Source organism: Poecilia mexicana, unplaced genomic scaffold (genome assembly GCF_051168715.1).
Source record: "Poecilia mexicana isolate PSO_F unplaced genomic scaffold, ASM5116871v1 scaffold_18, whole genome shotgun sequence".
NCBI classification, from domain to species: Eukaryota; Metazoa; Chordata; class Actinopteri; order Cyprinodontiformes; family Poeciliidae; genus Poecilia; species Poecilia mexicana.
This window is the reverse complement of record NW_028263387.1, coordinates 7,245,418-7,385,108: the sequence shown is the minus strand read 5'-3', so window position 1 is coordinate 7,385,108 and position 139,691 is coordinate 7,245,418. Positions and strand designations below refer to the sequence as shown.

The 139,691-nt window shown below is 39.7% G+C and overlaps 15 protein-coding genes, 2 long non-coding RNA genes and 1 pseudogene across 26 annotated transcripts; 11 read left to right on the top strand and 7 right to left on the bottom strand.

Moving 5' to 3' along the window:
• Positions 1-550: 550 nt before the first annotated feature.
• On the top strand, positions 551-5,170 carry LOC106925223 (sterile alpha motif domain-containing protein 9-like). Its single transcript, XM_014999394.2, has 2 exons — positions 551-772; positions 2,066-5,170. The coding sequence occupies exon 2, from the start codon at positions 2,153-2,155 to the stop codon at positions 4,295-4,297; it is 2,145 nt and encodes a 714-aa protein (XP_014854880.2). The 5' UTR covers positions 551-772; positions 2,066-2,152; the 3' UTR covers positions 4,298-5,170.
• A 2,655-nt stretch (positions 5,171-7,825) lies between these two features.
• Positions 7,826-9,977, top strand: LOC106925224 (uncharacterized). The gene is made up of 3 exons (XM_014999395.2): positions 7,826-7,932; positions 8,235-8,415; positions 9,077-9,977. The coding sequence occupies exons 1-3, from the start codon at positions 7,926-7,928 to the stop codon at positions 9,438-9,440; spliced, it is 552 nt and encodes a 183-aa protein (XP_014854881.2). The 5' UTR covers positions 7,826-7,925; the 3' UTR covers positions 9,441-9,977.
• Positions 9,978-14,999: 5,022 nt separating this feature from the next.
• LOC148153992 (histone H2B 1/2) lies at positions 15,000-17,644 on the top strand. Its single transcript, XM_088016280.1, has one exon. It carries the CDS (start codon positions 15,026-15,028, stop codon positions 15,398-15,400), a length of 375 nt encoding a protein of 124 aa, XP_087872406.1. The 5' UTR covers positions 15,000-15,025; the 3' UTR covers positions 15,401-17,644.
• A 6,456-nt stretch (positions 17,645-24,100) lies between these two features.
• LOC148153991 (uncharacterized) lies at positions 24,101-26,292 on the top strand. The gene is made up of 2 exons (XR_015766280.1): positions 24,101-24,208; positions 25,479-26,292. It is a non-coding gene; the product is annotated as an uncharacterized LOC148153991 (long non-coding RNA).
• Positions 26,293-27,700: 1,408 nt separating this feature from the next.
• Positions 27,701-28,955, top strand: LOC106933409 (histone H1 pseudogene; annotated as a pseudogene).
• A 144-nt stretch (positions 28,956-29,099) lies between these two features.
• Positions 29,100-29,671, top strand: LOC148153990 (histone H4). The gene has a single exon (XM_088016281.1). The coding sequence runs from the start codon at positions 29,243-29,245 to the stop codon at positions 29,552-29,554; it is 312 nt and encodes a 103-aa protein (XP_087872407.1). The 5' UTR covers positions 29,100-29,242; the 3' UTR covers positions 29,555-29,671.
• A 209-nt stretch (positions 29,672-29,880) lies between these two features.
• LOC148153989 (histone H2A-like) lies at positions 29,881-31,426 on the bottom strand. Its single transcript, XM_088016278.1, has one exon. It carries the CDS (start codon positions 31,350-31,352, stop codon positions 30,966-30,968), a length of 387 nt encoding a protein of 128 aa, XP_087872404.1. The 5' UTR covers positions 31,353-31,426; the 3' UTR covers positions 29,881-30,965.
• Positions 31,427-31,681: 255 nt separating this feature from the next.
• LOC106933410 (histone H2B 1/2) lies at positions 31,682-33,433 on the bottom strand. The gene has a single exon (XM_088016279.1). It carries the CDS (start codon positions 33,398-33,400, stop codon positions 33,026-33,028), a length of 375 nt encoding a protein of 124 aa, XP_087872405.1. The 5' UTR covers positions 33,401-33,433; the 3' UTR covers positions 31,682-33,025.
• Positions 31,687-32,158, top strand: LOC106933405 (histone H3). Its single transcript, XM_088016277.1, has one exon. The coding sequence runs from the start codon at positions 31,718-31,720 to the stop codon at positions 32,126-32,128; it is 411 nt and encodes a 136-aa protein (XP_087872403.1). The 5' UTR covers positions 31,687-31,717; the 3' UTR covers positions 32,129-32,158.
• Positions 33,434-35,024: 1,591 nt separating the features above from the next.
• Positions 35,025-36,896, bottom strand: LOC106933404 (uncharacterized). The gene is made up of 3 exons (XR_015766278.1): positions 36,794-36,896; positions 36,387-36,567; positions 35,025-35,604 (listed from the first exon to the last, which is right to left on the bottom strand). It is a non-coding gene; the product is annotated as an uncharacterized LOC106933404 (long non-coding RNA).
• Positions 36,897-40,042: 3,146 nt separating this feature from the next.
• Positions 40,043-40,420, bottom strand: LOC106933414 (histone H4). Its single transcript, XM_015012660.2, has one exon. The coding sequence runs from the start codon at positions 40,383-40,385 to the stop codon at positions 40,074-40,076; it is 312 nt and encodes a 103-aa protein (XP_014868146.1). The 5' UTR covers positions 40,386-40,420; the 3' UTR covers positions 40,043-40,073.
• Positions 40,421-41,874: 1,454 nt separating this feature from the next.
• Positions 41,875-47,490, top strand: LOC106933413 (SLAM family member 9). Its single transcript, XM_015012659.2, is given in 9 exon segments — positions 41,875-42,393; positions 44,393-44,490; positions 44,850-45,152; positions 45,504-45,788; positions 46,188-46,286; positions 46,382-46,397; positions 46,504-46,571; positions 46,672-46,722; positions 46,794-47,490. Coding segments are annotated over 7 exon segments (885 nt in total). The 5' UTR covers positions 41,875-42,393; positions 44,393-44,423; the 3' UTR covers positions 46,719-46,722; positions 46,794-47,490.
• Positions 47,491-59,805: 12,315 nt separating this feature from the next.
• On the top strand, positions 59,806-72,495 carry LOC106933416 (CD48 antigen-like). The gene is made up of 7 exons (XM_088016272.1): positions 59,806-59,914; positions 65,823-66,125; positions 66,569-66,853; positions 67,765-67,869; positions 67,975-68,033; positions 68,137-68,205; positions 71,209-72,495. Exons 1-7 carry the CDS (start codon positions 59,836-59,838, stop codon positions 71,284-71,286), a joined length of 978 nt encoding a protein of 325 aa, XP_087872398.1. The 5' UTR covers positions 59,806-59,835; the 3' UTR covers positions 71,287-72,495.
• A 676-nt stretch (positions 72,496-73,171) lies between these two features.
• Positions 73,172-84,709, bottom strand: LOC106933417 (SLAM family member 9). Of its 2 annotated transcripts, none has more exons than XM_088016274.1 (6): positions 84,469-84,709; positions 79,107-79,334; positions 78,919-79,029; positions 78,514-78,786; positions 76,899-77,003; positions 73,172-75,066 (listed from the first exon to the last, which is right to left on the bottom strand). In XM_088016274.1, the coding sequence occupies exons 1-6, from the start codon at positions 84,500-84,502 to the stop codon at positions 74,975-74,977; spliced, it is 843 nt and encodes a 280-aa protein (XP_087872400.1). In that variant the 5' UTR covers positions 84,503-84,709; the 3' UTR covers positions 73,172-74,974. The 2 variants fall into 2 exon arrangements, with proteins under 2 accessions (XP_087872400.1, XP_087872399.1); XM_088016273.1 differs by lacking the exon at positions 84,469-84,709 and adding an exon at positions 80,325-80,439.
• Positions 84,710-84,812: 103 nt separating this feature from the next.
• LOC106933407 (vang-like protein 2) lies at positions 84,813-98,486 on the bottom strand. The gene is made up of 8 exons (XM_015012651.2): positions 97,888-98,486; positions 93,303-93,544; positions 91,305-91,428; positions 90,606-91,213; positions 89,821-89,957; positions 89,452-89,584; positions 89,026-89,272; positions 84,813-88,081 (listed from the first exon to the last, which is right to left on the bottom strand). Exons 2-8 carry the CDS (start codon positions 93,371-93,373, stop codon positions 87,824-87,826), a joined length of 1,578 nt encoding a protein of 525 aa, XP_014868137.1. The 5' UTR covers positions 93,374-93,544; positions 97,888-98,486; the 3' UTR covers positions 84,813-87,823.
• A 769-nt stretch (positions 98,487-99,255) lies between these two features.
• arhgef11 (Rho guanine nucleotide exchange factor 11) lies at positions 99,256-125,742 on the bottom strand. Of its 6 annotated transcripts, none has more exons than XM_088016263.1 (41): positions 124,727-125,741; positions 124,410-124,631; positions 121,596-121,678; positions 121,387-121,491; positions 118,941-118,990; positions 118,789-118,846; positions 118,515-118,714; positions 118,334-118,405; positions 118,148-118,252; positions 117,965-118,013; positions 117,237-117,478; positions 116,829-116,897; positions 116,634-116,738; positions 115,686-115,784; positions 115,462-115,504; positions 115,271-115,367; positions 114,357-114,479; positions 113,884-113,907; positions 113,666-113,792; positions 112,300-112,393; positions 111,743-111,772; positions 111,464-111,596; positions 109,584-109,787; positions 109,371-109,418; positions 108,970-109,118; positions 108,739-108,879; positions 108,017-108,093; positions 107,670-107,795; positions 107,272-107,389; positions 106,864-107,012; positions 106,703-106,778; positions 106,444-106,626; positions 106,264-106,345; positions 106,072-106,143; positions 105,927-105,967; positions 105,204-105,353; positions 104,899-105,123; positions 104,508-104,633; positions 104,033-104,409; positions 103,094-103,226; positions 99,256-102,976 (listed from the first exon to the last, which is right to left on the bottom strand). In XM_088016263.1, exons 2-41 carry the CDS (start codon positions 124,442-124,444, stop codon positions 102,927-102,929), a joined length of 4,470 nt encoding a protein of 1,489 aa, XP_087872389.1. In that variant the 5' UTR covers positions 124,445-124,631; positions 124,727-125,741; the 3' UTR covers positions 99,256-102,926. The 6 variants fall into 6 exon arrangements, with proteins under 6 accessions (XP_087872389.1, XP_014868128.2, XP_014868136.2 ...); XM_015012642.2 differs by having other exon boundaries at positions 117,237-117,329; positions 117,441-117,511; positions 124,410-125,740; XM_015012650.2 differs by having other exon boundaries at positions 117,237-117,329; positions 117,441-117,478; positions 124,410-125,740.
• Positions 125,743-127,912: 2,170 nt separating this feature from the next.
• Positions 127,913-134,790, top strand: LOC106933412 (myeloid-associated differentiation marker homolog). Of its 3 annotated transcripts, none has more exons than XM_015012658.2 (2): positions 127,913-128,219; positions 133,381-134,790. In XM_015012658.2, exon 2 carries the CDS (start codon positions 133,496-133,498, stop codon positions 134,342-134,344), a length of 849 nt encoding a protein of 282 aa, XP_014868144.1. In that variant the 5' UTR covers positions 127,913-128,219; positions 133,381-133,495; the 3' UTR covers positions 134,345-134,790. The 3 variants fall into 3 exon arrangements, with proteins under 3 accessions (XP_014868144.1, XP_087872401.1, XP_014868143.1); XM_088016275.1 differs by lacking the exon at positions 127,913-128,219 and adding an exon at positions 128,243-128,371; XM_015012657.2 differs by lacking the exon at positions 127,913-128,219 and adding an exon at positions 129,497-130,168.
• A 130-nt stretch (positions 134,791-134,920) lies between these two features.
• LOC106933411 (GTPase IMAP family member 7-like) lies at positions 134,921-137,915 on the top strand. 2 transcript variants are annotated; one of them, XM_088016271.1, is made up of 2 exons: positions 134,921-135,105; positions 136,615-137,915. In XM_088016271.1, the coding sequence occupies exon 2, from the start codon at positions 136,626-136,628 to the stop codon at positions 137,790-137,792; it is 1,167 nt and encodes a 388-aa protein (XP_087872397.1). In that variant the 5' UTR covers positions 134,921-135,105; positions 136,615-136,625; the 3' UTR covers positions 137,793-137,915. The 2 variants fall into 2 exon arrangements, with proteins under 2 accessions (XP_087872397.1, XP_014868142.2); XM_015012656.2 differs by having other exon boundaries at positions 134,921-135,239.
• The last annotated feature ends 1,776 nt before the right edge of the window (positions 137,916-139,691 follow it).

Here is a 139,691-nt window from a genome sequence, read left to right as displayed (position 1 = left end):
TGCTGCCTTACAAGTTGAGCTATTAATAACCGTGGCACGTTTGAGACACACATAAAGAAACAAGAGAAGGATTGCAATGTAACATGAAACTCATGTCATCATCAAGATAGAAGATTTGAAACCGTGGGGAGGGTGTGGTCAAAGCTGATTATAAATAACATTGTTCTACTGTTCAGTCACCTGCACACCTGCTGTAACTCTGACAGGTAAGATGACTGGAGAGTGTGTGTGTTCATTCGTCTCTGTGGGTAAGAGTTAAGTGTTGTTTGTGTCGTATTTTTGATTATTGTCAAATCATTCATCAGGAAAAAAAAGCATTTTAAGTGAGTTTTAGCACTTTTTGGCTACAAATTTTGTATTAAGCAAACATTGTTAAAGTGGTGTTATTACAAACATTACAAATTGAACATTTCAATTTCTAATACACAGACTATTTAAATTGTTTCTGATAAGACTTGGTGATTGGCCATCCATTTTGACATTTGGAATCTGTAAATATTAATACTTATTTGCCGTGAAGAGTTCAACACAGGTCAGCGGTATTTCTGTATTTTGACGTACAAGGTTGGAATTCAACTTTGCATGTCAAAATATAGAAAATTGCTGACCTACATTTTTACATATGAGGTCGGACTGCGTCTAGGCCACAAAGAGTCACCTGTCTGTGACGTTCACACAGTCAAGTAGAGATTTGTGTCTGATTTGGAAAGTATTCTCTTTGCTTATTGCAGATGATTTAGTCCTGTTGGTCCTCTGGTTGTGACATTTGCAGGTAAGTGGATCCTGAGGCATTAGGAGTGAATGAATGAATGAACGAACAAAGGAAGAACTTGATATGTTATTTCTATGCATCACACAAAAACTAAACCGAGCTCCACAGATCCACAGACAAGAACAGACACAAAAAATACTATAACCCAACTCTGCATGCGACATTCTTTGGTTCAGGAGTTTGATTGTGGAGGAAAAAAAAATGTTTAATGTCCTCCGGCATTTTTTTCCCCAAGCAACAGGAAGGTGAGAATGAAGTTGCTGTGAGCTGTCTGCCATCTTCTCTCCGTAAATGTGCTGCAGATGAGACTCTGATGGCTTCCTCAGCTGTTCTCATTACCAGAGTCTCTCTTCTGCTGTGCTGTTGTGAATGTGAGGATCCTTCCAACCTTTGCAGAATGTTGTGTTGTGCAGCAATAGGCTTGGCAATGACTAACTGTTAATGACTAGCAAAGGCAGTTGTTGACAAAGTCATTAATTTTAATCAGAATTACTAAGGTAGGGCAACACATGATTATCTGGAATTCATAGCTTAACAGCTGACAGACGCTGCCTGTTATTGCTTCATGAATACCTGCTTGATGAGTTGTCATATTACAGAACAGCAAATAGTGTGAACTCACTACATGCATATACAAAACATCGCTCAAAAGTACAAAAATTTAACAGCATACCTTAACTTCCAGTTAAGATAATTATGGCGATAATCTCTAACTGGACTGGTAACATTCACCTGAACCAGACGTTCCCAAACCTGGTCCTCAAGTAACCCTGCAAAAACCTATTAATCACCCATTCATTTACGTCAGGTGTTTGGAAACAAGGAGACACCTACAACATGCCTTTTCCTTCTTTCCTGGGTGTGTCAACATATTATGGAGTTGGGTGGAGATCAACAGTAAAACTTCTCAGTGAGGCAAACTGAAGCAAGTCCTGATTAGTGAAGATGTAAGATGTGATGTGATTACTCATAAACTGCTCCAAACATTTCTGTGCTGATGGTGTCAATATTACCTGGACAGTAAAATTAATCAAAAATGGATTTGGCTTCTTGGTCAGAGGAATAGTGATGGCAGTCTTTGGACAGGTTGGCACTTTGGCCAAGAAAAATGTTAAATATGTCTGGAAAGACATTCTATAGCTGTTCAACAAAGGCTTTCAACACACACCGACTGACATGATCTGGATCATTCTGTGGGTTTTGATATTCTGGGTTCAGTTCCAGCACTTCTATCTCACTATGTCTTGTTATTTTTAATATTTATGCTAAAAACCTAATTTCTTCTATTTTTAGGATTGCAAACTGTGTGTGGTGAAACAACTTTTTCAAGCTGAAGCAACAAAAACAAAAGAATAGACCCTTCTGTTTGACGTGACCATCATGGAAAGTAACTCAGGAGAAGATGTGAACTCTGCCCTTGGTCTTGACAAAAAATATGGTTTTTTATTTTTTCGTTGTGAACCGTACATTTCTGCACATGTGCTGACCAACCCAATGTCCACCAATTCAAAATTGTTCTCAATGTTGGCACTGTTGAATGCCTATGTTCCCAATTCCTACCTGTTCATGGAAGAGTGTCGAGAAATCCTAGGTCCGCCTGATCCCATCTATGGAGGTCCTCCCTTCGAAGTTAGAATGCAACCGTTTTCCAAGCTCATCAAAGTATCTGGCTCGAAGGTACGCCTGATCCATTCAGACATTGCTAGAAGGTCTGTGGAGCTGTTAGCTGAACTAGGCATTCCCAGAAGTTCCTTAGCACTGAACTGTGTGTTTCTGCTTTGTGGGGAAGAAGTCCAACTTCACACTGTCCAGTTTGTAAAAGATTTGCTGACAAAGAGAGAGATGGGTCCAAAGGGCAAAGAGAAATTCTCACTGCTAATTAAAGACATTGTAGAGCAAGAAAAATTTATTAAAGCACTGATGGTTTTGATAAAAGCTTCAAACAAATTCCAGGACAAACACATTTTCCCCCAAACTGTTGCTCGGCTGTACAACATTGGAGGATGTCGCCCAAACTTCAAAAAAGCTGAGAAATGGGCTAAAGAAACCATCAAAAGAGCCCAGAATAACTCCTATGCCGCAGACACCCTTGGACAGGTCTACAAGAACCATTTATTGAGAGGGGTCAAAGGATCCTCTGAAGTGAATAAAATGGCCGTGAAGGCCCTTGAGGCGTTCAAAGATGTAGAGATGAAAGCTGAGAAGGAATTACACCCCGAATGGAGTGAATATGATGGCTGTGCCAACTATTCCGTTTCGTTCAACAACCGAGGCCATTTTGGTTTCATTCAAGTGGCCAAGATTGTCTCTGAGAAACATAAACATGACAATCCGTTTGAGGACACCCTAAAATTGGAAGTTGAAGACAAGTTTGAATTTTTTGAATGGTATCTCAGCTACTCCCAGCCTGACAGGATAACAGTGGAACCAGATTTCTTTTGGAAAGATGTTGCCAGTTGCTATCAACAATACACAGCAGAAGTTGCAGCTGATTCCACCAGCTTCCCAGCTCTTCTCGATTGTCTGAATCACGGCCTATTCGTGTCGAAGGAAAAACGAGCTTTCAAGTCTGAGGTGACTGAGAAAACACGACAACAGCTGGAGCAAACCCGAGATGAATTAAAGACTGCTTATGAGGAAGCTGTAGATGATGTCAAAGTGGCAGAGAGGTACATCCTTTCAAACATCATCCTGAGCAACAAGGAGCCTCACTCTCCTCAACACGCCCTGGTTAGAGAACTTCAGGAAATACTTCAGAGGCTTCTGCCCAATGAGGCGAACAGTAAAGACCCAGAGTTTTACCTTTTGGTCCTGCTGTTGTTTTGGCCAGAGGAGCAGCTTCAGAAGGGTCAAGAAAACAATGAAGATGAAACGTTACAAGAACCTGACACAGACAAGGCTCAGTCTGAAGACCAAACTATAGAGGAAGCAGATGTAAAGGAGAGCAATACAGGAGAAGAACCTGAACAACCCCTTCCTGGCCTCGTATATGAACTTGACATGGAAGAATATGTCACCTTGATGCAAAAGGCCTATGACAACGTCTATGACAAGTACCTTCGAGGTCGGTACCTGCTGCCACTGTTTTTTCTAGGGAAGGACTCTGGACTTAGCAGATGGATCCACAGGTCTAGACTGGATGCAGCGGTGGAAAACCGGGTGGAAACAGAGCTCGCTAATAAACCAAGGGACACAAATAGAAACAAAATGAAAAGAAAGAAGATCAATGATATGTGGGATTGCGGGGAGGTGTGGCAGCTGCCACAAATCCAGGAAATGCTTCAGCCCATTCAAATGGAGACCATGCAACAGAATGGAGGAGATGAAAAAATGTTTCTCAGTGTAGGCGGGAAGATAATAAGAACATATCAGTGCCAGGTTCACCATGTGCATGAATCTGGCACTTTGAGCCCAAAGCGTTTTTATCTTGGCTTCAACATCAGGGGTCCTGTCATCTTCAAAGTGGAGGATTGTTCAGAAAAACATGATTGTAAAGGTACAAATCAGCAACAAAACACTGCTTGAGTCAGTATTGGTTTTCAGGACAGAAAGCAGCATTTTTATTCATTCCCTAAAGTTTCTGACTCTCTGGGTCTGTTAAAAGAAGGAACTCTGTGAATTATCCAACCAGTCATGGCTGATTCTGGGACTGTACAGAAAGACTTCACATCTGAAAAGCTCACCAATCAGTTTTCAGCTTTATTCTGCAAACTTCATGTTGGATATTATTACTGTTACCAAATATATTAATTACAGTGTCTGTTTGTGTCTGTTAGGTTTTAAGGTAGAAACGATATTAATCAACGGTCTTGGATTCTGTGATATCATTAATATAGCATGAATTAAATTGGGTTGATTTTGATCTCTTTCTCCTTGTTTCTGTTGTTTTAAACACAAATATAAAAATTGATATTCAAATAAATTAAGAATGATTAAAATGATACTTCCATACCAATGCTTACTGAAAAAGCACATTTATTAAACTCTAATAAAAAGAATGCCATACTGTTGGACTGGATTATATGTGAGTTATTTTTATCTAAGTTGTTGTTTGCCTTCAGTTTTTGAGCTAAGTCACCTACTGTGACCTTTTCCATTATTATTTTCCAACAATGAGCTAAACTGCAAAATCACACTCTTACACTTTAAATCTTACAACCATCATACTGAGCTAATTTCTTGCACAAACTTCTGTTTGAACCAATAATCCTCATATTTAATTCTCTCTATTCATTTTACCAACTTTTTTTATTTTTATGTTTGTGGTGCAACATCTGTATAATTGTACATATCTTTATGCAATGTAACAATTGCAATATAATTCTATGAATGTACTGTGCCATTAACCCTTTAAATTACTACATTTGTGTTTTGTGTAGACATTAATGTAAAACAAAATGACACATATCAATAATTACAGTTCATTTTAAACTTCCTGAAACCTGAATCTGTTTACAAAGTCACGCATCATGGAGATTGTTCAAATTTAAAAAGGATGTTCAAAAAATGTATTAAAACTACTTAAGTTTCTTGAATATGCTTGCAGTGCTATATCGCCACCTACTGGTTGTTTATCAGTATAGCAGCAACTTCATCTCAGATAGTTGCGAAGTTGTTTCACGTTTTCCGTTGAGCCCAATAGGTAAACCAGCAACATTTCAGATTATTTGTGTTTACAAAGAGCTCAGCTGTGATTTATCTAAAGTAAAAATGCTCCACACTCGACTCAGGTTTGGTTGTAGAGAAATCCACACTGATAATGTGTCTCTTTGCTAAGTTGAGCAATATTGCTAAATGAACCAAGTAAATCATTGGTAAGTAATAGTGAAGAGAAGGACTTAAGAGAAACATTTACAGGTCACACCTAAGAGGTGCAGGAAGCACCCCGCCCCCCAAAAAATAAGGAAACGATGTTATTCTGTACCGGTTGCTAAGCAGCCACCAGCACAGGGGGCAGGGCTGTGAGAGACGAAGCTTCACAGAGACGGAGTTTGGATATAAGGAAAAAGATGCAAGCAGGAAGAGGGGAATATATGTGGATGAATCCTCTGAGCACAGACATACTGTCGAGAGGATGTATACAAACAATAACATAATTTTTTAATGAAAAGACAAAGCTTTGAGATAAACCTGAAAGTGAAGAGAAACAAAAATACTTCACTTACATTAAGAATGAATGCTCTTCAGGTGCATTGTGCCATAGATTTTGAGAAGAGATTGAGAATAATAATTAGCAAGAAACAACAATAACACACATGTAGATTAGAGATGGTCAAAAAATATGGCAGCAGCATGACGCTCGGTTTCACTCGTATATTAGTAAATCTGGTTCTGATTTACTAATTGCACTAATAATTCAAAAATGTTGCTGCAGGTTTGTCCGACCGACGCGTTGCAATAATGAAAACGTATCTGGAGAGAATAAGTTTTCATCTGGTCTTGTGACAAAAGTGCAGACCACCACCTTCCTGTTCCTTTCAAAACCACGGAAACCAAACGGCTCATGCTGCTGTGCTTGTTTAGAGCATCAGCTCGATGTCTGAAAACCTGTGTCAGCACAAATATGGGTGGAAAAGGAGATTTCCTCTGTGATGGAATAAGCACGACTAATAAAGTGGTCAGGAAGCAAATAAAAGATAAGACCCAGAAAAAAAAACCAACAACAAAAGAAAAAAACAAATAACCCAAATATTTCTATTCAGTAATTCTGGTTTGATTGTCTTTCATTTCAACCTGGTAGCCCAACAAATAAACAGTTTGATATATTTTTGAGTTGAAAAAGTGTGTTGGATCAAACCCACAAGCCTCCATCCAACCAACCGACCCATTCCTGGCATCCTCATCAGTCTTGGTGTCAGGACAACGGCACCGTATGGTTAGGGTGGAGCTACTGGTGCCACCATAACCAGTTCGTTGACTGGGAACTATTCCACAGGAATGAAGGATTATTATTCCACTTATACAGAAATCACTCCCAAATCTATTTCTTCCTCAAGAAGTTGCTGCTCGCTCTACTCTTGTCTTCTCTGACTGTCTTAGTTTCATCAAACTGGGGATGACTGAGTTCTTCAAATTTTAATGGATGAATGAATGAATGTACTTTATTAATCTCAGAGGGAAATTCTCAAACAAAATGAATGTAAAATCAAAATTAATTGATGATTTTACTGAGTCCAAAATGCTCCACCAGTTTTTCCTGTGCTGCTCTCTCCTCCCTGACCTCTGACCTCTGTCTGTTGTCAACAATGTCGGTGAATAGGCCTCTAAAATATAGATGCTGAGGTCTGATAACCAAAAATACTTAGATGTCTCCTGAAGAGTAAAACTCTCCTTTACTTTTCTGCTTTCGTCAGCATTAGTAATCCATGCATTTACAACCCACCAGAAGCTTTATTAATTTTTTTCTTTTTAATAGGACTGAGCCAGATCAATGTGTCACCTGTTAACCGGTCTGGGTTTGTGGCGCGGTGGAGGAGGTGCCTCCCAGATCGACAACATTTTCTCAACCAGACGAATGTGTTGCATGACCAAACCTTAGCTTCACAGTTCTCCTCGTGCAGTGCAGGTTTCTGGCTTCCTGTTCATTTTCATAAGAAAAACAAAACACACTCTTAGTTTGAACACCCGATAAACCGACTCCAACCTCTGTCAGACGTTGCTCATTGCTTGTCACTTTGCTACGTTTGCAATTTTCTTCACTTTTGTAGCCAACCATTTCTCGCTCCTTCGGAAACAGATGCACAGCAGGAGGTGTCACTGCAGCCACACGACGGGCCCGACTTCACATTTCTACGTGTGACATTTAATAAAACCACAAATAAAGTCGACTCACCTCCTGAACATCTCTAAGGTCCGTCACTGCCAACTGCGCTTCCCTCGCTCAAAAGTGTGACAACCACAGTTTTCCAACCTCAATCGTCGCTGCTCGCCACAAGGGTGAGCTGTCAAAAAAAACAAAAAAAAAAACAACTGCTTGATCTGAGTCAGCAGTGTGAAAATTTGTTGATCTTGACCTCAGACTTACAAAGTGATGCATTCACTGCAGTTATTTGATTGGCTGTTTGCTGCGAGCTGGGATCCGAGGTGGTCCTGGTCAACTGACTATAACGTCAGTAACCTCCTTCACGACACAGAGAGCGGAGACGGGCCGGTCATGGAAGGTGAGTCAATACTTTCTCAGCTACAAACCGATAATATTAACAGCTCCATCATTTGATTTATTCTATTTATTTGCTACTTTTTGAGAAAAAAATAAATAAATAATCTCCTGTGTTCAAGTGACATAACATTAACTCCTAAAGCTAAAATCTTGGAACACATCTGAAATAGATTTTTTTTGTTTGTCTGTAACCGATTATATAGTGATGATTTATCAACGCTACAGCCAGGATGCGAGTATCTTAACATCCAAATTACAGACCTTTTGAGTTGTGTTCACTAACTCGGTCTCTTGCGTCTTCAGGCAAGAAAATGCGAGTCGTCCTGCTGATCGCTGTCGTGTGCAGCTGCGCTGCGGGAGACGAGGATTCCTTCAATAAACGCCCGTGTCAGCCGAACAACGACCAAAACGCCTACAGCAAGTTCGAAGCCAAACACATCCTTCCAAAAAAGTTCAAAACTAGCTCAACACCCGTGTGGGAGAAGTGAGTCACTGAATGTTGATTAAAGCAGGGATAAAAACATTGCAATTGTTACTTAAAAGACTGTTTATTTGGAAGGTCTCATCACTGCATCTCAATGTCTAGACTTTGAATAGGCCTGTCCAGCACTTCCAATCTCCTCTTTTTTTAAATCATGCAGAGTAAGTAAGTTGAAGAGAAATTCACCTTCAGTGTTTTCTGGTGTGGTTCCATCACCCAGGATTTTAAACGCTTCATCCTGGAATTACGTGTCAGTTTTATGTGTGTGACGGATATGCAGCTTCCAAAATGCTCTACTATTTTCTGATTGGTTCACAGAATATTTTCTAAAAGCTCTCGGGTGAAACATCAGGATACCATAACTGAGTATCAGATTTATGGTTTTTCCATATAGTTTGTTTGGACAGATTTTTTCCTGCGTAATAAATGGAATCATCTTTTGAAAACTTTTGTTTTCACTAAGGTGCTATTAAAATTAGTTTGATCTGAAATATTCAAGTGTAAGAAAAAAATGCATAATGGGGCAAAACATATCTTATACTGTTCATGCATAATGTTAGATTATCTGAAAGACGTGTGGCTTCATTTTAATAAAAGAAAAATCTAACCTTTTTAAATTACATGTTTAAATGTTTTGAATAACGCAGTTTGTTTATTTCTCTAGACACATAAAAAGCTTGAAGCGCTGCAAAGTTGAAACTCAGACCTTCATCGAGAGGTCAAAGGTCAATCTTGTTAAGAAAATCTGCAACGGCAACGGCTGGAACCGGCAGGGCAACTTGTGCACGAGCAACTCAAAACTGCCCGTGTACGTAGTGAAAGTGAACACATCCAGCTGCACAGTTCTCAACACCCCGAGGAAAACGGAGGAACTGGTGACGGTGGCTTGCGACAAAGTTGGCAACCAATGCCTTCCTGTTCATCTCCAGGCAAAACAACAAACTCAGAAGGGACGCAAAGTTACCTGCTCCCCTACTGCTGCTGATGATGATGATTATTATTGGTCTGATGAGCAATTTAACATCTGAGAGATTATTAAAAATGCTTCTACGCTGTTGTTATTAGAAAATTCAGAAACTTTAACCTGCTCCAGCGATCCTCACAAGAAATGAATATGTTCTGCACCAAAGGGTTTTATTTGCATCGTATTGTTAAGAGCGGACGTTCTGTACAATAATCTTTTTACATGCCAGTTTAACCTTTGTTGATTTTGGATACAGTGTGAATAGAAGCATCTGTTCCTAAGAATACATCCTGAATATAAAGACACATTCACGTTTTTTTCTCCCTGCCTCAAGCTACATCAGACTAAATGTCTCTTGTTTTAAGTTAGTTGAAATTATTAAAATTAATTTTATGTGCTTAATGACAGAAAAGTTAGTAAAAACATATTTTAGAGATTTTTTTAATTACTTTCTTAAAAATAAGAAGATAAGGAAATATCTGGTTTCAGCTGTACGTATAATCAAATTAATTTATTTTATGCTGATTTCCCTATTGGTTGTGCTAAACAAATTGCTGTTGCTTTGAATATTGTCCAATAAAGCTCACATCTATGAATGAAATCTGATTTTGTCCTGTTGTCCAATCACAGCTCATGATTTAAAACAGCTCTGTAGTTCTGAGAAGTCTTAGTTACTAAAGTAGCTACTTTGCTATTAACCTTTTTTTTCCTAGTTTTGCAATGAATGTTATAACAGAGAAGTTAGCTGATATACTGACAACTAGTTCACTCAATCAAAAGCTCTTTCAGCGCTTCATTGCCACCTGCTGGTTGTTTGTCAGTATAGCAGCAACTTCATCTCAGTTAGTTGTCGTTTTCCTTTGAGCCCAATAGGTAAACCAGCAACATTTCAGATTCTTTGTGTTTACAAGGAGCTCTGCTGACTGTTAGTTCTGCACACAAAGAGAATCCATCTAACAAAGACTGAAAAACAGAGATTTATCTACAGTAAAACTGCCCCAGACTCGACTCATTGTTAGTTAAAGAGGAATCCACACTGATAATGTCTCTCTTTGCTAAATTTAGCAATATTTGCTAAACAATCCAACAAAACCAGAAAATTATTAGTAAGTAGCAGTGCAGAGAAAAACTTAAGAGAAGCATTTACAGGTCACACCTAAAAGGTGCAGGAAACAAAACCCCCAAAAGAAGGAAGTGATGTTATTCTGTAACGGTTGCTAAGCAATCACCAGCATAGAGCGCAGGACTGAGAGCCGAAGTTTCACAGAGACAAAGTTTGATTATAAGGAAAAGGATGCAAACAGGCAGAGGTAGATCTGAGGGTGAAAATGCTAAATAAATAAATACTTTATTTATTTTACACATGTAGATTTTAGATAGAAAATGGTAGGAAAAATATGGGATAATTTAAATATGACATTTGGTTTCACCTAAGTATTCATAGTAAACGTGGCTCTGACTGATTTGCACTAGTAAGTCAAAAATGTTGGTGGAAGTTTGTCCGACCAGCACGTTGCAGTCATGAAAACGTGTTTGGAAAAACAGGTTTGACCTGCTCTTGTGGCAAAGGTGCTGATCAACACCTTCCTGTTCCTGTTAGCACGACTTTTCCAGGCAACTCTTTCAGCCCGTTAGCTGGTCTGGTGGAGCATTTTCTCAGCTGCACTGTGTAACATGACCAAACCTTCCCACTCGTCCAGAACAGATGCACAGTAAAACACTGAACTGTACTGGTACGAAATATGTGAAGGAGACCTGACTGCAATGAAATGTAAAACTCCACGAATTAAAAATGAATAGATAAAATCAACTCATATTCTGACAAGTTGTAACGACAGGCCCAAACCCGCTAAATGGTTTTCACACGCTAGAAAAGTTTGTTAGCCACAATGTTCCACCCTCAGTCACATTGCTGCTCGTCACCGAGGCGAAACGTCAGAAAACAAGTTCTTGACTTGAGTCGGCAATGCGAAAGATTTGCCTTTCCTCTGTTTCTGTGCTGATTCCAGAAATACATAGGATATTTTCTGTTACCTATATACATTAAAGTGCTTTAAGGAAAATAATTGTGCATCAAATTGTGCATTTCAAAATAATCTGGGGCTCTGACGTTGTGCAGCTGGTTAACATTAGGCATTTCTTTTCTGCTTCCCATCTACTAATCAACCCAACTTCACTTTGTTCAGCTCGTTTCCACTCTAAACAAAGATTACATTATTTTTTATCTTAACTTTTCTAATTAAATAATTACATGTATAAGTGATTGTCCTTTTAATCATATACTTAGTGTTTGCTTTTTTTTTTTTTTTTGTCTTTGATGAGGAATACAAAAGCCAAAGATCAGTACATTGTTTGAAATTCAGCTCATGTAATAACATGTGAGTAGCAGGGAAACTCGATGATTGACTGTGAAAACAGATGGGAGTGGATTTACCACTAAAATCCACTCCCATTAAACAGATGGGAGTGGATTTTACCCACAGCAACACATCTGCTGCAGATTTCACATTTGGATATTCAGAAGGCAGGAAGCTCGAACAGAACCGCCCGACCATGAGAAGCACAACACAGCACTACCCTGTTTGAAACAGAGTTAATTTCATGGAAAAGGTTTGTTTCCAACCTCAGGAGGGCAACAGTGCATCCATGTCAAACCAGTAGTCAGTTATCACATCCAGTGAAAGGACAAAGAACCCTAATCTCTGTCTAGTTTTGCATTAAGAGACACACTGTGCTTCAGCCTTTTTACATTTTGTCATGTTTTGACCACAAACCTATCAGAACCGTACACAGTTAGACACAAAATGTAGCAGAACTGTAAAGTGGAAGAAAAATGGTGTTCAAACCAGTAACAAAAATGCACTATGGGGCAGATTGTTGTTCGTAGTATTTCTACTCAATTTTCTGTAAAACCGCCGCTCTTGCTTATGTTGTTGCCAACTTTAAATGTGTAGATATCAAACTTGTGCCCATTCGTCTATGCATTTAGCTTCTGCCATGCTACCATTGACACAAACCAGCATCCCCACAACATAATGGTACCACCACCATGCTTCACAGTGGGGGTTGTATTAATTGACTGCCACACCTATGTTTATATGCAGGGCAAAAGTTCAGTTTTGGTCTCTTCCACCAGAAAACATTCCTCCACATGTTTGTTGTGTCCCCTTCTTTCGGCAAACTTTAGAGACTTCTCACGGATTTCCACTCCCCACTCCTCCATAAAAGCCAGATTTACCACTAATAGTTGTTCTGTCTACAGATGCTTTCTGAGCTATGGGTCTCTGATCTTCTCCAGATCAGACATCGTAAATGTGTTCGGCTGCTTCTGCTTAACGTTCTCCTTATCTGACCAGTCATCTTTTGGAAGGTTTGTAGGTTAGCCGTACTCGTTCACTTTTAAAGAAAGAGTCAAACACTGGTTCACTAGTTGTCTACTTCCAGCATCCAGACAGATATCTGTCAAACCTGGATTTATTAACTAATTGCATAACCACCTCAGTTTGTGTATAACTTGACAAAATGGGGGGGGAAAAAAGTCACTGGTATGTGAATATTTTTGTGAAGGACTACATCTAAAAAACATTCACATTTTGTCTAAATTCACTTTGTAGCTTGAATATATTTGAAACAAAACATCTCCATTTGTCAGAGTAACTCCCTAGTGGGCACTTTGATATTTTTTACACCCGATACCATCCATTCAGTCACTGATGACTCATCTTCATCAGTGAAGATGAAGTCCACACCTTTGGTAGACAATAGACTGGTCTAACAAGTGGTCATTAAAATCAAAACGACTTTCTGGACCCAAATAATCAGGCTAACTGCTCTTCTTTTCATGTGTATGTTGTCAAAGCCTCTCTGCCAGCTATCACCCAAAGTTAAGCCTCTAGCTTTGAATTAGAAAAGCCCAACAATCACCATTCTTCCCTTGATGGCCGGCTATTATTTGTCTGTTGTGTTTCCTTGCTGTGGGTGACTTTCAGCAAGGAATATGGCTCAGAGGTGTCAATAAGCCAGTCCCATGACTGCTCTCAGTCCACTCCCATCCATTTGACTCTTTACCCTTCAATAATAACCATTTCGAGGCTTTTCTTAAAATACATCCTGCTTAGACTTTGCCTCAACTCTGAGTTTATTCCAAATCTTTCTCTCTCTTTGTAAAACACTGAAAAGTAGAAAAAAAAATGAAAAAAGATGTTTGAAAATGCACCACTTTCGAGTTGAAAATGGTTTGACAGTAGCACTTTCAGCTTATCAAAGCTGTTGTTCGGTGCTTTTAGTTTGTCAGAAATGAATAAATGCTAAATTATTTGCAGATTTCTGAGGAAGTTTTAAAATTTAAGAAGTTTTGCATTCTCAACTCATCCAACATTGTTGGCATATCCATCATTGCCAGATGCTTTCTACATTTAGCGTGAGAGAGGGTGAGAACAGTCACAGTGAGCGCCTTCTGCTTGGTTACTTCTTGCTTGTTGCTCCTTGTTCACAGTTGGTAACTTTTGTAAAGCTTTGAAGTCCGTGTGACGTCAAATGAGTCATTAGTACACTGATTTACTTAACTGTGCTAAGAAATGTACAATGCTTAGATATTGTCTAATAAAGCTCATGGTCATGTGTTAATACATGTATCTTCCAATCAGAGCTCGTTTTTAAATATTTTGAAGCTAATTATTTTGTTTTTGGATATGTATGCACATGTTTTTTTTCCTGATTGCTTGTTTTCTTCTTTTAAAAACCTGTTTGAAATAAATCAAATCACATCAAAAATGTTGAATATGTCTGACTGGATTAAATTGGCTTTTTTTTTTTCTGAAGTTGCTTGAGACAATATGTGTTGTGAATATACCGAATTAAAAAAAACTGATGTGAATTCACTGCATAATAACCATCTGGTTCTGTTTATCAGTGCCGGGCGAGGAAATCAGAGGAGTTAATAAACGTCGCAGAAAATATAATATACTTTTGAGGATTTCCTAATTTAGCCAAAGCTTTTTCTATGATGTTTGTTTAAAACTCCTAGAAAAAGAGAAAGTCAGAAAATGGATCTGGTGATATATTAAAATAAAGTACGAATATAACTCTGCCAGGGGACTAACAGATGAAACAATGGTGCCTTGAAATAAAATCACTGCAAACATTACAGCACATTTGACTTGACTTCAGTCTTTGGGTTGTTTTAACCACATTTTACAACCTGCTTGTTGGAAAAAAAACAATTAAATAGAAAAATTCATCTAAATATACAGTTAATTCTTCTTCACTTTTTACTTTTCAATTCTTTAACAGATAATTAACTGCACTGTTTGATAACTAGGATTGGATTGATTTGAATGGATTAAATTATCTATTCACAACAACGTCAATTATTGTGATTTGATGTTATATAAATAAACATTTACAGACTTTAAGCTGAGAACAATGAGGAACCGTCAGGATTTCCCGCTTCTTTCATTCTCGCCGCGCGCAAAGTTTAAAAATCCCACGTGATTTCTTTTTGAACTCAGCACTTCCTACTTTACCCTCTGAGCCAAACAGCCAATCACAGCTGGGGGATGACACAGCTCTATTTGCATGCTGGGTGTATAATACCGACCTGACCGCGAACAGCGAGTCATTCGTTGCTGTTAGATCCAGTGAGGAAACATGCCGGAACCCGCCAAGTCTGCGCCCAAGAAGGGCTCCAAGAAAGCGGTCACCAAGACCGCCGGCAAAGGAGGCAAGAAGAGGAGAAGGACCAGGAAGGAGAGCTACGCCATCTACGTCTACAAGGTGCTCAAGCAGGTCCACCCCGACACCGGGATCTCCTCTAAGGCCATGAGCATCATGAACTCCTTCGTCAACGACATCTTTGAGCGCATCGCCTCCGAGGCCTCCCGTCTGGCTCACTACAACAAGCGCTCCACCATCACCTCCAGGGAGATCCAGACCGCTGTGCGCCTCCTGCTGCCCGGTGAGCTGGCCAAGCACGCCGTGTCCGAGGGAACCAAGGCGGTTACCAAGTACACCAGCTCCAAGTAAACAGCTCTGCTGTCAACACACAAACCCAACGGCTCTTTTAAGAGCCACTCACTACATCTGAAGAGCGATTTTTCCTTAAAACTTGCAGCTACAGAGACATGAGGTGCTTTTGTTTTCAGCTAAATGTTGACTACCCAGAAAATGCTGTAAAATTAAAACTGAGTTATAGTTGTGCTTTTGAAAATCTGAATGAGTCCAACTAGGGGTGTTCTTGGCTCTGGTTGTATGTGAAACTTCAGGTGATTGCAACTATGCAAATGGCTACATCAGGATGCCACATAAACAGAACCTTATGGATTGAAATGTCCTGATAGTGCCTTAAATGACTTAAAAGGTTTATGGTTGATGTACAATCGTATCATAATTCCAGACACAAAAGGTCTATAGTAAGAATGGAACACAGTAGTGGGTTTGTCTCATAATCATTTCACATGAAAAAGTGACTTTTCATAGCTTGATGAAACTTTAACATTTTATGTAGCCTTATTATTTCTTGTGATGGCAGACCTCAGGAAAAACATGACTAAATAGTAAACTAATTTTTAAAATGGGCAGAACAAAATATTCTCACAAAATCTATAAAACGCTCTACAGCTCAAAGTATTCAACATATTGAGAAAAACAAGGCTTGCAAAGCACCTTAAGATGCAACTCTGTGCTTACAGGCAGATAGATTTTTGCTACATGCGGTCATGGTGGTTTGAGAGAAACAGAATCAGGTCTGCATTGGCCAGAAAAGTTCCTAGTTTGCTCTGGAAACTTAAACAATTAAAATAACTTTTTGGCTCCTTTTTGATGCATTTGCAAGTTTTTTTCTGTATATAGCTTTCTTTCTAAATGCATGAATAAAATTTAGTGTAAAAAGACTGGAATATAAAGGTTAAAATCCAAATCCGTTAAATTAAAAGCAGGCCTTCTCTAGCTAACCCTATCAGAGGAGCTGTTTCTACATCAGAGCTATGACCACATACACATCCTGTCAGGGCGGAGGAGGGGTGGCGCTAACTGAACCGCTGGGGCAGAGGTCGACGTGATCGGCCGGAGCGGGAACTCGGCTGCAGCAACCTTTTTTTTTTGTTTGTTTTCTATATTAGTCAGCTGCAGAGAGTAAATTCTTCTCTGTCCTTTTCTGAGGCAGCAAATCTGAAGGAAGCGTCTGAAATTTCAAAGTTTGATGCTGACTTGAGGCTCTAACAGTGCGCCTCGTGCCCCCCTTTCCAACCACAGCCTGACCCATGTCGTAAAACCTGGCTGGAACTAGTCGAGATCTTTCCAGAACACACAAAAAACAGGTCACAAAAGCCTGGAGCTACTAGTAATCTTGTATTATGACTTAATGTTGATTGAAAAACATGTAATCTTTGTTTTTAAATGCAAAATGAATTTATTATGTTTTAAAGATGAGTAAAATACATATAATAATTTCTTTCACTACTGTATGAGGTTGAAGAGTAAAGAGTAAAAAGTGTTTGATACTGTGTCACAAATATAGGCTGCAGGGATGAAAGAATTTTTAGCACGGAGGAAAGAGGAAGTGAGATTTTGAGACTATATCTGTACCAGGTGTTTTGAGTTGTTGATCTTTAAAAAGGAAGGTTAAAAGTTGAGTGGAAGAAAGGTTAAGGCTAACTGAAGGCACTTGACGTCAAGGAAAGTACGCACCGGACGTGCAGAATATGCAGTATAAAAATATATGCAAATGCAGAATCGAGGTTCTTTGTTCCACGGCGTTCGAGTCGAGCAAACGAAGATGCAGAATCAACGGAGGGCTGCGTGATGATACCCCGGGACGACTGCTCGCTGCACAAGGAAGGAACAAGATCCGTTTACCCACAACCCGGGATTCTGATTCGACCGCGGCCCCAAACTCAACCCAAAGGATTACAACGATGCTGCAGTGGACATGGGGAATAGACAAAGATCTTTTGTGGATTAAGAACTGAGTTCATTGAGGATTCTCACCAGTTCAACTTTTGATCTATTCTAAAAGGATTCTGCCAAGACAAAGACAGGACTCCATCCATGGACGTTAAAGTTTTCTGCTGCCAAGGAACGTCTCTGCATCTGGGTTCGAGTAAAATTGCCTCCCCCAAAGCCTCTGTTTAGAGTAAGACACAGTGTAGGGTTTAGAATTAGGTGAAATGTCTAAATTTTCTTAAATCTATTGATTACTTAATCCTTCGTTAATTGCTGTATGTCTTTTCTCCCCTGCTAAAGCTTGCTAATAAAAATGCTAAAGTCTAATTGACGTTGTGGACAGTTAAATTAATTGAGTCAACTAGATTTAATTCTTCTGATTAATGTGAAATCAATGTTAATGATCCTAATAAATCAGGGTGGCTTCGTATGTTCTTTAGTTCAGATAAATAATGACCCTGGGATTTATTCCTAGTCGCTAAAATTATCTAAGCCGGTAACAAGTGCCCGTTAATACAGAGAAAGAGCTGCCGTGAACAGACGTGGTTTATGAGCTCGGACATTGGCGGGGCTACTCCGATGTCTCAATCATGGACTGAAGCGGGTCATAACATCTGGATGAAGGTAGTTAGAGCTTAGACGAATCTTTCTCGCTCCCAGCTTAAACAAAAGTTCTCTATATTCTTATTTGCGGTAATACCCAGGAATTGGAGGCTTTTCGGACCCGTGAGACGGAGAGCTGGTCAGTAGTCAGTCCGCTGGAGATTGGGAGGAGTTAAGGGCGTGGCTGAGTACTGTGGATTAACACCCAGAACAAGGTTTCAGTGTGACGGGAGACATTCTGTAGAGGAGAGTTCAACCTCCTTTCTTTTTTTTATATATATATATATATATATATATATATATATATATATATGTGTGTAGATACGTATCTACATCTATATGTCTATATATCTATATCTACCTACTTTCTCTATGTATGTATATATACATAGAGAGGTAGATGTATAGATAGATTGATAAATATATATATATATATATATATATATTTATAGAGATAGACAGATATAGATAGATAGAGAATCAGTGACTATATATCTATATATAGATATATATAGATAAGCACCTTGAAATACCTTGCTGCTTAAATGTGCTATACGAATAAAATTTGATTGATTGATTGATTGATATAAATATATAGATATAGATATCTGAATATATATCTATATATTTATATATATAGATAGATATCTATATACATGTCTACATTTCTACATCTATATATCTATATATCTACTTCTCTCTATATATGTATAGAGAGGTAGATGTATAAATAGATTGATATTGATATGTAGATATATATATAGATTTATATGTATTTATAGAGAGAGACAGATTGATAGATTTAGATATAGATATCTATATCTATAGAGATATGTTTATAGATATATAGAACAATTTAGATATGGATATAAATATCTTGGCAAGAAAGATAGTTTTCCACATTTTTTCCAATTTTTATTGGTTAGACTTCTAAAATGCTCTTTTTGTTCCACGTTGTTTACATTCTTTCCCTAAATCTGTCTTTAATCAATAAATGTGGTTGTCTTATTTTCTGTTTAGAATTAGAAATACAAATCTTACAGTGGATGAACATGTTATTGAATGTGGGGGAAGCTGGAGCACCCGGAGTGAACCCACACCTACACGGGGAGACATTCCCACCGTGCAGTCCTGTCTTTTTAATATTAAAATGTCCAATTTCCAACAACAGCAGCTCTTTTTTCAATTTCTGTAGTTTCTACAGAATTGGAAACTACAGGAACTGGAAAAAGAGTTGCTGACCTGTTACATCTTCAGGTTTTTCAATGGATTTTCCATCCATTGAAAAATCTTACAGTGGATGAATTTGAGTTCTGATGCTGTTGAACGTGGGGGAAGCCGGAGCACCTGGAGTGAACCCACACCTACACGGGGAGACATTCCCACCGTGCAGTCCTGTCTTTTTAATATTAAAATGTCCAATTTACAACAACATCAGCTCTTTTTTCAATTCCCGCCAATTACCCAAAACACACGTGGCCCCACCCCCCTTTTAAATCTAATGTACTGAGACGTAAGTTGATCTGTGCTGTTTTGACTTAACGTCTGTCTTTGAATTGGCGCAGACATGTTGGAGTCAAAGCCTTTTTGATTCTCCTCCACAGCGAGATATTCTTCCTGGGGCGCTCTTCTTGTTCAGACACATTCTTCTGTTCAGCTGACTCTTCAGCTCCTTGAAGTTCTGATTCCTCAGGTGTTGTTTGGATTATGTCTTCCTTTAATGTGACCTTCATCTGTGGAGGAGATGTTCTTTGTTCCTCCGTTAGGCCATTCTCCCCTTCTGTGGACACTGAATGAACTTTACTTGTTACATCTTCTGAAGTTTTGCAAAGGTTTGTGTCTATTTTTTCACAAACTGTCTGAGGGATCTCAAAATCAGTTTTTGGTGTCTCAATGTTTGTCTCATCCTGCTGGTCCCCATTTTGTTGTATTCCCATTTCGTCTTCAGTCGGTTTGTCAATCACTGTTTTGTTTTCACAAATCTCAATTATGATGGTGGCTCTCTGATCCTCGACTATTTCCGGTATTGAAACTTCTTCTTCCATGTTTTCTCCAAAAACTTGATCATTATTGGTTGCTTCCCGTTCAGAGGCAGCTTTCAATGCTGCCTTTCTCTTCTTCTTATTCTTATATTTTTTTGATTGTTTCTTCATTTCATTAACTCCATTTTGTTGTCGTTCAGAGATCATGTCCTCTTCCGAGATTTGCTGGGGACTGTAGATTGTTGTTTCAATCATCTGAGTGTTTTTGACTGTGGCTGTCTGATCCTCACCTGTTTCTGGTACAGAAGCTTCTTTTTCACAGTTTTGTCCAGAAACGTTGTCTTTGTTGGGGTTTTCCAAATCAGATGCAGCTTTCATTGCAGCCTTTCTCTTGGTCCTCCATTTAGCTTTCCTTGATGGCTTTTTGTTATCTTGCTCGTCCCCATTTGGTTGGTTTTCAGAGATGTTTTTTTCCTCAGTGATCTGCTGTTCTTTAACGATCACCGTTTCTTTTGCATGAATCTCATTTTCGATGGTGCCTGTCTGATCCCCAACCGTTTCTGGTGCTGAAATGTGTTGTTCTTCACCGTTTGATTCAGAAAGCTTTTCTTTACAGATGGTTTCCAATTCAATCATTCCATGTACTGGAAACCGATAGCCGGTTTCCAGCACATCCATTTCTGTTTGAGTTGAAGTCGTCCGACTGATTGGTTTCACTTGACATTTGCTTTCTAGCACATCCATTTCTGTTTGAGTTGATGTCGTCCGACTGACTGGTTTCACTTGACATTTGCTTTCCAGCACATCCATTTCTGTTTGAGTCGAAGTCGTCCGACTGACTGGTTTTAATTGACATTTCGTCTTCTGTACATCGATTTCTGTTTGCGTTGAAATTGTTCGACAGTGTGGTTTTAACTGGTAGCTGGTTTCCCGTATATCCCTCGCTATTTGTACTGAACCAGATCGAGTATGGACGGTTTTCTGCCATGAGCAGTCTTGGGAATCTTCCTGAATTTGAACAGAAACCACTGAAGTCTTGCTTTGGCTTCTCTCTGAGAGTCCTTTTCTCGTCAGCTCTTTCTGCTGTCTGAGTTTAGCACTCAGTTTACGGTTTATATCGAACAGCTCATCAAGTTGTCTCATTAAATATTTCTGTACTTTTATATATTCCAATTCAGAGGCTTTAAATTTGGCTTCACACGTACATTTTCCATGACTTGTCTTTTCAGAGGAATGGGGCAAATTTTGAATTTCTCTTAAACACTCTCCTTTAACATTTTCTGATGTTTGATTTTGTTCTTGTGCTGGCTTTGACACTTTTTGAGTTTCAGTATTCTCAGCAATAAAACTTATATCCATGTGAGGTTCAGATTTGGGGAGCACTTTCCAAAATGACTTTTTTCTGCTGGGCAAAGCTGCCTGAGAACTATTTTCAGTGAAAAATGTAAGATCTATAGAAGCGTCTGACTCTGGGAAAGATTTCCAAAGCAATGGCTTCTTGATGCGCTTGGTTTTTGAAATCTGTTTCTCCACTTTTTGGTCCTCTCTCTGTTGTGGTTTGGACATGGATTTATTTTCAGTGACCAGCTGTTTTGTGGAAATTATAGGTTCCTCTTTGCAAATCTCCTTTAAGGAATCTTCCAGATTACCTTCTTCAGGCGGAGAAATGTCTTGCTTATTAACATTTTCACCACAAGACTTGAAGGACTTCTGTGCTATATTGATAGTTTCCTGCAGTCCAGAGATCGATACTTTTTCGGTAACTGGTGAATTGCCTTCCTTTCCAGTACCTCCTTCAGCTGAAGTCCTTAGATCAGCAGGGGCATGTTTCTCCATCCAGACTTGAAACGGTATCTTTTTCTTTTTGTTGCGCCTTGTCTTTGGTGGCTGTTCCTCAGACATAGAGAGCTGTTCCTTCTCTGCTGTATTGTTTGTCTCCTGCGCTCCAGTGGTGGTCAGTGAGGAGTCCTGCTGTTCGATATTTTCATCAGGTGTCTTTAGGTCCTTAGGAGCTTGCAACTCCAACCAGACTGCAAATGGGATCTTCTTCTTGTGCTTGGGTCGCTGGGGAATCTGTAATTCCCTTTCGATGTCCTCCAATGTAACCTCTTCTACTCCAGGCTGATCAGACTGCATTGTGGCTTATGCTTGTTTCCGGTTCTACAATAAATCACTTGTCTAGAAACTCGGTAAAGATTTCACGTTAAGTTTCAAAAGAAATGTGCACCAAACAAGTTGAAAATCTGACTTTAAACTGCTAAGCAAATTCTCAATAGAAACTATCAACAACAGCTGCTAACAGGTTGTGATGAAAGTAGATCACTGTGCGGAGCTTTTATAATCGCTGGTGATGTCAGAATTCTGCCTTTGAAGTTATATTGTGATGTCACAGTTTCATTTGAAATTCAGAGCGGGCATGTCTTATGGATGTTTTACTAACACAACGGATGCGCGCGCAACCTGACTGTAGAAAGGGCCAGCGAGCTTTTAAACTGTCACTGGTTTCCATAGTTACAAACCATTACCTTGTTGTTTTGACGTTGGCTAGCATGTTGTCAGCGTAGCTAGGCTGGGCTACTATGACTGTTTAAAACTGAGTGACAAAATAAGACCACTACCAAATTGACATTAATGAACGGGATACTATAAATGGCTAAGAGTTGTATGGTGGTTAGAATTTTATGCTCTTATTTTGAAGAATGGTATATTGTTATACGTGTGCATTGTGACATGCTGCACTTCCTTGGGTCTAGTTGTTTTTTTTTCTGAGAGAAAAAAAAAACGTTTTAATTTGAAGAACGTTTATGTATAACGCAGAGAGAAGTGTACTAAAATAACTTTTGGGTTTTTGTTTCTTTTTCAAAGCTGAGTTCACTGTTGTCGAAAAGAAAACTATCAACAGTTTATAAGAAAATGCGTAATTTTATTTCACTATGTTTTTTTGTACCTTTTCTGTCTTTACCCTGGCTTTTTTGTTTTTTATCTTCAGTTCTCTTGCTGTAGTTTAGGTGCAGGTTTCATCTATCAAGGAAATTGTTTTGTTAACTTTTCAACAAAAATCTTTTGTTTTATTATTATTGAAAATGGACTAATATAACCGTGTATCACTTTAAGAGCTCAGGAAGTCGTCTGAGTAATGTTTGCTGTGATTGGTTCAATCTAATTTCAAGCTGCCAATAGCCGTCGTTGCTGTAAGAGCACATGTTCAGTGTTAGATGAACAGAAAGTTGACGAAGTAATCGTTGGAGACCGTTCAGAGCTCTTTGTTCAAGAGACTGGGAGCGTGCAAATGAATCAATGTAAGTTTTGTTAGTATTTAAACAGGATTTGTATATATGTGCAACTTAAATGCATATATATGACAATTTAAAGACTTAAGAGTATGATATGTGGTTTATTTGTGGTCTCTTGCTGCCATTTGCTGGACAAACCAGAGGATTTTGTGAGGAAAGATCTATGGTCAACAACCTATTAACTGCCCCTCGAAACTTCTCACCCATACAACGGTTCTTCTATATATTTGTTGAACCACAGCGACGCCCAGTGGCCACACCATAACACACCGAATATTTTATGGCTCTTACAATACAAATCAACGTAAATTTTTTTATAAATTGAACAGAGGGAAAAGACTGACAAAACAGGTACATTATGCAGGACATTTCTGTTGAGTTTGTCCCTGTGTCCAGCAGCAGACTTAAATTATTTGCACAAGACATTGCTGTGATTTATTCAAAATGAAGTTATACTGTAAAGATGACATGGGAACAGAACATGCATTCTTAAAAATCCTCAATTAAAAAATATATTTCTGAAGGGTTCTGTGGTTATATTAGGTTATGTATTAACTTGAACTTTTTTGTGAATTGCTTGTGGTAATCTCTTAAATCTTGATTTGTTTGTATAAGCACATTTCAGCAACAAAGCAGTTCAAAGTGCTTTACCTGATGAAACACAAACATAAAACCTCATAAAAACAACAGTTACCATCTTAGAAACTAGTAACAGACATTACATTTTGTCGAGTGCCATCATCAAAATCATTAACACCAAAGATAAGAAAAACGATCTCCATTAAGTTGAAGATAATATTCTGTCGGATCATGTTTTTAATGTAATGCAATAACCATGAGAGCTAAAAATAAACCATTAAAGTACAGGAGGAGCAAAAGTTGAAGGGCAAGTTTAAGAGTCACATTCCTGAAATGACTGAGTGACGACAAAACAATCACTCTGTCATTTTAGTCGTCAAGAAGAATACGTTTCAAGTTAATCTCTTCTTTGTTAAAAACTCACTTTAAAACTGGTAAGTACAACTAACATTATTCACTGTTTTGGAACAACCAGCATCAACACAAAGCTTTGTTGTCTTACTTTTAGACTAAAACTAGAGATCTTCCAATCAGGATTGTACTTTAAATTCATCTGACTAATTTGACTAAGTGTCAGTAGGCTTCTTCTACATGCATTAAATCAGTTAAGAAAGCAACTGTGATATTCTGTCAATGTCTCACCTGAAACATGTAAAGCTTTATCATTACACCATACATACAGTCTTTAATAAACTCTGCTCTAGTTTTTGTTTTGATGCTCAGCAGTTATGCTAACTTTAGCATATTGGCTATTGCATTTTTTTCTCCAGCAGCAGAAACTGCTCTAACAATGTAAGATTTAACTGATGAATGTTTTAGCTGCTATCAACAAACTTATGGCTCACAAACTATGATACAGATTAATCTAAGCTAATAGTTCAAAACATGTTTTGCATCTCTTTGACAGTAAGTCTGAAATTCCTAGGCCAACACCTGCTAACGGGAGTTTAGTTTCATCAGGGTCTCCTGACACCTATTGTTTCAAAATACTGTGATCATGAAGTTACTTCCATTAATATTTCCCTTACCTGTAGTAGACAGATGTCACATCATCTGTCTACTGTCTACATAGGAAGTTAAATGATTAATCTGAGTATTTAATGGCTAAGTCTTAAAATATGCGTTTCTTTTAGCTGTCTTTCAGACAACTCAAGCTAAAAACATTTACATGAGTGGGATTCATCTCTCTTAGTAGAAATAAAAAAATCTACAATTTCACAATGGATGCTGTTGCATTTAGTGCTGCTTTGTTTAGCTGGACAGTGTCTGTGTTTCTACGTAAAGTCATGTGGATTGAGCCTGTTTGTATCAACCCTCCATGTCTACTGTGACTCATCAGTACCCTTCAGCTCCATGTAGAGTGAGAAAATATTTGGATTTTATGTTAGTTGTGAATGTTCAAAGTCTTAAAGGTGTTTGACAATTAGTCACGCAAACTCCATATTAGCTGACAGGTGTAATTTTAGTGTACATCTGGTTAGCTTGTTTAGCATTCAACACCTTGACGGATGGATGTATCTGATTGTCGAACAAACTGAAGGCGGTATGACTTCTTTCTACCACATTTAATAAAATAATCACCCTCCACAGAACCTTAAATCAATAAAACCAAATCAACTGTTTAAGTGTAATAAAACTGAATTTCAGGCTGTATACAGTAGATCATTGCTAATCTTTATTTATTATTTTTTTTACACACTGCAGACATGTTCGCTGGCCAAACCTCTCAACTTATGGATCAGTTTCAGTGCTCCATCTGTCTGGATGTGTTCATCCATCCAGTCAGCACACCGTGTGGACACAACTTTTGCAAACAATGTATTGACAGACATTGGGACAGTAGCATTCTATTCAACTGCCCGGTGTGCAAGGAGCATTTTCCCACCAGACCTCGACTGAGCATCAACACCTTTATCCAGAATCTGATTGCTCAGATCAGCAGATCTGAGCAACAAGCTATACAGCCAGGAGACGTTCCCTGCGATGTCTGCACTGAAACTGTAAGAGCGGAAATACTATCTAAGGAGTTGTTTGGCGGAAAAATGACACTGGCGCCTCGGCGAAGACTTTGGCTTCGCACCAGGTCAACCTGACCAAATTCTTTCCTTCCATTTGCGTGCAAAGCGCAAATGGAGCCAGAATTTACTGGAAAGGATGTCTGTTTGTGCAAGATAAAATCAACAATTTGAGATAAATTGTTCTATTCAGCAATTCTGAAATGGAGCAGATGTTGAGTTCGTGAGGTCCAAAATATTTTAAAGGTCGTCCAATACACACTCAGTATAAAGCGTGCCAGAATCTTTCTGCAAAACAACAGTTGCACGCCATTGGTTGAAACTTTCCAACACACACTGATGAAGATGGAAAAGTATAAAACAGGTCGAGATTAAGACTTCGAGGAGATTTTTTGTGACAAGACGATGATGATGAAGATTTTGTATTGAACTGAAGAAACTGTAAAGAGGAAGCCGTGGAAGTGTAATAAATCTCCAGCTCGTCTATGGCCTAGCAGCAAGAACTACGTCTCTGTGCGTTATTTCTTTTACTTAGATATTTAAGAGTATAGCCACCTTTCTAATCCTCAATAAAACCAAGCTAAAGGCGGCAAAGTCCTGCCTTGTGTGCTTGGCTTCTTACTGTGAGACTCTTCTGGAGCCCCATTTGACGGCATCGCGTCTGAAAAGGCATCAGCTCATGGAACCTGTGGAGGACTTGGAAGAAAGGATATGCGCACAGCACAGTAAACTGCTGGAGCTCTTCTGTCTGATGGACAACACATGCATCTGTTCTCTCTGCTCAATTTGAGACCACAAGTCTCATGAGTTCATTCCTCTAGGTGAGGAATGTGACAAAAAGAAAGCGGTATCGATACATTGATCATCAGTCATCATACATCCTATTGGTTTCATTTTGTGATTTTTACATACAGTGAAATGATCTTAGTCTAACTTTCAAAATATAGATGGTCAGAGATTCTATCAAATGTTTTAGTGTTATTATATTTGAATATACATTTGAATGTGTCATATTTTTTGAAACATCTTGAAGGCTAATTATATGACTACTTATGTTCCAGAAACCACTGTGTTGATGAAGACACCTTAATGGAACTGAGGACATGGAAAAAATGAGGGGTTCTGACAGCAACTATATGATTACCTGAATGAATACGACTTTGGTTTCATCAAAATAAAAGTAATTTTAATTTTCTTAAATGTCCTGATTTTAGAATATAGTATATTAGTCATGACCTCGTGAAAGAAAATCTGTCTGCAAGTTAATTCAAAAAGTATGTTTAAAAGGGGAGTGAGAGGTCGCGCGAATGTGTAAGGTAACAAAAAAGATGTTTATTTGCGGATGAGGACGAGCCATGATATTGTTTTTCGTTGCATCTGCTGCTGAATCCATATTTAGCGCAGATGGGACGTTTATTCAGCGGATCTTCTGGGAGCAGTCCGCCTCAAGCAGCGGGGAAGCGGTGTGTTTACATCCGCGGAAAACGCTCCTCTTAAAAATCACTGGATCGCTTCAGCGCAACGTTTTCACCGTGATTATGTCTCTTCATTTGTCTGCTACTAGAAACGTAATTATTACATGCAACTTAAGATAGTTTGGGATGTTTTTGGAGGCGAAATTCGAAGAAAACTCCCAGCAAGAGGCACAACGAAGGCGAGAATCTGGCCGCTTTAAAGGCTCCTGGAACAAAGGAAAAACATGATGGGTGTCAAACATGAGCTCAGTCTGAAGAACGGAGACTTTTATATCTGCTTTAGTAACTTTGGTCTTGTAAGATGTTTGTTTTCGGAGTATTTTGAGACTAAATGTTGGCGGAGAAAACACAAAGTGGAGCCGCTGTTCGAGGCGGCAGCAGAGCAGCGGACCGAGTTGTCTCTTCACGGTTCTCATATGTGTTATAAGTCCCGCCTCCCGCTCTGAGCTCGGTACGTTCAGAGGAACAACCCAGTCCGACAGACATGGCAGAGGAAGCTCCAGCAGCCGCGCCGGCCAAGGCTCCGGCCAAAGCCCCGAAGAAGAAGTCCGCTCCCCGGCCCAAGAAGGACGGACCCAGCCTCCCGAAACTCATCGTGGACGCCGTGGCCGAGTCCAAGGAGCGCAAGGGGATGTCCCTGTCGGCCCTCAAGAAGGTGCTGGCCGGGAAAGGAGTGGACGTGAGCAAGGCCAACAAGCGCATCAACACCGCCGTCACCAAGCTGGTCACCAAAGGAACCCTGAGCCAGACTAAGGGCACGGGGGCCTCCGGCTCCTTCAAGCTCGCCAAGGAGCCCAAAGCCGCTAAACCGGCCAAGAAGGTGGTGAAGAAGAAGGCTCCCGTCAAGGCCAAGAAGCCCGCCGCCAAGAAGACCACAGCAGCCAAGAAACCCGCCGCTAAGAAACCTGCAGCTGCCAAGAAGTCCCCGAAGAAGGCTCCGGCTAAGAAAGCTGTGAAAAAGCCCGCAAAGAGCCCCAAGAAGGCCGTGGCTGCCAAAAAGCCTAAGGCAGCTAAGAAACCCGCAGTCAAGAAAACTACAGCCAAAAAGCCCGCAGCGAAGAAGGCCAAGAAATAAACAGCTGCTTCAACCCGCACTCAGTGCACCAAAAGGCTCTTTTCAGAGCCAACACTTATTCTCTGTAGAGCACATCCTGTCCTTGCATTGAATTAACCAGGGACAACGTTAATCCCTTAAATATAGACGACACAGTTCTAACAGCTTTTTATTTCTGCGTGTAACCACATAGAGATTTTATCGTTACTACTATATATAAATACCTCTAATCACAATCACAGTGAAACTATTTGATTTAATCTGCCAACAGATCCAATTACTTTTCTTAGAATTACACCTACCTACTACTGCTACCTATAACCAAGCCACATTTTGAGATTGTACATTTTTATTCCAAAATGTAGTTATTTGTCAAAATGTATTCAAAGAACAATTGTACAATTGCATGTTACTGCCATTGATGAGCAGCCAAAAATCAACTCAAACTGCATGCACTTGATTTAAGAAATGAATAGCTCAGATTGAACTGATTCAGTTGCAACTGAAATTTTTATTTCACTTCCACTGAAAATACATAAAAAAGGCTATTTATTATGACTGAAAGCGCTTAACACATTCTGTGTGAGGAACAAATGATCATTTGTAAAGATTTAATTAAAAATGCGATTTACTTAAATATATTTTTAAGATTTTTAATTGAACATTAGAAAAATGTTGAATTCGATAAGCAAATAAAAGGTACTCTTCAGACAATGAATTAAAATAAATTACACCAGGAATCCAAAATAAAAAGGCAAATTAAGGAAAATACGAAGTTTTTCAGTCGATTTCAATGACGTGACTGGCTCTGTTAAGCTCGGTTCCTCTCCTGTTCTCTTTCACGTCCGCAGTTCACAGATATAGGCGGTGCTTCATCCGCGTAGCCCTCATTATCGCTTCAGACTTTTCTAGAACGATACCAACATGAGCGGCAGAGGCAAAGGAGGCAAAGGACTCGGTAAAGGAGGCGCCAAGCGTCACCGTAAGGTTCTCCGTGATAACATCCAGGGAATCACCAAGCCCGCTATCCGCCGTCTGGCTCGTCGCGGGGGAGTCAAGCGTATCTCCGGCCTCATCTACGAGGAGACCCGCGGTGTGCTCAAGGTCTTCCTGGAGAACGTCATCCGTGACGCCGTCACCTACACCGAACACGCCAAGAGGAAGACCGTCACCGCCATGGACGTGGTGTACGCTCTGAAGAGGCAGGGCCGCACTCTGTACGGCTTCGGAGGTTAAACTGCTCCTCATACTGACAAAACAACAAAACGGTCCTTTTAAGGGCCACACACGTCTTTTAAGAAGCTAATTTCCTGTCTAACTTTAATAATAAAAGCTACATCTATTGTAAGCCAACTCTTTGAGCTGTGCTTCATATATACTCAAACTACTTAAAAAGGTAAAGGACCTTTTAAGGGCCACACACGTTCTAACGAGCTGAATTTCATCTGGTTTTCTACCTCCAACTTTCAAGGGAAACTAAAAGCTACAATGACTAATTCCTAAGTAACATGAAACTGGCAAGGCTGCAGTTTACTTTCTACAAATCCATTTAAATTTATTGCATAGTCTGTTTAAAACTATAACGTGTTCACAATCTATATATTTTATCAGTTGACTTGTGTTATTTAAATGGATAGCTGACTTTGGCTGTGGGTTGTTCCACATTGTAAAATATTTAGACTCAACTATTAAAGTACAAACTGACACTTGCTCCAATGACTCTGCTTTCATAGCTACTGAACTACCAAATAATTGGACCACTATGAATATTTAAATGCAAAAAGCTAACTGGTGCACATCTGTCAACATAGCTTAACCCATAAGGAAGATTTTAAATAAAATGAAAATAAAACCACACTTTGAAAATGAAGGGGAAATGCAAAAAAATATTTATACAGAGGTACTTCAAATCAAAAATCTGGAAATAGGAAATCTAAATGAGGTCCAAATTATAATTGCAGGAAATTGTGGTTCTGATTGAGAAATTGAGTTTTAGGTTTTACCATCAATAAACAGGAAACAGCTTTAAGATATCTAAATGCATGAATAAATACAAAAATATAACAATGTGACATTCTGAATGGAGTGGTTAAATGTTTTACAAGTCAACTTACACTGTATTCTCTAGATGTATTAGTAGTTATGAATAGTGATTATTACTATGTGCACCATATGAAGGGTAGCATAGGCACAGTTGAGATGCCATTATGCCAGTAACATAGGTATGATTTCAGAGTATCAAATCTGCGGTCGTGTCTCAACCCCCTCTTCTGTTTCCTCTTCTAGGTTTGATCCAGTCATTGTTTAATGAAGACAGGATATTTAGACTTTATGCATTAGTATGTCAAACATTTAGCTTGACACATCAGTCACTGCATGTTTTTCTTTTCTAGGTTTTAAAACAAGAAACTTCAGTTGGTTATTCAATTAGGCTTTTATAAGAATAATTGTTGTGCCATTATTCAATTAAAGCCCAATTAAGTGACCCATAATCATAAGTCTTTAAAATTAATGTGACAATTAAAATTTTAATTCTTAAAGTGAAAAATGTAATATCGTCAAAGCAACAGCAGCAGTCCAAGCTCTCAAAATAAAGTGTGTGGCTCTTAAAAGAGCCGTTGTTCGTTTTCAGCGGGTATCGGGGAGTTTACTTGGCCTTTGCGGGCTTCTCGGTCTTCTTGGGCAGCAGCACCGCCTGGATGTTGGGCAGCACTCCACCCTGAGCGATGGTGACTCCACCCAGCAGCTTGTTGAGCTCCTCGTCGTTGCGGACGGCCAGCTGCAGGTGACGGGGGATGATGCGGGTCTTCTTGTTGTCGCGGGCGGCGTTCCCAGCCAGCTCCAGGATCTCAGCGGTCAAATACTCGAGCACAGCGGCCAGGTAGACGGGGGCTCCGGCACCGACCCGCTCGCCGTAGTTGCCTTTGCGCAGCAGCCTGTGAACACGGCCCACTGGGAACTGGAGTCCGGCTCTAGAGGAGCGGGTCTTGGCCTTGGCTCTGGCTTTTCCTCCGGTTTTTCCGCGGCCACTCATTTTGTTGTTGCTTCTTAATGGAGGTGAGACTCGAGAAAGAAATGAGAAGCAGCGGCTGAAAGCTGCTTTTTATGTCCGCGGAGAGGAGCGGGATGATGCAGGCGACCAATCAGAAAAGCTCCCAGCAGAGCGGGACGGAGAGGCGGACTTTTTAAACGCGGCTTCCTCCAATGAGCGGCGGACATTAAGCCGGGAGGAGACGCCTCTGGGCGGCGCTGAGCTCCAGGAGGAGCCGCTAACCAACCAGGATCCGGAGCGGAGCTGCAGCGTCACAGAGTGACGCCCAGAGCCTCGGCTTAAGAGCAGCGGAGCCTCGGCGGTTTGCATCATTTCTCCTCTCCTGATCGTGATCAGAGAACAGAAGCATGGCCAGAACCAAGCAGACCGCCCGTAAATCCACCGGAGGCAAAGCTCCCAGGAAGCAGCTGGCCACCAAGGCAGCCAGGAAGAGCGCTCCGGCTACCGGCGGCGTGAAGAAGCCTCACCGTTACAGGCCCGGTACCGTGGCTCTGAGAGAGATCCGTCGCTACCAGAAGTCGACGGAGCTGCTGATCCGCAAGCTGCCCTTCCAGCGTCTGGTCCGAGAGATCGCTCAGGACTTCAAGACCGACCTGCGCTTCCAGAGCTCCGCCGTCATGGCTCTGCAGGAGGCCAGCGAGGCCTACCTGGTGGGTCTGTTCGAGGACACCAACCTGTGCGCCATCCACGCCAAGAGGGTCACCATCATGCCCAAAGACATCCAGCTGGCCCGCCGCATCCGCGGAGAGAGAGCTTAGATGCTGCAGCTCCAACTAACACACAACGGCTCTTTTAAGAGCCACACACAACCTCATTAAGAGCTTGTTCCCCTTAATTTAACACATTACCACCATAGTTGCACTATTGTGAACTTTACTGTGTTTTTAGAAGCAGTTTTACAATGAAAGACTAAGCATGCAAATTTCCAAAGGATATTTGTTAGATTGAATTAAGTATAAGGTCAAAAATATAGAATTAAATCATGTCTGTTGGCTTTACAGTATTTCACCCTCACTTCATTTGATACTTCTAAAAAGAAAAAGTGGCCTGTGAGCCATTTGCAACCCTTGGAGTTTTAGGGCCCAGATCCAGAATAGTATTGTACTTTAGCTCACAAGCATGGGTAAAACCACACAATGTGCATCTTTACTTTTAATTTTCTAGTCAAGATATTCAACTAGGCTTAGACAATCCTCTTTATTAAACCTGCCATAGGACGTTTTGAAACCCTATTCTAGTAGCTGAAGGATGGACTTTTTCCTTTGGTCAAAATACATTTAGCCTTAAATACATTAAACAGCATTCAACTATGCTTTATTCTACAAAGATGTGAATTGAAGAAAATGGATCTTACCCTACATAAATATACTTAATGCCATTTTAGTTTAGGCTAGTGGTTAAATAGAATATTGTTCAGTTCTTAGACAAACCCACTACTGTGTTCTATTCTTACTATAGACCTTTTGTGTCTGGAATTAAGATGATTGTACATCAACCATAAACCTTTTAAGTCATTTAATCCACTTCAGGACATTTCAATCCATATAAGGTTCTGTATGTGGCATCATTTATACAGATAAGGAAAAATCGCTCTTCAGATGTAGTGAGTGGCTCTTAAAAGAGCCGTTGGGTTTGTGTGTAAACAGCAGAGCTGTTTACTTGGAGCTGGTGTACTTGGTAACAGCCTTGGTTCCCTCGGACACGGCGTGCTTGGCCAGCTCACCGGGCAGCAGGAGGCGCACAGCGGTCTGGATCTCCCTGGAGGTGATGGTGGAGCGCTTGTTGTAGTGAGCCAGACGGGAGGCCTCGGAGGCGATGCGCTCAAAGATGTCGTTGACGAAGGAGTTCATGATGCTCATGGCTTTGGAGGAGATCCCGGTGTCGGGGTGGACCTGCTTGAGCACCTTGTAGACGTAGATGGCGTAGCTCTCCTTCCTGGTCCTTCTCTTCTTCTTGCCTCCTTTGCCGGCGGTCTTGGTGACCGCTTTCTTGGAGCCCTTCTTGGGCGCAGACTTGGCGGGTTCCGGCATGTTTCCTCACTGGATCTAACAGCAACGAATGACTCGCTGTTGGCGGTGAGGTCGCTATTATACACCCAGCATGCAAATAGAGCTGTGTCATCCCCCAGCTGTGATTGGCTGTTTGGCTCAGAGGGTAAAGTAGGAAGTGCTGAGTTCAAAAAGAAATCACGTGGGAATTTTAAACTTTGCGCGCGGCGAGAATGAAAGAAGCGGGAAATCCTGACGGTTCCTCATTGTTCTCAGCTTAGCTGCTCCTCATAGAGTCTGTAACTCACCAGAACCAAAAAATAGAAAGCAAATACACTTAGTACATTCAGACACTTTCTGTTTATGCTTTTTTACAACAAGCAGGTCGAAAAATAAGCTTTAGTCACTCAGACTGAAGACGACAGTCCACAGTGTTGTGTTGTTTTATCTGAAGACATCCGTCATTTCAGTTGTTAGATTTATACCTCCTTTTCTTTTACCACCACACCCATTTCTTTTGCTCTGAGTTCCAAATATAAAAAAAAACAAAAAAAAAAACCTAAATAACAGTTTAGCTGAATTAGGAATTAATCATTGAAAACAAACATAGATACCATCTTTAGATTGGTTCTGACATTGAATCCTTACCTCTAGTAATTGAAGTTTCCAAACCCAGTCGTAGATGCAATATTGTGTACTCTAAGAAGCACTTTAATGTTTCTCTTCAAATCTTTTCCTTTTCTTGAATCTGGGTCTGGAGCATTTAAAGAAAGTTCTTCTCATTGTGGAAGCCGTGATTCTTTATATAGACTGAGTTCTTAGGGTAGGTGAGATATGATGTCCTTTACAATGGATGTCTGCAGGCAAGACTGGGGGCTAACATTTTTCTTCAACCATGTGTACCATCTTGAAAGAGGGCAAGAATCCAATTTATTTTCTTTGGCAGTTAACAGCACTGTAAGTTCAATCCAGTCGTCACATCCATACGTTCCAACTGATCCTATTCAACTTAACAAGAAACTCCCTTTAATCAAACAAGACCTAACAGATTGCATCAAGGCTCTAATTTTCAGCCATCACTCCTCCTGGATGAGCATGTAGAGACAGAGGACAGAGGAAAAAAACCCTTTCATGAGTCAAACCAGGGTGAGTGTTAATCTGCCGGTTCTACTCCAGCAACATCTGAGCATCCTGAATGCTGATCGTTCAGAGTATGTGTGAACCAATACTAACCGTACTCCCGGTTAATATTGGTTCCGGCTTGTATGATGAGATTTGTAAGTTTCACACAATTATCTTAGTTTCTAAGCTTTTGAAACTTCATGTGACTTCTGCTTATATTTGCATAATCTTCTTGGAGCTGAGAAACAGAGCATGTCCTGAATGATACACACTGTAGAAGCTACAAACATTACACTACCTGGGTATCAATCACATTGAGGCGTGTAACATGTAACAAAAGCAATTTTATTTATTTATTTTTTGCACCAGAACCTGACTGTGCTTCAATTCTAGTCATACCCTGACTAGAACTGTTCTTCTAGTCAGGAACTGTTCTTCCGGCAACATAGAAAGAAAGACTGAAGGGAATAAAAACATCTTAGAGCTGCAGATATGTTTTAAAAACATAGCAGTGATTGTATAATAACAGGACAAATTCAGTTAATTCTTGATTGTGAGCTTTATTAGACAACATGCAAAGACATGCCACTTCTTAGCACAGTTCATAAGAACATCAACATATGAACGATTCATATGATATTCTTCACATTTTGTATACATTTCCAAGCTTTCCATTTTCAAACGGTTCCAAAGAGCAGGGTGAAGCGTTTGAGCGGCTAAAAGCATCAGCATACAGAAGCATTTTCAGCGTATTTCTAACCATCTCTCAACCAATCGTGATGGAGATATTAAATTTCTCGGCAGCCCAACGATCAGCAAGAGCAGGACTGCAGGTAACATTGGAATGGTTTTTGTTTTGATGACTTCCATGAAAATGAACCGGAAGGCACTTTCCTCCGACTTTGTCACAAGCCACAGTCACATGTGATTCATTTACCTCTTTGAATTGCTCAACCGTGCCATTCGATGTCGTCACCTCATACACGGGTATTTTTGAAAAGCTTGTGCACAAGTCACCGTCCACACTCCAGCCTCCGCCTTTGCAAATTTTTTTGACAAGGTTGGCTTTTGACCACTCAAAGAACGTCTGTTTTGGGTTTCTCCGATTCAAGCCTGTTATGTGTCTAGACAAAGAAATAAATATGTCATAAAATACATTCCACATATTTCATTTTAAATGCTTCATATTTTTTATTTCAATTATGCCACAAGTCTTTTACATGAACGGCCAGTCATCCTCGTGTTCGCACAGCTGGACTAGAACTGGTTCAGAAAAAGGGAGCCTGTCATGAAGGCACCACCAAAAAACTGTTTTTCTAGAAAAGTAAGTTGTTTGTCTGCATTTAGCACGTACATGATTATGATTGACAGCACTAAGACCCTCCTTTGTTGTTTCTGACAAGGAGCAGTATGCTTATAGTAGCATTCGGAAGAGTTGGAGGAGGAGCTTAATTTTTTTCCCAGATTACTTGTCTCATATTATTCTGTCATGACATGGTGACAGTTTTATCAAAGATGTAGAAAACATTTTTTTTTTTTTTTGTAAAAGTTTGTTTAGAGACCCTTTCTCCCAAATCATTATTTAATGATAATCCAGGTACAATGTTTGTATTCACCCTCCATCGTTGCATGATTTGTAACATTAGTTTGATTATCTTAAAGGTTTAAATGCTTATTTTTATTTTAAGCCAAAAGAAAATAAATATTTGGGGAGCAAATCCATTTCCACTCCACTTGAGTTTGATTTTGAGGATAAAATTTGATTATATAGAACCGATTTGAACTTAGACTGAACTGGGTGACATACAACTGGATGTAAAGAAACAGTTTCTAGTTTTGACTTTAATATTAGAGTCATACTTTCTCAATCAAGCTCAGTGACTTCATAATATTAGGCTGTTCTCACCTCTGCCATTCAGATGTTGAATTAGTATCAAAGTTTTTTGGAAGGATGTGGTTTCTTTCAAAGTTCTTGAAAGCTTTTCGCTTATTGGTCGGCTGACAGGGCCATCTGTTGTGTAAATCCTCGTCTCCCACAGCACAGCTGCACATGACAGCGATCAGCAGGATGACTTGCATTTTCTTGTCTGAAGAAGCAGAAACTCAAAGTTACTGAATGTAGTTCAAAACGTTTTGTTACTACGTCGCTATTCTGTTGCTCTGAACAGCGGCGCGCTTTGAAGCTGTGACTAGGACGTTAAAAAAATTCCTAAATCATAATTTAAAAAGTTGTTTCATTAGAGATATTTTATTATTGATTGGAAATAATCAACTTCAGATTCAAATTATAACTCAGAGGATATATTTACTCACCTTTCACGATTGGTCCGTCTCTACTGTTGGTCTTGTGAAGAGACAGGAGGAGGTCAGTGTCTGCTGAAGTTATAGTCAGTTACCATGACCACCAGGTATCCTGGCTCTGAGCAAACAGCCAATCAAATGACTGCATGTTAACCTATGACTTTAGTCTGTGGTCATGAACTAAAAGTTTTCACATTGCTGACTGGAATCAAGAGCTTGTTTTGTTGACATTTCACCATTGTGGCGAGCAGCGATGTGACTGCGGTGGAACATTGTGGCTAACACACTTTTCTTTCTTTCGTGGGAAAATCGCTTAACCAGTTTTGGGGTAGGGGGCGTAATGAGGGTGGGGTAATAGTTCAATTAATTTAATTGTACTTTCTTGTATTGCAAATTCAGCTTTTGAAAAAGTAACCTTGAGTTTTAGCTTTGAGGTAATTGTTGTCTGAGAAGATGTGAGCTCCCGCTGTTTTAAGCTCTGGTTCACCCATTGCTCATCAGGCCTTTTCAACATATGTCGTACTACTTCAGTTCAACTTTTTAACTGTGCATTTGCTTTGAAGAAGAGGGAAAATATAAAAATGCAAAAGTATTAAATGGGGAAAGGAGTGAAGTTACTAGGACTTCACCAAAGGTTTCAAATCTTTTAGCAAGCTAACAATCAAACCAAGCAGGGGGCTTTTTAAATATGTTATTTGGTTTCTTTTGAAAAGAACAGGAAGCCAAAGGTCCTTACTGCACGTAGTGAAGGTGAAGCATAGTCATGCAAAGCAGTCGCATGACTACATGAGAAAATGTTGTTGAACTGTGAGCCACAGAGCTAAATCATAACTAGAAAGATGGGGGTTTAATGTTAGACAGGCATTTGGGTCTGAGCAATTATTTTCAATTTTACCTGCAACTCATCTACGATTTGATGTCACAAAGGGAGTCTTCGCTTTCTTACTTTGATTTGGGACCAAAATTGCAACATTGTTACATGTCCATATGGTGTGGTTCACTTTCAAACAACACTGCGTCCAACGCCTGTTCACCTCCTCACCTGTGGTGGCGCTGCACTACAAACCACTGAAGGAAACAACATAAAAACCTCCGGACAAGACACTGAGCACTACTTGTTTTTGAAATGCGAATGGCGTCAGATTTTAGGGGGTTGTCGGATTTCTCTTTTGTCTTTGGACAATTTGCCGGTGACACTCCTTAAAAATGGGCTCAGCACGAGCCATTTTTCTCACTAGTGCCAGACGTATGTTTGTTTTGGTTGTGTTGACCCAGAACACTACTGTCCACTGCCTGCTTTTTGGAGTGACCTCCAAAAAGCAGGACCGTGTACCGTGGCGTCCAGGTCGGCCACGGTACATTTCAATCGAGTTGAGACCGGGATTTATAGGTGGACCAGAGTTTGCTTTTGTTTGGTTCTCACCAGAATTCAAATGCGTGTTCACACATACCCAGACGAACCAGATTTTCTTGGCATATGGACTACAGATGGATTAAAGTGGACTAAAACAGAACGTAACCTCAGACAGTCAGAATAGTGAGCGTCGGCTGCAGCACAAAAGTGGAATAAAAACCAACATTTCTATTTTCATAACTTTGATTGTTTTAACATATTCTAAAAGAATCTGATACAAAAAGAACAAAACTGCTCTATTTAAAGGTTTATTCTTTCTCCCTAAAAATACGCTAAAGTGACTTCTTTCTATTTGTAAGGACACCAGAAAATGGGCAGAAAAGAATATTAAATATTTTTTTTGGGTTGGAATTAGTAATGTTTTCTTCATTCACTTCATTCTTTCATGTTTTGCTTTTTATACACTTTCTGGGAACTTCATTAGGTACACTTATTTATTTTGCTCACAGTAAAAACAGAAAAGGAAAGGAGGTTTCCATCATGGCGCTGGTTTTGTTCCAAGCCTGACTCAGATTCCACAGTGTTTGTCAAGCTAATGCTAGAAACTAGCTCAGCAGCACCTGCTGTTTGGATTCTTCTTCGAATGAACAGGAAGGCCGTGGCCTTCCTGTTCATTCGAGCTTTCTCTCACAAGACACGATCACACGTTTCTTCAAATGTTTTCATCTTTGGATTGCGTAGGGTCGAGCGTTTGAGACACGTCCCAGAATTTTTTGTAATTCCTAGTGCAAACAGCGCAAAATTACTCAAATTTGGACAAAGCACAGACCTGGCATGGTTATATTCATACCACACTTTTCAGCCATTATGTGACTATAATCTACACATCTTATGGTTCGTTTTTGCTAAAAGTTGATCTCTTCTCAAAATCTATGGAACAATATACCTGTCTAATATCAAGAGTCTTTGTTCTTAATGTAAGTGAAGGATTTCCTATTTTTACTTTCTGATCTACTTCAAACCTTTGTCCTCACATTAAAAATAACTTTGCTCTAATTTACCACAACATGTCTGTGCTCTGATTTAATGCTTCATGCACAAATAATCTCTCTTCTTGCATGAATCTTTTTCCAAATATCCAAACTCTGTCCATGTGAAGCTTTTGTTCGCTCTCAAGGGCCCATAATTGACCCTTCCAGCCAATAACATAATTTCCTTCTTTTGGGGGTGGGCTTCCTGCACCGTATTGTTGTGACGGGCAAATGCTTTACAAATTAAAAATAAACTTTAATCATGATTTACTTTATCACTGTTGAAATAAGTTATCTATTTTATCAAATTTCTGCATTGGTTCTGCTCTGATGTCACCAAACTTGAGTCAAGTTGGTGACAGTAATTTCATGTCACACCCTGTCATCACTTAAATGTGTAGGTGTGTGCATACGTATGCAAAAGGTCACAATGAGTGGACCTTAGGTAAACTGAAAGGAAGCAGCAATCCAAAAATAACTGTGGCCCAAGAATGGTTGTTTTTGCCTCAGTTCTTGGCGTTTTAACTTTAATCATTAGAACATTTTAATAACTCTGTTAGTTTTGAATATCAGCACAGAAGAAATTGCAGGATACTCAGAACTGAAGAATTTGTGATACTGCAGAAAAGCTACATAGATGCTATTTTGACACATACAGTATGTGTTCATCAATTCCCACACTTTAGATTTCATAACCACATCCCACCTTATACATTGTTCATGTAAATTAATGCATCACATACTCAAGTCAGGAAGTTTTCTTACTCTGCTGTAATACTTATGCGCGTTCATATTGGTTTACCGTAGGAAACAGGATTGCACTCAAATGAGGAAATTCAGCTCGTTAGAACATGTGTGTGGCCCTTAAAAGGACCGTTTTGTTGTTTTGTCAATATGACGGTGCTGTTTAACCTCCGAAGCCGTACAGAGTGCGGCCCTGCCTCTTGAGAGCATACACCACGTCCATGGCGGTGACGGTCTTCCTCTTGGCGTGTTCGGTGTAGGTGACGGCGTCACGGATGACGTTCTCCAGGAAGACCTTGAGCACACCGCGGGTCTCCTCGTAGATGAGACCGGAGATGCGCTTGACTCCCCCGCGGCGAGCCAGACGGCGGATAGCGGGCTTGGTGATTCCCTGGATGTTATCACGGAGAACCTTGCGGTGACGCTTGGCGCCTCCTTTACCGAGTCCTTTACCTCCTTTTCCTCTGCCGCTCATGTTGGTATCGTTCTAGAAAAGTCTGAAGCGATAATGAGGGCTATGCAGATGAAGCACCGCCTATATCTGTGAACTGCGGACGTGAAAGAGAACAGGAGAGGAATCGCTCTCCACAACTCAATTGACGTCATTCACGTCATTGAAAAAGTTCGTGTTTTTCTTAATTTGCGTCTTTAATAGTCTTCCTTACATTTTTATTTTTGATTTATACCGGTCTTGTGAAGATTTACTTATGTGTAGGTTTATATCTACCCACACATCAATGTTTATATGTTTCCAGTGGCCACATTTTGGACACCCCTGACCTAAACCATCCATTGTGGCTCTGGGTTGGTTCTGGTCATTGTTCATTTGTTTAGATAAGCAAGAACATTTAGGAGGTTTTCATTCAGGACTGTCCTGTATGCTGCTTAATTTACCTTTTCTATCCAGCTTCCCTATTCTTGTTGAAAGCACCACATACTAAGAAATAACACACGCGTAGCTTCTATGTGTATGTGAATGGATGAAGAGCTGATAAACTAGATAGATCACCTCACAAGTACAGGCCATTTAATATTTTATGTCACTGTGTGTCTACGTAAGCACACAGCATTTTGGAATAAGGCTGAAAGCAAAACGCAGTCAAGTATTTTTCATCTATTTCTTAGAACACCTACACCGGGTCGCAGAAGCCTCTTCTCCAAATTGAGAAAGCTTGCAGAATATTCCAGATGAAGATGACAGGAAACCAATTACTTTACAGCATTTTTTTTTAAATTCACTACAACACAGCATATCTGTGTAAGCTACAGGTGGTAAGCATAAACATATTCTCATGTTTGGCCTAGATAAATAAATGTATCTAGGCCAATGTGCATTGGCTTAGATAAATACATATTTCAGATTAACCCTTGTGTTTACAAATGGGGTCCAACCAACCACACACACGTTAAACAGTCCTCAGTCCTCGCACGCACAAGGGTTAAGACAAAACAGCACCATTAATTAGTGCGCTGAAATATACCATTTATGCAGCTTTAAGGACAAAATGTTCTTGTGATTTCTTCAACTAGGCATTATTAATTTGAACTAAAAGAAAAGACAGAATTTTAGATGTGATTAATCTAAAATGAAATCTGCTAGACTGTAACATAAGCAAACTAACAGCACTTTCAGTTCCTCCTGGAACTAAACTGGGTTGATGAAATGCATTCTGGGATTAGTAGTTTCTATACCCGTGTCTTTGTTCTTTGTAGTTCAGTCTTTCATGGCTGAAGGTACAACTTTGAAGGCAGCAGGCTGGGACTCAAACCCAGGACCTTGTTCCTGGCTTGCAGAAGAAGGTCTGCAAGGCAACTGTGTTACCAACTTTGCAACTGGTTTCTCTAAATTCTCATTACATGTGTGTGCGTGTGTGTGTGTGTGTGTGTTCCGTCTCTGTGTTGCCCTGCGATGGACTGCCGACCCTTCCAGGTCAGACCCTCTGTGTGACCTGTACCACTCTACAAAGGGACAGGCCTCCATAGCTAGCCTGTGGTGACTGTCGAGTGTGTGGTAGATAATGGATGGATGCTTAAACTGTGATGCTTAAACATCTGTGTAAACATCTTGTAAATTGTAAAGATCACACAGATGCTTGCAATTTAAGCATCCGTGTGATGCTTAAATTGTAATCAAACTTTTTTTTATTTTTTTATTTTTTTACTTGAGATAAGATATTTCTTTTCAGAGGAACAAGCTAAAACGTACAAAAGTGTACCATTATTTGAGGTACTATGCTGTAAGTTCCAACTTAAGACTGTTCGTGTACTTCAGTTCCTCTGTAAGTATGTTGGTGTTTTGGCTATAAATACATGCAAATTGTGTTGTTGATGCAAGCAGAAATGCTTGACAATTTACTCATTATATCTGATGTTCTTTAAACAGCAACACCAACTCTAGCCACTTCCTTAATTTGACACATTTGCAGTATTCTCACCAACTTATCACATGCTCAGTTCAGCGGGTCCGACAAAAGTATAAGGAGGTAAGACTGTTATTCTCTAGCAGAGGTGGGTTATACATGCCTCCTCTGCCAAGTTTGTCGTTACTTCTCGTTTATAGTAATATGTAGTCTTATTTTGAAAGTCTCTTCTTCAAGTCTGATTATGACAGAACAACTTATACCTCATGCTGTAACAAAATATACAGAAATATTGAAGTGCAATAAATTAGGAATACTTAACTTGTATAGTGTTCACATACATCTTGTGTTCTCGCTGTTTGAAGCTAAAGTAATTGACAGATGGTTTTAGTTCCTCAATGTTACTTGATGAACATGAGATTAAGTTACGTGTTAAACTATTGACAAATCCACAAAACAAATTTCGAGTTCTGTGTTCAAAATGTTGCTACAGCTCTTTATAAGGCATATATAATATGGAGAGAACATATTATAGCAACTGTGTTGCTGTGAGGAATCAGGAAGTAGTTTGTAGCCCCCCACCCCGCCCCAGATGAAGGATTGTGGCTTTACTGATGAACAGTGAGGTTTATCGGAAGTAAACTCTGAGTTTCACCGTAAGAGCTGTATGCACAAACACAAAAAGGACAGGGTAAGCTCCAAAAACACACTCTTACCGTAGCGTTTCAACTAAAAATAATGTTCACTACTAAAACTATCAACTACCCTAGTGTTTGTATACAATAAAACAAATTCACATTTTCAATCAAACATTAGAACCATAATTATTTACAAAATAAAACATACCCCGTGTCTCTATCAAGAGGGCCGCTAATAACAAGATACATTTTTATAACACTGTTGCAATTTGTCTTCCGTTCTGTTCTGCCGTTAAGCTGCCGTTTTATAACATATATAGCGGAAGTTCTATCATCAAAATAAAAGCATCAAATCAAACAACCGGAAGTCAAGCATATACTATACAAAATAAAACGAAGTAAAGGCAATAAGTGCTAAAGAGGTGATACAACAAATAAGGAGCTTCATTTGGGGTTATTTACATAGTCAGTGTCTAGAAACCAGAGATAAGTGTAGAGTCCAAGGTGTGGGGCAAGATAAACAATATTCAGATCCCAGAAACAAGGTCATAACCAGGAGTTAAACTTGATCATCTACACACAGAACATTTATCAATAATCTCACAGTGTGTCTGAGGCTGGAGGGAGTTTAGATAGAGCAGAACACAGGCGGGCTCTGCTGTGGAAAATTGTACTTTAATAATAGTCTGGATGAGAGGAAGTAAGAAATGTATCAAGACCTGGCAAGTTGAGAACAAAAATACAGAATCACAGTCTTTCAACTCTGCTCTAGCTAACAGTTGATTCTGGCTGCGTTTTATAGGTTCTGCTCAGCAGATCTAATAACAGCAGGGTGTCACTGTTTGTGTTTCCCAACAAAGAGAAGAATTGTGTGTAAAAGACCTGGTCAGATACAAAACTAAATGGAGGTCAACTTTTGACTCCAGCTTTCGGTATATTTCAAAGCCAACAAGTGATTTCTGACTTTGAGATCAGGGTTGGTGAGAAATCTCCTGTTGTCCACTTTGAATTCTCAGACGGACTCTTTTGTTAGTTCCTTTTACTTAAAAACAAACAACCAAAAAATTTAACATCTGAGTAAAAATTGAAAGCTTTGTTAAATCAGTTCCAGCGGCTGAGTTTCTTAATGTTTTAAAAAGTTTTCTTGCGCTAGAAAAAACAAGAACTACTGAGATGATACTTGTAATGAAAGGTTTATACATCACTCATATAGACTTCATTTACTGGTAAAGTGTCTAATTGTAGGATTGTCTGGAAAGAGTAACATAAAACATCAATGTTTAATGAGTTATTGACTCTGTTGAAACGATGCTTAAAAAAAACCTCAGTCTTTCTAGGTTTAAAACTGTTCTCACGTCTAAGAGTTTTTATTATTTGTTGCAGGCTGTGACGTTCTTTTTTTTAAAGGAAGTATTTCTTCTATTTCTGCTAAGTCAGAGAAGTTTTTAAGTTGCATCATTAACACTTCCCTTTGCCTCATCCAGGTCACATCTGACTGAGCTGCAGAGAACAAAGATGTTCTCTCCCAGAGGCCTTCAGTCTGTGTTGCTCCTTCTTGTTCTTCTTGGACTAGGCCGTCATGGTATGTTTGTCATCTGCTTACATCAAATAATGATACACTTGATCTGACTCGGGTATTTAAAGCGAATGTCATTAACACGCAAGATGACAAAAGACATTTGAAAGTTTGTATACTGTCGTTCTACCGTAGCGTCTGTAAGAGTCTCATAGCAGAAATGAGATCAGAAACATCAGCTGTGTTCTGTGCTAATATTTATGACAAATGTTCTGACTAAATAAAGTTTTGCTGAGAGAAACTAAAGGATCGTATTTCTGTCATTTGCTTTTCTGTTAGTTATTAGTCCAGCTAGAGATTTATTAAAATAAAATAAAGAATGATTCCTCATAATGAATCATTATGTTGTTAATAATGTGTTTCAGATGTGGAGGCTGCAGAAGGAAAACAAGTCATTCATAAAAAAGTTGGAGATTCTGTGGAGCTTTTATCAAATTTACCAGCTGAAGGCGTCACCAGCGTAGAATGAAGATATAAAAACACAAGAGTAGCAATCAAAGGTTCAGGTGTTATTACAACCAATCCATTTAAGGACAGAGCGAAGTTCAATAACACAAGCTTTAGTTTAACAATAAGAGACCTGACTCTTCAAGATTCTGGTGAATTTAATTTAATCACAGAGGTCAAAGACCATCCAGGTTCAGTCTTCATCACTCTGCAAGTTCACGGTAAGATGCTGGTTTTGTTCACAACCTTTAAAAGAAATGTAAAAAAAAAAAACTGAATGTTTATAATCCATTTACAGTTTTTCATAAACTTTCTAAATTCAGTAATAGCACTAGTCTGTCCAGTCCTAAAGTTTCTTACATATAACAGCTTTTTAATGTTTAACGTGTCAAAATTCTGTTAAGAGATCAATTATTAACCTTTAGTTTAAGTTTTCTGTGACCTTAAATAAAATAACAATAACCACAACACACATACACACACACACACACACACACTATAAATACATCAACTATATATATAATGTCATTATTAATAAGCTATTGTCCTTCTTCCCTCTGTTTTCACATTAGAGCCAATATCCACAAATCCCAATGTGTTTTCAAACATCACTCAGCCTGGACCAAATGGATTTTGTACAGTTTTTCTGGAGTGCAAAGCAAATCCTCACAGCAACGTCACTTACATCTGGACTGTGGGAAACCAAAGCAGAAACGGCCCCAGGCTGCAATACGCCATTACACCAGAAGATGGCGACACCACATTCACCTGCAATGCCTCCAATGTTGTCAGTGAGAAGTTAGCATCTGAAACACTGAGATGTAGCAACACCACAGGACCCACAGGGTCTAATGAAGGTATGTTCAGAGATATGAATTCTTCTGTTTGACTCGTTTGTGTGCCAAGTTCACATTTGTAAAGAAAACATAGACCAGTTTTATCAAGAATAAATTGACACAATTCCAAATAAAAAAGGAAGTTGGCGAGCTATTAAGTTCTGAGAAAAAGGGATGTTGTCACAGTTCTTTTAATCATAATAAGAGACAGTTTACATAAAGGCTGTATTACATGTTGGGTTAAATGTGATTCCAGATGAAGGTTTGGGCAGCCATTAACAACCATTGAAAAGATATTTAAAACTTATTTAATAATGCATAAAAATAAATGTTGTTTTAGTATTTTATTCACAGAGCCACAGGCTGCTGTTCTGTCCCCTGATGGTTTTTTTTTTTTTGTCTGCCTCCATATTGTTGCAGGATGTTGTTTTTCTCCCGTCATGTTTTGGTTTAGGTTGGTTGTTGGACTTCTTGTTATCTTAGTGCTGGTCTGGCTGCTTTATGACGCAAAGTTGAAGGGTAAGATGTGATATTTGAAACTTTGTCTTTAACTGACAATTGATTTTATATACTGTAGCTTTAATCTGTTTGGTTTTGTTTGTTTCTTTCCACAGAAGTATTTTGCTCCAGGTGTGTAGGACTCTTTCTCTTTTTCATATTAAAGTTTTTGCATCTTTTCAAATCAAACATGATTCCTTCAAAACACAAAATGTAACTATTTCTTTATTCATTCCAGGTTTAAACACGATGCAGCAGTCGACCAGGACCTGAGTCGGCTGGATCTCCACTCCTCACCTCCTCCGAGTCAGTTTTCTATTTTGTGATCAAATGATAAGAAAATACAAATCTACGTACCGTCAAACTTTCAGTGAAGTGTGTAACAGTTTGCTTTAATTACTGACAGGTGATGCTTTGGTGTATGAAAACTCAGGAGGATCTGCAGACGCTTAAGAAGGTACGAACTGCTGATACTCAAAACATTGTCAGAAATGAGGAAAGATGCAATATATATATATTTTTTTTCAGATGAAAACATCCCATTTCAATAAGTTCCCATCAACGATCAGGACAATCGATTGAGAACAAGATGAACCCAGGAAATCCATCAGAAAAGTTTTATTTTTGTGTATCTGCTTTGTCTTCTCAAACCCCAGTCAGTTGTGGAAGACAGTCTCTCACACTGAGCCAGGTTCTGGTTCTGCTGGTGTTTTCTTCCTGTTAAACGGAGGTTTTTTCCTCTCCACTGTTGCTACATACATGCTTGCAATGAGGAAAATGAAACAACAGGGTGCAGAGATTGTCCACTCTCAATCACAATCTGCTGGGTTTCCTTAGATATAAAACATTTTAACAAATTTAATAATAAACCAAACTTGACTTGATAACTAGGAACAAATAGAAATTATGTTTGGATCGGATCGTCTTGTTTTATGTAAAGTCCCGTGAAATGTTGAAATATAAAAAAACTGAATTGAATTGAAAATGTAAACAGTAGTATCTCACATAATGAGTCATCATTCAAAGGAAATGTTAGGTTTTTTTTGCCTTCATGTTGCTTTTAGTCACACGTTGGTGTTTTGTGGTTTTGAAATGAGAAGAACCGATTGTTTAGTCACTTTGCATATTTAATATCTTTCTCATCATCTTAATGATGAAGATTTGCATATTGCTGCATTAAATTCTCGTTGGCACATTAATATGAAATAAAGGACTATTTTCTTCACCTCTGGTTTAAAGGTTTTTTTCTTCTCTTTTGCTAAGGACTCAGAAAAAAAAAAACATTTGCAAAGACATAAGAAATCTGAAAAATATTTTTAAAAAACTTGACCTAATATTTCAGGTATATAATCTGAATTATGCTCAGAATGTCTCCGGATCCTGAAGTCATTGAATCTCATCTTCTATCCTTTTGGGGTTTTTTGTTGTTTGAAGCTGTTCACATGAACTAGTCCTTGCGTAACATGTTGAAATAGCTGTAAAATTGCAAATTCATGACAAGGCGATGATGACCGGCCCCTGATACACTTGGTGGGAAAAGCAACCAAGTGAAAGTGTAGTGGAGATTTAAGCTGCGTTTTTTAGTCAATTAGACATTTATTACCTGTTAAAGTGAATGAGTACAAACTGCGTTGTTTGCAAAGTGAAACTACAGTCTGAAAGTGAAATGATATTAATAGAGTATGAAATGGGGACACAGATCAGTGAATTAACACAGAACTACTGAGTGACAAACAATAATATTATAATAAGAATTAGAATAAAACCTTTGGATCTAGACATTATATAAGAACTCAACTATTTCATTGTACAAATTAATTCTACTTTTTAGTTCATCATATACCTGTAGTTGTTGTCATAACAAATATTAGTTTTAAGTCAGCAGTACCAAGAGATTGGCAGCAGGTGTCACTGTTGCTCCCCTTTCCTGTAACCATCACCAACCTGTAAAACCACCAGATGGAGCATCTGTGGATAATCCTAACGATGTGAAACCATTTTCAATTACAAACAGAACCTTTTCCCCAAATCTTCATTATTAATGTCTGAGCTTTTTCTCTGATCTTTAAACCAGAAGAGTTTCAGGTCCACCGAATGCTAAAAAGTTGTGGCTTTTATTTATGCTCTAAAGTGCAGCTTACAGACAGCCGTACAGTTCAACGTCGACTCGCTCACTGCGGTTTTAACACATTCCTGTCAATCACATTGACACTTCTCTACAAGAGGAAGTGCAAAACGCTCGTCTGTGCTGACCAGGGGCCTTCTGGGGTTTCTTTTCTTCTTCACATTTCCTCTGATTACTATCTCTCTCTCTCTCTCTCTCTCTCTCTCGGTCGCTGTCACACTTTATTTTCATTGCTTATGTTAAACAGTCTTACGTACATATATATGTTTTCTCTTATGTCAGATAGATTTGTGAAGCGGTTGTTCCAAACTTGTTAAGATGTCTGATGTAAATGCCTCCATCCCGGTGGCAATAAGACCAGAAACGGTTTGAGGTGAATTTGTGACAATGGTCAACAAAGGTAAAATGGCTCCTCAGTCCTTTCACTTCTCCACCAAATTCAATTTTGTACCCAGTTGTCCGATTTTTAGACCAGTGATCAAACCAGTATACTCATGTAATTAACTGTGTATCTGTGCATTTATCTTGGATTATTGATTAAAATTAGTTTTAAAAAAGCAAGGTTACCAAATCTCACTCATATGTTAATATCAATTGTATAATATTCTCTCTTAGCGTTTGTCACTTCATATATGTTTCATTGAGGTTCTGAGTCTAGTTTTGTCCATTTGATTCTCATTAAATATCATTAAATGACCTCCACTCAACCTAGAATAACTACTATTGGAAATACATAAAGCAAAAAAAAACAAAACTGGTTCAACTTTTTCTTCTTTTCTTAGTGTTGACTTTGTTAGCAAGATTTTAAAGCATATTTTTACAGATTCATATTGGTATTGCTTCACAATACGTCTTCTTTACTTATTTGTCTTTGATCCTGTGATATTTGTGAAAGTTTTACATAGTCTTAGCCATCTCATTGTGTTTCAGAGTTTTGGGTCCTTCCTCTCCAAGAACTAAGTTTATTTTATCATAAAACTTTAAAAGTTGCCAGGTTGAAACACATTCTGTCTTCAGTCCAGCTCTACAGAGACGTGTGGGCGTCATCTCTGCTTTGCAGCTTTACCTTTTTTTTTTTTGCAAAGCTTTGGGGAAGTGGGAGGCACTTGAACGAAACCGGTGGTATTCAGAGCGCTCGGCGTTCTGGCGAAGTCAGAGCTACACTTCTGACCACATGATGGAGCTCTGTGGGTTTTCTTCCAGTTACACTGTCTGGTGGTCTGCAGGGGTGATACGCTGGAGCTTACTCGAGGTGATATTTTAGTCCGATTGCGAAGCTAACAGCAGTGCTCAACATTCAGAGTGAAACTCACACATCTTGTGCTCTTCTACCTTGATGCACACACAACATCAACAACCCACCTAGGCATTTCAAATGTGTTTCTACGAGCTGTGAGATTTCTGGTCCGATATTGCAAATGGCTGCTGGGCTGCATTTGTCTGTCAGAAGAGTTATCTGATCTGAGTGAGTTGCGCAAACACATCGTTGCACATCTGCACAAGCTAAGATGTTGCTTAAATAGAAAAGATAACATATTTACAGTTCATTTAAGTGACATGATCTCGGCCTTTTAGCCCAACAGCAGCACAGCCCTCCTTTTTTTTGCTATCCATGTTTAAAGTTTCTACGTCTCGTTAGGGCATGCGAGTGTCGATTCGCTTAAGAAATGAGATATTTCTGCAATGCTAACGTGAATTAGCCTCCTTAATAGCAGTTTTATTTCTGCTCCGATGGATGTCCTTTCTCTTCCCTCTTGGTTGTGTTTCTCGAATGACTCACTGGTTGGAATTGTTTTACTGGTATTGTGTCACTTCTTCTTTCAAAATGCCAGTAAATGTGTATTGGTGCTTCAAGAAGGGACACCACAAAAACCTCTAGAGGAATCCTGCAAAGGTTTTAAAACACACTCTGAAGTTTACGAGTGTTTAATTGGAAAAGTAGTTAGAGTTTGTGGAAGACCGTTTTGTTTGTTTGTTTGTTTGTTTGTTTGTTTCGAAATGTGTTAAGACCTGTAGGAATGCAACCTGGATGCACCAGAATGAAAAAGGTTGAAGGTCAAAAACGTTACCAAGTTTAATCTCTTTTTATTCGCCGGTACAAGCAACCCTTATTTTTTCTCTAAACTGAACTGAACAAGTAAATGAAGCTTTGAAATGTTAAGAGAAACTCCTTGAGCTGTTCTGATAGTTTAGTTTGTGGGGCTGTTGCTTCAAATAAAAATATATTCCCATCACAGTTTTATGAAAAGAAAGTTACAGAGGCCTGTCAGTCTTACACATAAAAATGCATGACTGTTCATCATAACATAAGTCTATTTATTTTAACAAACGTACCTAAGGAGTATATGACGCACACAACCCAGAGACTCGCTATTTTTGATTCCTTAATATGATCAAATTGCAACTGAAAGCAGAAATATGTAGCTCATGCCAACAAAAGAGAAGTCTGGGAAAACCGATGTATAGAAAGCATTGGCTGAGAAGGGGAAGCTGCTGGAAGCCAGATCCCATTCCGCTGCCTTGATTTCCAAGAACGGACATTATTGTTTCCCACTTCTTTCAGTACCTTACAAAAAAAAAAATACATCATCTTGTCATCCTGATGTTTGTTTTTTGATGTTCATGTGCATTTGTGATTATTCAAAAGGGGGAAATTAAGGGTTTAAATGCACCCTCAAAGCAAAACTGATGTAGGCCAACATGAAAAATTGAACTTAGACATTTTAGCATTTTGGAATAGTTGAAAATTGAACAAACACTGGTTTACTTTTGCACATCCTCACATACTTCATTTGGTTTGATTTGAATTTTCATTATATTCAAAATTTCAAGCTTAGTTAAATGGTGCTAGGTCACAAGAAATGCATTGATCAGTCTATAAAACAGGTCCTGTTCATATTTATGTGTAAATACAAATCCATTAGATTCATTTCACAACAACTCAATCCAACATAAATCAATTCAGCTTCAAATGCGTTTCCAATCAGTTACATAACTCTTAAGCTACATGGTTCTGTTTATCTGATACAGGAAACCAACAGAATGTCCAGTTGTTTGATTGGATTGGGTTTTTCACTCTAGTTGTCTGTTTGCTTTCTGTTGTGAAGTCCGATTGAGATCGTTTCACTCAAAGATAATTTTTTGGGCTCACCTGATGGCAGTGTTGTGGTACTCGAAGTTGGTCTTGGTCTTAAGACCGGTCTTAAGACCATTTTTTGATGGTCTCGGTCTCGTCTCGGACTCGACCACATTTGGTCTCGGTCTTGTCTGGGTCTCGGGCGCTGAGGACTCGGCATTTTATTTCAAGACCAGTCAAGACCGCAACTGTGAAAATATCACTAAACGTACAGCATACTGTCCACTTTATTTGTTAACATCTTTGTTTTCAGTGGATGCAAAACGCACCAATTAAAATCCAAGCAACTACGTGTTTCTGTTACTCCCCCCACCCTCCCCACCTTTCACTCTCCCTCCTCCTCCCCTCCCCACCTTTCACTCGCGGGCGGCGCTCCAGGACATGCGCAGTGGTTTCCTCTCAGCGGCAGAAAATGTTTGTCTAATCGTCAGTAATATAATAGCGCTGCATAAATAGTAAGAAATCCGATGGCCACAGCTAACTCAGCAGCGCTTCGCTTTCACAGACGGTGGGGTCAACGTCTTTTTTTCGTCACTTAGAAAAGTAGCTCAAAGAAGGTAAGCTCCGTTAACGTGATGTTATCAAAGCTAGCTGTACAGAGACACATAAGCATTGTGATGAAATATGTTATCACTCACTGTGCTGAATTATTGTGCGGAGGTGTTGACTGACTTGTCGCATATATGGGACAACGCTATGTCCAAAAGTTTGCAATATAGTGAGGTGACATTCAGAAACAGTCGATTCTTCTCCACGGCTCTTTACTTATTAGATAGGACTGGAGTGTCACTCACTGAGAGCCGTTGTTCTATCAGATAGCCATACGCTGTCAGGATAGCATACATGCATTAAGCATTAAGAAATCCGACCGTCAGAGGAGTTGTCAGTTCACCATACGCAGCAAGTTATGATGAACTTAAGTTATTAAATTGTTTTCAATGATAACTATATAGATATACATGTGTTGTCATGGTTTCAAAGTGTATTTAAAGCAGGGTCTGGCTGCAGCTGGAGTCAGCTACAACACACGTAAAACTCACTTAACCGCTAAGTCAGGATGCCATACAACTGTTAATAACAAAGTGTATGACGATCTACGTCATGATTCTATGTTGTTGATTAAATGAAATCTTATGGTAATGACGTGTCTGACAGATATAGCCGGTGTTCTATGACATAGCCATACGCTGTCAGAATAGCATACATGCAGTGAGTACCATGCCAGTGCATGCACATTAAGTCCGACCGTCAGTGTAGTTGTCAGTATACGCAACAAGTTATGACGAAAATAAGTAATTAAATTGTTTATAATATGACATAATGTGATAACTAGCTGGATATACATGCGTTGTCGTGGTTTCAAAGTGTGTTTAAAGCAGGTCTGGCTGCAGCTGGATGCCATACAACTGTTAATAACCAAGTGTTTGATGATCTACGTCATGATTCTATGTTGCTGATTAAATAAAATCATATGGTAATGACAGCGTATGCATATCTGAGCTAAGCGTACGACTATCTGACAACGTATGCTGATCTGACAGAACACCGTGATCTGACCTGACAGAACACCCGTTCTTTGTTCTTGTAATGCTCTGTGTACACTGCATCATTATTTTATTTTATTATGTACGTTAATATTTAAATTAACAAATAACTAAAACACAAGAACGAAAGAGCACGCAGAGCATGCACTCTTTGATTGTTTTTGTTCAAAGTGGCAGCTGCAATGTCTGCCATGGTGTCAGACTACCTGGCTTCATGTACTGGGAGAGAGTGAGAACAGTCACTATGAGCGCCTTCTGTTTGGTTACTTCTTGCTTGTTGCTCCTTGGTCAGTGTTCATGGTTGAGCGTTATTTACCGTCAGGGCATTGCCTCAATTGCTATGTTTAATGGTGCAGACAGTGGTGGTTTCTTATATGAGCAATATGGGCAAATGCCCAGGGCGTTATGTTTTTAGGGATGGCACGAGACCATCACACTTTTTAGCACATAAATGGAATATTTAATATTAGTAAAATGTATTAAATATTTAATATCTAGGTGTTTTATGGTAATATGGATCTTTCAGATTATTTTGAGAAGCAATTTCGATCATATTTTACATCTTATTGTGTCATGTAGCGCGGGCCGCTGGTCTTGGTCTTGACTCGGTCTCGACTCCCATCGGTCTTGGTCTTGACTTGGTCTCGGACCCCAAAAGTCTTGGTCTTGTCTCGGTCTCGATACACTCTGGTCTTGGTCTTGTCTTGGTCTCGGGTTAGGTGGTCTTGAACACAACACTGCCTGATGGTCTTTTGTGGTTCTACAAATGTGGTCTAAAGACTTCTTGCTCGACCAAACATCTGGCTATTTTAAAAACTAAAGAAGCTCCAGAGCCCAGAAGCAGCATGATATCCTCTGTCTTCAAAAAAAAAAAAAAAAATGCATTTTGAAAAAAAAAACAAAAAAACCAGAAAAATATATTTTTGAAAAAACGTATTTTTTTTAAACTGAAACATTTTTGTTTTTGAAAAAAAAATTAAAATGAAAAACAAACAAAAATAAAACATGCTTAAGTTTTTGTTTTCTGCACGCCAAACCGGTTTGTTAATATTGGAAAGATTAAGGGTGGTGCAGCCTCTTTTTAATATTTTCTTCTCTTTTTTTGCTACAGTTAGTGATAAGACAATGTTACGGTTTTCTTTGTTTGTTATTTTGGTCTGAAAACACCCTGAAGAGAGAGTAACCCAGCTTTAATACTGGTGTTGCTTAATTTGACTTTACTGTGGGCGAGGTTTTAATAGACCCTTAACACACTCCCACCTCCATCCTGTAGTGTTAGACCCAAGATGAGGTCATTATTAACGAGTTCATCCCAACTATTCTCATCTCGGTGTCAAACGTAGTTTCTACATAGCAACTGTAATCACCATGGTTTACAAACTGGAAGTTAGTCTCGCTCTTGGGAAAATGTAGTGAGGGTTTTTACCAGGTAATAAGCCTGTTTTTCCACGGAAGTATGACGTGTTTCTGTTTCCATGAAAAACACTGTAAAATCCACCATTATTATTTAGTGTTCATAACATCCATGTCATCATTTGGGGAGGCAACCACTGCATCTCAGATTAGTAATCCTATGACTGAATCAACTCCTCCTGTTCTGTTAGAATAAGAATAAGCCTGTGAGTAGGCAAATTCTTAAAGGAAGTGTAATAATAAACCTATTCTTATGTTTAGCCTGTCAATGGTTTTCCTTTATACATCTGAGTTTAAATAGCTTTGAGTCGTAATTAAGATTATCTAGAAAGAGATAAGGCATGAGGCAAACTCTGAGAAACCTCAGGTGGCCACATATTAAATTAATTCAAGATGCCGCGCGTGTCTGACGTTTGCTGTAGCGATTGCGTCGTTTGCAGTCTTGTTCACAATGACGTTGCGTTCGCGACAGGCACCGTTGCTTTGTCTTTGCAAGAAAGAGAGTTGTGGTGAAAATGCACAGTGCATAATTAGAGGTGGTGTGGGTGCACTTCAATAGATGAACAAAAACCACATTTTGAAGCAGGAACTGAATCTACCTATTCAGATGGTGATGACACGGAGCTACAATTTTCAGAATAATGTTGTATTTCCCTATAACTCCACCAGCACACGTACATGGAGTTCTCACAGTTACGTATGTTGCAAACGATAACCTAAGGTCTACACATTGCCTTTTAGGGATTGGTAGTGTCAGACAAGCAGCACAAACTGAGATAGCCTTAATGCGGGCTTTATCTGTGTGTGGGGTTTGCTTCCTCAACAGTTAACAAGTACACAAATGTTCAACCCGTTAGTTCTGCTTATAGACCCAGTCTTGCAAGGGCCACTATCTGCGCAATAGAGGAAACGAATCGCACGGTGACCTTTGGTGCGACTAGTTAGATGCAAAGGATCCTTCCGGCGTTCAAAGTGTTGGGTTGAGCAAGGCCAGTTTGAAAAGAAGACTGAAAATCCAACAGTGCTAAACGTTGTTCAGTACGGTCCCCGGATGCAGGGAATGTCCAGCTGTACTATGACTGGAACTGTGTAACTTTATCATGGTAATGGAAAGTTTATCTCCCTGCTTTTAACCTGTTGTTTTATGAGACTAAGTCCTGCTTCAACAAAAGTTTATAACGTCCAAATCCAATAAGAGGAAGACTGTGAGAAGGACTTAACTGGAAGTGTAAAAAAAATACTTTGGTCAGTAAATAACAATAACATTGAGGGGTTTTCCTCTCCTAGAAGAAGTAGAAAAACCTCAACCAAAACCATGACTTGAAACTTCTTAGATAAAAAGTATTAGTAGCACTTCAATATCAGGGTATATTTAGTTGCCTAAAAATATTTTTACAGATACCAAATACGCAGAAACTTGCTTTCTGTTTCCAATAAAAGTCACTCCAGGGTACTGTACACTATCTTTCTAGTCAACATTATTTATTAAACCAAGATGAGGCCAAAATAGAAATGTTGCTTCTTAAGGTCTTAAAAAAAAAGCCCAAACCATTACCGCATCCTATCAACATCACACTTGAGAATTGGTGTGAGCTATTTGTACATGTATACTATGTTTAGCTTTTGTCAAACATCCCACAATGCATTGTGGGATGACAAGCATCTCAGCTTTGCTCTTCGATTTCACCAGAAGGCCTTGATCCAGAAGTCCTGTAGTTTGTCCAGATTAAGCTTTGTCGACCTTAATGGAGAAAACAAAACTCTTCTTGGACTACTGGTTCTTATGCATTGCATCAATAACAACATTGACATCTAGCAATATAAAATGGCTTTCATCATTTTAATGTTGCATAGGAAATACTTAACTTTTTTTTTTTTTTTTACTTTATGTTAGATTCATTTGGCATTGAAAAATCTAGATTTTTGAGGGGATATTGCCAATCCTTGATTATAGGTTTTAGATAATAGAGAGGTAAACAACCAAACCTAGAACTAATAACCAGCTTTTTGGAAGCCGATTATTAATAAAAGCTGCTCTCATGGCAATAATGCTGCATTAAAATGGTAATCAGTCAGTGTGCGTTGAAGATTTGAGAACAAGTTTGTTCTCTTAAGATAGCATTAGCCTTTAGCTTTCTCATAAAGTCGTTATTCATTGGCAATCTTTCAGGCAATAGAAGGTAGCTGCCCTTTTTTTTTATTAAATGTATTTTATTTGTTTTAATCAGAAGTGATTATTTAATCCCACATATTACTGTTTTGGTAATGGAAGTGATTGGTAATTGTTTCCATCCCACTCTCTGGCTGACTTGGTCACTTTAACCCATTTTTCTGGGGTTAGAAACCAAACTCATTGTTCTGGGTCAAAGCCGTAACCAGACCGTGTTTGTAAACTCAACCTAGGAGGCCGGATTCAGGTCAAAGTTCCACCCAACATGCGTAACGTTTTTTAAACCAGCAGGTCATACTCCGAAAACGTTCTGACGAGAAAAAATGTTCAGCCCAGTGTTTGATGTGTTCGGACTGCTCACCACTTAACCAATCCCAAAACACTTAATCCAACTATGACTCTTTTCAACCCGGAAACTTATCTCAGGGGTCGACAGCGTCGCTTCCTCTCAAGCCCAAACTGGGAGCTTGTTTCACAATACACCTACGGCATTTATAGTCAGTGTCACTTATTAAACATCCAGGTTCAGATAAACAGAGTGCACTGTGTAAGATTATAAATACTGACCTGAATCAGAGTTGATGCTTTCTGCTATGTACCTGTGCATGGAGGGCAGAAAACTTTAGCACATTATCTTTATTTTTGGTCTTGAAACCTTCTTGGCTGGACAAATAAAGGCTCCCGTCTGCTCTGCTCTTGTGACATGTACTTGTGACCGACCTAGCTTGTGGCATGCACACACAGTTTATTTTCCATGTTGAGCAGTTGTCACATCAGTATCAATAACTGTTGGGAGGATGTGGTCTAGTTCCTGTGTGGTTGTTGATATAAACTGTTAGATTAGGTCTTCGTATCTCACTAAAACATGTAGAGCTCACGAGGCTGCTTGCACTGCTGAGCTAGCTTAGCTCTTAGCTACAGAACAGCATTTTATTTATTTATTTATTTTGACAAAGTGGAAAAGATCAGTGCTCACGCCAGTTGGGAACTAATAGTCTCTTATGTTTGTTGTCACCATGAAAATATAACATGCTTTGGAATAACTTTCTCTCCTGCTTTCAAAACGTTAAGACTGTTCAGTACTAGCAAATAGCTGACTTATCTCCAAACTATCGATTCTGTCTAAGGTCCTAAAAGGAGTCCACCTCAGATCAGAAACCGCACTCTTCAGGGTTTTTACTGACCTTCGTTTGTTTTCTGATTTGGGGAAATCTGCTGCTTTCCTCTTCGTACGCTCGAGTGCTGCTTTTGATCCGTAGATAATAACATTCTCTTATCTAGTCTCTGACGTTATCTAGATATTAAAGGAACTTGCTTTGCAGCTGTTTAAATCCTATTTGACAAATAGAACTTTCTTGGTTAAAATAAACCCGTATTCCCTTATCGTGGGGTTCCGCAGGGCTCCATTCTGGCCCCTCTTTTGTTCTCAAGGTATATTTCGCGTTAGGATCTGTCCTTCAAAAATATAACATCTGGTTCCACTGTGGTTCAGCTTTATTTTTCTTTAAAAGTTAAAACGAGTTATTCATCAAGGCCTTTACTGGACTGTTTGGATGACATATGTTCAAGTTTTCTCCATTTAAACTAATCAAACAGAAGTCACCCTATTCAACATATCCTGTTAGCTCTCTGGGTCCTTCAGCACAATTCAGTGTTCTGTTAGAAGTCTTAGAGTGATTTTTGATTCCTCCCTCAGATTCGATAAACACATCAAGTTTCCTACAGCTACATTTGTTTGTCTGCTTCCCTAAGGACTTTAAAAGAAACAACTAATTCCTGCCTTTATCAAGATGGTTAACTTATATTCTTTAAGGATTTAGATCAGTCTTCCTTTCGTTGCTAGCAGGCCGTACAAACTGCTGCTGTGTGCGGGGTGCTGTGGTTATGCAGAGGTTAAGCAACACCCACATAAGCAGGCCATAGTCCTCAATGCAGCCCTCGCAGGTTCGATTCCAGGTCAAGTGAACTTTGCTGTACATCTTCTCTCTCACTCTTTACCTAATTTCCTGTCTTAAGCACTTTCAAATAAAGACCACTAGAGCCAAAGAAAAATGCTGCTTTTATGTCAGCACATATCATCGATGCTGGCTTTGCTTAACAATGCGATACAGGATTGATTTCAAAACCCTAAAATTAGTTTTTAGACTCTTCGTGGTCATGAAACAGGTTAAAGAGTCTGAAAAAGACGCACCATTTCCTGATCGTAACAAATGAACGCCCCTTTCTAAAACTTCTGGACGCTACTAAACCACAATGAGGAACCATTAGCCACAAACAGGAAATACCTGGAAGGAACTTTCTCGGGAGTGGCTGACAAGAGTGCAATGAAGACTCACGCAAGAGGTCGCAAAATAATTCACGAAAAAAAAAAAATCTGAAGCCCTGCAGACCTCAGATAAACTCAGTGATCATGATTCAGCAGTAGGATAGAAACTGGGCCAGAACTCAGATCTTCATCTGAGTTACGAAGGTTGAAACTCATCGTTCACCCAAACAGGACCTGAAGCCCATTAGTCCAAAAATCATCTTGTGAACTGATGGGACAAAAGTGGAACTTTTTAGAAGCTGTGTGTAATATTATATCTGCTGTAAAAAAAAAAAACACATAGCTTTTCAGAAAAAAACCACATACAGAAAGTCCAACATGTGGTGTGAATGTCTGTGGCTACATTCTTTGCTACACTGTACTATCATCACTCATGGTGTTAAAAAAAACAAAAAAAAACAAACAGGAAGGACAATGTCCGCCCATCAGTTTGTGACCTTTGGTGTCTGCATAACCTATGCAGGTCGACCAGCAAGTCTACCTTCAAATAATAATTAAAACAAAATGAAGGTCTGGGAGGTGATGGGATCTGATTGAGATGTTTCCTCCAGAGCGATGTCAACGGCTCATTAGCATTTATTGCAGTGGATGGTTGGTTTTGTTGCTTTCATCAAATTCAAAATTTGCATGGTGATATAGTGAACAAAATAATAAACACAGAAACTGTATTGAAAGAAATGATCTTTTTTAACCTTAAAGTGTTTGCAGATATTTCTCTGTATACTCAACCTGCTTCATGCTCTACATTTACGGAAGCTTCCTCCACCCCTCCCTCCCTCCCTCAGTTTTTTTTTTCTAACTTTGCTTACTGCAGCGAGCAGAAGAGGAAACAGACACTGCTCCGCTCCCCACAGAGATGGCTGGTGGTCGCTTTCGCTGCCTGAGCTGCCTTCTCGCGTACACGGCCGCGCTGCTTCTCGGGGTCTCCCGCCACGGTACGTGACCTGGTCTGCCCCTCATGTTTACTGCCATGGATGGTGATCGACCTCCCGGTTTTCTGTAGTTGTGACTTTGACAAAGAATTACGATTCGGTTCCTTAGAACGGGATATTTGCATACCTCCTTGGAAAAGGAGGTGTTGTTTCTTCAATGTTTTTTTTTATTCTTTCCTCGTAGTGCATTGTTTTTCGTAATAGATTTTGCAATACAATATAAGATGTTATTAAGAAGGTTTTCCTAAAATATTAACTCCTGTCTACTTTTGAAACTGAAGTTGCATAATAATTTGGGATTTGGAACATCCCAATGAAAATTAGTGTTCTCACTAAGATCTGTGACGATCTGAATTTATCCTCCTTGTCTGAGGCGGCAGCTATAACCTTTGGGCATCTTGTGGTTGAATATTAAGGGTCAAGTTTTGCATGTTTCTGTGTCGCTGTGTTGGCAGATTTCCTGCTACATATGCATGGAAACTTTTGCAACTTGGAGATAGATCATCTTTTCTCTTTTTGTCACTTCCGGCTTTCTTCTTCAAATTGTAGGTCACAATGAAATACCGTTCACTTCTTCAATCTTGCGTGCTTGCTCTGTCAGGCCACATTTCAGAGCTCTACCTGCTATTTGTTGCGCTTCAGTTGTCGGCTGTTTTCTTTTTTGTGTGTGTCTAAATAAAAGTATGAGACAGAAACAAGAGCAAAAGCAACGGTGGTGTTTCCTGTGTGTTCTCCACCAAAAGCACTGACGCTGACCGAAAATGAGACGGATACAGACTTTTATTTTAACTTTTCCACCGAGGGCACAGATTGTGGTTTGTCTCGGTTTTCCAGGGAAATGATGCAAAGTCGGCCGTTACATGAACATGCAAATGAATTTATTCAAAAAGTGGAAGCTAGTGATCGAGCTTTCATGCGTCCGTTTTTCTTTAGTCTTCATTGAAAACTTTCCCTAGTTGAAAAAAAAAAGTGAGAATGGAGCTCCAAGTAAAAAAAAAAAATGTTACAGGCAATTGAATGAAGCGTCAGGCTAAATTTATTTACGTTTATTTAACTTGACAATTTAATAAATGAGCTTGGATAGACTTAATTTGGATATTTGGGACTAATTAATGCAATATATTTAAGTTGGAGTAAGTGCTCTCGTTTTTCAGTGAAGGTTAGTTTGATTGTTCTGTTTCAGTTCAAAACAACCTAAATTCATTGAACACATTGAGTGATATATTTAATGCTGCTAAGTGTAGTTATTAGGACAATTAGGAAAATCCAATGTCAAATTTCACTTTCAGTACAAGTGTTAGTATTACACAGAGCGATAAAAGAAGAAATGGTCACGAGAGTCATGGGTACGACTGCTGATCTGACAGTTTTCAGGATACAGTCTTTGTCGCCCTGCCTCCTCTACACGGCCCCAGCCACAGTTCTTATTTAAGTTTGATCGTCTCTGAATGTTGCTAAAGATTAGGGTGACGGCAAAGAGTTTTTCCATCCTCAAAGAGTTGGAGCTCATTGCCAAAGATGAAAACAACTGGTTAGCAGCAGCTATGAGAAGCTCTTCATGGCTGTAATAGTAATAAAGATTTTTCCACTGAATACAAAGAGAGGTTCCATCCTCCTGCAACCAAAACATGGTTCTCAAACTGAGGTTGAGGCATCACAGATGGTACTTGGCGAATCTTTAGTGGTACTCAGAAGAAACATTGGCACTGATGCTTGTCAGGTTATTGCATCAACAGCGCTGTAGGGGCCCCTAAGCACCGGAAGCCCAGTAGACGGCTTGTTCAAGCAAACACAGATCTTAAAGATCTTTGAGAACTTTAAGATCTTTTGAGGTCTCCATGTATAACATAAAGCAGGCAACAATGAACCAGAAACAAACGCTGGGCTTTGCTAACAATGTGTGATTTACGTCTGAGGTCAGACGTCGAGATTTCAAGCCCAACTTAAGTGTATAAAAGTACAAAAAACAGATGGATTAGCTGATTAATATGCTAAATCACAAGGTATTGCTAACTGCTGGTAGCAATAAAATATATATAACATGCTATTCACTTGTATTTGCATGTTCTCAAGCACTTAACTTATATGATCACTAAGGAATGTTGAACTGAAATGCAAAGAGAGCAAATAAACAGTTTATTTCTGACTTACAGAAATTTACATGAAAGGTAGATATATTGCGGGTTGGGAATGTAATAAAAAATCTACAACTTTCCAACCTCAGCAAAGCAATTCAAGTAATTGCATCTTTTAATATTTCTTTCTTACTTGAAGCTTTTAAATCTAAGATTCTGAGTAAAAATTAACTTCCCGCCAAAGAAGCCGTTCTGATGGATAGTAATATTGTCTTATTGTTTTCTCTTTACTTTTTTTAAGACATTAACTTGTCAAGTGAAATCTTGTTATCTACAGTTTTAAAATGTCCATCAGCGTGGGGGCGGCTTGACTTATTCTGTATCTGATGATACGTGTTATAAGAAGTTTGATCACTTCATTAAAACATTTTCCTGTTTGTCCAACAACAGGAACTCACCAGTAAAGCCGTGTAGCTTCTGCTGTTATGTGATAAAAACACCTCGGAGTGTTTTCAAGTGTTTGATTACACTTCCTTCTTGTAGCAGCAGAGGTTTTTGCAAACAGTTAAAAATAAAAAAAAAACCTAAGCTAGTTCTTAAAACCGATATAAACCATAGTTAAAAGATTTCTTCTGGTAAAACTTTATCATTTTTATCTTTTCTAAATAAACCTTCGTGTGATGCAGTGTCATACCTGCAGTTCAGAGCTCAGCCCTGTTTCTAGTTGTAGCAGCAGAAATTCACAGAACAGACAGATACAAATTTGATCCTATTAAATGGAGAAGTACTTTGCTCTGTGTGCATACTGATGAGACACATGACCTGCTGAACAAAAAATAGACTAGAATTCCCTTTATATTATTACAGAAGTGTCTAATAAAATAATTATGTTCTTGTTTAAAGGAGCAGTCTTCTGGACAGTAAACATTGTTGAGCTTTACATCATGTTAGAATGTTACTCCCTCATCAAAAACGGACCCGGAGAGTGTTACTTTGATTTTTTCATGCATGTTTGAGAAATCCTATAATCTCCCGTGGCAACCGTTCAGCTGTGCAAAACGACTGGGTGGACCTAGCTCCGCCTTCGAGGACAAAGCTCCTCCTTGAAGCTGCGTTTTCCAAGCTTCCGTCTCACAGAGCAGCCCTCCTCCACGAACCGACTCAGCTCCTACAGACTAGCCAGCAGCAATTAGCAAACACCTGGTTGTACTGCACATCAGCTGAGCTCGTCACACAAGCCATTTCTATTGCAATGCCGGTAAAAAAAAAGTTGTTAGCATTTATAGAGGGTTGATTTGTTTTATGACAATTTCCTGAAGGCATAGTTTCAGAAAGAGCAGGAGTTTCTTAAAGAGACAGAGGCCCAATTTCACGGTGTTAAATTAGGAAGTTAAATTTCTTTTAAGCCATATTTGATATTTTATAACAACTGCAGGTAACAGTTACTAATCGTACCATTAAATTGCACAGTGGCTGAAAAACACATAACACTACCCCTTTAAATTTAAATGTACATTAAATGTCAAGACATGTTACTTTACATCATTTTCTGAAAGCTTGAACAGACAGAATACCGACTCTTTGGAGATAATACGTTACTGAGTGAATGCTGTTTGTTTGCTCACCTGAACAACCTGCAGATACAGAAATCAGTAAAATCAGCTTTATTTCTCTTCATCTTCTTTATATTGGTTACTTCATTAAGTGTAGTGAAAATAAGTAAACAGACTGTTCATTATTAATGTGATTCAGAGGCTACGTTTTGTTTTTAGTTGAGCTTCATCATTAATAATGGTGGGAACCAATGTTAGTGGGATGAACTAATGTTGCTTTGGCTGATTTTTAGAAATCCTATAACTAAACTTAAAACATTTCTTCATAAGAACTTGTGCAACGGTGCATGTAATATACTACATGTTTTATAGCTCTGTTGTGAAGAGGATGAAAAGGGTTTTCCATGATGTTCTTTGATTATAGAAATACATGTATTTGCACCATCTTCAGAACAGCCTGTAGAACAGAGCCAGCCTTCTTTATCATTTTCTTGAGCCTTTTTAAGCCACTGACTGATGGCGTTAACCCAACAGGTGATGGGAGAACAGAGCATACTCTCTACAATAGATCTATAGTAGATCTACAGCACATTGAAAGACTGAAGGAACTAGGTTTCTAGAACAACCGTCCCTTCTTGTATAAAGCTTTACTATCTGATGTTCAGAGCAGTCTGTTGTCTAGGAGAACATTGAGATATTTGAAATGAAATGAAATGAAATTTTATTCGAACATGATACAAATATAAAAATAAAATAGTGCACAGTAACAAGAAGTGCATAAGAAAGAAGAGAAAATACAGATTTTTTTGTTTCAGTTAACATATCATGCTCAAAATGGGGTAGGAAGAAGTGAGAACTTATTTAAAAAACATCTTCCCTTATGAAAGGAATAATGTTTGAAGTATTCCTGTTTCTTTTTAAATCTCCAATCATCTTCGTTTTGTTCCAACACACAGTGGACTGGTGAACTAAATTTAAGTAATTTACTCATTCTTCAGTTCTCCAGATTTTAAACCCTGATCAACTTTTGCTCCATGTTATGAGAGAAACTTTGTTCATCAGCAAACTGCTCCTCAGTCAATTACCAACATTGCACTTGGATGGTGTTTTAGTGTCAATCTGTATTTGTGGCAATGTTTTCAGAAGTGAGTTCACTCTTCAACAAGAGGGGACTCACTAAAACTAATAGTTTTCTACAGCGCTGTATACAATGTGTCCTTCTTGGCACCCGACCAGAGTTCAAACATCCACCTCTCTGTTCTAACACAAAGGCGGATGACTGTTATGAAATACGATATATTACAACCCCTGTTCAAACCAACATAAATATGACTATGTTCTGGAGATGCATACAAACAATTCAAGTCAGTCAATCACAATTTTGCACCGTTTGTTTGTAAACCCCCAAGGAAATTATTATTTTTTGTATCATAAAAAGTTAGTTTTTAGTTTTTATGATACAGTCAAACATGTTTGACTCTCTTTTTCCCCCCCTTTTGCAGAATCCAGACTGATCACATAAATATGAACAGGGCACAAACACAATTGGACATGCTGGGAGCCAATTGACAGAAGACAAAAGATCAGTTATATGAACATGAAAAAAAATTACATGTGACATAATACAAACTAACAAATAATCACACATTAATTAAAAAATTACACAAAAGAAAGGCGACAAAATCATAATAAATAACAAAGAGCCTTAAACGAATCATTTAAAATTTTAATCATAAAGTTTTAAAAGCCTTTGACATTATTAACTATCAGTTATTAACGTAGTTTAGCTTTGCTTAATTTACAAAACTGTAATTTCTGGATATATTTTTTTTACCAATTAGAATTAAGTTATTTAACATAAACTCCAAATTTTGAATAAAATCCTAACTTCATGTTGTGGTCCGTTGACATAAAAGCCAACATTTAAATTCCATTAAAAAAAAAAAAAACTAAGCACTTCATATAAAAGTGTTCTAAGCTCGGTGAGATAGAAATCAGAGAATACCTTCAGAGAATTACCGCCACCTGCTGTTGCATTCATGTGTCACATGCATTCAGTTGGTTTTAGGTGATGTGACCAAATCCTGTACCCTGTGGTTCCTCAACAAATGTAATTGTTAAGAGTTCGAGCTCTGATAGCAGATTATGATACATCTTGTAATGGCTGGGAAACTGCTTACGGACATTTTAAAAAACTGTAAACATTAAATTGTATGTAACAGAACATCTAAATGTTTCACTTAGATGAATTAATAACATTATGCTCTTTGTTTTTTGTTTCAGATGTGGAGGCTTCAGAAGGAAAACAAGTCATTCACAAAAAAGTTGGAGATTCTGTGGAGCTTTTATCAAATTTACCAGCTGAAGGCGTCACCAGGGCAACATGGAAATATGGAGACTCACCAGTAGCACACAAAGGTTCAGGTGTTATTACAAACAATCCATTTAAGGACAGAGCGAAGTTCAATAACACAAGCTTTAGTTTAACAATAAGAGACCTGACTCTTCAAGATTCTGGTGAATTTAATTTTATCACAGAGGTCAAAGACCATCCAGGTTCAGTCTTCATCACTCTGCAAGTTCACGGTAAGATACTTTTCTTTTCAATCCAAATCAATCAAAAATAATCTTTTCAAGAAAGAAAACTTGTGTAGAATTCTTAAAGAACGGATTGATTAATACACTGTTTTCAAAATGAAGAACACAATACTTGTTAGAAAATATATCAATGTAAAAAAAAACCCAGCTTTATCTGAATTTTTATATCATGTTTATGGGGGTCACTGTCCTGCTGCAGAATCTAAATGTGCTTGAGCTTTAAGACCAAACAGTGATCACAGGAGATTCTCCCAGGATTTACTGATAGAAAGCAAATTTTATGGTTGCATCAATTAAAAGGAATTCATCATTTGATGACATCTTTCTGAATTTTCTAAGATTAAAGGAGCAAATACTGTGTGAATTCTGCAAATAAAATGCATATATAATGTTACTGACTGTTACACTTCTTCCCTCTGTTTTCACATTAGAGCCAATATCCACAAATCCCAATGTGTTTTCAAACATCACTCAGCCTGGACCAAATGGATTTTGTACAGTTTTTCTGGAGTGCAAAGCAAATCCTCACAGCAACGTCACTTACATCTGGACTGTGGGAAACCAAAGAAGTAACGGCCCCAGGCTGCAATACAACATTACACCACAAGATGGCGACACCATATTCACCTGCATTGCCTCCAATGTTGTCAGTGAGAAGTTAGCATCTGAAACACTGAGATGTAGCAACACCACAAAACCCACAGGGTCTAATGAAGGTATGTTCAGAAAGGAGATGTTTGAAGACAACAAGAACAAGTCGGTTTATTTTGTAAATCTGTTGGATGTATAGTTCTATAAAAGGTCCAAGTCCACAAAACACAGAAAATCTCAGATCCAGAGACTAGAAATTAATTTTCTTGCAGTTCCTAAGAAACTTTTCTGAATCATAAAGTAATGATGATTTTCAATATTTGGTAATAATACAGACAAAAATCATAGAAGAGTTAGAAATGTACTTTATGGTTTATCCAACATGCTGTGGATCAGGGGTCCCCAAACTCCGGCCCGTGGGCCGGATCCGGCCCGCCTCCTCATTTGGTCTGGCCCCCTGAACAATACCGGATCTGGTCCGCCTCCTCATTTGGTCCGGCATTCAGTGTTTTTTTTCATATATATGTGGATTTTTCTTCAACCACCAAGGGGGCTCTTGAGCAGATATGAAACTTAGTTTCCCTCAATGGAATATATACTAGTCAGTACCAGTCACCGTTTCACTCTTTTCCATTTGCATTCTGGGTAAAATTCTATGTACAAACGCGAATATGTCGTCGGCAGTAATCCAGCACACCCCCCCCCCCCCACACACACACAGTTTCACTCTATGACTGACGTCATAGCTAGTTAAAACTATTTTTAAAAAGCAGCACATTCATACTAAAAATGCATTGCTTTTAAAACATATCGAAACCTTTTGAATTTTTTTTAGTTTGTCACTTTATAGCTACAAATTTCACTGCATCTTAATCATAATTTTATATAATTGACCAAACACATCACACTGCATAAAAATGGTAAGATAAATAACGGGATTTATTGTTTAAAATAGTTTTGGACAAATTATTTTCCTGCTTGTTTTTATTTGCTTCTTTTTAAACATGACATATTGTTAATCTGCTGTCAATTGTAGGAATCCCAATCCTAGTCTGGATTATCGTTGCAGCAGTAGGAGGTTTACTGATCATTATTATAATCATAGTGGTGAGCGGATGTCTCTGCAAAAGAAGATGGTCTGGTAAGAAACTCTTTAATGTGCCATTTTTTTTCTCTCTCTTACTTTGTTATTGTGGCTTTTTACCAGCCACTGAGTCATTTCTGTAATTTTGTTTTCTTTACACAGGCAGTGATTCAAACGAACTCACAGTTTATGCCGATATCTCAGATTTTTCATCTGAAGTTGTAAGTACACACAAGCCTTACAATGAGCAAATGTTTACAGTGATTTATTGTTTCCTAACTGAGGATTTATTTCTCCTTAATACATGCGAATGCAAACCTGCAGGGTCCCTCCGATAAGCCCTGCTCTCTGTACGACACTATTGACGCCAGAAACAGCCCGGATCACCAGATGGTAAGAGCTAAACCTCAGCGGTGACCCAGGAGTGCGCGAGTTAGGTGGTCCAATAGCTCCCCCTGGTGGATATCAGATTATTACTTTTCTTTTCATCTAAGTTAATGTTTTTTAACATGTGGTTGTTGCAATATTTTCCTCGCAAAACACAGCTTATGAAAAAAACCCCACCAGTGATTGTTGTTGAGTAAAAGTAAATTCCATCTCGCGACAGGAAATTAACTCGTTCGCCTATTTTCACTTCCGGTAAACAATAGGGTATATGCCACGGACTTCCGTTTTAGCACTTCCGCATTTTTTTTCCACATAGCCTGCTTCCGGTGCACAGGTCACAGATGGAGTTTTTCACTTGGTCCTTGCTGGATTTGCCCACAGTAACCGTTAACCATTTTAAAAACAAAAAGCAGCAGGAGGATGTAACTTCATAACCTCATTTTCTAAGCAGAATCTCAGAGGGAAAAAAAGAGAAATTACGTTGTGTAACGCAAGAACAGATTATAGCAGTCAAGTGGAAAAATTCACTCTAACGTGGATAATAATTATGAAACAGCAAAGGTAGATAATCATATATTCGGGATTCGGGAAATAAGTGATTTGCACCATTTGTTCTGTGGGTTTTTTATGTGGGTCGGTGCAACTTAAACGGATGTAAAGCGAAGGTTTTGGACCTTAATCTGACTGACTTCTTGTGTGGTTTGGAGCATTGCTGCTCTCGGCTGTTTTTAAATTACAGTGCTCGGTATCGCTCCGACTGCATGTTAAATGTATTTTATATAATTGTCACATAAACAAAAACTAAGGAGTTGCCTAAAAATAATTTCATACTCCATATAACATAAACGCACATCAACACACACGTATTGACTTACCTTGTGCCGAATCGCTGCCTCTGTTCTCAGCCTGTTCCCGTTGCAGTGGATTTCCTCCGGCATTATTTTCCTCCAACAAATTATTCCACTAAACGAAACAAGTACAACTCCCTTTATATCCCCCATCTTCCCATTTCTGACGCTGGATCTTCAATATCCTCAAGCTTTGAAATAGCAGGCAGCTACAAACCGCGTGTTAGCTGTAGTGGCTAAGTTTTGGCTACTTAGGCGCTGTCGCCTTGATATCAGCTGGAAAATGAAAAAACTAAGCACTGGATGGTACCGACTAATTACTGGAAACAACGGCACACCACAAAACTCAGTCGTTGTACCAGCAGCTCACAGATATTTTAAGTTTTGCGTCTTTTTCATAGTACAGATCTTGCAGCTTCGGCCAAGAACAATAGGAGCAAGCAGGACCTGGAACCAACCTATGTGGAATAAATTCAAACGGAAATACGTCACCACCTCTCGTGGCATATACCCCATTGAAAGCAGCACAAAGGGGGGGGGGCATGTCTGTCGGTTTCAGTCGGTTTACATTGTTTGTTTTTCTTGTTTTTTTTTTCTTAATCACAAATGTAAATTCTTTGGCTGGTTACCCGCAACAACAGGCTCTACTCCCGTAAAAAGAGAAAAAGCAATACACAAAACAGGCACCTGGCGGAACACACATGAGGTGGGGCCTACCTTCAATGTTGCTTCAGAGTTCCTCAACGAGCTAACGTTCCAGCCCGCAGAGTCCTTCGTCCGTCAGACCCTCAGTTTAGTAGCTTTTTTTCCCCATCCATCCATTCATTTTCTTTACACCCTTGTCCCTTAGTGGGGTCGGGAGGTGCTGGTGCCTATCTCCAGCTAACGTTTCGAGCGAGAGGCGGGGTCACCCTGGACAGGTCGCCAGTCTGTCTCAGGGCAACACAGAGACAGGCAGGACAAACAACCATGCACACACACACACACACACACACACACACACACACACCTAGGGAGAATTTGGAGAGACCAATTTACCTGACAGTCATGTTTTTGGACTGGGAGGAAGCCGGAGTACCCGGAAAGAACCCACCATGCACAGGGAGAACATGCAAACTCCATGCAGAAAGACCCCAGGCCGGGAATCTAACCTTCTTGCTGCCAAATGCGCCACTGTGCAGCCCTCTTCCCATCGTAATATTATTATTTTTCTTTAGATATAGTTTTTTTTCCCCCTGACTTTTCCTAAAAATACACCAAATATGACTTTATCGGTGGTTAGTAATAGGAGACGTGTGAACTCCCCGGTCCAACAGTCCTTTAGCGTCCAGTCACCTCTTTCCAAAAAATCACACAACAGAAACTTCAGCCCAGCCAAAACCCCGACACTCGCCTGCGGGTTGGTCCTTCCCAAGGTGAAGACTCCCTTTTATATTTTTAGAAGCCTTCGAGCGCTTCTTTTCTTTCTTTCCTTCCTTTTCTATTTTTTTTTCTTAAACAAAACGGAGCTGCTACAGCAGCTCCACACACGCTTCTGGTGCGTCACCAGCCTGTTAAAGCTTAGGATCGCTGTACGGCGCCCCCCACAGGTGAACCGTCAAATGATGCCAATAATTAAAATAGTACTTAAAAAACACACACACAAATGTGAGCATTTAGCACCGCTGTATAACATCTCTATGTTTTTTTTAGTATTATCTAATAATAATAATAATAATAATAATAATAATACATTTGCAAAGATGGAGTCAAAAGTTCAAGAGGAAATTGTGGATAAAACATTGAAGATCATGTCACCAGTTTGGATGTATTTCAGATATATAAAACAAAAAATCTAATCAATAATTACCAATATTGATTTATTGATATGAAATGCTTAAATTGTGATGTGTTTGTCAGCCATCTTGTTCTATATATGCTTTAAAGTTTAAATAAACAGCAGAACACCACATATTCACTATCCACTTAACTGGTGTCTGCTGTAGATATCTTAGTTCTGAATTGTTCTCTGTGCTTCAGTGTATTGAGAACTGTAAGAACAAATGATCCTTCATAGCACTTTCAGTGAATTGTTTAACCATTGGAAGCTGCAGGAAAAATTATCTTAAGCCACCACTGAGAAACCCTAAAATGTATTTTTTATTTTCTCCCAATCATTTAGCCTCAGACGATCTACGACAAGATACAGATTGAACGGATGAGGAAGGCTTCAGTGTCTCCGTACCAGGAGGTTTCCTAGACGGTTTGAACCTTTAAATTCTGGTGCACCTCAGAAAAAAAGTCAGAAAACACCTGGTGGCGTTTAATGGTTCCTGTGTAATGGAGGAACCATTAGAGCCGAGAGTAATTTTGCGACGTTTTCAGCAACTTTAAGATGGTGGGCAATCTTGCTGCAACACTTGCTGTCCAAGTTACACGTTATACCTGTTCATGTCAATGAGCGCTTTGGCATTTACAATATGCAACATATAATGTCAGACCCTCTTCAGACCTGGAATTAACATGTCTCTTAGTTGATAAAGACAAACAGTCATTGGAAATGTATCCATACCCCTTGATCTGTTTCACATTTTGTCACATTACGATTGAGATTTGTGTGATAAACGGCACAAAGTAGCGAATAATTTGGAAGTGGGTGGAAAATTATTCATGTTCTGAAAAGGATGCCGTGAATTTGTATTCAGACTCTTCAACCTGTGAATCTCTGTAGCTCCTCCAGAGTGACCATATAGTATTCTTGGTTACTCATCGAATTGATATGTAGTTCTCATGTGACAAAACACTTTGGGGAACTTTGTAGCTGTCAGCCATCTTGGTAGAGATCATAACTAACTGTAATGGTAGTTGTTATGGCGTTGCTATGACAATAAACAACCCACAAGCTTAGAACTAGCTCTTGCCTTGTTTCTATCTAATTAATAAACAATAAAAGTACATTAAAACTACTACTCAAATAAAATTTTTTAGTACCTTCATTTTGTTGGTCTGGAAGCCGTAGTTCATCTATGTTTTGCACCTTCTACCAAGATGGCTGTTCAGTGGCGTGGATCACTTCCAGTTCAGACTTGTGGGAATTATGTATTCATGTGTGTGAAGTTTTAACACATAAAGCAAAAAGTGCCCATTTTCTCAATCTTTGGAGCAACAAAAAGAGAGAAAGGTTAAGATAATTAGTCAAATTCTAAAATAATACACATGTCACATGTCGGTGGATGATATACAAATTAATAAGAAAAATTTAGATTTTATAAAACCTAATTTAGGGACAACGATCTGCAAAATGGATTATTGTTCATTTAAAAATTGTCCATGTTTTTTCCTAATTTTATGCTGGAATGTGTATAACTTTATGTTTTTAAAGGTGCAACTGGGCTCTGTAGCTTATGTTATATGTTTGTACATCTTGTAAATATATAGATGATATAAATAAAAATGTATATTATACAAATGTTTGTCTTGAAGTTCACTTGTGTTGCCTGTCATTCAGCTGTATGTCTGCTTTTTATGTTTTTTTATTTATTTATTTTTTAAACCATCTGTATCATAGTAAAAATTTACATTTTGTCTGATTTCTTGTGACTTTTCTATTTTGTCAAACCAGAACGCAGTGAGTTCATGGTCTGCCTACAGTTAACGCAAACATGTCAGCTAACCAATCAGAGGTTTCCAACGTTTCCATGACTTCACCATCTGGGAGTTCCCTTAAAGAGACAGTAATCATTCAGTATTTAAATATCCGACTTTGAAGACATGAATAAATCTGACATATTCTCTGTCATATAGTGGAATTTGGCCAAAAAAAGGAGAAAGGAAAGAAAAAGAAGTTTGGTCTGATTTAATTACAGACGTGAGGGGAAAAATAAAGTTTGCTGTTTTATTTGGTGTGTCTGAATTTCTGGTTTCAATTGTCCAAGTTTGGTATGATATAAATAAAATATTAAGTCGATGCTAATCATTGGCATATTTTCATCAATCAAAGCATAAACCTGTCAAGTTACAGAGTAAAAGTTAAAGTCGTTTTTCTTTCCAATTTGGGTGGTTGGAATAAATAAAACTAGATTTTTAAGAAGACTACTTTCTTTTAAATATTTATTTATGTTTTAACGTCAAAAAGAAGCAGAGAGTTATAAAAAGCATTTATTTAACAAATGTAAAATACTGTTTGACATTCACCTGGAAACAACAGGACAGACATGGACACACAATAACTTGGAACAAACAAAAAACCCATGGAATCTTTGAAATTCAGTCACACATGTAAGTATCATTATGATTTTTACATAAAGTCACAAAAAGCAGATGTTAGCATAGAATAAAAAAATATTTTGAAAATAAACGCCATCTTCATTTTATACATTTAAAGGCTCACATATTTTAGCCTTTAAATGTATACTTCATATAAAAAATAAATTAATAAAAATTGCATTTATAAGGCAATTTACAGGTACATCTCTCAATAACAGCATTAATCAATGTAAAAAAAAAAAAAAACTAATTCAAGTTCTAGATCATGATTTTTTTTTCTTAGGATCTGATGATGAATGGATGATATGGAGAGATTTTTCAGTCAATCTTTGTGAAATTGTCAAAAATTTCACAGTGGACTGGACTCTGCCATAAACAGAATACAGGACATCAGTCGTACTTTCCATTGGAATTATCCAATGGAAGTTTGGCCAGGCCAAATCAGCGCGCGCATATTTTATATATATATATATATATATATATATATATATATATATATATATATATATATATATATATATATATATATATATATATATATATATATATATATATATATATATCTGTCTCTCTCTCTCTCTTCATATAAAAATGCGACAATAAGAGGAATCTAGATGGATCTAGAGCAGTGCTTCTCAATTCCAGTCCTCGGGCCCCCCTGCTCTGCATGTTTTAGATGTGCCTCTACTCCAGAACAGCTGATTCAAATGATTGCATGACCTTCAAGTACTGCAGAAGCCTGTTAATCACCAAAATATTGAATCCAGGTGTGTGGCAGAAGGGAAACATCTAAAACATGCAGGGCAGGGGGGCGTGAGGACCGGAATTGAGAAACACTGATCTAGAGACATTGAAAAATGTTACAATAGAAATGTAATAGAAAAAGGAATATGAAAAGTATTAGCAGCAGAAGTCATGAAGAATGCATAACCTGAGAGAAAGTCAAGTCTTGTCTTGCTGCTGTGTTCAAGTTAAAATCTGATAAATAAAATTTTTGTGTATGTTCAAATCCATCAGAGCTACAACCAACAAGCAACAACCATTGATTACCTTTATGGTCAACCAATTAAACTCGGCCCTCTCTGGCAGATTCCAGCAAATCTGCACTGAAACACAGCTAGTGCTGCGGGACATTATGAAGAAGTGGAGCCCCACATCAAATACTGCATATGTGCTCATACAACCGTGGGCCAGCCCAGGGTAGTGCTAACTTAATATGCAAATATGTGACTTCTCCATACTGCATCATTTGGGTGCAATAAATGTTTTATTTCATCAAGTGGTGACAGTAAGTAGGGTAGATAAAATTTATTCCCTGAGACCATAAAAACACAGCAGTTTCTCAATTCAAAAAAGCTCAATATAAAAAAAAAACATGAGAAATCAGGCATGATAATGTAGACCAGACATGTGAAATGAATATTTTAGAATATCTGAAACTCAGATATCCGACCAAAGATGAATGGACTGACGGAATGTTACAGTTTGAGTGATTATGTTATTCTGGTAAAAGGTTTTCACTACTGTTCATCTCAACCATTGTTTCTTTGCTATAGTTAACATTTAAAAAGAAAAGAAATATTAAAATAGATCTTTTTTTTGTTTTGTTTTGTTTTGTTTAAACAGCCGAACAGCACTCTACTCCTTTTAAAACAACCATGTCAAATTTAGGACTTTTATTTTCAGAAAGTCACACTCTCCGGCTGAACTTTGGGTCCCGTCTGGTGCAAATTACCTGGTCCTACATGCTGCTGGAATATTTCGATTATCTTACCTAAAATCAAAACACAGTGTCAATGTCTGGCTGGTCAAACCAGAAACAGAAACAGATATAGTCTGGTTGAACATAAATAGTGAATTACGAGATATTACAATTCACAGTTCAGTCCAATACAGATAGACAGGCATAAAATGTACTTAAATGAACAGTATTATGTATTTCACAGACATATAGTGTCTCTTTTAAAGTAGTTATGTTATCTTCAGGTGCTATAAAATGCTATAAATACACACCTAATGTGACTCAAAAAAAAAAAAAAAAGAAAAGAAAAGTTGTAAATTAATGCTTTAAAATTGGGCCACAGTCTCTTTAAGAAACTCCTGCTCTGTCTGAAACTCCGCCTTCAGGAAGTCTTCACAACCTCGCTCCTTTATTAACCCTTTAACAACGTTAAAGAGAAGCACTGCTGTGATGACATGCTGAAGGGGGAGTGTCAAAGAATAGGAGCTTCTTAAAGAGACAGGAACCGATTTAGAGTCTCCAGATATAACTGACGCCTTGCCTAACTTTACCACTTCATTTATAGAGGACTTCTGGCATTTTTTTTAAAAATCACAAGTGCCGAATTTTTTCTCATAAATATGTAAAAATCAATCAAGAAATTTTTAAACGTTTTTGTAAAGATTTGCTCTTCCATGGCCACATAATGTTTTTCTTCAGATTAATTTAACAAACATGTTCAATTGAAAAAGTCAAAAAGACTTTCCAAAACCATAAAGAGAATATTTTTTATTGTAAATAAGTCAAACAAATCTGGAATTAATTAATTACTGGTGGGGATTTACTCCTCAGTGACCAGAGGTTTTTTTTTTTTGTTTGTTTGTTTTATGGGTGGTTAGCAGCAGAGATTTTAAAGCAGAGTTTGCAGCATGTCTTGTTGAACTTAGACCCTCTTTATTAAAAACCACTTTGCCACTGTAGGATTTTTGCACTTGTTTGACGCAGACGCTAGGTGGGGCAAGACGACCAGTTCTTCAGGTCCATTGTTTAAGAGAACAAATAAAACCTAAACAAAGGAGGAACATGCTAACTCCAAATTGAAATCCCCCAAACAGTTTCAGTTCAGAAAAGTCTCAGGCAGCACGTCATGTCAATCTGAAAAAGTTTTGTTTTTTTTTTTTTTTTTGAAAGGGATTCACAATCCTGGTGACTGAATAAATAGTTAATTCTGTTAAACAGTATTTACTATTAAAAATATTAATGTAAACTATGACTATTCATGTGTCATACATGTGTTTCAGAAGTAACCTTTTAGTGGAAATGTAAACAGAAATATGAAGGTTCAAATATTTCATTTCAATAAATGAAGTAAAAAATTTTTTGCCAAGCTCATTTTAGCTATCTCAGCTATCTCCTGTCTTATATGTTCTGATCTTTCCCCTTTTTGAGGAGCGACTCTGTAGGATGTCATATTTAAACTCCCATAATACACAAATTTAGAGACTAAAACAGAAAAGATCAACTTAAAAAAGTATGAGGTTAAAAAAAATAAATAAATAAAAAAACACTTGAGCTCTGTTATGCATACTTTTCTCTTTGTAACTTTAAGGAAACTGTCTCACCAAACCAAAATGATTTGGATTTTTTTTGTTTCTCTTCTGTATCCATTCACTCTACATTTGGTAACACTGCAGTTCTGTTTCATCCCTTAATTTAAATCTGACCTTCTTCATTGGGCTATGAAGGTTTTAACATGAAAACAAATTTAATGTCTTGGTTTAGTTTGTTTTTTCTCTTCCATTGAAATAGTTTTGTCTGCATGTTCAATGAGTGTCACAAAGAAAGCATTCAAATTAAGTGAAAAATCGGAATGTTTTTCCTCTCACCTCTAAACTGGTAAAGTAAAATCCCCACCATCCCAATCAGAAATGCAGTGATGAATCCACAAGCGAACATGTAGCCACAATTGGATTTGACTTCGACCATTGGTACTGGAAGAACAGCAGAGATAATCATAAAACAGTGTAAAATATGTGTAAAAGTACATGCTAAACAGTGTAGTAGTTTCTACTAAAAGCTTAATTGAAAAAACTTAACACGTTTGATTAAACTGTAATTAAAGCAATATGTTATTTATCACACACTTTACATTTACAGAGATCTCAAATTGCTACAATTGATACAACATAAAACATAAAAAAACACATATTGAAACATTCAGATTGTAAAAAGACTGTAGCGTCTCCATTTCAGACAGAAACCTCGAGCCAGTAATTCAAGTTGAAAAAGTAAAACTTCATAGATGTATTACCCCCAGAATATCAGATTATACATGTGTTTCAAGTTTCCTTCTGTTCATTTTGATGATTATCACTTAGATTTAATGAAAAAACAGCAAACCAATTTATTGAAAAAAAAATCTTAAACGAATAGAAATTATCTTTAATAGAGAAAGGTTATGCTAGAGGCCTACGTAATCATACAGCAGTTGTCTGACTGGACAGATGTCCAGCAGACGGTCACCGACACCCTAATCATGAAGACAAAGCAGCGCTTGAGTCAGGTGTAATTGTCATCCCGGGCCACTAGATGGCGGTGTGATTTTATGATGTCTTACAACACGCATGCGCCCCTTTCACCCTTAGCTTCCACCTCATTCTAAACAATAACATGTCTCCGTCTCCCATGAAGAAGTGCTCATCTAACACATATATTCCTGATCTGAAGTTATGTTCAACTCAACAGGCTAAGTACAACACAGCACCATGCTGTCCGCCATTGTTCTGTACACGTCACACCTCTGTAGGAGGTGTTCCAGAAAAGTTCTACTCGGAGCTGGTTTCTTAAAACGCAGGTGTGAAAGACTGTGGTCGCTGTTGTCATGTAAACGAGCCATTTTTAGAAGCATGTGGAAATGTACTCAAAATGTCCAACCCCGTGTTAAGCTTTGAATTTAAATAAAGTCCTAATAATAATAATAATAATAATAATAATAATAATAATCTTGATTCAGTATCAAAAAGCTGTCAACCTTTTTTTATACAAATCTACACTTCTGGTTTCAATTGTACATACTAATTTCAAACCTCTTCTGGCTTTTTTTTTTAATCCTTCAGGCTTTTTATAGTGAATTTCTCATATAAATGAAAGGGAAGCTGACTTCCAGGCAAATGACAAAGAATTTTTTCTCATTGCAGTTTTTGCGGACAAATATATTTTAATTTAGAAATTGAGTACTTGTGGTGGTTCAGAACCAGCAACCCTCCAACTAAACAATGTTGAATGCGTTGGGTTGCGGGGACTATGTAGTAGTGACACCAAACCAAAAAGTGATGCGACTTCATGTCATCTACATTGGTAGATTTAAATAAGGTCTTGTGATTATATTATTGGCCTGAAAAATAATTCCAGTGGTGGATCTCAAACTAGGCATTTAAACCGAAAATGTTGGCTTAATGCTAACGTTCTCTGTCCACGGTTGATGATGACTAACAAACTCACCTTTAATCTTAGAGATCAAATTGTTTGATTCGGTGTCCGTTTCGCGCTTGACAATGCAGGTGAGATTTACAGAGTCTGGTTTTGTTGAGAAAAAGGCGATAAGCTCTGAAGTGTCACTTGAAGAATTGTTGCTGCAGTGATCACACGAAGGCTCGATCTCCCAGTAGAAGGCAACGCCGGTAACAGGAGAAGAACAGTTGAGCACCAAAACACAGCCATTTTCGCTTTTTGTGAAATATTGGTTGAGCTGTATGGTCGGTTTCTTGAGGCGTTCTGCAATTGTTATTGAATTAAAAAAAAAAAAAAAGTAGATTTTTTTAAACAATTGAACTTAACATCCAAAATGACATGATCTAAAATGATGCAATGATTATAGAAAAAACGGGTTAAGGAAATGCAACTTACCTTTCACTACTAGATAGACCCGGTTTACTTGGTTGTAATTTGAACTGTTGAGGAGGTCCACATTGTAATGCATGGCGTCACGTAACCTAAGATCTCGCATCGTTAAATCCCCTGTAGAAACACAGAAAGCATTGTAAACAGAAATCAACATTTATTTGCATCTTATCAGGAGACCATTTCCTTTTTACCTGTTGTCGTGTTAAGTGAGAGCCTCCCTTTGTATTCTGGGCGACGTTCAGTATTTATACCTTCTTGGTCCCATGTTGCAATCCAGGTGAAGTTGTGCAATATTGACCAGTCAATTCTAGCCAGAGTCCATGATTTGAAGGCTTTGGCTGGCAAGGTAATGGTTTCACCTACGTACCCAATGACTGTGGTTGTGGAGCTGAATTGGCCAAGAACTTTAACCTGCAGCCCTGGAGGAAAAAATTAAAAGGCATCAGTGTAATTGTTACGACCGCCCCTGGCCCTGGGCGATAACATAAAGAAGTGTCCAGAGTAACAAGTGAGACTTAAAATGATTTATTATAAAAAAAAGGGTGGTTTTACAAACAAAAACACAGTACAAATTAGAGAGGGTTAAGTGAAACATCGGTAATGAAACAAAAACAGCCAAACAACTCAATCTAAAGTAAACTCAAAAACCAAAAGGAACAAAAAGGGAGCACCATGCTTCCAAAACACAAGCTTCTAAATTAAGTTGAAGCAATCAAGATCAGAGTCAAACGGTGCTAATCAAAACAAAAATGGGTCAGCAGATTAAGTTTCTTCAAAACAGTCAATTACAAGCAAACGCATGCAAACAAATGTGGGGGGCCGACTGAACAAAGTCTCTTCCTGACCTTTTCCTTAAGAGTGCCAAAAAATATCAAATAAATTCTGCGTCTCTTTTTTAAAATTTATATTGGGAAAAAAAAAACAGTATTTTTTTTTTTTTTTTTAGTTGGCCTAGTTTTATAATTTCTGTAATTCCAATTGGTGAAGCGACGCAGTTTCCAGCAGCGCAGGCGACATTGTATTTATCAGAAGGGTTCAGTGAATGCGCATATGAAACTGGGGGGTTCGGTACCTCAAAAAAGGTTAAGAACCACTGGTCTAAGGGTTTCAAAACTTAGAGAAGTTTGGTCGGATTGGTACATGCTCTTTGAAGATGTAGAATTTTGGGAAGTGAAACAAGTGGGCGACTTCTTTTATACAAGAGTACATTTTCTCACTTCTCTGTCAATGTCAAGGGACATTGTTTGTCCAGCATAAAAAAAAACTCATAAAAAGAAAGGTGCAGTTATTTCCTTAAAACACCAATGCAACCAAAGAGAGGCAGACAAGAGAGCAGTAAATGACCAGTTCACCCACACCAGCCACCACCGCTACCACCAGTAAGACCAGGCAGAGAGACGAGGGCTTACTCCATCTTGTTCTTTCAGCCAGAATCCACTGCTCATTGCTGTTGATGAGGGGTGAAATATTGTTGTTCCAGTATTTATCAAATTGGCCTATGTTGCTCATCTTGTCATTATCATGATAAACCAAAGCAACACACTTCATCTCCACTCATGTAAAAGAACATTGCGACACTTAAACACCTTCGTTTTGGGCGCAGTGATGATGTAAAGGTTAAGCTATGCAGAACGAACATTTGCATGACTGACACAAAGAGAAATTAACTGGGAGAATCTTAGCCATCGGAGCTTAACATCAGAGCTAATAAAAGCTCCGATGGCTTTGCAAGCCCCAAAATGTTTCTCACAGTGAGGCAATTTTCTTCTTCCTGATCAGGTCCTATCTCCCTTATTTCTATTGCCCTTCTTCAACAGATACCATTTAAACAGACCTTTTAACCATCCATCCATTGTCTTACACTCTTATCCCTAGTCGCGAGGGGTGCTGGTGCCTATCTCCAGCGGAATCACACTGGACAGGTTGCCAGTCCTTCGCAGGACAACCTTTCCTTTTATCCATCCATCCATCCAAGTCCCTAGTGGGGTCAGGAGGGGTGCTGGTCCCTAACTCCAGCGAATGTTTCAAGCGAAAGGCGTACATCCTGGACAGGTTGCCAGTCCATCGCAGGGCGACCTTTTAACCATTGAAATCAAAACAGACACTGACCATGGAACAAAGATCAGCCCTTACAACATGGCACTCCTTTCAATCATCAACATGTCCTACACACTTAAGATTAGTGATTTGAATATCTAAGTGGTTCTATGCACCTGAATTAAGTTGTGCCAATACAGCGCAACTCCACAGGCTAAGACGCTGTTTTCAGCAATATTGTTATTAATATTCAATTATTTGCATTAAACATCTATCTGCCATGTTGGTAGAAGAATTATAAGACATTGTGACCTGGTGGTTTAAATAAAAAACAATCAGACAGCAAAAAGTTTAGATTCTTGAATCAATATGTTTCTAATCCATCACTTGAGGTTCAGCAAGAGTTTGTGCAACCGCTGACTCAAGTTTTAATACGAAGAAAGTTTTTCACACAGGTTCTTAACATCGCTTTTTTCTTATTGAGGCTAAGAAAAAAGAAAATCCAATTACAAGAATAAACTCATAATATTATGAGAAAAAATATACAATAATATTATACAATACACAATAATTTTCCCGCATTATTTCAACAATAAAGTCGAAATAATGCGGGAATAAAGTTGTAATATTAAGAGAATAATGTAGTAGCCTAATTTTATAAGAACTCTTATGTGATAATTAAAAAAAAAAAGAGAGAAATGCTTAGCAACTTGTGAAGTTATACTTTGGTGTCGGGGTTTACAAATAAGGAAATATCTAATCTTTCAACACATTAGCATAAAGTTATCATACGTGGAGGTGCTAAAAGTCATTGGAAATAACCTCCTATGACACCTACAGTTGAAGAGTTGCTAAATATATGCATGACATGCTTCTTCCATGGGTGTGTTTCATCTCTGGGAAAGGATGACAGCTCATGACAAATAGGATTCTTGAAACATCATCTCATTTACCGCTGTTATTTTATAGGATTTCAAATTTAGGGTGCGTTCACACTGCAACCTGAAGGGATCCAATTCCGATTTTTTGTCAAATCGGATTTTTTTGACGGGCCGTTCACACTGTTAGGTCGCATTTGAATCAGATACGCATTGGATATAGGCCGCATTCGAAAAGAATCTGACCTGTGCTGTTCAGACTGTGATGAAAAGATCAGATACAGGTCGCATTACGTCAAAAAAAATCAGAATCGGGTCACTTTAGGCTGCAGTGTGAACGCACCCTAAGACACAGAGACTTAATTCAAAGTCTGTATGAATTCAAATTACACAGACTTTAAATTAATTACTTATTACAGATACTAGAAAAATAGCTTGTTTATGTGTATAAGGGTGCTATACGTTTTTAAAAATTTTGTTGGAATTGCATGTAATTAACTCAAAGTAGTGCCCAATTCTGAAGTGGAATTTAAAAAGAGCCTGAAAACTGTCTTACACACATGTATGCAACAAATGGCTACAAAGTATTGAGTCAGCAGAGTGAATACAAATGCATGCCACACTTTTCAGATTTTTGGGGTACAAGAAACTTTCAAAATAATGAGTTACTTCCTTTCCAGTTCAGAGTAATTCTCTGCTATGTATTAGTTTGTGACTTAGAATCCTAATAAAATGCACTGAAGTTTGTGACTTGATAAAATATGAAAAAGTTCATGGGATTACTTTTCTTTGGCAGTCTGCAGTTATAAATATCATTTGAATTGGAATGTTAAGTTCCTGTATTAAAGAAAAAGGGAAGGCCATCAGTATCAATTCTTAGAAAAAGGGAAATACACACTGGAAACACATTCTGCTTTATTACTGGATCCAGTGGCGCAAAAAGTGGCTATGCAGCGCATGCAACGCATAGGGGCGCAGCACCAGAGGGGGCGCCAAAACCCCGTCTGGAGGGGTTTTGGCGTCCCCTCTGGTTTTGGCGCCCCCTCCGATTATGTTTTCCCATACACTTCAGCGCGCCTTACGCTCCTTTACGGAGCCCCCCAGGGGAAATGGGGAATTTTTTTCCTTTTGCGTTCCCTCGCAAAACTTTTGCGTTCCCTCGCAATACTTTTGCGTTATTATTATTAACGCTTTGGTGCAAAAAACTGATTGAAAATCGATTTATTTACTGCATGTTTATGTCTGTTAAGGCTCAGATGGAACGGCACAGAAAGCAGCCCTGCTTTAAACCATTCAGACTACGAACAAAATAGAGACACAATCAGATGACTTATTACCCCGCGATAATAACTCAGTAGTCCATGGAAAAACCTTATAAGCTTGTATTAAAGCAGAAAGTACGGCTTCCACCGTAAAAAAGGCTTACAGTATCAATTATGCCGCATGAACCGATCAGTAGATTATTGCGAGGGAACGCAAAAGTATTGCGAGGGAACGCAAAAGAAAAAAAATTCCCCATGTCCCCTGGGGGGCTCCGTACTCCTTCACCTAACGCACATAATGAGGTAAATCTAGCGCGAGTTTCACACTTAACGTATCCTCGCCTGTGGGGTGGAGGGGGGTGGGGGGTGGAGCGAGCGTATGTTTTCTACGCTGACGTTCCTTCCTTGGGGCGGGGGGGGGGGGGGGCGCCGATTTATGTTTTCGCATTCACCTGAATAATGTGTAGTTGCGCCACTGACTGGATCTCATGCATATGCAAATTGCACACATTTTTCACGGATAATCTTTTGAGAATTAAGAAACAACCGACACAGAGAATAAAGTATACAATATTTCCTATATCTTTTTTTTTCTTTTTCATGCTTATCATGAGAACTAGCCATCGAACCAACGACATGTTTTAATTTTAAAACATCTTAAACACACTTAGCCCACACCAAATGCTTTCGTCAGGCATAGAAACCATAATTTTAAAGTAAAGCCTGACACTTCTGTAGGTCTTAGAATATGTCCTGAACCGTCGTTTTATATTTTACATTTTAAAACAGACATTATATTCTCAAAAACCTGGACCTCGTTTCAGAAAGCAGGGTTTTGACAAGCGCTGAGCAGAATACTCTAGTAAACCTATAGCTCTACATGTCAACATTACAATTATTTACTTTCCGAAGGTGGATGAAAAGGTTTGGTTTTGAAATAAAACGAAGCTCTTAGTGGGGGGAAAAACATAAAAGAGAAGCAGAATAACTTCACACAACACCTTGTGGAGGTCAAACCCAAACAAGGTTTCTAACAAAGACAAAAGCGCTACTAAATGGCTGACATCTCACTACACCTGCGCAGGAGAGAAACGCTAGTGCTCAAAAATATGTTAACCAGAAAACGTGACCACCCTCACTCGACAGAAATGTATGTACAGGCGTTTCTGCCAATTTCCCCCGTCCCTGACCAGCTAAAAAAAGTAGGACAGACTCAAACGTTTACGGTTCACAGAATGAGTTGCGATGGCAACTTGAGCAAAGTCAACGGCTGCGTGGCTTTCTGACATGTAGCTTGGCCTGAGTACACACACAAACACACACACACACCCAACTCCTGACCCTACATCCACTGGTGCGCTGGTATAATTACTTACCTTGAAACAACAGGAAAAGGACGATAAATCTCATTGCTGCAGCGCCGGACAATAGACAGCGATGACTTAAAGGAGAGGCGAGTTTCCCGTTTTAACTTCCGCAACGACGCATGAGAACGCACCAACAGCTAGATCAAGATATAGTTACACACTGAAAGTGTTTGTTAATCAAACACATTAAATGCCATACAAACATCCAGACATGTTGTTGAGTTTAAACTTCTGTTTTGTCCCACACAGATGATGTTCTTACACATCAACCACACTCTCATCACGTCACATATCACATGTTTTTTTGGGGGGGGGGTTTTTGCAATAATAAAAAAAAAGCAATAAAACAGGTGACATTTAAAAATGTGATCATTTATTATAAAGCGTTGGCATCAACTGGAAGCATAAGAGTACAAAAAAATAGTTTCTGATAACAATGTCCTTCGAAGATATTAGCATTTTTAGCAGATGTAAAAGAGGCTTAAAAAGTTGAAGTCAGACGGCATTATACACCTTCAAGATGTAAAATAATGTAAGTACACATATTTCACTATTTAAATGTATGGACAGATGTGTGAGAGGCCTGCAGTGACCTCCGGTAATATCCAACAGCTTATTACTCCTGACTACAAAACACAGAGTCAACTATTTATTGATCAGGTAGCTTATTAAAACAAACCTTTCAGAGGCTTTTATAAGGTTTAAGCACTTTACATGTAATCCATATTTGAATTTGAGAGAGCTTGGCTTTGTTATCCAAATACCAACAGTAATACAAGAAAGCAAGTCGCAATACTGAAGTCTTGACATTCTGAGTTTAAACTGCTGTTGTCATGAAACCAATAGCACCAACATCACACTTCCTCTTCTCTCAGCCCACTCCAGTTGCTTTCGTCATACCTGAACTTCTAGTAGAGGAAGATTGTCATTATTTCTCAATAGCTTGAGAAGAACTAGTTTGAGAGGAAGTCAAAATGAAAATGTAAATTTTTGTTCCAATGCGTAATTTTTGTAAGAATTTTTTTTTTTTAACAACTCAAAGTTATTCCACTGCAGTACTAATTATACCCCTGCTTGTGTCTTTGGATTCAATTTTAACCCTAGAGCATATCTCCAAGTCAGAATGTAGTTTAATTCACTAGGGAATCCAGTCAGACGTAATAAATGCTCTTGCAGTTCAACATCACACTTAAAACGATATTTTGAGATTATAGTTCTGAAACATTTCTTCTTTTTTAAGTCCATTTGCATAATTCACAGACATACCCTGTGATGGCATTTGCGTGCAAGAGAAGCAGGCGACAAGTAACCGCTGACAACAGTTCTGTAACTTTTTTATAAAGCACTCCTTGCGTTCACAGGGTGGGGTAATGTGCCATTTTCCCTGTTCCATTGGTTTGTCATGGAACAGCAAAGATAAAAAAAAAACTGCCTAGATATTCTGGTGAGAATTCATTTTATCCTTTCGTTTTTGGTGATTTTCGTCTTCTCTAATTGGCTGCAGTGACCAGTAAAAAGAGATTTTCTCCAAGTGGTTCAGTTGAGTAGAAAACAGCATGAGCAGGAGGTTCTTCTTTGAGGTCTACATTAACGTACATTGAAGTGTTTGTTAAGGCTTTTAGTGTTTGAACGCACAAAACAGAGAGAAATAAACTATTGTCTTATACTGCAACCAGCAGTACGATCAGTCAGTCCATGACCTTTCAGAGATCCACAGATCTACGTGTTAACTTCAGAAAGAAAAATCAAACAAAGCGTAACGAAGTGTACCGTATAACAATGTAGTGAATGTAGTTGGTGAGCTCACGAGTGGATGCCAACGTGCCTCTGTTTAGCATACATTTAGCAAAATGTGTAAAAAAAAAGGCAACTTCTAAGTACATTTTGGGCATTTCTCAGCTCTTCAGAGGTTTAGCTCTCCAAAATATGTGTTGCAGAAAACAAAAAGACATCAAATCACGGCATGATCAAGCTAACCCAACAGAGATTGTGGTTGGCAGCGATGGTTAACCAGGCATGTCCACATAAGCTTGTGTCTTTGAAGGGACTTTCCTCTGACATGACACACTTGGCTTATCACTAAAATGTACTTTTTAAAAACATATTTGTGTGGAATACTTGCACGTATTACCTTCAGGTAACAACAGTCGGTGTAGAAAATTCGAGAAAAGTTCCTATGTGCCAGTAAATAAACAAACTACTCAGCGTACCGTGAACTCTAAATCCACATTTTCCAAACAGAGACACCATGTATTTAGCTTCACTGTCAGGTTAAGTTCCATCAGCTGATTTCTATACACGGTAATTCTTGTGGCTTGTGACTGCTGTCTTATGCAGCATACTCCACACACACACACACACACAAAAACAAATCTGTACCATTAACCAAAGCCCTTTAAAAGACGGAGTCCAGAATTTTTGTACCCTCATGTCCAAGTAAAGCTGCAACATTCCTTAAAAAAAGAAAAGTTTCACATGGGAGCTGTAGATGCAGCCGTGGCATACATAGCGTACAATGTGGGGAAAAAAATGACAGAGTGTGTTATTACTCACTGGAAGCCACTACCTTTCTATGAACAAAAACCACGTTCCAAACAAAGCAATTAATACATTTTTCACATCAAAATTGTTCCTCTTGTCTGTCACGAGAAAGACAGTTGATACACTTCCCTGTAAAGCGAAGTATTTTTATCTTCGTCTGCCATTTCAAGGAAGCAGAACCTTCTACCGCAGTCTAAAAAGAATTCAGTTGTTTTTGGTTTCGGATCGTATCATTTTGTTATAAGAGTCAGGAAAGGTTAAAATATCATTTCACTTGGGTTTTGCGATGTTTGATTCTGCTTTATAAGGTTACAATTTGAGTTGTACTAAAAAAACAACTACTGAAGAAATAGAAACCAAGATTTGTTCAGCAAAATAGTCTTATCTAAAAGCCTAATACTCTGGTAAAAATAAAAGATTTTTTAGCAGAGTGCTGTGGTGGTACGAAGGGTCATGTTAAATAAAAAACAAGAGAAAAGCAAAAAGCACGACTGGATCTGGAGCAAAGCCTAAAGAACACATTTTGTTGTGTATGACATTTGTTTAGAGAAGAACGAAGTGTTAGACTGATACTTCCCCTGCAGCAGTCAGATAGAGAAGTGTCTATATCTTTCTTTCTTTAAACTAATATAAAGGACTACGACTTCATCTTTCTTTATCATGGCCGTATGTTTTATGGCTTTGTATTTGGACAAATAATAATAATAAAAAACCATGTAAAATAACACTGTAATACTACAAGGTATATAAAACAAAAACCATGCCCTCGATAAGAAGTATCTTTCAACTTCCCCTTTCCTTCTGTCCAGCTGCATCCGTTCTGCTACACAGACGTCTCTGACTGGAGCTTCATGACAAACTTGTGACTTTTTGGGTCGATAAACTCCTCGGCAAGGCGCAGGAAAGGGAGGGGCATCACCTTGACGACCAAGGCGAAGTCGAGGCGCTTCAGACAGAAGACCTGGCCTTGGCGCAAGGAGGCCGTCACCGCCTCCTCGCTCACTAGTGTCCACTGGCGCCCCCTGTTGTTGTCCAGATACTGGAGGGTGGGACCAGGGCTGAGGTAGCGCTCTAAGAAGGCCTTTAAGGAGAGGAAGAAAAAGTGGGTCACGAGGATTTGTATTATGCAAAATCAACTTTTTTGAGCTTTATTTGATGTCATGTCATTACCCAACCACACACAAAGCTTTTGACTCCTTCATGGATGGTGAAATCACATGTTTGCTGAGCTAATTATAGGAACTTAAACACTCCTGAGAACAGTTATATAGGGCATCAATGGACGGCATGGAGAAGCATTGTGGCTATGATGCGCTTCAGAGGGAAGCGCATAAAGCGAACTTTAGTCCGTTTGCCTAGAAAGTCTGGTTTGTTTGGGGAGGTGTGAATGCGCAGTTGAACTCTGACAAGGAACTTTAGATCCCTAGATTTTGGTTTGGTTTAAGTGAAGTCTGGCACAGTTTGAATGCATGCCAAGAGGAATGGAGGCCGCTCTAAGAGCAGGTGCAGACTATAGCACAGGGCATTCTGGGTAAATGCAACCATACAAAAAGCATAACTAACAGTAGTGGGAGAAATGTCTTGTGGTCTTTTACCAAAGACAAAAGAAATTCAACAACTGATAAAATCTGACGCCACTCCATGTTTCCATTTTGGGAAGAAGTTAGTTGCTCTACATATCATCTTCAAAGGCTTTTGTGTCATTTCCTCCAGTGGTTCTTGGAACAGCGCCCCCGCAGGTGAGGAGGGGAACAGTTTTATCAGAAGGTTTGGATTGTTTGACACAATGAAGTGTGAAAATGACAACATTTAACAAATGTTGCAATTTTGGCCCTCAATCAAATCAAGTTGATGAGACTATCAGGTATTAAACACCCTTAAAGGGATAGAGGCCTATTTCAAGGCATAATATACAGGTATTTCTATTAAGCTGTTTTTGATATAAGCTGCAGGTAATATAGTTACTTGACTGTGCTTTAAACGGCACTACATTAACATCGCATTTCAGAAGGAACACCTCCTAACCTTAGGTGTCATGTTGTGCGTGATGCAGAACTGCAGATGGTTGATGATGCTCTCCATGGTGTGATAGGACTGCTGCCTGGTGGCCCGCAGGTACTTCTGCATGGCCCGGGCCATGGGGGCGAAGATAGCCTGGGCGGCCTCCCTGGGGTCCATCACCTCTCGTGGGTGTTTGGGAGACGATGTGGGCGTGTCGTCATCCTGGTGACGCTTGATGTGGGTGAAGGCTTCTTCTACTGCCACTACCAGCCTACAAGAACACAAAACAGGATGTACGAGAGGCGGAATGTTTCTACTAGAACATCAACCAAAGTCACCAACTTGATGTATACAAGCTACTGCTTGAACTAGACTGGTCCAGAGGAATTACTTTGGGAGGTCTATCAAGTATCTAAGAGCAATGTCCAGTGCTTTTCCCTGTATTGCTACCTGGCCCTGCGTTTGCGGAGCCTCCTCTCCACCTCTGCCTCCTCGTAGTAGTACTCGTTATGGGAGTTGTCTCTTCTCCGAGCGGCGGCTGCTATCATGGCTCTGGACTGGCCTGTGGAGTTGTTGGTGTTCTCTGTGGGCAGAAACATGCCTTTAAATTGTTCCATCTAAAGGATGGATATGACCATCCGTTTCATCTTTTGATTACACAAAATAAGGAAAGTGCCAGTTCAGACAGGTGAGGCACCAATAAGGCCTTTTCAACCAAGCTACTGATCTTTGTACTGTATGTATCACATTAAATATAAAATAAACTCTACATTTAGAACAGCGATGGCTTCTTATAATATAAAGGAGACAAAAATTTACCTTCTTCCAGGTTGTAGACTTTGAAGGAGGACATCTTCTTGGTAAGGATGGACTTGGGGAGGTTAAGCAATGCTGGGTTATAGACTGGGAAGTCGCTGTAGTACTGGTCCAGAACCCACACTCCTGCCCTTTGGATGCTGCATTGCACCAGAAAAAGGGGGACATGACTAATTTGCTGCATTTTAGAAAGGGAAAGTTGTTGTCGGGATGTTCCACCGTGGCAGCTACACAATAGCAAAACATCAGGAAGTGGTGCGCCACAATGAGTCATGACTGGGGGGCGATGATAACGGGCCAAGAGGATAAACAGTTATATTCAAAGCACAAATAATAATCTACTTTTATGTTATATTAAGGCATATCAGCTAAATCACCTGCCTTGTAGTAAGTGCTTTGATTGGACCAGATCTCTTCATGTATTTTCTCTTGACCCTAATGTGGCTAAAGCAGAACAGTTCAGAAACATGTTGCAGTTGCTCTGCTGAACTATTTTAGGTGTTTGAGGTTTCATTTCCCTGCTGCTTCAAAGTGCATTTAAATGTCACTGCAAGCGTTCATGTAACAGCATCTTTCAAACCACGTTAGACGCAGTATGAAGAATTATGGCGGGTGAATGATGCAGTTCACAAATCATCAGCCAAGAAAGTCTTAACCAGTCTGTTAGATCATTATTATGCACAGGTATGTCAGATAAGCAATAAATTTGAGTGATTTCTCAGGAATTTGACAAGAATTTGTGCTTTTAATCGCCGACTGACCCATTAATTGAAAGCATTTATACTGACCTAAGATGCCCCACGTTGTAGAACCGACTGACTCCATCAGCGGTCCTGACCACCTTCAGACAGAAAGCGGGCCGCAGGTGTCGGACCTCCAGCAGAACCAGAGCCAGATACTGAATGAACAGCAGTGCATCCACCAGAGATGCGGCATATCCCACGATCCCCCTGTAGTCCGTCTCGTGGGGCTCCAGGACCCGGACGCCGTAGAAGAGCCAATAAGACGCAACGAAGAGAAAGACCAGCGCCAGGAGCAGACAGCGGAAGACAAAGAAGCGTGGCAGAGTGGCCCTGGATGGGCGGAGGAACAACGCCCACGTGGAGATGAGGAGGATCAGGAGTTTGAAAGCCAGAGAGATGTAAAGGCCCTCACATGGCGTTCCACAAGGGTCCAATGTGTCCCGCCAAAGGAGCTGTGGAAGGGCGAGGAAAGCCAAGGGAGTGATTACAGAAATGAGCCCCAAAATGGCTCCTAGAACGGGGCTGATGTAACGGCGACAGTCGAGAGGCAAAGAGTCCTCCAAGTCCTTAGAGATCCGAGTCAGATCTTCATTGGAGATACTGTCCACAGAAGTCCCGGTGACCACGGTGGTGGTCTCACCCCAGTTGTCGTCCTGTGGGAACATAAGAACGGTGGGTGTTGGTGATCATGTGTTCACATAGATCCCATCTAAAGACAGACGAGTTGCACAATGAAAATCTGACCCGGTCGTCTGCTACGGTGGACTCAGGATCCAGCAGCGGCTCGCCCGGGGCCTGGATCATCACAGACTTATCTCCACGGATTGAGCCATCCCGATTCTTCAAGCGATGCCGGTCCCTTCTCTCCCTGAAGAAACAATGGAAATCAGTGTAAATGTCAGGAATAAGTAGTCGTTCAGGGACAATAAGCATTTTCTGGAGAAATTACTCACTGTTTGTGGCTTTAAGATACTTTTGGAGGGGTCATATTACAGCATTTACATAGAACAATACACATTGTTCTATGTAAATGCTGTAATGTTACTTAATGGCTAACATTGATCGAAAGACACTCTATCTCACTATAATTATAATCATGCTATTCAAATTTGAGGTTGTGTGATACAGCTTATTTTATCCAGTTTCCCAGAAAGATTAACTTGCTGACCCAGAATCAGCTGGTTGCAGTTACACTAATTCATTTAAGAATTTAATCGGGATTAAGTTATCTGAAATGACGGTGCACTTTCATTCACAGCAATTGACCTCATTATACAAAACTTGGGTATTTTTATATACAGTATGTAAGCTCTTCTTTTAAGACAAACTTTATTGTTTGGAATAAAAGATTTTTTTTTCTATTCACAGGCATGTTTGACTATTGCACAGAAAGACATTTTAGGAAAAGGACTGTCAGACTGTGAAAGTACAGAAAAGTAGGTCATGATAACATAACTTATAATAGACCGGAAAACAATCATGAAGCGATTCATGATTGTTGAAAGACAACAGAGCAAAATAAAAGGTTCAACATCAAGGTTACATTTCAACTAAAAAAAAAAGTTCATCTATTTTGGTATTCAGGAAATGCCAGGAACACTCATATAGGTTATAGATCAGCTCAAGCTGCAAACTTTTACCTCAATGAGTCACAGCATCACAGTTTAAATATACACACATTTAGAACAATGACTGACCCGAGAGCTTCCCAAATAATAAAATCCATGATAACTTTAAGTTTAAAACACTGACAGAGAGTTTAAGTTAACAGGCTGTGCCGCTATAAGGCAGGTGGATTCAAAACTTTTTTGTAATACTTTTATTTCAAACATTGGGTAATTTTCAGTTGCTTTTTGAACATTACTTCAACTCCTTGATTCCCTTCTTTACCTTATATGAAATACAAAAGTTTAAAAAGGGAGTTTTGGTCTTGTTCATTTTGAAAGATTTGCGATTTAGTTGTCAATCCAGAAACTTCCTGGGACGAGACACAAGAGACTATTCATCCCCAAGGGTAATTACTTTTGACTTTAAAATAAAAAACCATTTGCAACAAGTTAAGCCACAACAAAAGTGCTGCAAAAGTGTGGATCCAACTCTGTTTTATTTGGGGACATCTAGTGGAAATACTGGAGATTGCAAGCACTAGTATTAATGCCTGACTTCATATTCCACTTGGTCTGGTGTAGAAAACCCCAAATCAGTCCACCAATCCATTCGCTAACCCTGCTGTTTGGAAAGAGGGCCCAGTCGTCTGACCTGGATATCACCGGGTGAGAGCAAGGCACTCACACAGGAGATCTATCCATAAGCACTTAAACTCACATCAAATATCAATTTAGAACAGTCAAATAACATAAAATGCATCTATACCAGCTTTGCCCACCAAATGTCTGAATTTGTTTACCTCTTATTCTTTGCAAAATACAAAAATCTCAGTCAGATTGGCTAAAGAAAGTCTTTGAACATTGAATTTTAAGCTTTGGATCACATTCTAAATTAGTTTCACGTCTGGAGTCTGTTAGATCATCCTAATCCAATACTCTTTGATCTGACTAATTTCATTGCAGCTCTGGGAGTGTGTGTTGGATCAACGTCCCAATGGAAGGTGAACCTCCACCACAGCAGTATCATACAGGTTTTCATCCATATTGTCCCGTATTCGCGCTAACAGCAAGTACATTACAAGACACAGTAAAGATCTCACTCTAAAGACAGCGAGAAACAAACACCATCCCCTACCTGTTTTTGCGGGAGGTACGCGAGTGGGACGACTTGTAGGAATATCCCGAATACGTTGACTCGTTGTCCATGTCGGAGGCCGGCGGTGGGCGGAGTTTCCGTGCCACTCCCGTCCCCGAGCCGCCGCCTTTCTCCCACACCACGCCCAATTGGCTCTTGCGGTTGCTGATGGACTTTGTGGAAAGGACCAACGGAAGACGCAACAAGTCCACTTTACTCCTGAGGGAATCTATCTTGGAGGCCTGAGGGGGAAAAAGGAGGAAGGATGAGAGAGGAAGGCAATGTGAGAGAAAAGTTGCAGGATCTGCAACCGAGTAGAGCGTACTGCCTGTGTGAGCCAAGGGACAGAGGAGAGATTAGGAGTGAGGAGAGAGTGCAAAGGAAGAGGATAATTTGTCATGTGAGACAAGTAAAACTGTCTCGAAAGGGGCACATACCAAGCAGCCATGAAAAGAAGAGAGACAGCATTGTTAAAATGTTGGCACTGTGCGCTCTGTTGAAAGGCTGTGTACTGTCGGCAGCGCAGGACATAGCTGAGCCCATTCTTCCGTCTTATGGGAGACTTTTTCATGAGAATCCATAAGCGTATTGGCCCAGAGTGTGTTCTCAGCCTGATAAAGGCCAACTACGCCACCTTCCATACCAGGCCTCGAGTCTCCAGCATTCAGGAAGCATCAAAGAGGAGGCCAAGTATTTGCACAGATCCACAACATGCTAGTTTTACATTAAAGCTAAAGAGGAAATGATTAAAAACATGCAACATGCTGAATATTTTCTTGCTCTTTGCAATGTCGAGTTGACGTCCGCACACAGGCGCCACATTCCCAAGAGTCCCCTGTGGTTTCTCAGGGCAACACAACTCAGCTACTACAATGGGGATGAATGGGAGTCTAGGGGTGAGAAAAGACAAAGGAGGGAGGTGGTAGTGGGGTGTCGTCATGGAGACCAGAACAACAACTCAGTGCTTCGTCTCCTCCTCGACCCCCTTGGCTATACACACCCCCAGAAAACAAAAACAGACAATCCTTTCACCAAAGCTGTGAATCTGACTCCAGTTCAAGGACGCGTTTGACTTCATCTTCCAAATCTGATCCAGTTTCTGTTTTTTTTTCTGTCTTTGTCAGGACAGGACTCGTGTTGTCTTCTTGGTACCTTACAAACTAACCTATAATCTAATAACCAACGTCCTCGTGCTTTCTCATTTGTGCCCTAACCTCCTGTTTCTGCTTTCTATATCGGACACTCCAATTTGCGCTGAGGGATTTCATGTGATTCCCACGTGGAATTCTATGGCGGGACGTTCGGCAAAGCAGAGAGGCGCATAGCGGAAAACATTTCGGGTGAATTGGACTGTAATATGCTCAATTCACCTGAATATTCCTTCTAAGGGGGGATATTGCAGTATCTGTTATCAGCTCTTAGAATCAAACAAAAAAAGCCACTTCAAATGACAAAGATTGGACCCATTTTTCCACCTTTTGAAAAACTCCACAGACAGGAAGTTGGGTACGAATTGTTAAAAGGAATCTTTCTACGCTCAATCACATTTTAAGTACATTTTGTGACATAATTCTGGTATCTGACCTCTGATTATGTCACCAGGCAAAGCAAAAAAAACAAACAAAAATCATTAAACTAGTGAAACAGGATCCCAATAGCTCTTTTGAGATTCCCTTGGTGATGCTTGGTCATGTTTTCCTCTTGTTTTATTTTTGGTTAATGGTTTTCATAGGTGGCTCGTCTTAGTTCAAATTAAGCAGACTGGTTAGGCCAGAGGGCTTAAAAAATCTAATGAATTCCCCTTAAACATTCAGGTACAAGTACTGGACAGAAAATGAGGGTAAAAGCAGCTACAGTTCAAGAAAAGACTTGGAAGACCTTCAAAAAGCTTATGGAACGAGTGATTTAGACCTCCTTATAAAAGGTCTATGTCTGGTGAGCAGCCAAATGGACTTCTCTCAATTCCTAAAGACATTTTATCTCTCCCGCAGAGTGCTCTGTCAGATTTGAACATGGGTTGAAAGTATCGGGTTCATTTAGGAGCAATCGCACTAATAGGTTCCTTTACGGACTCGTCTGTTTTACAGGCATTCACACCTCAAGACATGTGACCCAAACAACTCAGGTGTTGGCATCATCAAGTGGCAATGTTCCAGACATTGAACAGATTACATGGTAGAGTCCATGACTCATGAACTTTACAGTCCAATTAGTGGCTTTAGCAACCCTATCTGTGGAATTGTAGCTCTGACTGCAACTTCTAAACTTGAAACTTCTGACTTGTGTTCAGAAATTACAAAAATAAAATTATCCGAATGATTGATGAAATGTCTACAAAAAAAAACAAAAAGGAAGCTCAGCTGCCTTCTGTGAAAGGAACAAGAATTATCGAGGATGATAGACTCTACAACAATTTATTGGAGAGAAAATCTGAAGAATGGTGGCACGACTGGAGGACTTTAAATTTTAAGTGATATTTTTTTTAAAAAAAAAAAGCAATTTGATATTTGAAGGACGCCTTAAAATGCAGGATGTTGTATATTAATAAAACCTGCAAGACTCCCTTTGCTGACATTTACAATAACTTACATGAAAGCTAAAGAAAACTTCGGAACTGGTTCTCATGGTTGCTTGTGTTTTTTTTATGCTGCAATTGGACAAAAATGATAAATTAAGGCCTTCATGGTGAAAACAAAGGATAAAAATAGCTCCACTATCACACAGTGTCACACAAATCGGAGTGCTCCTATTATTTTGTAGCTAAAAATACAAATCCCATTGACCTAAGAACCTAGTTTCCCAAGAATGACACGGAAATTATATTTAGAGCTTTGCTGCAGATCAGGAAAATGTTCATATATTGGAGTACTGGTTCAATTAGACTGTTAAGAAGTGTGTTTAGTAGCTACAGTAAATCTAGATGTTTATCGCCTGGTACAAAAAGACTCGTATTTTAAGGTCAAGGACATTATAGTAAGACATGCTAGCGAGTGAGAAATGCGTCTGAGTGTTTCTTGAGTTTAGCACAACCGTCTTGCTAAGTGAATGTAAACAAAACCATCTCTCTCTCTCTCTCTCTCTCTCTCTCTCTCTGGCTCTCGTTGAGTCACAATGGAGTCAATCCTATTGATTGGTGCAACAAGCTTTCTCCTCTCCTAATTCAATCAAAACATATTGATTTCCATTGGATACCAAGATCAGCTCCATATCCAGTGTGATCCCTTCACTGACAGCGCGGAAGCTAAATATCGAACATAGCTGTTTACAGATGTACACAGAAATTACCCAGTGATGATGATGATGATGATTTAGCATTTGACTGGCCCATTATCAGTCGGAAACCAGTCGTTTTTGCGTACTGACGTTCTCGACGAAATGCAAGCGAATTAAAAGTTCTCTGCTTACAACAACATTTGTGGATAAAAGTAGTGTTTATTTTATTCATTTGACTACCAGAAAGTGGTCACTGTTATGTTGTTGCTGTACATACAAAGGTGGGAGGTTGGTTGTTTAAAATTATCTCTCTGAATGTCAAAAAGAAGGGGTTTGATTTATCTCATGAAGGAATGTGTAAAATTTTATGCTATAGTGACTTGGAGGAAATCCATGACTGTCTATTAAGCCCGTGTATACAGTTGAGTCAAACCTTAAAAGAAAGCCACGAAAAGCAGAGAAATAATAACAATACTCAAAGATTTAAAAAGAAGAAAGATTTTCAAAAAAATAAAATAAAATAAAATAACTGTAAAAACAATTATTTGTTTATTGCCAGGGTATAGCTTTGCAGCCGTAATGCTAATGCCCAGGGCAGCATTAGAAACAAGGGCACAAAAATATTATATTATATTACAGAAACTGTCTTGTTTTTTTCTTGTTTTGGTGCTGCATAGTCCAGGACACTTATAAATTAGATTTTTAATCTCAAAGAGTTTTCTTCCTGGTTTAAAGACTGACAGATAAAGAATTATTTAGCCCCTTTTGTCCTTTAAGGAGCTCTCTCTGGAATCCTAATGACACAAACATTATGTAACTTATTCAAACATGCCTTCTCTTCCTTTAAGGTTTGTATATTTAGAAAAAGTGCCACACATATTGTGTCCTACCAGGGGGCAACCCCACCCCACTCCGCCCCGGCTTGGGGACGGCACTGGCAGAGGTGCTTTTTGAGACAAAGCAAACACACCCAACGTGTAGTGATGCGGTTGGATGCAGTCATTCGCTAAACAAACCCAAGCCGGAAAGGCGCATGAGACCGCCGTGAGAACAAACTCCACAAATACAAAGTTAAAAGCTGCCTGGTTAAAACTGCGCTCTGCGTAAATTCGCACACACGCAGCCGGACTTAAAGCAGGAAAGTGCGCGTCAGTGTGCACCACATGAAAGCGTGCAAACATTTTTTAGTCCAGCCGCTGAGATGTTTGCCAGCTCATCAATCCTCGACCGGTAGACCGGGGCAATAATAATAATCGAAAAAGATAAAAATGCGTGACAACTCTAAACTTGTGGCAAGTTTTCATATTGCAAACTTATGCGACCAAGCAGCCTAAATGAAGACGTGAATATAAACCCCGCAGGGTGGTCTCACCTTACTGCTCAAAAGAAAAAAAAGAAAAAAGACGCCTCCGACACAAAGAGCCAGTTAGCAGCGGCGTCCCTCATCAAAAAGTCCACCTTTTTGTCTTTCACTTTACGTCCTTTCTCATCAGTCTGCGCGGTTTCCAACGGCCATTAAGGTGAAAATTACAAATCAGCCCCAAAGCTCACAGTGCAACAATCTGTTGTTTTTATTTTCCAAGGGAAATCTTCCCCGCGTCCCTCCCACAAAAACGTTTCCTCAACAGGCTGCTACCAACACCTCATCACGGGGCTCCGCCGCATCTGTTGTGTCCCGGAGTCCCGCTGAGTCGGGATGGGTGGACGATACAACGCCGGGCTGAGAAGCGTCGAGATAAAACTGGGTTCACGCGCAACTTCCGGTGAGGGGTTTGGGAATTAAAAGCCGTTTTGGAAATTTATGACAAGTCGTGCACGTTACTGTTTCATTGAGACAAAAAATGTTTTATTTACTTTATCTTTCATTCTTAGTCACTCCATCCGTACCGTGGTTGTTCACATTCTGACTCATTTTATGAAGTTTTTTTTGTGATACAGCAGCTAAGTTTAGTAATTGTAGACCGAAAACTACAACCAATGCTCGTATTTTTCATATAGAAATTTGAAACTTTCTGCATGAGAGTATGTTACAACTGGTAATCCAACAAAACATGGCGTCAATATATTATTTGTGAACTCAACAAATTCAGGCAATAACCGTTCAAAGGAAGTCAGACCAAGTCCTGTTCGCAGTTTTCCCCCAAATCATGTAGGGGACCCACCAAACATGTGGGCTCTGATCAGATTAGACCAAGACAGAACGTTTTGGTATGTGAAATACTGTAAAAGTGCTTAGAAACTAACACTGAACATCGTGAATACGTTATTCCCATGGTGAAACATGGCGGTGGCAGCGCAATGTTGTGATGGCGCTCAGCAAAACCACGGAAGCTTAAATGCAAGACAATATAATTGGCAATATTTTTGAATTACTGTCAAATACCTTGGTAGATGCCGCTGTTCTATCACCGCATTGACTCAAAATTATTTGAGTCAATGCGGTACTTAATTACGTCACAATCAGACTCATCCAGGGTTCCAGTGGTTTTCTTAGGGAAATTATTCACTTATGTCCTTCGCAGTCGTTTCGGTTTTATTTTGAAGGTCCATATCCGGTTTTGTCTGGACTGTTGGTTGAAGATGGACGCTTTTCTGCTTTGCTGAGCACATCACCCAGTTCATCCCCAGCTCTCTTTTATGTGCCAACTGCAGAAGCCACTAGCACTAACAGCATAAGAAATAATTTCCATTGACAACAAAACCTTTGTTTTGTTTTACTAATGAAAGTCCACACAAGGAATTTTCTTTTCCAGTTTCATCGTTTTAATCTCACAAAAACACATAAACCAGAAACAAAAATCTGTTTGCCTTTTGTGCAGCTAACAAACTCATCCATCTTTTAAAACAAAACAAAACAAAAAAAACCCCAGAAAATAATTTATGCATCCTTTTATTAAAATCATGTCTACAAAAATAAAATCAAATAGAAGAACTAAGGCTTTACAGAACAGAAAAAAATTAACATTATAAAACAAGTGGGTTGGATTTCTCTATATTACACATGAATGATGAGACCAAATAAAAAGACAATGAGATGGAAATTAAAGATGTGTTTACGCATACAGTAGTTTGCACTGTGCAGGGAAATTTATTTGTGCAACATATGTATATATATATATTTAAAAAAACAAACAAAAAAAAAACAAGGTAATCAGTTTGAGATGTTTTTAATTCAGTCAGTTAGGGTCACAACATTGATGTCAATGTACAAGTTAATACATGAAAAGGAAGATACAAAGTGTAGAGGTAGAAACAGGAAATACAACCACTGTAGTTGAGTAATAGAGACTGAGAGAAGTAAAGACGAGATGAAAGATGGTTAGATAGAAACTGATCCTGATTCAGCTGATTCAGACCAGCGAGGATCGTGGGTTTTCTGTTTTGGGGTGGCGTTTTTGTGCTGAATTTTCAAAACTGAGGACTGACAAAAACATCCCTCTGCTGGTCTGTGGTGCTGAAAAAAAGAAATAAAAATCCCCAGCATCCAAAATGGTAAATAAAACAAAACAAAAATGTTCCCTTCAATGCCTCACTTTGGTAGATCACTTTCCAACTTTACAATTCCTTTTCCAAGTTTTTTCAGGATCAGCTGCGATAAAAATTTCTTATTTTTTTTCCATTTCAGCTGCATTTCATAAATCTATACACATGCTACTGTCTTCCTGTTCCTCCTTCAAAGAGCGTAAACACCACCAGAAAGGAAACCACGTTCTGACAACACATTGGAGGCTGCTGTAGTGTGACAGCGTAGGGTTGGAAGATGGAAATCACTTCCAGTGATAATAAAAAATAGCTCAAAAATAAACTCCTCCAGTGTGTTTCGGATAAGCTTCTGTGAGAAATTTAGAAATTTAAAGAAAAACATAAATTAGTAAGAAAAAAATATGTAGTATGTATTAGTGTAGATTGGTAAAAAAAAAAAAAAAAAAAAAAAAAAAAGAGAGAGAAAAGCACTTGGTTTTAGCGTCTCTTGGTGTTGGGTTCAGGTCTCACCCAGGACCAAACTAATTTCAATACATATATTAATTTAAAAAATTAAAAGAATAAAATCCAACGGGCGCTCCAGGAATAGTTTTTGCTTTTACTTTTACACCAGGCATACAAAGGTAAACAACATAAATCTTCCGCAAGCTCAAGACGGAAAGCCGTTAGCTTGATGCTACATGCTAACGTCGGATTTTGCTTGGATGTAGCTTGATGCTACATGCTAACGTGTGCTTGTCTTTAGTAAGTTTTTAATTTTAGGTTTTAGTTATGTGCCCTACTTCCATTTTTTTCTCTGACTGTCAGTTCGTACCCTCTGAGAACTATGGCTGTTAACTAAACCCCGCTAACAATGTGTAAGGTAAGCGTCTAAAATTAGCATGGCAGAAAAGCGGTCAGTTATTCTGTTGGTTCAATCAAGCGTCACAATCTGCCTTATTTCATAAGAGTCAACATTAGAACTACTGTTAATAAAAGTAGGGTGCGATATCAAATATTAAGGAAATCATTTATAGATAGATTAGACTTGAGTGTTTTTAAGATTATGCATAAATATAACCATAGGTATTTTCAGGTGTATGGGTATTTTATTTTTTTCAGGAAGTAGGACAGCAAAATGGGTGAAAATGGAGAAGGTGCAAATTGATTTGAAATGCTGGTATGAAAAAACATTTTACCAGGAGGTTGCTCAAACTTTGATTAGTTACACACCAACAAACGGAAATATAATTTAAAAAAAAAGTTATGCTGGTAATCGTCACTGCTTTAAGCTCAATATTTGTATAACTGTGTAGAAAAATGGCAGCCTTTTTTTCCTTTTAAGTGGGGTTCTGTGAAGCCGTTACGAGTGGTCAGTATCCGACCAGCAGCTGGATCATATACAATCCAAAGACTAGTCAATGGTGGGTGTATACTAAAGTCTACACCCATCATGGGTGGCCATAATAACCTGCCATAATAACCAGAATCTCAGAAAATGTAGCGGTTCGTGCTATCACCTAAACAGCTGCTACGTTTGTGTTTGGCATTTGCAAATGCAAATGTTGGAATTGGTCTGCTACCAATGTTTTATCAAAAATGTGGACATGAAAAACCTAAAATGTTTCTGTTTTCAGTCTGTATCAAGTACTGACTGCACAGAACCGTACTTCACAAAACCAGAACCATGCCACAAACGTAAAGCACTGAGCAAGTTCTGCTGAAAATATACTGAAATTCACAGCTACTAGTAATTACTACATTATGACTCGTTGGGTTATAATCTGTATAAAATAAACGAGCGAGCTTCTGAGGTCATGGGTGTATTTCGTTGTTTATTTTTTATTTCTTTTACATGTGACTTCTTCCAGTTTTATGCTAAGCTAACAGGCTAACATGCACGAAACCAAGTGTATTTACCGAAGATAAAAAAATAAGTTTTTTCTCCCTAAGCTTTTCCAAACTTCTCCCTAAAAACTTTACACTCAACTTAACCGCAGTACGAACAACTCACAGTTTTCCCTCACGTTTAAACCAAAAACCGGACAAGGGTTAGGGGTCGTGGGATACAGCACCGCCGGTGCCAAAATTTGGTTATGACAAGTGAATATAAACCTCCCCGAACGATCCAACCTGGCATGATGTGAGCAGCTGTGTGAATCTGCGGAGATCCCTTTACGCCGTGGAAGCAAGGAAATTAAACCTACCTGCTTTTTTTCTTCTTCAGTAGTAAACAGAGCAGTAGTGTTTCCCCAAAGTAAAGCAAAAAAAAAAAAGTGAAATAATGCAACAGTTCCACCTTCCTGTAGCTTCAATGAAAGCTGAAACCAAACATGAAAAGAATTTTTAAAAAAAGAAGAGTTTTCCACAGTGATTTAGTGAGTCTAGTGGTGCTTGTGTTCGTTTTCCTTACGCAGTGCAATTAAAAAAAAAAAAAAAAAAATGACCTGAATTAATCAGACACAGTCCTTCGGCCGTGAAACGTACTGTCGTCTGCTCCCCGGTCGGGTCCGAACGCGACAGGGGGAGCGCTGGGTTTGGGGGGAGAGATGCATTATGGGTAAAGTGCTGGGGTGACGGGTCCCTAGGAACATTTCCTTACATTAACATTTCGACACTTCTCTGCTCCGTTTCTTCAACCAGCTCTACAAAACACAACGTAAAAAGTCTTGTTTGTTTTTTTTCCTTCACAAGAATCCAACTTGGTCATTTTTTTCTCCCCCAAAAAACTTCATGTTCTTCAAACTTCCTTCTTCACCCTTCTTCTGCTACCTGTTTTTTTTTCCTGCCTCTTTTTCTCTCTCCAGACTTCCATCCTTAAAAAATAATAATCTATCTCCATCGTGCTGTCTCCCATCGTAAAATGAGATGTGCGTTTAGATCCGCGGGACTTATTAGTGTTCAACCTACAGACGCGTGTGGAGATCAGCCGACAGCGAGCGAATCCACTCAGAATCCGGTTGAGAGGATTCTGGGATCTCCCGGGTTTCCCTCCTTACCTGTTAAAGTGCAAACACAACCACAATAAAAAAAAAAAAAATATGATTAGCATCCAAAGCAATAAGCTTAAAAACAAATATAAAAGACCAAACATCTAAATAACGGCACTCACGAACCGTCTCCTGAGCTGCGGTCCATGGACGGCGTCCTGGAGACGGTTGCCGAGCGGCACGCCTGGTCCTCTGACTCCTGACTGAGGGCGGGATCTCTGAGAGATTCTAGCAGCTTGTGATGGGCCTTCTCGATTTCCTGCAAAGGAATCGAACATCAATACTCGACGCAAACATTAGGAGCTGTTCTTAAGTGCACTTCTGTAAACAAACCCAAAATCTAAACAGAATCACATTCATCCATTAAGCGGAGAAGACGGAATTCAACATGGCGGGAGGAAGTTGGAATTAAAGAACTTTCAGACTGCAACATTTTTCATACATTTTCAACTCAACTGTTATATGACTGGTATGTATTGTAAATACAATAGAACTGCATGAGATATATTTAGCTGTAAATATTATGAGGTCAAGTTTTCCAGCTTTTGTTTTGCTAACTAAAATCCCTACAGCAACATTTGTTATATTACTCTGAATTCAATTGCAACTGACGAGGAAAATCTGTAAAAAATTAATTTTATGCATCCCGTAACAAGAATTTGTCCAGTTTAAAACTCATGTAAGGCTTGAAATGTTAAACACGTCTCTGGTCCTGCCCTAAAATGTTTATGTCAAGCTAAAATCACAAAGTAAATGTACAAAAATGTCATTTATTTTTCTATAATTTCAACACAGTCTCAACATTTTCTATACTGAGATTATGAAAATCATATTTCATCAATTTGGATGAATTTTAAATTAAGGCAGAGGCAGAAAAACAATGTTTCTTCAACAAAAAGCTTAATCAGTGAATGTGCTCAACCTAGCCAGTTGAATTCATAATGTTCTGGTGGTAACGTGAGATAAAGTGGAAAAGCTTGAGCGTTTTTAATACTTCTGAATGTTGCCGTTTGAACCGGATCGTCTTGGTTCCTCCACAGGGGCAACAGAAGACACAAAACTCACCTTCAGCTTGTGCAACTTCCTCATCAAGCCCTCGATGGTGAGAAAAATCTCATCCGCGTTTCTGATCACGTGACTCTGTTGTGCAGCTGGAGGCGGGCCCGTTTCATCATCCTCTTCACCATCATTGTCATTATCGTCTTCCTCTAACTCTACTTCCATTTGCATAGTTTCTGTCTCTGATTGGATGAACTCCGGGCAGCAGGCCGCGACCACTTCTTCTTCTTCTTCTTCCTCCACCTCCTCCAGTTGAGTCTGTGATGACATCACTTCCTGTGGAGGTTGAGGGAAGTAGCTGGCGGTGGGCGTAGGAGGGTCGGGGAGGTCGTCAGTGACGCTCTCTCCTTGGTCTAACGGCATCACCAGGTAGAAGACGTTCCCTAAGAGAGTGGAAAAGCGGCTTTAGCTCGAAAGCCGTCGCCCGAATCAAAGGTTGATTTGAGAGTGGTCTCATGACAACAGGTTCAGTCTCCATTACCCTGCGTGTCGGCCTCGCCTCTAGACTGCGACGACAGATCGGAGGGGAGGCTAACATCGCTGGCGGTGCCATCAGGGGCAGAAGAAGAATGAGGAGGAGGAGGAGGAGGAGCACCCGCAACCACAGCTACGCAGAGGATAGATGTGTGTGAAGGAAAAGTGTGTGAAAGGGTGAAAGAAGGGGGAGGAAAAAGAAGCATTTTTTGTGTTTTTTTTTTTTTGTTGCAAGCAAATGAGATAAAAAAACAGAGAGAAAGAAAATTATAATCACAAGTCGAAAGGAAACATGCAAAGACACCCAGAATCCAAAGACAAACGTCGTCTTCGGTTTGATCATCATCAGCAAGTGAGAGATTGGAGTCGACCGCTCGTCTTCCCTGCAATCCGTTTACCTCTCCGCACCACCTTGGCGCTGGGCTGCCTGCTTTCTGGGGGCGGAGCCTCTGGCTGCCCGGGCTCCGGCTCGCTCAGGCAGAGGTCCAGGACGGTCTCCAGAGAGTCCTGCCGTCGTCCGTCGGCGTTCCCGTTGCTCATAGTGTTGGTGGGGGTGTCGTCCGTATCGTGGCTCCTCCGGTCCTCGTCCACGTCCGGCAATATGAGCCTCCGCAGCGTTTCCACTGGAGGAGAAACAACAGTAAGTCCAACATCCTCCAAAAATGCTGCTTTCTGACTCCGTTGCGTTCCGATTTCTCCCCACCATCGTGCAGAGCAGCTTCTGCCACGCCCACTGCCTGGTCCTCATCACAGCTGTTGGCTTCAGGTTGGTCGGTGAGCTGGTCACCCAGCATGCCGTCGTCAGCGGAGGCGTGGCTCCTGATAAACTCCGACTGCTCCTCCGCAGGGTGGACTGGTGGATTAGAAACAAAAGAAATCTAAGAATTTAGCATTTTAATGTTAACGTAGTCTGAACTCTAGCTGCCAACCAGTTTGAATTGTTCAAACTTAAAGACCATGTTGGGTTGGAAGGTTGATACCCGATATAGAGTCTCTGAGTGACCCAGTGCGGTCAATTAGTTATTAGCTGAAATAGCCAGAAAATAGGCCAGCCAGTCCTCCTGTTGGAGCCATTTTATGCATTTGGCAAGCTGAGGTGAGTTATCTTTCATTGGTGCAGACAAAGTGTCCACAAAGTGTTGTGGTCAAACTCGTTTTCATTTTTGGGTCCTATCAAGACCAGGAATGTTCTCAAGGGTCAGTTGTGCCAGTATGTATAGATTAAACCTATTCAACTTTTCAAATATTAATAAATAGCAGTCTCTGCATTCAATACTCATTTCTTAAAATGAATTAATACTGAACATCTTTTCACAGCCATCGGTCCCTGCAGGATTTCAGAATTGCTTCTGGGATTTTTTTGCAATTAAAATCACAGAATTTGTGGCGCTAATCTTTTTTTCCCGTTGCTCATGGTTTTTTTTACCTTCAGTTAAGGCTGGTGAACTGCTGCGTAGGCTGGGAGAACTGGAAAAACAAAACATACTGAATGAATACATATGCATGTGATTTAACTAAGACTAGGAACTTTTCTTCCCCTTGTTTCTTATCCTCTACATATATATACTCACGATACAGGAAGTGATCCGTGATTGCTCTGTGGAGATGAAGTTTTAATGGTCTTTTCAAGTAAATCCTTCCAGCTGTGAATCAAATAGCAGAAAAGTTAGCAAACCATCCAGACAGAGTGAAGCAGAATGTGACTTCTAAAGGTGAACAGTAGAAGAATGTTCGTCCGTCTGTCGCAGAAGAAATCCACTTACGTGTCTTTCTCAGACGGCGACCCCGCCGCCAGCTCATAAATCTGCGTCTCTTTGGTGCTGATGATGTACAGAGCTTTTTTGTCTAGAAAAAAAAAAGTACCCAAAAGTCGTCATTTCATTGAAAAAAAAAAACAAAACAGAAAAAAGACAAGGATGTCCAAACTTCAGCAAAGACCGTACCTGTAGCTACGGAGCGGACAAGCAGCGAGTCCAGCTTCACCACGGGACTGAAGGAGGTCTTGGTGTCCGTGATGACTCCTCCTCCTCCTCCCATCCACCGGGACGGGTAGCGCAGCAGCAGCCGGTCGTCGGGGCCTTTCTGGAGGAAGACCAGGCAGTCCGACAGCAGCAGCGCTTGGATCTCTGAGGAACGAGCGCAGACACGAGATGAAACGGACACCAGAGCCGACGTTAGCCGATCGGCGGGAGGAATACCGACCTATCTGCTTGTCTTTGCCGATCTTCCAGACGAGAGGACCTTCGTGAATCATTCTCTTCGTGGTGAGGTCCAGACTCTGTGAGGAAAGAAGACGTTTTAAAACGGTGTTTGATGAATAGAGGACGCTACCAGGGCGGTAAATTAGAAATGTTTGGCCCCACCTTAAACTGAGGCGCGGGGTCCAGCCGGCGCTGGTACTGACTGAGGCGTTGCCGGTGCTCCGTCTCCCTCACGTCCTCGTTGACCGCCTTCAGGATGCCTCGGCAACAAGCCTGGGCGCGCTGCAGCGACGGGAGGTCCGATGAGCCGCCTGCAGAAATAAAAAAAAACAAAACAAAACAGATATGAGCAGGTTTCAATGGAAGCTGAGTGTACTCATTAGTTTTTTCAAGAAAAACTTAGGTAAATTAAGTCGTTATCTTCATAAAACCGCAGGTAAACTAACTCTTTATCGCAAGAAAACCATCAGGAAATTAAGTAATTATATTATCAAATCAAACTGAAGTACGACTGTTTTCGACTCCTTGTAGAGTCACAGATCGTTTCCTTTCAGTCTCCTGCTCCCTCACCCTCTGTGTATTTGATGATCTTGTCGAGCAGCAGAGGATACTTGGTGAGTCTCAGCATCTCGGACACCAGCAGGTCTTTGAGCTGCAGCCTCCGACACTGAGGACTCGCCTCACACTCCTGAGCCGGAGACATGTCAGCAAAACGTCAGCGAAAGAAAACCGATGTCTTTTTTTATGTTTTCTGTTTTGATGGGACTTAGCAGCATTGAATTATGTTTGGGGGTAAAGACAGGTCTGATGAGAGAAGATTTGCAAAACAGCAACTCTTTGCATCTCACTTTAAAAGTCCCAAGGATGCTGAAAGTTTTAGTTTTATAAAATGTCAAACCAGATATGTTAAAAAGACAAGGCAGACATTTTCTTTTTTCAGGTTTTCTGGAGTCGGTGAGCGTGCAGACCTGGATGATTTGGGCGAAGCGTTGATCTTTCCGTTTTTTGTTCTTGATGAGCTCCAGAGCCTGAGTCTGCTGGCAGCACAGCTGCGACGCCTGCTCCTGAAACTCGTTTCCAGCTGCGCCTTCAACCTGAACAACAACAACGAGGGTTAGGAAGGTAAAAAGGAAAAAGACCAGCAGATTCTTATTTAAAATCCCCTGGCATTTCAAACAGACCATAACTAGCTGTTGACTTTTGAAAGAGAAAAATGATGCTAAACCTGCATTGCTAAACATACTTGGAGTGTTTGTTACTGAAATACTCCGTCTTAGTCCAGCAGAGTTTGGTAAACGCAGCAGGAGTGGCTCACCTTGGCCAGCATGACGTCTCCGATGTTCTGAACGATGGGGCTCTCCCTTCGCTTCTTCATCTCCTCACAAAGACTCGCTACATAGAAAAAAAAATAAATAAATCAACACCGGGGCAGAAATGCAGTATGAAATAAACAAAAATGGCTCCACAGACGTCTCTAGATGTAGCGAAGATCTGTTCAGAGAGCAGCTGAAACACTAGCAATTACATGTTACGATGTTCGAGGCCAAGCACTGAGATTATTAAGTGGAGAAGAACGTTTTCTGTACGTTGTCTTAACCGCAAACGATTATCGATGAGTCCTATCAAAACAGAAAGTACACGTGCTAACGTTAGCCTAGCGCCTCAGCAAACTGCTTCTGATGAAAACTATTAGAAGAAGCAACACATCTTACAGTAGTCGCATATGTGTATTCATGTGTAAAAAAATATGAAGCAATGCATTTTTGGTCAGAGCAACATAGCATTTAATTATTTTAGCACGTAGGAGCAGCTGATAAAAGCTCTCCAGCAGAAACATCATAGGTGGACGAGTTATTTTAACCAGACTTCATAACATCTATAGCAGACTGTACCTTGACAGTGATTTGTAAGTCCTATAGATAATTTTGTAGTTCCAAAATAGTAAAACCGTGACTTCACGAGATCTTTGTGTTCCATAGAAAACATCTTCCAAACTCTAGCCTTGGAGCCTGACGACACGCTGGCACCCGGACTGACCGTGGAGTTCGTAGACCTGAGGCAGGTTTGGGAAGATGCAGGCCAGCTCCTCCGAGTTCAGCACAGATCTCATCTTCCGGTAAAAAACCTTGTCAAGAACCCGTAAGGTCCGAAGGTGGGACACCTCAGTGGTGAACAGCTCTGATTGAAACAAAGGGAAGTCAAAGATGACAAATAAATTCCTGACCGCACGTCTTTTTTGTCACAGATCTCGGTGAATGCCAACCGTACCGTAAATGACGGCTTGCCGCTCCACTTCCCTGGGGCTGAGGGTCGCCAGGAGCTCAGGGGGAACCGTGTCCCTCCAGTTCTGCCCGTCAGACACCTCGTCCTCCAGCACCGCGGCGTCTGGCAGCAGGGCCAGCTGCGAGTCCACACTCCTGTAGGAAAATCAAGATGGGGTCCGAGAAAAGGGGGGGCAGGAACAGACAGTGGAGGAACAACAAGAAAACAACGTGGATGAAGAGAAGAACAGAAAAACAATTATTCGAAATAACTCATATTTCCAGAGTCAGCCTAAGTTATTTTATTTTAAAGCCATGATGGCTATTATGAACAAAAATTGTCCCCATTTCTGCCTCTGGGCTCCTATTTCCCTCACTCTGGGTGATCCTTCGTTAATCCTGACTCACCTGCGTCTGGACCGAGGGGTGAATGGGGGTGTAGGGTTCTCAAGAGACCTGAGTGTGGGAGAGTGGAAATAGAGATGGCGTGAGGAAGAAGCTACCCAGATCAGGGGAATGTGAGCGGCTGTTGAGCGAGACCCCTGGACTCAGAGCTGCAAACGGGAAAAAAAAAACAAAAAAAAAAAAAAAACACAGAAGTCTGACAGCGAGAATCCTTACCGAGCGGAGCTGCTGGACGCGGACGACGAGGCGCTGTGCTGGAGCAGCCGGAGGCCCGGTTGCTCCCTCTCCTCGCAGTCCTCCATGTCCACATCGCTGCGAGAGCGGGGCACCGAGTCCCCGCTGGAGATGGTGCCCCGCCGGCGATCCTCGCCCTGAGCCTTCAACGACCCGCTGCGCCCCAAACGCACCGAGACCATGTGGCTGCGAGACAAAACCGGGAAACGTCAAGGTACGTGCCGGTTTCAGCAAGTTAAAATTAAGACCTTTGCAATGCCATCTTGAATGAAATTTAAACAGAAAAAATATGATGGTGGGGGAATTCTGCTGCATTAACATCAAGGTTCACAAAAACTCAAAACTCTAAGGCTAGCTGGCTAAGTAGCTAGCTAAGCCTGACTGCCTTGAGTCACAATGCAATGAAAATGTTTGCGTGCGACTCAAACTTTTACCTGACAGGAAAGTCCCGTGAGGAAGGAAAAAAAAAAGGCTAGATCAAATAGTCCTGCCACTACAAAATTTAAGCTAGCAAAGGTACATTAGCAGATAGCTGCTGGTAGCCTGGAGTCACACAATGGAATGGAGACGTTTGTAGGGCTGTTGTAAACGAATATTTTAGTAATCGAGTAATCTATCGATTATTCTTACGATTAATCGAGTAATCGGATAAAAAAAAATTATAAAATGAAATATTGGTAAATCTGGCATAATACCGGTGTTACTATCAGATATCAATATCAGTCCAATTTTTCATATTTGAGCATCCCTAACAGTTGCTTTTTTTGTAGTTTAGAAAACTAACCTGTAACAATAATAGCTCACTTTCTAAGTTAACCAGAAGAAAAGTTATAGAAAAATCTGAAATTATATTGAATTTAATAACAAAGAGGCAGGCTCACAAATATGCTTATAAAAAATGTCTACAATCCAGCTTTTAGTTTATGTATTCATCTTCAGTGAGTTTAATAGATTAATTAAACTCACCTTGCCACCTAACCTGTCACGCTTTGGGTTTGAAAATACGGGAAATGCCGCCTGGAGTGGGAGGAGAGGGCGAATGAACGAACATGGGGTGGAGGGGAGGAAATAGACCAGCGGACTGACGAACCGTTAGACCGGGGGACGAACACGGGGGGAAGCAATACGGGATATTTACGACACCTTCACTGGTCACACTCAGAAACTCATCTACCAGCCATGTACGATGCGCTCCGCCACCCGTTTCTTCAGACCGGGATATGAAATTTATTGTGCGGTTCGTCGGTAAAGCTACATTTACACGGTAAGCATCAGCTACTCAGCCGCCCGCCCTGTTCAGGCTATCCGCTCACCTCAGCGCTCTTCCCGCCGTTCGCTTTCAACCAGCAGCCCCGGAGGAGAAATGCTGCCGTACTCCAGGCATCCCCCAGTCATTTTAAGGATGCTTATTGGTTCCCCAAAAATGATAAAAAGTCGGGCATTATCATCAATCAATAAAATCCCCACGGGCCAATCTTGAAGATTGGACTTTATGCCGCTGAGACTTAGCTTTTGTCAACAACTTAGAGGCGGAAGTGAGAGCTCCGCGCAACGCAAATGAAGTCCCGGCCGGAACACGGTGCGCTAACTAATAAAACATAAATTAACGAAGCTTCGAGGCAGGTAAATTTTCCTCGAGGAATTTTAGTAATCGAGGTACTCGAATCATTCGAGGAATCGTTTCAGCCCTAGACGTTTGTGACTCAAACCTTTTACCTGACAGAAAAGTTCGATGGGAAAAAAATTAAATAAATAAGTAGCCTCCCATGACAAAATTTAAGACCTGTGACTAACATTTATTTTCAAGGATTCAATACATGTTAGTGCCTTAATTTTAGGTAGTTAATTTTGGGTACAGTCACCTGTCCATGCCTTCTTCTCCCAAGCTGCTGGAGGACAGCCTCTGGGGGTCCACACCATCCCCGTCCTCCTCTCCTGGAAGCTCTGTGTGGTTCTCGAACTGCTGAATGATGTTCTTCACGCTGCCGGGACGCACTGATAAAAACACATCTCGGTTCAGTACGACGACAAAAACAACAGCAAAAAGACAGAAAGTAGGGCTGGAACTAAGTCTGCAGCAAGTTAATTGAAAAAGCAAAAGTGAAATAATAAAGAGGAGGGAAAAAAACATAATAATGTACCTTCTGTGGGTGACAACGGGACGTGGAATGCTACAAAACCAAAAATGAGCCGAAAAAGAAACAATTAAATCAAGAGTCAATTAATAATTATTAGAAAAAAAAAAAGAAAGCAAAACAACATGGTGAACAAAAACCAAAATGAAATTATTATGATTGGAAATGAACAGTGAAAGGGAGAGTTTCAGGGTGTTTTCTATCACAAGTTATTGTAAATAACAAAACTATAACAAGATATGAAAACTTTATAGAACACAGATCAGCACAGCAACCCGTGGCTGCACACTGCCAGGTCAGCTGACTGAAAGAAGGCTACAGCACTTTTCAAGACAAAAATTGGTTTTATGAAAAATATTTTCAGTTTTAGGAAAACAAACTGTATAAGTTAATGTATTATTTGTCTACATATATATATATATATATAATCTGTTGCTTTTCTGTATGAAATAAATGTCAGAATAATTTTATTGAATCTTTTGCTGTAAATAGAGGATCTAGTATTTATTTGAGGTTCATTTCTGTTTAAAACTGTGTGTGTGTGAGTGTGTGTGTTTCTTTACTGGACTGAGATGTGCTCCGGGGTTTGCCGATGTACTTCAGGATGGGGTTTCTCTTCTTATCCTCTCCATCTTTCTCTTTCTTCACGCTGCTCGGCTGCAGAAAGACAAAACATTTGTAAACGCAAGTTTCGTTTTCTACATCCGTTCGCTTAAAATATGTGCTAAAACGCCAAAATCTCCGGTGTAGGATTTGTTTTTCCCTTCTTTCTTGAGTGTAAACACTGAAAAAAACATAATCAACTTGATGCAATCTAATGTATAAAGTTTCATATTAGTGTTAGTTGATGTTAAAATGAATAAAGGTGACAAAAACAGCTGATATTCCAAGAGGATTGTAGAAAACATGGCAGAAACAAGTTGCAAAGTGCGTTGCTGTTCACAGATAAAATTAAAACAGGTTTATGTTGTTTACGGTTTAATATTAAACTGATACTCTAATAAACTCCAACCTTTTTCCGGGCAGTGAACGCACCATGAGAAAGCCCTGAGTCATGCCTACTTTAACACTCTTCGTTGTGGATGCTGTGACTGCAGGAGGAAGACTCACTTATTTACACAACCAGCGATTGAAAAAGCAATTTGAGAGAAAACTATTTGGTATCTAGACATATCGGTTGTTCAAGCTGTTTATTCAGACCTAAACAGGAAGTGAAACTTTCAGGTTGTAACTAGAACACTAAACTGATTTAGTTTTGTTTTGTACATGTTATAGAAAACGCATGATTTTGAAAATATAACGATAATTTGTGCTAATCACCATCCAGTCCTTCCAGGATGTTGCAGAACTAAAACTATTGATTTTATAGCATCTTTTTTTTTTTTTCAAAAAGTTGCAATTTTTTTAAGCTTCATTTTTGCCCCAAGATGGACTTATATCACTTATTTCATGTTTTATGTGAAATAATCCACCAACTAAGACTACTTCATCAATATTCAGGGATTATTGACTTAAAACAAACTTCTACATTGTGCTAAAAAGTTACTTTAAAGTTAGTTTCATCTTATTTTAAGCGTTCTAAGATATTTGAAGTAGAAACTAGACCAAAGATCCGTGGTGAGATCTGGTGTTTCTGCAGCGTACATAAACTCTCTGCTGACTGAGAGCAGAGTTCAGCGCTTATTGGAAGCCAAACAGCTTGGAGTTATCAAGGTTTTCAAGTTAAAACGTCCATTAAAGTTCAGGGGCGGATTTGGTTCCTGGGATATTACAAGCTATAAAAACAAGAAAAAACTTGCTTCCTCTGTTAAAGATGAACTACGTGTGCAGCAGCGACTGCTTTTCTCAAATCAGACGCTTATGTATCTACTTATTTATTTATTTATTTATTTTTAACCGGCGCAGATAAGAGTCCCGCCTTGTCTTTACCTTTTTGGGTTTTAAAAAAGCCAGCCACTTGTCCTTCTCCGTGCTCAGGCCGAGGAAGACCTTGGAGTCTCTGAGCTTGATGCCGGAGTGCCGCAGGTAGAGGAGGACAGCTGAGGCCAGAGGGGAGCTGCAGTGAAGGAGAGAGAGCCGACGCGATGAGGCCAACGAAGAAACAGAGAGCTGCTAAAGTGTCGAATAGCCGATAAACGCGCTTTTACCTTCTGTCCTCTTCATCCTTTGATCTGGAACGGGAAAAAAAACAGACAAAAAAATAGTTTGCTGATTGGATCTGCAGCGGTTTAGCTACATCCACAGGCGTTAGAAACGGAAGCCCTGCCGTCTCAGTCATGTGACAGAGAATCTGACGGTGTGTGGAAAAAGCCGAAAGCGCAAGTGTCACATGGTTTCCAGCCTTTACATCTGGAGCAACGACCTTTGCTATGCTCGTTTTGCTGCTGCTGCTTTGTGATTAACTATTTTATAGGACTCTATAAACACCTGAGCAGGTGGACCTACTATAGAGACAGAAAATCAGTTTCAGTTCCTGAGAGAAAAGCTTTTTTTCCCCTCTCTCTCTTTAAAGGGAAAGAGACTTTCCTAATTTCCTAACGTCAAAGTGAGCCAATCAAAGAGGAAAACTACGGACTACCCTTTTACGACTTCCATTCACGAAGGCAGCTTCATGACTCACAGAATCTCCCAGAGAGCGGCGACCTGTCTGTCCACCACCTGCTTCTCCTTCAGGGGGTCTCCATCCAGCTGACGCAGGTCTCCTTCCCCAAACAGAGAGCCCAGACCAATCATCTGCTTGTTCCTGTCAGGAGACATGAACACAAACTCAACAGGTTACAAAAAAAAAAAAAAAAAGCTATAAAGTAAGAGGTTTTTTTTACCAGGAAACAGAAAGCAGAAAATCCTATACATATAGTGGTTTTACAACACGCAGTAAATGAGCGATACACACAAACCTTAAGATCCAGTTACAAAAGCAACTGAGGCAGAAAGTCTGCTGGTTTCAGTAAGACGCAGTTATGACTTTATAAGATCGTTTTAAAGCCACCTGGAATGAAATTTAAGATTTATAAACATCTATCTATCTATCTATCTATCTATCTATCTATCTATCTATCTATCTATCTATCATTAGCTAGCTTTTTTGCTTCATTAGAGAAGGAAGAGAGTTGGAGGTTGAAAAGTAGAATTAATTTATTTTTTTCATCTTTGTTAAAGTTGGCATGAATGGTTACTGTTACTGTTGCATTTCTCTGAATTTTTACAAAGGTTTAAATGTAACTACAGCTGAACTGTACAGAGTTCAAAGCCAGAGTCCCACATCAGAATCTGCAGGGTTTAAATTCATATCCTTAGACTAAACTAAAAGCCTTCAGACTCAGACTTGCACCGTCCTGCGTTTTTGCACCTGCTCTTTCTCTGACTGAACATTTTTTATTAAGGGTCAAGTTTGGGTCAAGATCAGCGACGACACGGCAGCTGTGATAAAAACACAAAAACAAACACCTTGTAGAGCTTAAACTCAGTCAGAACAGACATCTTGGATGGAAAACGGTGTTGAGTTTTGGACTGCAGCATCCTTAAATGACACACCTGTAGTCTTGAATCTGATCCTGGATGTCTGGCAGAACCTGCTGCTGCAGCTCGGACAGAGGCCCTCGGATGTCCTCCTGGGCGTGAAGGCGGTTCTCTGACATTAATACAAACATTAATGATAGAATATAAAAGGATGCACAAAAAAATAACTGGTGTTATATCAGATTATTAATGAAGCCTCCTGTTACCTATTTCTGTTAGAAATTCCTCGCGCACTTTGATCTTCAAAGGCTGTAAGAAAAATGTTCCAATGAGTTGGCGCACTGAAGGTGTAACATTATGGTTAAAATTGTAATAATGTATTTATTTTCACATTTTACAAAAAAAAACCCAAAAAACATTACTATTGTCAATCTCTGCAAAACACATGTATTATCACAGTGAAAACATCAGTTGTTGCATGGATACATACAGCATCAGGATCCAGGAAGTGGGAGCAGATCTGAGGCGCGAGTGCACGGGCGTCTTTAGGGGCGGAGCCTAAATACGCCTCTACAGACAGGTAGAACAGCTGTGGAGGGGAGAAGACGTGAATGTAAGAAACTAAGTCCCAGTTTGGATGATGTGTTTTCCAGGCACATAGTGCCATTTTAAGGCACAATAAAGTAACTATGCTAACTTCAGTTGTTTCAAAAAATGCTACATATATCAAATATGACTTGTAAGAAATTTTACTTTGTAATTTTACTTTGAAATTGGGCCTCTGTCTCTTTAAAAATTTCTACTCTATCTGAAACTCCGCCCTCAGGAAGTCATCACAACGTGGCTCCTCCATTAACCCTTTAACAACACTTTTATCAGCGTTTCACTGAGAAGTAGCTCCATTAATGAGCTCAGCAGATGTCCAGTAACACCAGGGGTTTGCTAATTGCTGCTGGCTAATCTGAAGGAGTTGAGTGGGGGAGTCAAATGCTGGAGACCTTGCTACTTTTGTCTTGGATTTCTGTTCTGTACTTTGTCTCCAAGGCGACCTGTTCCAAATGTAACGTTATAACTTTTTTGCCCTTTTATGCACCTTCCTCTACTTCTGACATCTTAAAGAATAAAACAGATGTTGGCTCCGGGACTAAAGCAGAAAAAAAAAAATTGAAATCACTGTTTATGTGTATTCAGAAAGCAACATATATTCCTGACTCAAATTTCAATCTTTTTAGCATCAAGAAAACCAGACAGTGTCTCATATATATATATATATATATATATATATATATATATATATATATATATATATATATATATATATATATATATATATATATATATATATATATATATATATATATATATATATATATATATATATATATATATATATATATAATTAGCTCATTAGAGCAAATCTGTTTAGCTCTGAACTGACCAGAGGGTTTGGGTCCAGCAGCTGGGTGAAGACGTATCTCATGAACACCGTCATGTGTGCCGGCCGTGACTTCAACAACTCGATGTCCTGGAAGGGACCGTCCATCTGTGAACGGGTTCAAATGAAACAAAGTCAGGATGAAAAGCAGTCAAGTAATTTGGGGGAAATTAAACAGAAAAAAAAACACACACACACCTCATTAAAGGCATAGCCATCACCTTCTTCATCTTCATCCTCAGGGCTGATAATCTGGGCTTTGACACCCTACGACAGAATCAGATTGAAGAACAATTAGTTTAATTCTTCAGTCTGAAACGCATCAAGAGTTGTTTTTATTTATTAATTGTGTTCAGGCAGAAAACGCCAAGCCTAAACAGGCTGAAACAAAACCAACATCTTTTTTTTTTTTTTTTCCTTTTGTGACATTGAGATTTTTTTTTAAAAGCCGAGTGAATCAAAGTGTTGCAAACGGAGTGCGTGACGACGTTCCTGTTTCGGTAAAATAACAAAGCAACAATTGTCGCAAAAACAAATAAATAATGAATGAGTAAATGAATGACAGAGAGAGAGAAAAAAATGGAAGCAAATGTGTGTCTGTCTCACCGTGTCAGACAGGGTGTATGTGTCCGAGTTCTGGCGTCGGTGATAGGGGGTCCTGAAGGATAATGAGGGGGAGGAGCTGGGACTCTCAAAGGCCTGGGGGCAACGGGAGGGGAAGGGGGAGCCAGGATGAGTGGAACGGGATGAGTGGACATTCACATTCACATGCACAAACACACACACACACACACAGCAACAGCGTGTTACCTCCAAGTCTCCTTCACTGGAGTCCATCGACAGCCGTCCTGTGAAAGAACAGGAAGATCTGTAACAACTTCCTGCAAAAACAACAACAAAAAACACTTTTACAATGACTCTGAGGTGCGTTGCAAAAACATCCTCGCATTTCTTAAACCAGAACTTGTCATGTTAGAACCATGACCTTCGACGTATTCCCGCGACACAAACTGGTGCTTTGATAAGGAAGTAAAAACAGCGTCCAAAGACATCTCTCTTTGTGAAAATCTGAAAAGTGTGGCAAGCATCTGTGTCCCTAACATGGCGCATTAGGGCCATTGTAAATAAAAAGAGAGAAAAAAAAAAATCCATCAAACAAAAATTTGAGGAAGATACAAGATCTTATAATTTCCTGATCCTCTCGTACTAATCTAAAATTTTCTGAAATGAAATAAATCTATTAAAATGGGAAATAAAACTTGATATAATTTCTTTTTCAAATTGATGTTTTATTTTAATTTTTAATTGATTTAATCATTTAAAAGCAGACAAACCTTCTCCTGCTTGGATGTAGTTTGTGACAGATTCTGATCCCGTTCCCTCCTGAGGAGGAAAACGACAGAAGAAGAAAAGAAAACAAAGTAATCATCCTAACATGTTAGCCATCCCATCCTGGTATCACTTGTTACTTAAACTTTTCTTTTTTTGATTTCTTTGCTGCTTCTTTTTCTGCTGACCTGATTCTGAATCTTGACTCTGACTTGGTGAGCTCTTCTCTTGGCGCTCTCGATGCGCTCGTCCAGCGACGGCGACGGGTTCTTCAACCACTCCTCCATCAGGGCCTGCAGAAACAAGCAGCTTAATGGAGCAAATGTTGTGACTTTTAAACAAACAAATGTCTTTTTCTGCGTCAGAATTCCCACCTGGAGTTCAGCCTCTTCCTGCTCCAACATTTTCCTGAGTATCTGACTTGCATGTTTTTGCACTTCTGGATCCTACAAAAACGTTTAACAATTTTTAGAGAGAGAGAAAAAAATTGTTTGAAAAACTTTTTTTAGCCAACAAATGTAATTCAAAAACAACTTTTAAAGGTTTTCCAGTCACCTGTAGCGGTTTGGGTCCAGTGATTCTTTGGGATGGGGTGCTGCCCAGTCCGGAGGGTAAGGGCGGAGGCGGAGGGGGTAGACCCTCCCCAGCCAGGGAAGACCTCTGATTGGGCGTAGGGTCTGAAGGGAGGGGCTCCAAGGGCACGGAGGTGGCGGACGGGGGCGGTCCTTGTAGTGTCAGGGCGACGTACGGTCCGGCTGCAGAAAAACAGGACGGCTTTAATAAAACCTGAGGCTACAAACACCGATCCGGCGGAGCTCATCAAACTCACATTTTATGAGCTTTACCACTTCCTGGTGAGTCATGGTGGAGACAGATGAACCGTTCACCTGAGAGGCAAAGTTAACACAAAGGAAGAAATCTCAAAACAACAACTTCCAGATTAAAAAAAAGTAAACAAGTTTCGGATGGAAAAATGCAAACCTTAATGATCCGGTCCCCCTCATGTACCCCGGCTTTGACTGCAGCGCCACCTAGGATGGAGATCAGGCATGCAAGTCAAGCAATGAATGGAAACTACAGAAGGTCGTAGGTCAAATGAGGGCTGATTATGACGAGAAAAAAACTATACAGCTTATTTAACCCTCTTGCGGTCTTAGCATAGCAAATGTCATGGTCGGAAAACTGGGTAGCGGTGAGGTTGTCCTGTCAGACCATCAGTTTCCATAACAACACACATAGTCCACTGGACCGTGCAGAGAGTAAAAAGACTGTGGGATCCAAATGACCATAATTTGCATTCGCATGTGGCTTATTGTTCGTAAGGAAACAGTACATCATGTGTCTCGCAGTGTTAGTCAAGATTTACTAGGTGCGTCTTTGTTTTGGTTCACTTTCACATTGAAGTTTTGGAAGTAAACCAAACTTTCAGTTAGAGCTGGGCATTTATCATATTGTTTATCATTGATCGTGGTAAATTTAGTGATAACAATTTAGATTTATAGCTTTAACAATAAATTCCTATTCACGATGTTCAAAACCATCCAAAACTGTCGGTATTATTGGGATTGTTACAGTTCATATGGCTCACCCCTACTTTCAGGACAGCATCGTGCAGTTACACCACCTGTCCATTTGGGGGTGCTGTAACAACCTGCTGCCCAGTAGCATCAGTAAGCCAGGCAGTGTGCTCTGATGCAGATGGAGCCGTTGCCAGGATTTAAACGTTTTCAGATCCTAGTTATGTGTGTCAGCCGTACCTATGAGAGGCATCACATCCTCTGTTTGGTTTCTCTGAATATCAATGTGTTTTGTTTTCCACTGTAAGCCAACTGCACCAGGGTGCATGTTGGGTCAATACTTTGGTTCGTTGAAAGCAGCTCTAGTGTGAAAGCGATTTTAATGACGTGGAACAGGGGTTTTCAAAGTGTTCGAGAAATAACCTTGACAACGCTGTGGCACTGGAGAGTCTTCAGATCCATCCCATGAATATCCAAACTTTAAATAATTATGGTCATACTTCCTTTTTTTAATTATTTTTGCTTGGCCCAGACTCTGTCTCCCTACTCGATGCAGCTTTATGTACTAGAAATCGATCCGTTTTGTCTCTGGCTTGGGCTTGGTGAAGTTGGCTGGATGTCTGCAGTTACTCCTTCTGTATTTTATTTTCTTCCCTCCAGACGGAGGCAGTAGAGCTCAGAGCTGGGACAACAACCCCAAGCAGTGGACTTTGTTGCCTAACAAAACTTGTGCAAAAGCCAGCAGGTCGATAACAAAGAAAGGAGAAAGGTGAGGTGAGACTTGTGATTTGACTTCCTTGTCAAATCACTGCTCTCTGCTTCTCTGAATCGAGCTGAACTAATTAAGCGAAACTGAAAGCACAAGACTCTAAAACTGACTCATTGAGAAACTACACGATAAGTGCATTAGCTAGGCTATATTTATTTTTACTCTCAATCAATCTTTGAAATTCTATAGGTGAAAAGCAACTTTCAATCACAAATGATGTTGTCCTCCAAATCAATATGATGTCAAGGTACATAAATGGGAAGAACCCTAAAGATGAGTGTGTTTTGTTTTTCTCTGTAGAAAGCTGTACACCTGGCAAAAGAATCAATGCCAATTTATTTTATGAGATAGACCAAAACAAGGCAGAGAATATAGACCTGTTATGACGATAAATTGTCCCAGTAAACCATAGTATTGCTGTTTTCAGACCATTTTCAAGTAATACATTAATAATGGCATAATAGTGCTAATTTGCCCTCTGAGAGATCAATAATCTTTAATTTTGTGAAGAACACTTAACACTGGAACTGGAAGACATTTAAATATCCCAAACTAAAAAACAACAACTAAAATCTTATTTTTTTGTATTTGTTAAATTCAAATATTTCACAGCTGATGGAACCAAACTCTTTGAAAAACATGTTCCTCCCCCTCGCCTGCGGGGGCACTGCACCAAGAATCCCTGAAGGAAGCGACACAAAAGAATCAGAAGAAGACATGAGCGCTACTTCCAAATGGAGTAGTGTCAGATTTTGGCGGTTATATTATTTCCCTTTGGTGTTTGGTAAAAGGCCCTGAGCCAATTCTCCAGCTGATGCTAGACACATGTTTGTTTTGGTTCCATCGACCCAGAATGCCTTGCACTATAGTCTGTTTCCTGCTTTTGGAGCCGTCTCTGGTCCATTTGCATTCAAATGTGCACCAGAGTTTACTTCAACAAAACTGAGTCCTAGTTTTGTAGGCAAACTAGAGTTAGCTGTTTTGGTTTGGGTCAGAGTTTGATTACGTGTTCTCCCCAAACGAACCAGACTTTCTGCACAAACAAAAGCCGGTTCGATTACACCAGACTAAACAGTGGTTGGTGTGAATCCAACTTCCCCTTCATTCTGTGGCAGTAGGATATCCTTAAAATGATTCTCACCTGGTCGGACGTTCTGCACTAGCTTGACTCTCTCTCCACAGACAGTGAAGCCGAAACCGAGCTGGTCCTTCTGTACCACCACACACCTGTGGACCAGACCAGGACCTGGCCGGGAGGGGAAAGTCACGGTTGAGTTTGACAGACAAAAATAACTACGGCGCTAAAGCCAAGGGTTCGTTCACGAGCTAGAGTAGCCAGTGTGTACTTACTTGAACTCTCATCTATCGTCGCCTCTCTCTGTTGGCTGGCAGGGGCTCTGCGCTCCGAATCGCCAGCTGTCAGACTGTTGAGCCTGAGTTTAAAGACCAAAAAAAGAGCATCTAAGCGTACAATTATATCAATTTAGAGTAAAAGAAAGAAGTCTGAAAGTAATGAGACCTGATAAACAAGAGACAAATGAGAAGTGACCGGAGCAAACCACAAAACACAAAGTAAACCTTGTAATGAGAAGGAGAAAGTAAAGGAAGAGATACGACACAAAGAAGATCTCATATGAGTTTTGAAGATGGACACCAACAAGAAAACAGCGGGCACGAAACAACTCACCAAGCAGCAAAAGGGCTGAAAGCGAAGCATGACGGAAAAGAAGGAAACACAGATAAACAGAGAACAGAGATTCAGAACAACAAACATGGAGAATCGAACAGGCCGGAAGAGGGAAAGCTTTTACAAACCATCGGCAGACCCTTTCCTCCTCCAGATTGCAAACACTCGAGAGCAGTCAGGTCTTTCAGTTTAAAGGTGATGAATGAACAGAGTATACTCATGTTTAAGGGTCAAGGTTCACAGAAAGCATTTCAAAACACGGCTGCAGACTGTGTGCACTTCCCCCGCATATTGTAAGTGTTATTGGGACTACTTAATGTTTAATGACTGAGGCGAGGAAGGGACAGGGGGGAGATTTCAGTGTTTATTTTTCTGAAGGGACCGACGTAAGACAGTAGGAAGCAGCAGCAGCTGTGCAATGTCCAATCACGTAATCAGTGGAAAACTAACAAAGCGACCTGATTTCCGGCACAGAGCAGAAGAGAACAAATGTCTGGTTATAAGTAATAACCTGCCAGAGGGTCTAGTAGCACTTTTTAATCAATATTAAGGAATCATTGGCCTTTTTTACAAGCCTCTATGTCTTGCTGAAAAGTTCATTTTAAGTTTGTTTTACTTCAAATGTACTTTGTGTTTCTGCAGTGAACACTTAGATGAAGGCTTTGTTTTAGGCACCTTTTGATACAGTATCCTTGGTTACAAGTAAGTATAGTGGATCTAATCAACCTGAAATACTATTCAACAATTTCAGAAAGATTTTCCTGACATTTTCATCCTTTAGCTACAGTAATTTATTTAGCTTTGTCGTGTGTGCCCTCAAAACCCTGTTATCGTTGGCATATATCAGAGACTCGTTTTTGTCAGGTGTGGAATCTAGAAGGAATGTGAAATCCAAGTTCATAACAAAATCTATTAGCCAACAATTACAGCAGCCTTTTGTGACATTATTATTGCACACACACTGGTGTCACGATGAAGGTAATTTTGAGAGATATTCAGCAGCCCTAATGAAAGCCGAAAGATCAAAGAGTCATATCAAAACAGAGGATAAAAAATGTTAGTGCTAGCTTAACGCTTCAGCCTGCAGGACCAAAATATCAACCTACCAAAAATCGTACCTTGACAAAATATGTCATAGTGCAGAAAAACAGACGCTGTGATGACCAGACTGCCAATGGTTAGCACGTGAAATGGGACACAATACTGATAAAACATGTAATTCTTCTGCTAATAGTTGATATAAGTCAACGACTCAAACACTAATTATGAAATAGATCCATTAACTGGTTTTGAATTGAGACATCCCTGCAAGGTGGAATTCAGATAGCGATACTATGAAGGAAGAACAACACTACTACTTCTTCTGTTGAGAAGAAAGTGGTAAATCCTAGGTGAGAATCAACTTCTTTACATTTGGATGTTTCTAGTCTATTCTCGTGTTCAGAATAAGTAAAAATCTCAGAGTCAGATTGACACATTTGCTTTCAGAACGATTTACTCTGCTTCCTAGAAGCTCAACAAGATCCAATAATGACAATTTCATTCTTTCAAATGACCTAAACCGGTAGTCTCCAACTCCAGCCTGGAAAAGCTACTGTCCAGCAACTTTTAGATCCAACCCTGTTCAAATATATCTCCATAAAATGAATGGCTCTTAACCTGGAATTATCCGTTCCTAATGGCATGCTGAAGATGCAACTGAGCCATTCAATTGAGATGTTTTAGAGCAGAGCTTAAAAAGGTGGAGGACAATAGATGTCAAGGAGTGGTACTGGAGACCGCCAATGTAGACTAAGAGAATATTCACCCAGGAGTTACTTGTGTCTGACCTATCTCATGCATAATTGTGCACATTTAAAGATTAATATACTTGACTTGGTAGAAGAGTAAACTTTTGTGTTGTTTTTACAAAAATGCGTTCATGGCACAATCTGTGGGCATGACTATTGTCTGCACACACCCAAACACGAGCAATCACTGCCGGGCAGTAGTCCTACCTGAACAGGTGGGTGTGTTTTTCACTGGCCACCTTGCTGTCACATGACACACAAAGAAGGTAGTGGGAAGCATTGGACGAAAGCGTGAGAACACACCGGGGAAAACAGCGAACAGTGAGAGAGACATGGAAACACACATGATAAAGACAAAGGTGATCAGAAACACAGCGCGGGTGATGGAAAGACATTAGAAAGGCAAAATCCACGGCAGCACAAGGGGGTGTAGGGTACAGACGGTGGGAAGGCGAATGAAAGTAGGCGGTAAACTATTGGCATGTCTACACAATGTAGCCTCTCTTCTTCTAGGAGGCTGTTTCACCATCCCTAAAGTCAACCTGTCTGACCTGTTCTTCCCACAGTCAAACCGGACTTCGGTCTGATAAAAAGAGAGCACTGCGGTTTTACGGAAGGCACCCGAGATAAGATGCCAACATCAGGACCCCATCTAGACGTAGAGGATGGCGGACGGCAGGCTCGTACCTGTCCAGGGTGGATGTGGGCTGGCGGAGGTTCATGTCTGCACTCCTCTGCTTCCTTGTGTGGGATCAAACACAGTCACTGGGCCACTCTTATCATCACCATCTCTTTCCCCGTTCAGTTCGTAGTCCACACAATGGGGCTCTCTGTTGGGCTTTGATCAGTCCTTGAAGCTACTTGGATGCTGGTTCAGATCAAACAGACAGTCCCTCATGTTCCCATGCACTGTAGGGAGTTCCAGCGAGGTCAGTGGGGACTTGAAAAATAAAGTGCTGTTGAAACAAACTCACCCACCCAAAAAAAAAGCTCTCCGTATTTACCTGATAATGACAAAACCTGTATAATCCAGAAAGTGTTAGTGACTTAACGTTGTGGTTTCGCTGTAGTAGAAATGGATGAAAGACAGTCTGATTCCTCAAGGGTCATCAATCATGAATGAATGGCTGATATGTCTGACAGGGCTGTAGATCAACAACATCCACGACTTTTAAGCCCATTACTGAACTTAACGGAATCACTTGGAGCTTAACTTTAACACCTAGAACAAGTGCTACAGATAACAACAAAGGATTAATTTGAATATTTAGTGCTAACCTTCAACCACAGACTCTCTCCCACACACTTGCCAGGCTTGTTTACATGTGGAGCTTGTAGCAGATGCTCCGATCTAACTAATCCTCTCCATATAATTTGTTTTCAGTAGTATCGCATGGCTATTTTCAAATTTAAGCACAAATACCCCTGCGACTAATCTAATACGTAGAATTTTCGGGGGCCCGCTACATCCAGCCGACGTTAGCTGAGGGGAACTGCCACTACCAATAGGCCCCTTTCGACCACCGGCATGGCGTTAGCGCGCACGCCGACCTTAAGCGCCGCGTCCCCGGCTTGCAGCAGCACCAACGAGCCGACGAGCTAGCTAGCTAACCGGGTAGCTCTGCAAAGCGAAACCACCGCATAGCTTTGGCAACATTAGGATACGTGGTTGTCTATACGCACTGGACTCCTTCGGTGTGTGTGTATATGCTGCTAGGTATATCCAGAGGTCCCGTTCTGTTGCTATTTCAGACGCAGAGTGGCATGTTAGCGAGGATAGCTGGACGTTATTCCAGAGGAGTTCCAAATCCCAAGCAGGTTCCCGTTCTCTCATCAAAACACTGATTTAATCAAAGGTTTGTTTCCCTGTCGTGATAATGCAGAGGAGAAATCCAGACGCAATTATGATATCCGTCGCTCTCGATACAGTGCCCGTTGTTTAAAATAATGATCTCCGCTGTTCTGTTATCTTGTTGTCCTGACTGCTGATCAACCAGCATATCTTCAAGGATCACGAGCTCAAAAACAGTTGAAACAGCGACCTCGTGTGGGAAAATTGCAATCTGTAGCTAAGAAAGTCTGGAATTGCCGGATTTCAGTGCATTTTGGTGGTTAAAATCTAAAAATACGTTTTTAATGCTGTTGGGAATAGTAGGTGTAGGAGGAGCTCTCGTTATCTAAGTTTCATCATAGAATCATTATAGGTTGTGATGACTATGGGAAGGAGTTTTGTTGTAGTCTTGTGAAGCAAATGCTCTTTATTTTACAAATCATTCTTCTTTCATCTCTACAAGTTCCAGAGCAGTCACCATAGCAGAGCCACTCTTCTTTATCAGCTTGTGTAAGCAACTGAATCTGGAGCTGCTACCTCAATGGATGACAGCAGAAGATTGCATCCTCTGCAACGGTCTTTTAAAAGATCTGTGACGCCTTACAACAGACATTTGAGAAATTTCTGCTTTCTATAGATTTATCTTGAAGGTTGGACCTTGGATCTAGCAGTGATGTCACACCCAAATACAGAAGAAGAGCAAATTCCAACAGTAAGTGAGAAAATCAAGGAGATAACTACAAGATGATAACAATGTATTTCCCTCATTTTAATCCAATCAGACCCGAGAAGGTACATTTTTCCGATATTGTGTCCACTTTTTTTTGTAACAATGCTTCAATGAGATACATCAAAGTACAAATATGACACACACATGCACGCACGCACGCGCACACACACACACACACACACACACACACACACACACACACACACACACACACACACACACACACACTCGATTCGTCTCAGAAATCAACGCTTGGATATGGAATTGATGTTACATCCAAGTAGCAAGTTGGATTTGCAAGTTGCAAGGCACTGATTTGTTCACTGGTGTGGGTCTAACTACAGTACAATACGATACAATGTAGGACAATCCCAGCATGCTTCGTGCTGCCAACACACTCTTTGGGTGTGCTCCAGATCTAAAACTTTGCCGGTTGAAAATCTGATTCCAGGGAGCGTTCTTGACATATTTCTGATTGGAAGCTCATGAAATTCGTCTCCTGAATACACTGCAGCTGGAAGTCTGCGGTGAACTAGCTGTCACGATCCAGTTTTGAGTCATCTCTAATCCGTTTCACAAAACAGTTCAAGGCGGGATTAAGGTGCCTTTTCTTTACTGTTTCTCTGCGTTTTGTTTTGTGATTCACAAGCAGGGACAAACCAGCTTTGCCAGTTTTAACGTTGCATGGTGATATTCCATACTGTTGCAGTTTACTCTAATTAACTGGTAGTCAACACCTGTTGTGCATTAATGTATTATGTAATAAAGAAAATGAATTAAATAAAAATAAAAATTTCAGTTCTTGTGTTCAAAAACAATTTTTTTGTTTCAAGTTGCTTCTATGTAAAAAAAAACAACTATTTCCTTATTATCCCAACACAGGGTCTCCTCCTCCCAAACCTCCATCAACAAGTCTCCTCAGATGACCCTTCATCATACCCAATCCATCCATCATTCTCTTTTCTTCAATAAAACATGAAATTCCAAATTTTTTCTTGTGAAAGTTATATTGCACTTTCTTTTTATTGCAAAATAAATGTACTGGCAAACAGAACAATTCTCCAATATACATTTATTGAGCAGATAAGGGAAAATTGCATTTCAGAAAATATGAACATCACAGTGATGACGAATCATACGACGAATATTTGGCCAAAGTTAATATGGTTCCATACATGTAATTTATTTGTAGTTTTAAAAGCCCTCATATAGATGGGGTGATAAATTCTAACAAAATGTAGGAATGACTCATTCATTGGAGTGGTCAGTATTTTTTCCAGGGGTGGCCATGGCCCCCTCCTCCCACCTTTAGGAACGCCACTGCATTCATGATGTGTTTCTTGGTTAAATAGAGTCAAATCCAACGAATTTTCTCCAGAAAATCTGTAGCAAAGTCTAGGAAATATTACAAAGCCGATTAATGTAGAAGTAAGATGCATTTCTGATTTACGTTTACAGAAAAAATTGAGGTTGTTTCCGTTTACAACAATATATTTGCTTCAATGTGCATTAATAATTACTTTTTATTGCTCCTCGGGTTTAATCTGTGTACTTCCTTTTACTTCTAACTTGCTTCTGGTGTGATATTCTATCATATGAGGGGATATTTAAGCTTTGTTGGAACACTCTTTGTAAATCAAAGCCTTGCATTCAAACGATTAAACCGCCAGATGTTGTTATTCCTTATACAGCAAAATTGAAGAACTAGCGCAGCAGCTATGAGCTCACAATGACCTCGCTGTCTGAACTTTTTATTTATTTTTTATCCGAGGTCTGAACCCTTGAAGAGGGGAAGTGACCTAAAACTGCTGCCCGGAGACGCTTTGAACACTTTACCAAATATGGCCACTGCGGGGCGTGGGATTCAGACTGATACATTCACGGAAACTTCTGCCTTACGGCGACGACAATGAGCTGGAACTCCCGAGTCTGCTAGGTAAGCTAAATCTGCCTCAAAGTCACATGTTTGTTTCCCCTTTTTGTCATAAAGATGTCCTGGGGAAATTGTCATCAGTAAAACGATGAACGCTTTTATTATTCTCTTTTTGCTGGACCAGGGATGTTTACAGTAGAGATGGGCGCGGTGTGGTATGCACCTCTTATTACTAAAAATTCACGGTTATTATATCTGTTTGCTACGGTATGTGAAAGTATGTTCCGCCGTATATGTGTGCAAAATTGATCCTGTAAAGATGGCAACAAGTAGGATGGTTTGGGGATTCAGGTATGCGGTTTAAAAAAAAAAAATACAATAAAAATCTCACTCGTCCATTCTAGCGTCCAGTATGACAATATTTTTGACTCTTCACAATGTCAGTGTAGTCAAAATGAAACTGTGAATAAACTAGGTTGCTCATCAAAGCTAGAAATCGACCCCAAAGTTGGTTTCCTGTTAAGGAGGCCACAATCCTCACCGCCGCTGAACCAACCCACACCTCTCAGCTCGGAATCTGATGATGGTCTGTGGGTTGTAGTTTTCACATTAAACCCCAGGTACCCAAAATACCGTGTGCTTGATAAAGAAACCACGGCGCATAGAGCAAAAAAACAAAACCGAGGGCTTGGTTGCTTTGACGACTCTAGAATAAATTAAATTTTTACATCGATTTGTTTTGTGCTGCTTCCTGAGGTAGTTAGGCCCTACCACAGCAGCATCAGCTTCCTGTGTGTCAGTGCTGCTACGTGACGTCAGGAAGTGAGCTATAACGCTATCTGAAGGCTGAAGTTATTCATTTTCAGGCAAAAGCAACAGAAATTGTTGCCAGGCATCAGAGGGGCCACACCTTCTCCTGAAGAGAAATAACAAGCACGTTTCGCAAGACAAGTTTTGAAAGTAATAATAGTAACAATAATAATAATAATAAATAAATAAATAAATAAATAAAAATATAAAAATATCTGGACATTTTGAAAAGAAGAACTTTGGTAAAACCATAAGCTGAAATTAAATTGGGAAAAAATATATATTCCACTACTTCATTTGCAACAAACCACAGTAAAATGGAGCCTATTAAAATGTACACAATCAGATTTTTGGAATATTACAAATATGGATGAAAAGTAGATTTAAAAAGTATAAATCTATCATCAGTGTTTTACCAAGTTTGGAAAAAAAAATATGGCAATAAACACGGTATGGAAAAATATTTTGTACTTGCACACTTGATTCCCTATTCCGTTGTCTTACAGCATTCCTTAAATTTAAAAAGAACCAACATTTTAGTTTGTAATATCTGCAAAAGTTTTGACTTTAAGCTGCATTGGAAGACAGTAATACATGCTTTTTTTTCCTATGTTGATTTAGTGGCACATAGTGTCTTTTATGTCGGGTTTGCCAGGTCACAAATTAAGAGTTTTTCTATCGGATTCATTGATTAAAATGCTTTTTGAGTCGCTCACAGAAAAATTACAAATAGATCTGATCACATTGAAAATCACTGTAAAAATAGGGGACCACTTTACTGCATTTATAGGTGTAAATGCAGATAAATAAAATATAATGCAGGGGTCTCAAACTCCAGTCCTCAAGGGCCACTGTCATGCAGTTTTTAGATTGTGCCACAGGTACAAAAACACAAGAATGAAATGGCTTAATTACCTCCTCCTTGTGTAGATCAGATCTCCAGAGCTTTGCTAACGACCTAATTATTATATTCAGCTGTGGTGCAGCAGAGGCACATCTAAAAGTTGCAGGACAGCGGCCCTCCAGGACTGGAGTTTGACACCTGTGATATATTGCTTTTTAATCTTTTTATATTGTTTTTCTGTGAAACCTGGCCAGGATAATCCAGTCCAGGTTTTAATATGTCAAAAGTTACAAGTGACGAAATTCACAGATCCAAACTGGTCCAGATGACTTGGTCCTTCCGCCCCACAAAAGTTTAGGTAATTTTTTGTCTTTGTCTGAAATGTTCAGAATGTTTTGAAAACATTTAAAAAATTCAAAAGGATATGGAAAATGATGATGAGCCAAACGAGAGATAATATGAGATACAATCCAAACATCCGAATTCTTCATTTGAACAGTAATGTGGGAGAGAATAATCACAGGCCAACTTGATCCGTTGCGCATATTTTTTGTGAAAATTGTGCCAATTCAATAATTAAATGTAACAAACATTGACCACAAAAGACAAAAAAAAAAAAAAAAAAATGCTTCACGTTCCGTGATTGAGATATTAGCCTGAATCAAAGGAAAAACAAACAGATTAAAAGATTATCCATGTATATGCGTCACAGAACAAACCGTTTGTAGGCTTTGATTTGTCGCTTATGGGCATGCTATTGAAGTTTAAGATGGAAATTTCAACCTGAATAAGTGTCAATTTGATTTTAAGTACGGCTAATTTCTATATCAAACACACTCAGGTCTGAAATGAGAAAGTAACGTAAGTTTTTGAGCAATGTTGCTTCTTATCTGTATACGTCTGCCTCTTTGTCAAAAAGGACACAAGAGGGCAGCAGAGTCAACCCTGTGAAACTTCACTGCTCTTACATTTTTTGTTTAATCTGAGGGACTTTCCAACTCTTTGAAGGATTAGTAGCCAAACTTCAGCTTCCTGCGTGAACGTGTTGTATCACGAACAGGAAACCTTACTCAGTCCTGTTCCTTCAACATGTCCAGGCTCAAACCGAAGTTGTGCAGTGAAGAACATAACAACTCATCAGTCAGTACGTTTGAAGTGAAAATCCAGGTTGTCTTTTTTTTTTTTTATAAGAAAGTACATCAAATTTGCCATCTTAAGGGTTTAGTTCAAATATCGCAACCCTTAAGAACTAAATATGCATCTTCAATTACTTCACTATTATTTTTCTACCTTTAAAACAGTGGTCTCAGACTCGAGGCCTCAAAGGTTGGTATCCTTCAACTTCTAGTTGTCTCTCTCCTTCAGCACACCTGGCTCAAATATTAGCTGATTAGCACTGGTGGTGTTCTGTCACATATTACTAGGTTCATGGTTGAGCTAAAAAGGTTCAAGCTACTGTACTCTGGTCACTTGTCGAAAAGCATTAACACAGTGCAGGGTTTCCCCCAGAAAACGTGCTAAGCCCGGTGGTCGGGGCATCAAGACGGTCCATCGTGTTTTTGTATTAAAAGATGTTAAGTTGACAGGAAATGTAAAAGTATTACTGTGTAATAATATGTTACGGGAAACCACCTCCAGTGAAATGCTATTTAAACCCACAACTAGTCTTAAAACAACAAATTTGCACTTCTATTCAACTCAAGTTAAGTCAGCGGCTCCATCAGGCCACCAAAGGCTTCAGGGGCCCCATAAATGCTAATATTTTAACACAGACCACATGTAACACTTGTTTATTGAGATTATCAATGCTGTTAAATTTGAGTAAATTGTTTAGGCATACATAAATTAAAAGATTTTAAATTGTTTAACATTTAATGCAAAGCATTAAGGAGCTGGCGAGTTTACTTTGTAAAACTTCAAAGAACAATATTCATACTTGGATTGTTTTGTTACCATAGCAACAATCTGATGCTGTGAGTTTAATCTTTGAATTTACAAATATAAATTAGTAAACTGCGATTATAACTTATTGCTTCTTAGGGTGACCTATTAAACTACTCCCTTCTCCCAGATTTAACTAAATCTAACACAGAAGCTGTTAGAGGTGCTGATGATTTTAGCAACTAGAGGGGCCCCTAAGTCAAATTTTGCTCAAGGCCTCATGCAGCCTTGGACCGGCCCTGCATGATGAGTAAATTCGCTGCACTGCCCAGAGATAAGCAAAAAACGGGAGATTTAATTCAATGCTGCTAATGTGGCTTTAGTAGCTCTTCCATTTTGTCTGTTGAGTTTTTAATAAGCGTCACAGAAACTATTGTGGTTGGTCGAGTTTATGGGACGAGTTTCTCAGATCTCCGTGCGGCCGCGCGTATTAACTCCAAGTAGACGAAGCATTTGAAATGGTTTGATGCATCGTGTAACCGGAAAAATAATACTTAAAATAATATAAAATCAGCGTGTTGCGTGACTCCGAGGAGAGCGTTAAAGCTCCTCACCAGGCTGAACCTGCATGATGAGGTTAGCGCTGCTCGTTATCCACAAACGCTCAGGCCAACCGGGACCACAGACATAAACTTTACAGGGAAGACAGACACAGAGCCACATGCTGGGCAGCGTGTTGAGATGTAAACGGTGCATATAATTGTTCGTTCACAAAGATAAATCATTCTCACTGCTCCACAACGCGCCTCTGAATTCGCTACAACCCTGCCAGCATGCCTAGATTGGCCCCATGTGGGAAAAAGGAGGGCAGGCCATATAGGTCACAGATGGGTTTGTCCGCGTGTTCCACGATGGCCCCACATGGATTTGCCCATGTAGGGCCACAGCCCACATGGGCCCTATATGGTGGTGCCCCACATGGGTTTGTCCATTTAGGGCCCATGAAGGGCTCATGTGGGCTGTGGCCCTACATGGGCAAACCCATATGGGACCCATATATCAGCCCTCCTTTCCCCCACATGGGGCCCACCTAGGCATGCTGGCTAGGAAGTTATTCCTGGGGTTCACATAGAGCTGTGCAACCAGAGCTAACACGGAAGGTTTTAAACTCTTACCTAGAGTTCTCCAAAGGATCATAATTCCTCACAGTAAGTTGATGTAAATATCCATACAGGTCAGCCTGAGTCCAGTTTGAGTGAAAGGAGGCGCGCGCGATCCCGCTGAGGTAAAGCAGCGGCAGCACGTGAGGCAAAGTGCAGAGGTGCCAGCGGTGTGATTGGTCCACGCGCTATTAGGTTTAAATGCATAAACTATAAACCTATCCTTTAGGAATAAATCTGCTCCGCTAGTGAAATGCTAAGAGCAACAGAGACGCTTCTTTGCAGCCTGGCTTTAAAAAAAACAAAATAAAAACGATTTTTTTCCCCCTAGAAACATAAACAAGCAACGCTTAGCCTGGCGGCAGGGCTAGTAAAGCATGGCGGGCCGCCAGGCTTATAATACACTGGGGGAATCCCTGCAGTGATATTGGGTTTATTTATTTATATATTTATTTATTATTATTTTTTAAGAAAACCATGCAACCAAAATTGTGTCAATTTGTTCTGATTTTATTTTTTCTGTATGCAGAGCTTGACACATTCCAACAGAGGGAAAGTGCCCGACAGGAAGCCAACACAGGATCCAGCTGAAAGTCACATTGCGATCCTAGACTCACGTAGTCGATCCTGACTGACATCCCACCATGCCGGTGACCTGGTTCCCAACATCCCAGCTGCTATGGGTTCGCATCGCTGCGGTGCTGTTCACCTGCACCGCTTTCAGTGTGGTAGCAAATGGCGGCAATCTCTCCCACGGAGGTATGGCGGACTGGTGCATCTTCAGCTGGGCTTTCAGCTTCGCCTGTACCCTGCTGGTCCTGCTGGTGGAGCAGTGCAGCCTCCAGTCCCGAATCCCTGTCTCCTGGTCCAACTTCCCCATCACAGTTGCCTGCTACGCCTCCCTCCTCTGCCTCTCGGCCTCTATCATTTTCCCTGTGTTTTTCCTCAAGGACCAGTATCCCTCCCAGGAGACGCGCGATCATCGCATCGCGTCCACGGTCTTCTCCTGCCTGGCAACAGTTGCCTACATGGTGGAGGTGAGCCTGTCCAAGGCCAGGCCAGGAGAAGTGGCGGGTTACATGAAAACTGCTCCAGGTCTGATGAAGGTGTGCCAAACCTTTGTGGCCTGCATTATCTTCATCCTGGTCAGCGACCCCGTGTCGTATGACCACCACCCGGCGCTGAAGTGGTGCATGGCGGTGTACTGCATCTGCTTCATCCTCTCCATGGCCGTGGTGGTGCTGTGCGTGGGAGAGTGCACCGGCTGCCTCCCCGTTCCCTTCTCCAAGTTCCTGTCGGCCTACGGGCTCTTGGCCGTCATCATGTACCTGACGGCCACCATCCTCTGGCCCATTTTCCAATTTGACAAGAAGTACAGGAGGTGGGGAGACCAGAAAAACCTGATTGCCGTGGCCGTTCTCACCGCTCTCAACTTCCTGCTGTACCTCGCCGATCTGGCCTACAGCGCCAGACTGGTGTTTGTCAGCGCCTGAGCAGAGCAGAGACAAAGGACACACGGGGATGGGGGGCAGGGACTGATGGTGAATTCATGACAGAAGGCAAACAATCTTCCAAATGTTAGATTGTACTAAGAAAGTCCCAAATACATGTGTGTTTGTTTGCATAATCACAATGCTGCCTTACAGTATTTTCTGTTTTGATGTGAAGTGGCTTTTTTAAAGATTTATTTCTATTGTGTCTGAAGCAAGTATTACACAAACGGGAAACATTTAGTGTGGGTTTTTGTTCCACTGTGTAACCGAAAGGAAAAAAAAAAAACGGGTCAACACACTGGAACACAAAGGAATACCAACAGCGTTTGGACACTTATCATAACCCAACATGCAGTATTCGTCTGTCATATTTTTTACTGCCTTTTTATATTTAAATGTTTGTGATTTATGTTTGCTGATCAGAATAAAGTGTCTGAAATCTTTAACTAGTCTTGGGGCTGGTGCCCTTTTCTTTTCTGTGGTGGTGGAAAGTGGGGCAGGGCTACAGAAAACTCAAGGCTCTGGTAGGCGAAGTGCTGTTTAATATTTCCGTTCTGAAAGAGAGAACAGGAAAACCTCTTACTGAAGATACACTTTCTTTTAAAATTAGTGTTTTGCTTGAAAGATGCCGGCTTATTTTTTTTAAAACACTTTCAAGCTCTTGCTGTAGTCATAAACAAGCATGACATTTTAAGTCGAGAAGCAGATTGTTTATTGAATCGATTCATGCGCTGTCGAAGGAACTGTGAATAGTGATAATGGTGAGTCTTGCTTATGCGTGATGCAACAATTCAGGAAGTGAAACCTTTGCCACTTGTCAGAATACATGAAGCTAATTCAAACACCCTCTGCCTTGCCGGTCCTTCAGTCCTCAGCTTCTCTCAAAAAATGAATGGTAAGCCGCTATTTTCTGTAAAAATCTTTAGTGTTGTAACTGAATAGGAATAGGCTTAAGTATCACATGTGTATAAGGAAAAACAGTGTTTGAGTTTTTGTGACCAGTTGATTTTCTTCATTCTCAATCAGTTTCTTGACTGTTTTATGACGGCAACCATGACGGTCATTGTTATTTTTAAGGAATTTCTTTAGTTATTTTTAAGGAATTTCTTTCAATTTAGAAAGAATTGCTTGAGTGAAGTTGGGTAGTGATCAGCTGAAGGCTGTTCCTGCTACAGCGTGGAAAGACTCATAAAAGGAGCGGACAATACGCCCCATGTTTGTTTTCAGGTCTGTCTTTTAGCTGAAAAAGAAGAAATATTATGATTCAGTTTCAACTTTTTTTTTTAGTTTGCAGATTTATGTTTTTGAAAAGTTTCCTTAAACTCCCATTACAGTAGTTCTATAACATTGGAATGGACATATGGTTTACATTTTTATTGGTGGGTTGGGAATAACTTTCCCATTGATGACTCAGTCTAAGCTTTATTTGTGGAGGAGATGACCTTTGACTCCACTTTTCACACACATTTCACTCCTAGTACGTAGACTAGATACAGTCCCAGTTTAGAAAAGGTAATTTCTTCAAATTCCCTTATTGCGCATTACAAACACACACCAACCAAAACTCTGCATCTCTGTATGCTCTAGATCACTGGTCCCCAAACTTTTTCCTGTGAGGGTAAAAGCTGCTACTTACAGGCATTGATTCGAATAACTCGACCTGGAGTGCGGCGTTCATAACAGACACATGTGTTCATCTGCTCTACCGCTAGCAAACAACCGTACTGATTAAATAACATAAAAATCAAGCAGTTCCCTAAATGTCCAACAGATGGCAGCAATGCGTCATGCAAAAGAAAATACCATAGTTTACAGGACACACTTCCTGCTAAAGAGCCCCCTGGTGGTTGAAGAAATATCCACATATAAACCGAAAATACAATATATGAAAAAAAAAAAAAATCTGAATGCTCTCTGGTATTGTTGAGGGGGCCGGACCAAATGTGGAGGCGGGCTGGATCCGGCCCGCGGGCCGTAGTTTGGGGACCCCTGCTCTAGATTAACAAAAATCCAAACTTTGTAGAGGAATTGCATCAGATGATGATGAATTAATGAATTTCTTCCATTACTTTCCCTCTTCATTCCAATAGAAACGATGAGGGGTCTGCGTAATGTCTCTTGCACTTTGAATTAGGACATTCTTGTGTATTGTTTTTTGGTCTTAAAGAAATCATGCATACATGCAACACTGAAAGACAAATACTATTTTTACACGCAGAGTATGGGGGACGCAAAAAAAGTTAATCAACATCATTCTCTCTTGGTTGCAGAACCAATTAGAATGGTCCTCCTGGGAAAGACTGGATCTGGTAAAAGCAGCCTGGCCAACACAATATGCGGAGACCAGCTGTTCACGACCAACCACACGATCAACTCTGAAACAAGCCTCTGCAAAGCCATCACCAGGTCCGTCGGTGGGAGAAACCTCACGGTCATTGACACCCCGGGTTTCTTTGACACAGACCGGCCGGAGGAGGACATGAAGACTGAGATAGTGAGGTGCCTCACAGAGTGCGGTCCTGGGCCCCATGTGTTTCTCATTGTGCTCAAGGTGGAGAAATTCACAGAGCACGAGAAGGCCGTTGTCGAGAAAATCTGCACGTACTTCTCTGAAGACGTTCTGAAATACGCCGTGGTGGTGTTCACTCATGGCGACCAGCTGCCTGATGGGGCCCAGATTGAGGAGTTTGTCGGGGACAATAAGCTTGTGAGTGAACTGGTGAAGAAGTGTGGCGGCCGCTGCCACATCATGGACAACAAGTACTGGAACAATAAGCCACAGGAGGAATACAGGAGCAACCCGTTCCAGATGGAGAGGCTGCTTCAAACTATTGACACGTTGGTGACGGAAAATGAGGGCAAATGCTACACCAATGACCTGCTGCAGGCAGCCGAGGAAGAAATAAAAGAGGAGGAGGAGAACATTCGACTGACTTCAGGAAGCCTGCCTGAAGCAGATATCAGAGAAAAGGCCAAGAGAAGGGTTGCTGATAGACTCTTGATCAGATGTACGGCCCTTGGTGTTGGCGTTTTGTTAGGGGCGATTTTTGGAGTGGTGGTCATGGTTGGAGCAGTCCTTACTGTTTTAAAGGAATCTTCAAATCCAGTAAAGCTGAGGAAGGCGGTGGGCAAAACAGTTGCAGCTTCAGCAGGGATGGCATTAGGGATAGGAGGAACGGCACTAGGGGGCGGTGTGGTACCAGTAGCAACGTGTTTGAGTGTTACAGCAGCAGTTGCTGCAACAGGTGCGGTTAAAGGGGCTTTAGCTGGATATGATGTGGCTGAGGGAGCAGAGACTCCAAAGGAAGCTGCACAGAAAACAGCAGAGGCTGTGAAGAATGAGGCGCAGGTTTGCTTAGACACGGTTCACCAGGGCTGGAGCAAAGTTATACAACCAAAATGTGAAAAGTCAGAGGAGAAATCACTGCTTCGTGACAAACTTTACTGAGATCACCTTCCAACATGAATTTCTGTTGCAGGAGGAAACTGGACTGGAGGGATGATGTCATTAATGGAATCTAGTTATACAACTAATCTGATTGGAATAAAGCATATATGTGAGATTGTTAAACCTGTTGTCATTGGTTTATTCTTCAGCCTGTATGTGTTTCCATGTTTCCTGTAGTCATTTCAAATCTACTTTTACTTATCCAAGTCAAAAAGTTGCTGGAGAGAAATTTTATGTAAGAAGTTATGAAAGTAAATTACTCAAATGAAAAATATTGCCTGTGTCAGTACTGCTGTTTACGTAGTCATCTAGTGCGTACAATTAAGTATACAATCATTTCTAACCCTGGTGTAGTTTTGTCGGGCTCATGAAATATTTGACCAGTTGTATGAATTGTGTTGATTAATTTGCATCTGGTCTATGTCAGAACTTCATCATTTGTGTAAAGTGAGAAAATTAAAAGAAATGAATCACATTACAGACTAGAGTATAGAAAGAAATGCTAAAAGAACAGTTGCTGTACTCTAATAAAACCTTTACAAGAGTTAAAAGCCATATATCCACCACAATGCAGTCAAAATTAATTACATTTGTGTTTGAAATTACTTTGTTTGAAGGAAAATTGTTTGATTTCATTAGAAATAGTAGAGATAAGTGTACTAGTAACATAAAATACCCTCTTAGCTTTGAAGACGTAAATACAGTTTGATTAAGAATTTGATTTTTGTCATTCCTAAATTTCTAAATGGGCACAAGAGAGGGTAATAATGTTATTGATGTATATATATTTTTTGTTTCAGTCACACATGTATATGTGTTTTTAAAGCTGATTTCAGTGTGGAGGACTTTTTAAAATCTAACTATACAGGGGAGAGGAAACTAAAAAATTACATTGCACATAATTTTCTGATGAAAAAAGTATTCATAGAATCTATGCAGCATCATCATGTTGCAGTAACATCTGATTTACCCCAAGCTAAACGTGGTAAATAGTGTAAATCTGACATGTGGATGAGATCAAAGATCTGAAACAAATTTACTTACAATGTATGCAAAATGAATCACACTTAATGCCATCACATATCTGATTGCATTGGATGTTTGGATAATTGTTCTACCTGGGAGCAACTGATTAGCATCTCAAAATCTCAAACATTACCTGAAGTACATTTTAAAGCAGAGGCTTATGTATACCATATAAAAACAGACATTCTGACGTAAAATGAGAATAAATGTTTCCCGTTTTAGGTAAAATAGGATTATCATTTCTTTGTTATTTGCTAAATGTCAAAATAATGAAAGAATTTAAAGCAACTGCAAGTTGTAGCATACTCGTGTATTGTCAAAATTGTATTATCTTTTGTGTGATTAATATGAACAGTGTTCACTATAATCAAAAGAAGGAAAATTTTATTATGTGCTCCTCACCCCTCTTGTGCTTTAGGTTGTGTCTGCATGATCTTGTCATGAGATCAAGCTGCTCTCCTATAGACTTCTACAGTGCCGTATTATAGCAGGGGATGTCTTTGATCAGGGGTCCCCAAACTACGGCCCGCGGGCCGGATCCGGCCCGCCACGTCATTTCACTCACGGTTTTTTTCCATTTGCATTCTGGGTAAAAATCTATCTAAAAGCGCGTATGTGTCGTCGTCGTCGGCAATCCCCCCCTCCCCCCCTCCGCCCCTCACCCGCCCGCTCGACAGTTTCAAAGAGAGAACAGCACCTAAAATGATTCTCTGGTCGGTATGAATTAATGCATAGTCCATATGAAATGTGTGGCAGATGACAGCATTTCCTAACCGAAAAGATTAGGAAGGGAAAGGACTAGAACTACATAATTGTGAAATGGCAAAAGGGCAAAAATGAGTTTAGTCTGTAAAGTAATCATTCATATTTACT

Excerpts from the sequence above, each read along its gene's own strand:
- LOC106925223 (XM_014999394.2), top strand. The coding sequence starts at position 2,153 with ATGGAAAGTAACTCAGGAGAAGATGTGAACTCTGCCCTTGGTCTTGAC.
- LOC106925224 (XM_014999395.2), top strand. Across the intron at positions 8,416-9,076 it reads TCAACACCCGTGTGGGAGAA|ACACATAAAAAGCTTGAAGC; the intron begins GTGAGTCACTGA and ends TTATTTCTCTAG.
- LOC148153992 (XM_088016280.1), top strand. The coding sequence starts at position 15,026 with ATGCCGGAACCCGCCAAGTCTGCGCCCAAGAAGGGCTCCAAGAAAGCG.
- LOC148153990 (XM_088016281.1), top strand. The coding sequence starts at position 29,243 with ATGAGCGGCAGAGGCAAAGGAGGCAAAGGACTCGGTAAAGGAGGCGCC.
- LOC148153989 (XM_088016278.1), bottom strand. The coding sequence starts at position 31,352 with ATGAGTGGCCGCGGAAAAACCGGAGGAAAAGCCAGAGCCAAGGCCAAG.
- LOC106933405 (XM_088016277.1), top strand. The coding sequence starts at position 31,718 with ATGGCCAGAACCAAGCAGACCGCCCGTAAATCCACCGGAGGCAAAGCT.
- LOC106933410 (XM_088016279.1), bottom strand. The coding sequence starts at position 33,400 with ATGCCGGAACCCGCCAAGTCTGCGCCCAAGAAGGGCTCCAAGAAAGCG.
- LOC106933414 (XM_015012660.2), bottom strand. The coding sequence starts at position 40,385 with ATGAGCGGCAGAGGAAAAGGAGGTAAAGGACTCGGTAAAGGAGGCGCC.
- LOC106933416 (XM_088016272.1), top strand. The coding sequence starts at position 59,836 with ATGGCTGGTGGTCGCTTTCGCTGCCTGAGCTGCCTTCTCGCGTACACG. Across the intron at positions 59,915-65,822 it reads TCTCGGGGTCTCCCGCCACG|ATGTGGAGGCTTCAGAAGGA; the intron begins GTACGTGACCTG and ends TTTTTGTTTCAG. Across the intron at positions 67,870-67,974 it reads CTGCAAAAGAAGATGGTCTG|GCAGTGATTCAAACGAACTC; the intron begins GTAAGAAACTCT and ends TTCTTTACACAG.
- LOC106933417 (XM_088016273.1), bottom strand. The coding sequence starts at position 80,424 with ATGAGCAACATAGGCCAATTTGATAAATACTGGAACAACAATATTTCA. Across the intron at positions 79,030-79,106 it reads CTCACTTAACACGACAACAG|GGGATTTAACGATGCGAGAT; the intron begins GTAAAAAGGAAA and ends GTGTTTCTACAG. Across the intron at positions 78,787-78,918 it reads GGTCTATCTAGTAGTGAAAG|AACGCCTCAAGAAACCGACC; the intron begins GTAAGTTGCATT and ends TAACAATTGCAG.
- LOC106933407 (XM_015012651.2), bottom strand. The coding sequence starts at position 93,373 with ATGGACAACGAGTCAACGTATTCGGGATATTCCTACAAGTCGTCCCAC. Across the intron at positions 89,585-89,820 it reads AGTCTACAACCTGGAAGAAG|AGAACACCAACAACTCCACA; the intron begins GTAAATTTTTGT and ends TTCTGCCCACAG. Across the intron at positions 88,082-89,025 it reads CGCACAACATGACACCTAAG|GCCTTCTTAGAGCGCTACCT; the intron begins GTTAGGAGGTGT and ends CTCTCCTTAAAG.
- arhgef11 (XM_088016262.1), bottom strand. The coding sequence starts at position 124,444 with ATGAACCTCCGCCAGCCCACATCCACCCTGGACAG. Across the intron at positions 116,739-116,828 it reads ATGGCTATGCCTTTAATGAG|ATGGACGGTCCCTTCCAGGA; the intron begins GTGTGTGTGTGT and ends ACCCGTTCACAG. Across the intron at positions 105,124-105,203 it reads AGAAGCTGCTCTGCACGATG|TGGAAACGCTGCGGAGGCTC; the intron begins GTGGGGAGAAAT and ends TTTCTCCTCCAG.
- LOC106933412 (XM_015012658.2), top strand. The coding sequence starts at position 133,496 with ATGCCGGTGACCTGGTTCCCAACATCCCAGCTGCTATGGGTTCGCATC.
- LOC106933411 (XM_015012656.2), top strand. The coding sequence starts at position 135,119 with ATGCGTGATGCAACAATTCAGGAAGTGAAACCTTTGCCACTTGTCAGA. Across the intron at positions 135,240-136,614 it reads CTTCTCTCAAAAAATGAATG|AACCAATTAGAATGGTCCTC; the intron begins GTAAGCCGCTAT and ends TCTTGGTTGCAG.